At 59.2% G+C, this 138,418-nt stretch overlaps 3 protein-coding genes across 3 annotated transcripts; 2 read left to right on the plus strand and 1 right to left on the minus strand.

Moving 5' to 3' along the window:
* Nucleotides 1-1,302: 1,302 nt before the first annotated feature.
* On the plus strand, nucleotides 1,303-35,533 carry PTP4A3 (protein tyrosine phosphatase 4A3). The gene is made up of 6 exons (XM_082858519.1): nucleotides 1,303-1,318; nucleotides 28,372-29,302; nucleotides 31,320-31,412; nucleotides 32,631-32,761; nucleotides 33,383-33,457; nucleotides 35,178-35,533. Exons 2-6 carry the CDS (start codon nucleotides 29,198-29,200, stop codon nucleotides 35,293-35,295), a joined length of 522 nt encoding a protein of 173 aa, XP_082714645.1. The 5' UTR covers nucleotides 1,303-1,318; nucleotides 28,372-29,197; the 3' UTR covers nucleotides 35,296-35,533.
* A 3,131-nt stretch (nucleotides 35,534-38,664) lies between these two features.
* Nucleotides 38,665-76,598, minus strand: LOC309974019 (maestro heat-like repeat family member 5; the record flags this gene model as incomplete). Its single annotated transcript, XM_082858461.1, is given in 24 exon segments — nucleotides 38,665-38,720; nucleotides 38,929-39,031; nucleotides 39,160-39,262; nucleotides 39,784-39,989; nucleotides 40,552-40,689; nucleotides 40,691-40,729; nucleotides 44,300-44,332; nucleotides 44,336-44,443; nucleotides 45,112-45,232; nucleotides 45,690-45,827; nucleotides 47,286-47,341; nucleotides 49,021-49,237; nucleotides 60,977-61,056; nucleotides 61,832-61,954; nucleotides 62,578-62,682; nucleotides 62,685-62,720; nucleotides 66,938-66,990; nucleotides 68,506-68,725; nucleotides 69,940-69,968; nucleotides 69,971-70,018; nucleotides 70,021-70,083; nucleotides 71,198-71,379; nucleotides 76,242-76,266; nucleotides 76,565-76,598. Coding segments are annotated over 24 exon segments (2,316 nt in total).
* A 9,367-nt stretch (nucleotides 76,599-85,965) lies between these two features.
* On the plus strand, nucleotides 85,966-90,763 carry LOC309974125 (uncharacterized protein C8orf90; the record flags this gene model as incomplete). The annotated part of the gene is made up of 2 exons (XM_082858580.1): nucleotides 85,966-86,032; nucleotides 90,241-90,763. The coding sequence occupies 2 exons, from the start codon at nucleotides 85,966-85,968 to the stop codon at nucleotides 90,720-90,722; spliced, it is 549 nt and encodes a 182-aa protein (XP_082714706.1). The 3' UTR covers nucleotides 90,723-90,763.
* Between the last annotated feature and the right edge of the window lie 47,655 nt (nucleotides 90,764-138,418).

Genomic DNA, 138,418 nt, shown 5'->3' on the forward strand with positions numbered 1-138,418 from the left:
AGTGTACTTTTGGTGTGCCAGATGTAGGTCTGTGCGCTGGAGACACAGATGGGGATACGGGTGAGGTCCTCACCCAGACCACTATCAGTGTTATGTGTAACTGCCTATGACTTTCTGGCAGAACTTGGTGCACAGCTCTGGGGCTGAGTGAGGGGATGGTTAGCGGAGACTGAGTTCTCAGAGGAGACAACAACTGAGAGGGACCACACGTGAAGGACGGCACCACAGGGATAGTCTGGGGCAAGACTTTCTAGGCAGAAGGAACAGTAAGTGCGAAGGCCCTTAGATGGGATGGACCCTGACTATTGGAGGAACTGCACGCAGGTGCATGAGACAGTGGCAGTGAGGTGGCAGGTGGAGGGCACCTGGAGGAGTGAGCCTGGGCCTGCTCAGGTGGCCTGGGGACAGTGAGGTGGGGCCCTGCAGGATTCCGCACAGAGGAGGATGGGCTCACTCTTGCCTTCCAGGGGTCCAGGTGGGTGGGTGGTCGGAGGGCATCCTCTCCGAGAAACGGAGGCAGGACCAGAGTCTGGAAGGAGAGGCTGGGCACTTGGCTGGGCTGGGGGTCCACGGACTGGTGTGGGGGACAGGGTAGGGTGAGTGAGGTGCCCGGGAGACCCTGGCCAGGCTCCACGCGCCCTCTGTCCTGGGTTTCCTCCATATGTCACCACTGGCCGAGCCATGAGCTCCCTAGGATGGGCTGATCCATAAGGGGCCCTCCTCACCAGTCCCCAAGGGGGCACCTTAAGATCTCCCAGGGCCCCAGCACCCGCTCCCCGAAAGCCACCTTCCGCCCCATGTATCATGGGCGGCCTGGGGGCCTCGAGGCCCGGTCTGACCCCAAGCACCGGGACAGGTGTCTGCTTTCCGTAACCCATCCTCACGGCAACGCGCCGTGCGCGTGGGGCTCAGCCCCAGTCGACACAAGAGGAAGTCCAGGACTCCAAAAGTTTCCTGAAATCCCTGGACCCCGGACACCATCCCTCAGCCTCGGCGCACCCTGCCCTCTTCACCAGCATTCGAGGTCAAGCCGCCCCCCAACCGCCCCGGCGTCCCGCAGCAGCCGCCTTGCGAGGGATACTGGACCACAGTCAGAGCCCACGGACACGCCCCTTCCCACCTGGGCGGGGCTCCGGTGCGCGCCCGCGCGCCCGCGTCTCCCCGGTGTGGGGAGCGCTCCCATTGGGCCGCGCCGTCCACGTGATGCGGCGGGCCCTGCCCGCGCGCCCGGAGCGGGGCCGCGCACGCGCCCCGGGCCCGCGTGCACGCGCGTGCGCCCCGAGCCCTCCGCCTGTGGAGCCGGCGTCCGGACCGCCAGGTCAGTTTCCTCGTGCCCGCTCGGGCGGGGGCGCGCGCGTGGTGCGGGCGCGTGGCGGGGCGCGCGCGGGCCGAGGGCGGGCCGACTACCCAAGTCCAGGGACCCTGCTCCCGGCGGCCGCTGCGGCGCGAGCGCGGGCCTGGAGGCTGCCACGTGCAACTCTCAGCCCGGGGGCCGGCTCGGGACTCCGCCCGCCGCTTCCCCCTGCGGCGACGGGACGCCCGGGCTGGGAGGCGTGACCCCCTCCCCCCCGCCCCCAATACCTCTTCCCGAAGGGCCGGTAGGGTGTCGGGTGCTGCCTCCCATCCCCTGGCTCAGTTTCCTCCTCCGCACAGTTTGGGGGGAGTTGGTCCCTAGCGCTCCTGCCCGCCACAACCCCACCGGATTCCCTGCGTCGTGATGGCGGGGGGTGCCGGCGAACGTCAACGAGGTTGAGCTCCAAGTCCCGGTACAGGTCCGCGCCCCGGCTTTCAGACCACTCTGGAGCTGGTAGCCCGGCGGTGCCTCATTTGTCCAAGCAGTCCCCCAGCTTAGAGCAGGTCCCAGCCTTGTCCCAGGCGGCTCGTGATGCGCTCCTGTGTTCTCCCGGGCAGCTAGCTGGTGGCCGGTTGAGTTGGGGTGGGTGGCGTGTCAGCTCCAGGCCAGCAGAGCAGCTGTCGCCCTGGTCTGGCCTTCCTGGGTGGAGCATGGTGACCCCACAGGCCGGACCCTGACAGCGGGTCTGAGGATGGGTAGAGTCCAGGCCAGCTGGTCACAGTGTGCCGGGCGCTCCGGCCCTGGCAGGTGGGCATGCGCTGTGCCTCCTCTCCTGGCTGGCCGGCTCTGTGGCCAGCCCTGCATGTGATGGTGGGTGCCTGGGTGCTGGGCACCAGAGGTGTGTGGACTCCAGGGGGGCCTGCTCCTAGGCCGGAGCAGTGTGGGGCTGTGGACCAGAGAGGGTCAGCGGACACAGGGTGCCTGTGGCCTTGCCCAAATGGAGACCCCTTTGCAGCTCTGTGCAGGCGCCTTGCCTCACTGACCTCAAATCCTCCCATGAAGTTCTTAACCCCACTTCTCAGATGAGGAGACTGAGGCCCAGAGAGGTGGAGTCATGTCCAGCCCCTCAGCCTGCAGACCTCACCAGAGCCTTGGTTTTCCCACCTGTGAAGTGGGTGCTGGTTGACCTTCCTGGCAGGCTGCTGTGAGGAGTAAATGGGCCCTGAGGCAGGCGTGGGGGGGTCTCCCCACGGCCACCCAGGCCTCCCTTGCTGCAGGTATTCAGGAGAAGAGGCTGCCTCCCAGATGCCCCCCTGGGGAGCTGGCCACCCCACAACACCCCCATAGTGCTTGCCACGCACCGTGTGCCAGGCCCGGTGCTGGACTGAGGGGTGGACGATGGCAGGTCCCGCCTCAGGCCGTGGCGCTGTGCCTCCTCGAGTCTTTGTCGTCCGGGTGGCGGTCCTCCCTGAACAGTCTGGCTCTGAGCAGCCCGTCAGGCATTCCTTTCTCACTGAGTCACCAAACCTTGAGCACCTACTGTGTGCCAGGCCCTGATAAGCTGTTATCGAGGCTGACCTGGGCCCTGGCCCCGGGAGATGGCAGTCAGGTGGAGGCGTCCACACACACAGGTGGCTGTGCCGTCTTGGGCGTGTCCCCGCCGAACCTCACAACACCCTTCTCTCACTTGGGATGGTGATGCCGTGTGACGGGTGGGGCTGTGTGTGCCCACTGATGCATGTGGCCGGGGTCCACTCTGCCAGGTGGGGCTCCGGGCACTGAGGACCAGGGAACAGAACAGGTGTGACCCTGCTCTCCTGGACCCTGCCTTCAGTGCTGGGGGTTCTGGCGGGTGGGGAGGTGGGCTGCCGGGCTGGCCGGAGGGCCCAGGGCTTGGCCAATGCACCCTGCCGTTTTCCTGGCCAGGAAGCCGGGCCTGGAGGGACTCTGCAGGCTGGAGGGAACGAGGGCAGGTCCGTTCGTGTGGAGCAGGGCTCTGTCCACGTCCCCAGGGTCACAGCGTCTCCTGCCGCCGGGGCTCTGGGAGAGGGGTGGTGGCTCCCCTTCCAGGTGGGGAAGCCGAGGCTCAGAGAAGGTAGTCACCAGGTGTGCTGGGTGCCTGCTGGGTGCCGGGCCCCTCCCCCATCCTGGTCTGTCCCCCAGCAACTGGGGTCATTGTCTACCTGTCCTGCAGCGAGAGGCCAAAGTTCAGTGAGGCTCCTCACTTCCCGAGGTCACGGGGGCTCTGGGCAGTGACGGCTCAGGGAGGAGGCCCCTCTGTCCCACCCCGCCTCTGGCCCAGTGCCCCGAGTCCCCCGGGCGGGCTGGGAATTGTTCCTGTTGGGACTCTGGAAGGCCGCCCAGGTCAGGGGTGTGTGGAAGCCCCAGCCAGGCCCAGTTCCCGCCACAGTGACCGTTCTGCTGCCTGGGGTCTGTCCCTTCCTCCGCCCAGGCCTCAGTTGGGAGTGCGTGTCCTCTGCGAGCCCTTGCAAGGCAGGTGTTTTTTTTTTTTTTTTTTTTAATATTTGTTTATTTGGCTGTGCTGGGTCTTAGCTGTGGCATGCAGGATCTTCGTTGCTGCGTCCAGGATCTTTTAGTTGCAGCATGCAGGCTCTTAGTTGCGGCGTGCGGGATCTAGTACCCCCACCAGTGATTGATCCCGGGCCCCCTGCATTGGGAGCGTGGAGTCTTAACTGCTGGACCACCAGTGAAGTCCCTGGTGTGTACATTTGGATGTGAGGACCTAAGCCTCAGTGCCCGAGGGTCTCAGTGGGCAAGGTGGTGGCTTGAGCCTTGTGGAGACCAGTGTTCTCATCTCTAGAAGGTGATGATCCCCCAGGATGGCTGGAGTGGGGTTCCGCTGTCCTCGGCCATCACTGCCAGAAGGGAGTTGAGGAGAAACTGGTCCGGCAATGGGACCTGAGCCCCGCGCGGCTCCTCCCGCTGCCCCAGGTTCTCAGGCCTCTGTGCCACGAATGCCCTCTCTATCCTGGATATTCCCGGCCGCCACCTTTATTGTGCACCTACTGTGTGCCTGGCCAGAGCCTGGCTGAGTCCTGGATGGGTCCAGGGGTGGGTGTCACCACCCTGGGTCTCCACTCTGCACCAGCAAATGAGGGGCTGGATCAGACCCGAGGTTGTCAATGGGGGAGGTGCTCCCAGATGCTTGGTGCTTTCTGAGGTGCGCCCACACGTCCCCCAGGAGATTCTGATGCCCCCGGGAAGGAAGCACCCATGGCTGATGCGGGCAGATGGAAGGTTGGGAGCCTGCAGACTGTCGTGCTGCAGTTCTGTTTCCTGACTCAGATCCTGAGGGAAGGGGTGGCAGGAGCCATGGAGTGTTCTAGAGCAGGGTGGAGGGGTGGTCTCTGGTGCGTGGCTGGGGGCTGATGTGCTGGAAGAGGACTCAGCCAGGACGTCCGTGGGTGCCGCTGTGGGTCTCCCCAGATCCCGGCCTGGCTGCCCAGAGCCCCCTTAGGCAATGAAAGGCCATTAGCCGTCTGCCTTTGGGCCAGCTTTTCTCCTCTGGGGTCTCAGTTTCCCCTTCTGCAGAAGGGGGGCTCTGACCTGCTGTCACCAGCTCCTCCTTCCCCCCAGTCCCTCCTGGGAGCTTCAGGAGCCTGTTCCCATGGCCTCACTCGCCACAAAGCCCCCGAAGCAAGGGCTGGCCCAGCTGGAGGAGGCGGGTGGGCAGGCAGCCCTGCCCTGTCCCCTTCCCATGGGAGTGGTGCTCCCGGCCCCTCTCCTGGCCCCGGGGCCCCCCTTGTGACTCAGGCTTCCTGGAAGAGGCGCGGGAGGGCGACGAGGATTCCCCGCCACCCCACCCAGAGTTCCCGCAGCGACCGCCTGAGTGTCCCGTCACTGCCCCACCGCTACCTACGGTGGGCTCCACGTGCTGTCTGCTCTGTGCCTGCCCCCAGCGGGCGCCCCTTCCTGCTACTTCCGCTGGCACCCTCCGGGCATCGTCTGTTGGTGCTGGGACAGGCCCCCCCTCCTCCCTTGCCTGGACCAGGCCCTGCCAAGCCAAACATTTCCTCCCCTTTCATCTCCCCATGGGCTCAGCGCTGGGCCCTCTCCTGGCCTTCACTCCTCTCTGGCTGGCTGCCCAGCGGCCCATCTGCTGGGAATTGCCATGTGGAGATCAGGGGGTGCCCGGGGGTGCCCGGGGCTCCCCATGGTGACCTCGCAGTCCCCTCCGCATAGCCCTAGGGAGCCCAGAGCCGTGGCCCCAGCTCTGCCAGGCCTCTCTGGGTGACCCTGGGCTGGCCCCTGCTCTTACTTGGCCTCAGTTTTCTCGTCTAGAGAATGGAGAGCTTGGAGCAGACCTTGGGCCCCACAGCAGACTGGGTGGGGGGTCAGGACAAAGCTGGGAGTCTTGGCGGTTAAGCCCAAGCCACCTGGGCCAGGCGACCTGCTTGCAGCCCTGCGTCTGCCCATTGTGACCGGCCCGGCAGCCTTGCCGTTTACAGTCTCTGAAGCCTGCAACCTCGGGAAGGGCCGTCCGTGGGTGTCTCAGTTCCCCTGTCTGTCAAGTTGTGCTCTTGGGCCAGACCCTGTGCAGGGAGTGGGCAGAGAGGGCCTGGGGCCCTGCTGTGACGGTACCTCCTGGGCGCAGGAACTCACATTGGGGCCGGGGACCATCCAAACAGTGCTCCGTGTTGCTCAGTACAGATTCAGTGATGACAGTCAGACAGCCCCGGAAATTCACAGCTGCTCTGGGCTCTGGGCTGCGGGGCACATGCTGGATCTCACGGGGACAGGCTGCCCACGTGCAGCGTGATGTATCTCACTTGAAATTTCCCTCACCACCGACTGTGGGCCTCTCTCCTAATGGCGCTTGGGGGCCCGGGGCCCGGGTCTGGATGGACCCTGTTTATGAATCAGTACCCTCGTGACAGCCGCTCCTAAACAGGGCCCTGCCTCCCTCTTGCCCCCATCACCACCAGCTTGGCCACTGTGTAGCGGGGCTGGGGAGGCAGCCTACTGGCTTGGCCTGACTCCTGCCTTCCTGTGCCTCTTGAGGGGCCGCCAGGCCTGCACTGGCCCCTGTGGGGGATGGGAGAGGGCGGAGAAAGGTGGTCCTGACCCCGGGAGGGACCGTGGGTGAACAGGACCTGCAGGAGACGACTGTCACCTTCCTGGAGCGTGTGTCCCCAAGATTTTGCGGTCGTGTTGGAGCAGGAAGTCAAGGTAGCCTTCTGAGAGGAGGTGGTGTCTGGCTGGGGCTTGAAGGATGTGGGCATCACAGGAGCTGGCGGGAGGGGCTCCAGGAAGGGAGAGCTGGGCGGAGGCAGCTCCCGGGAGCTCGGGGCCTGAGTTAAGAGCACCCCTCAGGGGCGCTGTCGTGGTCTCACTCTAGGCCGGAGTGGAGCTGGTCCAGGGCACGGCATTCATCCTCATGGCCGGCTGTGCGGCAGTGGCTGTCACTGCCCCGTCTCCCAGGCCACGTACTCTGCCCAGGGTGGCAGGCGTGTCTGGCTGGTGCCCCTTGAGTCGGGGCTGTGCGGTCCTTGTAGAACGGCCTGGAGCCAGACTGTCGTCCCCTCGTTTACAGATGAGGGGCCTTCAGGTGTGTGTGGGAGCGGGGTGGAGTAGACCTCACCCCAGTACAGCCACCGGCTCATCTGGTCCAGGAGACCCTCCCCTCTCTGGCCTCAGCTTTCCCTGTTTCTCACACGGGGCTGGGAGGACCTGCCTGCACGGTGGGTGGCAGTCTGATAAGGAGGGGGCACCTGGTGAGCAGGAGGCCCTGCTTCTGGCCTGGAGTTAACGCGCTGGTCCGTGCCTCAGTTTCCCCCTCTGTAAATGGAGGTGTGCACCCCTTTCGTGGGCATGTTGGGAGGTGTAAAAGGGGGCACCGCGCGGTGAGCAGAAGGTGGTCTGCTGAGGGTGCAGCCCTTCCCTGCTCCTGTTCCATCCTCCGTGGCCTCGAGGGCTGGGCCGTTCCCACGGTCGCTGGGCAGCCGCAGGAAGCCATCTGGAGGCCTTGTTTACCCCTCCTCCCAGCTTCCCTGGCAGGAAGTCACCGGAAGGGCCGTCCCGAGGGGCCCCCAGGCCTGTGAGGACAGCCAGAGGCTGGGGGTCCCGGGGTGGAGCGTAGGGGGCAGGGAACGTGGAGGACAGGGCCAGGCAGAGCCCGCTGGGCGTGTGGGCTGGAGTGTAGATTGAACCATTCATCAAGGGTGTCCGTCTGTCCGTCCACCTCGTCAGCTGCCCCTGCCCCCCACAGGCCCCCGATGAGGCCCAGCATGGCCACAGCCCACGAAGTCATGGTCTGCAGACAGCAGTGAGGCCACCGCAGCCTCGGCCCTGGGTGGACTGTGTGACATCAGGGGAGGTGTGGGGTCCAGGGAGCCGGGGGAGGAGCCCCAGCCCCCGGGGAGGGGTCAGAGGAAGCTGAGGGTCAAGGAGGAGGCGTCTAGGGGAAGGGCTGGGGGGAGAGCGCTGCAGGTGGAAGGGGGCAGCCTCTGGGGCGTTGGAGGTGGGCGGGGTCTGGGGGCGTGGATGGTGACGGTAGGGGTCATCATGCCCCACAGACCTCTTTCTCTCCTCCCCTCCCCCAGCCCTCCCGCCCCTCCCCCAGGACCCCCACGAGACCCCCAGATCAGCCTGCAGGTCTCGGCGTGGTTGGAGCAGGGTCAGGGCCTGGGCTTCCGCCCCTTGGGACGTGCCCAGCTGCCCCGGCATTTGCTGCAGCCCCGATGCCCACTGACTGGCCTGAGTGTGGCCGGCCAGGCCTGGGGACTGTTCCCACAGACACTGCCAGCCGGGCCTGCCCGGCGCTAGGAGGGACGCTGACCCCTCAGGGCCTCGCGTCCTGTCTACTTGGCTGCCTTGTGCCTGCCTGGGCCTCCTGTCTTCAGAAGGAGCCTGGTGGGCTCAGGGGTCAGACAGCCCTGCCCAGCCAGCCCTGGGGAGGCCAAGGAGTGCCCCACCTTGGTTTCCTCCCCTCCGTCCCCCTCCCCCTTCTCCCCTCCCTCCCCCTTCTCCCCTCCCTCCCCTTCTCCCCTCCCTCCCCCTCCTCCCCTCCCCTCCCCCTCCTCCTCCCTCCCCTTCCCCCTCCTCCTCCTCCCCTTCCCCCTCCTCCTCCTCCCCTCCCTCCCCTCCCCTCCCCTCCCCCTCCTCCCCTCCCCTCCCCCTCCTCCCCTCCCCCTCATCTCCTCTCCCCTCCTCCCCTCCCCTCCCCCTCCTCCCCTTCCCCTCCCCCTCCTCCCTCCCCTCCCTCCCCTCCCTCCCCCTCCTCCCTCCCCTCCCTCCCCCTCCTCCCTCCCCCTCCCTCCCCCCTCCCCCCTCCTCCCCCCCTCCCTTTGGAAGGCTCTGGCACAGGTTCTTATGGGCAAAGCCTCCCAGAGAGTGTGCTGGGGTTTCGGGGCCAGGGTGAGTTTACGGTACCCCACCCCGGGGAAGTGAGTGTGAGAACCAGGGCTTCGGGCGGATCCGGGATTCAGGAGCATGCTGCCGGGAGGCGTGTCCACCGGCCAGTCCTGGGTGAGACTGGATGGTCCAGGGGCATCCATGGGCCGAGGACAGACACCCGTGAGCCTGTCCCGGGAGGGTCAGTGACCCTTCCCAAGCCTGCTGCTTGTGCTGCTTGCACTGACCAGCCTCACGGCCGCCGTGGGTTGTGGGTACCCCACTTGTGGAGGATCGGCTGCCTCCTGGTGGTAGAGGGCAGCTGACCCCAGGTCTGAGAAGTGTCGGCCTCGCTCTGCTGCCTTGTAATGAAATGCTAAGTCCAGCGAAACGTGGAAGCAGAGGGAAGGGTGCTCTCTTCGGAGACGTTGGCTGTGTGCGTGAGCGGGAGTGGGGGAGGCAGCAGGAGGCTGAGGCTGGGCTCCCTGGCGCTTGCTGGGATGCTGCTGAGATGGGAGAAGCCTTGAGGGGTATTAGGGGAGCCCTGCGCCGAGAGCCCAGAATCTGGGGAGGCTGGGGAGGAGGCTGGCCGAGGGACGGTGGCTAGCCTCAGCCCCCAGACCATTTCTTCCTGGGTGCCGCGTGCTCCGTTGATGGTACGTGACAAGACTCCACGCCCCTCCCCTTCTGCCAGGGCGTCTGAGTGGAAAGTCGGTTGAGATGGGAGCTTCTCAGTGCGTCGGGAGTCCAGCCGGGGCAGGGGCTCCTCGGCAGCCGCGGGCCTCTCTTCTTCTCTTGCTGCTGCTGGGGCCGTGGTCTGGGGGCACCTGGCCATCAGGGTCACCACCTGGCTGCCATGGCCAGATTGGCCGTCTTGCTAGGCACTGAACTTTTCTTCTGGAGAGCTCCTTTGGACCCAGAGCATAGCCAGGGCATTCAGTAGGTGCTCAGTAAGTGTTTGTGGGCCGGCCTCCAAGGAGGTGGGGTCTGGACAGACCCAGGAGAGCCAGGAGGGAGTCCTGGGTAGGTGGCGCCCATAGGCAAAGGCCTGGTGGCTGTGTGGGATGGTGCAGGGCAGAGAGCTGGCAGAGGGCACAGTACGTGCAAAGGGCCAGAGGCAGGATCCCAGAGGCAAGTTTCAGGAACAGCAGGAGGGCAGGTGAGGCTGGAGCCGAGGAGGGGAGTGGGGGGAGGAGGTCAGGGGGGCGGGGCCTTCTTTCAGGCCTAAGGACGAGCACAGGCTTTCCTTCTTCGCCATGTGGGTGCCATGGGAGGGTTTCGGCCGAGGAGGACAGGATGGACTCAGCTGTCGCCACGTAGGGAGTGGGGGGCAGGGTTGGGGGGACCTGCGATGCCAGCGGGGGCCTGGTTCTGGGCCAATGCTCCTCAGGTTCCTGGTCACCCCAGGTGGCTCCAGGCTCCTGGGCCCAGGTGTTGCCGTCTCACCACCCATGGCAGCCGTCTTGCCCCCCGCTGGGGATTGTGGGAAGTTCCCACGTCCCTACCTTGAGCTTGATTCTGTGACACGCCTGGATTTGGGACTCTGAGGACCGGTGCCCCGCAAGCCCGCCTGCCCTGGGGACCAGCTCCCTGTGGTTCCCCTGAAGGCTGGGTCACCTTTCTGCTCCCTGCCCTTTCCTGCCTTGTGGCCTTTGCTCAGGCCATGCCCTCCACCCAGACACCTACCCCATTCACCCAGTTGGATCTTTTAAGGCAAAAGGGGGGCGGCGTGTCCTTCTGTGACTACTGGGTGCCGTCCAGCAGGCCGCCTGGGGCAGTGCAGCTCTCGAGGGGATGTCCGTACCTGCTTCTGATTGAGTGGGGCCTGGATTCGGGGGGGGTCGCATGAATGTGCGGTTTTGTCTGGTGGAGGAGGTTGCCTCCCTGGGGCCCCATCGAACACCGCTGGTCTCTTCTCCCCTCTCGCATTTTAGTGCTCAGAATCCGCGGGCTGAAAGCACTCAGTGCCGTGAATTCTCTGAGCCAGCGTTGCCCCCCGCCAGCTCCATCACAGGTGATTGACTAGATCTCAGACTCGTGCTCACTTTACGTGTGATAGTTGTGTTTTTAACTTCTAAAAAGGCTTTGACAAACCTTTCCCATCCTTGAAGGCCAGCAGTGTCCCGCCTGGAACCCTGGAGGGCCCCTCCCCCTCCGTCCGGCTGCTGGGGCCTCTGTCCCTTCCAGACATGCCCAGTGCCCTCGGCAGCCTGGTGCAGCCCTGACGGGCTGGGAAGGGGCTGACCAGGTGCCCCCAGGAGTGGACCTGGATCCTCTCTGCCCACCCCACCCTGTGTCACCTGGATCCCCCTGTCCAGCATCGCTCCCCTGGTACGTGCTGCAGCTCAGTCCCTGTGGGTGAAATAAAAACAGACCTGGAAACGACCCAAATGTCCGTCCGCTGAAGAGCAGGTAACGCAAGTGCGGTCTCTCCACACAGCGGACTAGTGGTCAGCGTCCTGATCTACCCTACAGCACGGGTGACGCTTGGAAGGATTATCCTGCATGAAGGGCGCCGGATGCGAAGACCACACAGTGGTGACTCCATTTGTGGAAAGTGTCCAGGACAGGCAAATCCACAGAGACAGAGAGCAGGTTCCCGGTGGCCAGGGGCTGGGCTGGGGGTTGGGGAGTGACTGCTAACAGTTGTGGGTTTCTTTAGAGGCGATGGAAGTGTTCTGGAATTGGTGGTGGTGATGATTACACGACACTGTGAATGTACTAAAAAAACACCGAAGTGCACACTTGGAAATAGTAAAATGGCGAACGTCACGTTAGGTGAATTTTATCTCCATTAAAAACAAATGTCAACGGCTCCCCTGCCCCACACAGCCTGGCTTGAGCAGGCTCACAGTTAGTCTGCAAAATAGGGTGTAACCCAGCTCTGTCCCAGGGTTCGAGCAGGCAGGGGCTTGGTTCGCTTGCAAGAGAAAGTGAAGCAGCCCCTGTTCGCTGCTTGGGACGTGGGGTGCTCCGCGGGTGTGGGAGAACAGGTGGGCCATCCTTCCTCCCTGGCCTGAGTTTTGCTGAGTGAATGGAGGAGTGAGGCTTAGGGGCAGGTAGACGTCTGTGTGCAGAGTCCCCGCCCTCCCCTGCCCCGTGACCCTCATCACCCTTATGCGTGGGGCCTGTGTTCTTCTTTGTCTGGGATCTGTCTCCGGTCTCTCCCCTGCTTCAATCCCCTGAGCCCGGGCAGCAGGGTGCACCTGGGGGTGCGGGCACAGAGCAGCCCCTGCCCTGCTCTGCACCCCAGGTCCGTGCCCCGTGCGGAGCTCACAGAATCGCCGAGGGGTCAGATGAAGCCAAGAGGGCGCCCGCTTGGTCGCCTCTGAAGTGTGCCCCGCAACCCGTTCTGTCCCTGCATACGTTTCTTTTTATGTTGGCCTTGTTGGGCCTGGCGAGTAGGGCTGCCGGGCCTGTGCACCCACCTGGCTATGGGCATTTTTTTTTTTTTTCAATTGAAGTATAGTTGATTTACGGTGTTAATTTCTGCTGTGCAGCAAAGTGATTCATGTATGTATATGTGTGTGTGTATATACACGCGGACATTGCTTTTCATGTTCTTTTCCATTACGGCTTATCACAGGATGTTGACAGCAGTTCCCTGTGCTCTGCAGCAGGACCTTGTTGTTCGGCTCTGGGCGTTTCTGCCCAGTCTGAAGGTGCAGCCAGGGGCCTCCTGGTCCCCGAGGGGCTGACCCGCGGCTGCCCCCCGGAGTCCGGGCCCAGCTCTGCTGGAGGAGGCCTGCGAGCCGTTGTGTCCTTCTGACCGTGGGAATGGCCCGCGTGATGCTGCCAGGTGGAGCCTTTCCTGTGCCCCGGGGGCCACCCTCAGGCCAGCTCATCCAGCCCTCAGCCCGCAGCCCCTCCCGGGAGGCTGTCGTGCTGTGCTGTGCTGTGCAGCCCAGGGAAAGGGGCTGAAGTTGGCCCCCGGGCAGGGAGGGGTGGAGGGGCTGGCGCAGGTCTGCCCTCTGGCCCGCAGCAATGCCCAGGGCCTCCCAGGGAGCCAGGGCCAGTGCAGACCCCAGGCTGGAAGGCGCCTCAGCCCCTCACAAAGCTCAGGCCCGGGAGAGGAGGGGTTTCCCTCGGCTCATCCAGTCTGATGGTTCCCTGCTTCCTCCCCTGGGAGCTGGGCAGGTGCTTAAGGCGGGTGGTGTAGGCAGCCCGGGTCCTGATGCCCAGCTCCCCAGGACGCGCTGTGCCCGGCCCTCTGCTGCCTTCTGTCTGGGAAGGCAGCTCTGCTGGCATTGGCGGGGCTGCTGAGGGGGCGGCAGGGGCCGTGGGGAGGGTGGCACGGCTGGGCGCTTGGCGGGCACTGGGCTCCCTGTGGCTGGGCCCTTCCCACTGCCTGCTTGGGCTGGGCATCCAGCCTCGGCTGTTCTCAGGGCAGGGGATGCCTGCATCCAGGAGCTAATCCTGCCACCCTCAGGTCATTGTCGCCACGGCATGGCCAAGGTGGGGACACAGGGGAAGCAGGGAGGGGTGTGTGGTCTGCCCCCACCCCTGCTGTGACGTTCACACAGTGACCACCAGCATGGCCCGCCTGCAACACTCCTCACAGCCGGGAGCCTTCATGGTCCCTCTTCACAGACGGCGCCCAGGCTCAGAGAGATGGTCCCAGACACACAGGCGAGCAGGAGTCGGGGGGCCAGGCCAGGAGGCTCTCCGACCCTCACAGCTGGGAGGCTGGGGCCCAGGGTGCCCTAGCCTGGCGTTGCCCAAGTCGGGTTCTGTGAGGTGCCTCATTGCTAGGGCCTGGCTTCAAAAACATTCTGGAGGGACTTCCCTGGCGGTCCAGTGGTTAGGGCTCCGCGCTTCCACTGCAGAGGGCACGGGTTCGATCCCTGGTCAGGGAACTAAGATCCCACATGCTGTGTGGTGCAGCCCAAAAAACCCCCCGCATTCTGGAAATGTGCCGCCGGCTGCCCTTCAGATCTTCAGGTCCCCGTGTCTGTAGGGACAGCCTGCGGGCAAGAGGTCCCCTTGAGTGTCCCAAGGAACCCACTGGGACAATCGTGAACCTGAACGTGGACCCTCCTGGGGGTCCCAGAGTCCTGTCAGAGCCCCCGTGGGTGTCCAGCACGGTGGGAACATTCGGGGGACGCAGGCAAGGCTGCTTGGGAGGGGAGGGTCCTTCTAGACCCGGGAGAAGAGCCAACGGCAGCTCCGCGAAGGATGAGCTTCCAGCGAACCTGTTTTACCGATGAGCAAACTGAGGCACAGGGAAGTTGAGGGTGTGCCCGGCGTCACATGGCTGGCAGGGCGGAGCCAGGATGGGAGCCAGGCCAGGCTCCCGAGCTCGTGATCTGCTGGGAAGGGCAGACTTTGGGGGCAGGGACAGCTTGAACAAGGCTGTGGGGCAGAAGCCTGGGCCTGGGGTGGCAAGAGGGGACTGTCCCCTCCCCCTCGGCCCCCAGAGAACCTGCCTGGCCCGGCGGTGTGAGTGGGGCTGCACCTCAGGGTCTTCTGCCCTCTCTGGGCCTCATTGGCCCAGCGGCCAGAGGTTCCCACGGGCCACATGGTCATTGGTGCCCACAAAGTTATGGGGGTGGTGGTGACCCACATGGGACAGGAGGAACCCCAGGCTGGAGGCTGTGTGTGGTAGGGTGCAGTGCTGGCATCTCCGGGGGTGTGGCCCGGCAGGGCAGGGGGTGCCCGTGTGGGCACGGGGGGTCCCTGCCACGGTCAAAGCCTCCTGCGGCCCTGTGCGCTTAGGGTCGGAGCCACTGGAGAGCGGAGAGCAGAGCCCCTGCTTGTTTCAGGGGTCGGATGTGGTTCTCTGTCCGGCCAAGGGCCCAGCACAGAGCTTGGTGGCCGAGAAGGCCCTTAACTGCCAGTGGGACCAACGTGACCCTGACACACTAATGGTGCCGATGGGCTTTTTTTTTTTTTTTTTTTTGCAGTACGCGGGCCTCTCACTGCTGTGGCCTCTCCCGTTGCGGAGCACAGGCTCTGGACGCGCAGGCTCAGCGGCCACGGCTCACGGGCCCAGCCGCTCCGCGGCACGTGGGATCTTCCCGGACCGAGGCACGAACCCGCGTCCCCTGCATCGGCAGGCGGCCTCTCAACCACTGCGCCACCAGGGAAGCCCCCGATGGGCTTTTTGGAAGGGAGCCAGCTCAGAGAGAACAGGCAGCAGCGTGGGGTCCTCCAGCAGACCCTCGGCCACAGGTAGAGACCCCGCGCCCTGGGGCTGGGGCCTGCCTCGACCGCCCCTCTTGTGCCGGCTCTCTGGGGGCGCTGGGGGGCTGCGTCTTGCTGCCAGGCTGGCCCAGAAATAGCTGTGACCTTCTGCGCCCAGCTTGGCAGCGTCTGGGGCCGAGAGGCCTACGTGCGCCCGGCTGAGTCCTTGCAGGGCGGTGGGGCTGGTTATTTTGGACGTGGCCTGCCGAGGCCAGGTCAGAGCTCTTTCCCGCGGCTCCTGCAGGCCCCTCTGACGTGCATCCACCAGGGCCTTGGCCAGCGGCCCCGGCCACCTCTGTGATCTCGTGCCCCCTTCCTGCCCGCCTGACCATCAGTGGCCCTGTGCTCCGGGCGCAGCAGGGGAGGGGGGCCCCGGGGACTGGGGCAGGCGCCGGGTGATAGAGCCACCTCCTGGAGCCCTGACATCTGTGGGAGGCTGGGACTCAGTTTCCCTCCAGGGGCTGTTTGAAGGAGAATGTACACAGAAAGTGCCCGCCCTGGGCTGGCTGGGAATCCTGGCTTGGAGGATTGCATGGTCTGAGCCTTGGTTTCCTCATCCGTAAAATGGGGTGGTGGGTGTCTTCCAGTGCGGCTTTGGGGATGGATGTGGGGAGCAGCCTGTGACGAGGGCACGGCGCGGAGCCGTTGCACGGAGGGGTCCTTGGGCCTTCTCCCACTTCATGGGGCTGGACGCTGGGCCCAGGGAGGGGACCTACATGGGAGGTAAGAGGAGGGCTGAGCTGGGCGGTGGCTGCGTGTGTCCTGAGGCTGCTGGGTGGCCCATGGACCTGGCTTCGGCTGGGCTGCAGCCTCCTCTCTTGTGACCTGGGCAGACTGTGCTTCTCTCCCGCTTTGGCCAGGCTCCTGGGCGTGGTGGTGAGCAGAAGTGGCCACCACACTCTGATGCTGCAAGGTCCACTCGCCCCTGGGGCCCACAAGCTCCCCGGGCACCGTGCTAACAGGGTCCAGCCGTGGAGGACAGACCAGTTCTGCTTCCCACCTCCCTGGTGGGTGCAGAGTGTTTGGGTGGGCACAGGGGACTGGCTGCCCTGTCTGGGGGCAGAACCTCCCCGCCGAGGGTGCTGGGGTGGGAGCCGACCCTGCTCCCTGTTGGGATGGGGGTGCCCAGGAGCGGCGGGCAGGGGCCGCATCACTTGCAGGGTGCTGGCTGCGGCTCACAGCCCTTCTCCTCCTCTGTCCCTCCCCGCCCTCGGGGAGCCGTCCCCGCACTGGCCAGGGGTCCCAAGGAGTTAGCCATAGCCACCCCTCCGCGAAGAGGGCTTTGGGGCCGTGGCCCAGTTTGATCAGGCTTCATTCTGCAGGGTGGGCTTCACTGGAACCTGCATGTGCACCCCACCTGCTGCCCTGCGGGCCACGTGAAAACTCCGTGGGCACCTACGGGGTACAGTTCTGTTTTCTTATCTTTCAACGGGCCTGTTACTCCTGCTTTGTGCTGGTGACTCAGAAGGCCCAGAGAGGTGAGGCGATGGGCCCAGGGCACACAGCAGCCGGGGAGGACTTTCTCAGCCGCCGTGGGCATCCCAGTGCTCCTTGCGGGCCTTGTCCCCTTGCCCGCTGAGCATCCGGTGGGGTCTCCAGCTGATCCTGGTGGGTGAGGATTTGGTGGGCAGCCTCCTCCCGGCCGGTGAGAAGGCCTGTTAGGCCACACAGACGCTCTGTGAGGGCCCCGGCACCCACCGCCCCCTGTTCTCTGAGGCCCCAGCCCGGGAGCCCAGTTTAAGCCCGGGGTTCCCGCTGCCTGTTGAGGGTCCCGTGTATGCGCTCATGGAACAAGAGGGGTTGGGGCTCTGCCGGGGGAGCACTTAGCTCTCGGGGAGGCCAGGATCGGGGGCCTCCTCTGGGCCTCCTGGGGGCCTTCACTTGAGCAGGGGGGCCTGGGGGGTGCGAGCGCCTCACAGGGGCCATTAGCTCCAAGTGGATCCGTGAAACTCCATGCCCTGCTGGGACGCCACGCCCGTTCTGGACACTGGCCTTTAGGGGCCTCGGAGACGGGGCGGCATGGGGCCAGGAGTTGGTACCAGCCCCACGGGGCCCAGGAGGAACACGCCGGGGACTGTGGGCGCTGGTCCAAGTCCGAGGGCGGGGCAGGTCAGAGCTCTGCTCCCCCTGGCTAGAATCCCAACCCAGCGCCCCACACTGCAGAGCGATGGGCTCTGCCTCTCAGACAACCAGACCCCTGGGACTGGGGGCTCTACAAGCAGGGAGCCGGGGGCACGGCAGGGCCTACAGAACACTGCTCCCCACTGCCCGTGTCAGCCCAGCTGCGCGTGTGAATACAGATGCCGGGGCCCCGAAGGGGGTGGTGAGGCCTGGGCCTCAGAAAGGTGGGCAACCCGTCTCTGTGTTGAGGTCCCTGGTATTGTGAGGCTGGAGGGCTGGGTGGCTGGGGAGGGCTTTGGGGACTGGCCGAGGCACCGGGTGCCATGACGGGCTGAGCCTGGGTGATGGGCCCTTAGGAGGGGCCTCCGTCTGGGGGTGGCAGCCGGTGGGAACCAGTGGGGACCTGTGGATGTGGCAGGACGTGGGGAGGTTATGGGGTAGCCGTCTGGGTGGCATGGGGTGGAGGCCCCTCCTACAGCTAGGAAATGCCTCCATTGCTCACCTGGCAGGGAGCAGGCATAGCGTGGACTTCTTGGTGGCCTCCCTCTGCCCCCTAGAAGTACAGCCCTGGGGGCTGGGTGGGCCTGAGATACCCCCCCCCCATGGGCTCCACCCCTCCTGATGTCACCGTGACTGGGGCAGCATCCTGGTGGGGGAGGGGCAAGTGACCCTGATCTGGGAAGCAGGAACAGCCCCTCCCCCACGGTGGGGTTCCCACTTCCTCAGTGCTTTTGTAGGGCCGAGGATCCCAGGCCTGGGCCGGGTGGGCTAACTCGCTTCTTCGCTGGCTTCCTTGCGGAGGAAACAGGAGGAATTGAGCGCCGGGCTCAGTGGGGCTCTGGGCAAACCTGGCTGCCCCCCTGAGCAGGCTGGGGAGGGCACCAGGGGGCTGCTTAGGTTGAGGGCGGGCTGCAGAGGGCGGGGCTGTTTCTCTGGGGGTGGATGGGGGTGCGGTGGGCTCCCCATCCCCGCGAGGGAAGGGCCCTGGGACCCCCTTTCCAGCCCACAGCAGGCAGTGCGGAGACGCGCCAGAGACCCGGGAAGCCTCCAGGCTGTCGCTCCGGTCCCCCACCCTCCCAGCTGCAGGGCCTGGGCTCTGGTGCCTCTGACCCCTCCCCGCTATCTCTGAGCTGGCCCCGCCTGCCCCTGCTGCCCCCGTCAGCTCTGGCTGCCAGCAGTTACAGGGCCCTGGGGACTGTCCTGCCCCCTGCGGGCCCCGGAGCCCGGCCCAGCAGGGGAGGGGGGCTCTCCTGCCCTCTTCCCGGGACCAGGGTGCCCGCCGTGACCACAGACTTGTGCCCCAGCCCCCCTGCTCAGCTGCCAGGGCTGCCCTGGGAGACGGGATCCTTCCGGGGCTGCCCCTGCCTGAGCCCCCGCCTCCCGGGCAGGCGGGTGGTTCCAGGGCCTTTGACGTGGGGAGGGCGGGAGGCCCGGAGGCTGGGAGGGAGGCCAGGCCGGGGATAAAGCTGGGCTGGGGGCCGGCCTCTGCGGACTCCAGGACTGAGGACGGAGGGTGAGTGTCCGCGGGCTCGTGGCAGGCTCGGGTCGGGTGGGGACCGGGAAGTGGGCAGACCCCAAGAGAGGGCGGGGCCCGGGGGTCCCCAGGCCTTCCTGTTCATGCTCGCAGCTCAGCTGGGAGCCTCAGTGGTTTCCTCCGTCAAATGGGGCGAGGGGTCCTTTTCCTTCCAGAGCTCAGGCTGGCCCACGTGGGAATGTACACCCTCCTCCCACGCTCTGTGACGTTGTGCAGCCCGGGCCTCCGGGTTCTGGTGCCCTGTGCCTCGGGGTACAGGGGGAGGGTGACCAGCGGTCCTGGTCACACGGTCAGAGGTGGGACGGGGTCACAGTGCAGAGAAGGGACTCAGGCCCCGCCGGGGTCCAGCCTGGTTCTTCTGCCCCTTGGGTAGTGACCAAGCCTCCTCTGCACCCGTGTCCTCGTGTTAAATGAGGGTCACGATGCAGTGACCACACGGGTGATCACGTATTATCACGTTGGGGAGTGAAAGGAGGAGGTGCTGTGAATAACCACTCCTCGCCAGCCGGCGTGAAGGGAGCCGGGGCCACCTGGCCAGCAGGTGCCCTTGGAGGTGCTGCGGGGGCTGGAGAGGGCCCAGCCCCCAGGCAGTCTGTGGTTCGTGTGGCCATCAATGCAGATTCGGAGTTTGAGCCTCACAGCAACCTGTCGGGCCGCGTTAAGTCCCCTCGTACAAAATGAATCCGTGGAGCTTCCAGGGACGCAGAAGCCCCGGCCGATGAACAGAGGACCTCACCATCTGTTTGACCCTAACAGTCTTTAGGTTGTGTCAGAAAGCAGGTTCTCGACAGGTGGTAACGGCCGCCATTAATATTGTCAATAAGTGGTAGCCTAGATTGTCATCCATTGTTGTCTTGGGTTTTAATAACCCCCTGAGGGGGTTGGAAGCATCCCGCTTTCTAGGTCGAAGCAAGAGGCGCTGGGCTCTGAGCTGAGGGCCGGGAGCCTGGTGGCGGATGCTTGTGGCTGGGCCTCCTGGCATCCGTTCCCGCTGCTCTGAAGGCCTTGTCTGTATTAACACTCCCCCGGGCTGGGCTCTGAATGGATGACGTTTGCATTGATTCATTGGGGTGAAGAGAAGGAACGCTGGGCTTCGAACCGGAAAACCGGGTTTCGGTGGCTCTGCTCCGCCTCTCTGTCTGGCTTCCGTGTGGAACGGGGCTCATAAGTCTTTGGCCTCTGATGGGGGTGTGTGTAGCAGTGAGGGTGACGGGGACAGCGGGGGTGGAAGGGGTCCTGCGCTGGCGAGCAGTGCTAGACGGGGCACGCTGTTCTCGCGGAGCTCACGGGGAGTCTGATGTGTCCCCGCTCGGGGGCCCCTGCCGTGGGTGTGGGTCCTGAGTCTTTGCCCAGAAGCCACCTCCTCAGAGAGGCCTCCATGTCTACCCCCTTACCCCCCAGTCAATGTCCTTTCTGTCGATCTCAATCCACCGCCTGGTTGTGTGTCCCCCCACCGACCCCCACCCTGCCCTGAGGGTAGGGTCGTGAGGGTTCACTTACCCCTGACCCCCAGTGCCCACACGGATGCTGGGTAGGTACACATAGGAATGAAAACCCAGGCCTGGAGGGCACCGAGGGCTTCCTGGAGGAGGAGGGCACCTTCACCTGGCCTTGTGGGTGAGGAGTGTCTGGGGGCATTTTGGGTCCCAGAAAGAAAAGGGAGATTGGAGGCATGACTCCTATAGCCCCCTCGTTCCCTCCGCCTACTGAGGGTAGAGGGGCGGGGCTGAAAATTCAGAACTTAGTTTCCTAGGCTATAGGGAGCCGTGGATGCTGTGTGGGCAGCAGCAGGGTGGGCGCCACCATACCATCTCCAGCCCCAGGCCAGTCCTCGCTGTGGCGACCACTCACTGGGGGTGGGGGTGGGGGTGGGGGAATGACATGGGGCCTTGATCCCGGGTCTAGCCTGGGGCTGGAGACCTCATCAAACCTGTGTTGAGCCTCCCTCTGAGATAAGAACACACGTGTCTCTTGCTACCCACCCTGGTGGGGAGGGTGGGCCAGCTGGTTGGATGGAGGTGGAAGAGAGAGAAGGGAGGGGTGGGGGGGCTGGAGGTCCCTGCGATTCCCCTCCCCTGATGGGGGGCAGGGTGGGCGGGCCTCCTTTGAGGACAGCTCTGTGTCCCGAGTTTGGGTCTCAGGTGGGGTCCTGAGCTGCCTGGGGGTGCTGGGGCGGAAGGGGCATAGCAGCACGGGGGAGGGACCCGGGGAGGCAAGGCCCTGACATGGGGGACGGGGTCAAGGGCTCTGTGTCCAGCCTTGGAGGAGGCGGAGGCGGGTGGCCATGCTGAGACTGGAGGAGGGGGCGGCGTCTGCACTCCGGGGTGAGGGTACCACAGGCAGTGCTGACGGCCGGGCTGTGGTGGTGCTCCGTGCCAGCCCTTGTCAGGCAGTTGCGGTCGTTTCCCTCTTTGCAGATGAGGAAACTGAGGCACAGAGAGTAACCGCGGAGGTCACCTGGTCAGTAAAGATTCTTGGAGGAGATGGTGTTTGATCTGGAGCTGGGGGAGGGGTGCTGCAGGGGAACCCGGCGTGGTCCCAGGGAAAAAGGCTTGCGGTCAAGTGCCTGGAATTCCATGGGGGCGATGCTCCCCCTGCAGGAGCCAAGGGAGGGGAGGCTGGGCCGCTGGCAGGTGTGGCCCAGGTGGGACCTGGGTAGCCCAGCGACAGGTGGCGCTGCGAAAATGCTCCGTTCTAACCCTGTGAGTGACAGCGCGGGAAGCTGAGTCACAGGGTGGAGGGAGGTCTCTGCGAGGAACCCAAGGGGCTTGGCTCCAGGGGCGAGGTGACCCCTGGCTCAGTAATGCTGCCTGCATGGGGGGCACCTCCACCCCGTCCTGGGGCAGCCGCGGTGTTGTAATTAGCCGGTCCGCCCATGCCCGTGGGAGGTGGCTTCTCAGGGTGGGGGTGGGTGGAGGGCGGCCAGCAGTCCCGTTTGGGGGTGGGCCGGCTTTATGCCTGTTCCGGTGACTTCTTCCCCTGTGTCCCCCAAGCTTAGCCCAGCACCCGGCACTGGAAGATGCTCAGTGAACATTCGTAAGTTGGATGAATGAATGAATGAACGAACGGATGCTGGCTCCTCTGTCCCCCTTGGAGGGAGTCCTGAGCTCTGGGCCGGGAGCAGGGGAGGCCGCAGGGAGGACCCCGGTGGCAGAATGGGCTCAGAGCCAGCGCTGAGGCCTGGGTAGGGGGAAGTGTGGGAGGGGGGCGTCTTGGGCAGTGATGGGTGCACAGTGGATCTTCAAGCAGAGGCAGGCAGCCCCAGGGGTGCAGTCCCCCACGTACCTGGACACCTGCGTGAGCTGCGGCCAGTGTGTCCCTGTGTGATGTCACAGGCGGCCTGGCCAGCAGTAGCCACACCTTCCAAGCCATCTGTGCCCCCAGCTGTCAGCCCCCGGCAGGAAGCTGGGTCTGGGAGGGAGGGGTGCTGTCTCTGACACCCAGGCGGGGGACCTCCCCCCAGCGGGGTGGAGGAAGGGGCACCTGCAGGGCACCTGGCAGTCCTGCTTCCCTGTTGCACCTCAGTTTCCTCATCTGAGCGGCTGCATGGTGGCCACAGAGGCCCCGTTTTCCAGCCGTCAGTGCCTGTCCCTTTGTCCCCTCGACACCCCAGCAAGGCAAGGCTTGTCATACCTTTTGGTGAGGAGCCGGGGCTCCGAGGGGCAGGTGGTCACAGACAGCTTTGGGTTCAACCCCAGAGCCACGAGCCCAGAGCCACGAGCCCAGAGCTCTGCAGGCAGATCGGCCCTTGCCCTCCTGTCACTCCTCTGCTCAGCCCCCCTCCTCTGGCCCTACTCCTTTCCTCTCGTACCAGGTCCCTTCAGGGGAGTGTCCAGGCCCAGCAGGGTGTGGCCAGGCCAGCTGAGGCCAAGGCGGGGAGGCCCAAGCCCTCGCCAGGACTGGGGCAAGGGCAGCCTGCAGAGTGGTAGCAGGCAGCCTTCACCACGTGGGTGCCGGCCAGGTGGGTACCATCGAAGCCAGGGATGCTTAGCGTGGGCCTGGCGGGCTTGGCGTGCCCATGGGGTTCAGGAGACCCAGGGTGCCTGATGGCAGCCAGGGTGGAGCACAGCGGCCTTGGCCACACTCACGACTGACCACGGAGGGGCAGTTCTGGCTCCTGGGTCTGCACTGGAGCTGCGGCTGGCCCGGTCAGTGCTGGCGGCTGATGGCACGTGCGGGCGGGCCACTTGGGTTGGCAAGTGGGTACCACGCCCCACGAGGCACCATCAAAGCCACGGTGTGGTGAGGGCGGCCCATGCAGCGCCCAAGGGCAGTGGTGGAGCTCCAGGGAGTATGTTCGCAGCCCTCTTCCCCATCTCCAGATCCCGGAGGGTAGAACAGGTGCCTTCCCCGGGTGGAAACTCAAGCCTGCTCCCAACAGCTCTGCTTCCAGGTCACAGCCTGGGCGCCCCATGACCGGCTTGGAGCGGGCCCCATCGGAAGGTGTCTTCCCTTCCTGGCAGTGTCACCATTTATACAGGAGGCCTCAAGCCCCAGGGAGAGCAAGCATTGGCCCCGGGTTACACAGGGAGTCAGGGCAGCTGGTCAAGCCCTGATGATGAGGTTCCAGACATGAGGAGCGTGCCTGTTCCCCTCGCCGGCCAGCTCCTCCAGGAAGCCTTCCCTGACCACCTGATCCTCCAGTTCTGCCCTTCACAGTGCCTGCTGTGCTGGCTTATTCGGCCCCAAAACTTTCCTGCCGCTGGTCCCCATCCCAGCAGGGGGCACTGGAGGGAGGGATTCATAACTCGGGGAGCTGCCCGAGGGTGGAAGGTGCTGCCCAGGAGCAGTGAGCACCCTGTCACCGGAGGTGTGCAGGCTGGCGATCAGATGGCGTAGTGACCTTTGAGTTTCCTCTGGACTTCAGGGGCTCGGATCCTGTGATGGGTTCTGGATGGCTCCCGGATCTGGACCTCTGCCCAGAACGTTGGGTCACTTGTTCCTTCCACAACAAGTGGGGAGCCCTCCTGGTGCCAGGCCCTGTGCTGGAGGTGGGTGGAGTCGACAGCCTCTGAACCCCTCCTCCTTCAGGACACACCTACCCTGGGGCCAGGACTCTCTGCTCCGAAGGGCGTGTGGCTGCAGGGAGGCGGGGTGGGTGGGAGAGGAGGCGGTGGAGCTTGGTCAGCGATAGGGCTGGACCCTCAGTGCCACGGGTCCAGAGGCAGGAGGGTTCTGGGAAGGTTTCTTGGGGGATCAGCATGGACTCGGCTTGTGGGGTCTCCCCTCCCGGCCCCCGAGCAGCGTGTGGACTTGGGCTCATCTGGGAGGGTTCCAGGAACGGCTCCTGCCTTGATAAAAATAGACTTCTCTGAAGGGCTTGGGACTGTGCCAGCTGCAGCAGGTGCCCCAGGCGAGGGTGGACAGGTTTGCAGCTTCGGCAGCACGGAGGGCCCTGGGTCCTGGGTGCAGTGGCACAGAGCTCGGTGGGCCCTCTCACCTTGTAGGGACGCGGATGCAGTGTGGGGCGGCAGAGGCAGCTTGCCCAGGGCTCCTCTCTCCCAGAGGGCCAGGGTCAGGATGCGCAGGGTCTCTGGGGCCCAGCAAAACAGTCCAGCTTTGGTTCTTCTGTTTCCTTGGGCAAAGCCCCTCGAACCCTCTGAGCTGCTGTTTTATTAATACAGTGTGGCCGACGTGTCTTGTTCATGGGACGCAGTGTCCAGCATGGTGTCTGAGGGGACAGACTCTCAGAAAGTGGTCCAGGTGGGAGAGTGGTGGGGCCCTGAGCTCCCACAGCTGGCCTTTAGGAAGAGGCTGCTGGAAGTGGGGACCTAAGAGCACTGGACTGGGAGTTCTGGCCCGAGCCCACCTTGGTTCCGGGTGGAGGAGCCCTTGCTGTGAGCCGGTGGGCAGGCCACCTGGCTTGCCTGGGAGGGGGCTCCGGCGGGCCTTCCTGCCCTGTACACAGCTGTCCTATCCTCACCTCCTCTGCCTGCTTGCCCGGCTGAGGGTGGGAAGAGTGCGGGTCCCGGCATGGCTGACACTCTCTGGGTATGTGTGTGGGGAGAGCCTGGGAGGGGGCCGTGCTCTGGGCTGGGCCCCTGGCCAGTTCCTCCCACCCCGCCCCTGCGGTGCTGACCGATGATTGCAGGGGCCAGGCTGGCTGTCTGGGAGCTGGGCTCAGAGCCGGGTTCCCAGCGAGGCAAGGCCTCTGGGGACCCTGTGTGCTGGGGGCTCTCCCCACCCTGCTCCACCCCCTTCCGAGGGCCTCCGCCTGGGCCGGGGCAGGTACAGGGTTGACTGCGGCGCCAGGCTGCACTCTCGGGGCTCACAGGCTGGGGAGCATTCGTGTTCCTGACATGGTGCTTCCAGGAGGTGAAGCCAGGACCCTGCTGGGCGGGGCAGGCCCAGACCCAGGGAGGGCTTCCCATCACAGAGGGCCTTTTGGGGAGGGGGCGTCTGCACTGAGCATTGGAGGATGAGCCGGGATGTGGAGACCGCTCCCTGTCCGGGTGCTTCGGTTTCCTCACCTGCATACGGGGGGGGGGGGGGGGGGGGGGGGGGGGGGCGGGGTGCCAGCGCCCGCCCAGGGGTGTGGTGAGGATTCAGTGAGGGACAGCAGCGTCTGGCAGGAGCTGCCAGGGCCACGAAGGGGGCACACAGTGGAGGGGCCCCCGGGTTTGAGGCTGGAGCAGGAGGGCTTCAGGGCCAGACCAGGTGGTGGGCCACCATCCTGTGGGTGTCACCCTCGGGAACCCACCTGGGCCACAGGCACCCTCCTTCCCATTTGCAACGTAGGGAGCTCGCCCTCTGGGCCTTGGCCTGTGCTGCGGTCCCCGCCAGGAGCCCGGCTCCATGCTGAGCTCCTCACGACCGCAGAGCGAATCCTTCCTTGGAGAAGGAAGGCCATGGGGAGCCCCAGAGGGTTCAGGAGGGCGCCGAGCCCGGCGGGAGGAAGGCGGGGTGCGCGAGCAGCGCCCCCGCCCTTGCGTTTCCCTTTCCTCCGCGGCGTTTCCTCTCCCGGCTCGGCCCTCCGCCGCCCCTTTGTTTGCCCCTGCGCGCGGGCCGGGTCGTGGTTATATTTAGGCGGCAGGTGTGGGAGCCACTACAAGCCGGGTCGCTCGCCGGTCACCGGCCACGCCGCCCACGTGATGCCTGGGCGCTATAAATAGCCCCCCGGCAGCCTGGCCGCGGAGCATCCGTGGGGAGGCCGGCGCGCCCCGCGCACTGGGTCTCACCCACCGCGTCCCGGCCCTGCCCGGCCTCGCGCGAACGGAGGCGGTGGAGGCGGGACGCCTGCGCGCCGGTGAGCCGGGGCGCGCTAGGGCGGGGGCCGTGCCGGGAGGACCCCAGCCCCGCCCCGGGGAGGGGGCCGTATCCCTCGGAACTAGCCTCCCCCGCCCACCCCCCCCCCCCCCCCCCCCCCCCCCCCCCCCCTCGCCCTGCTGCTCGAACACCGCGGGACAGGATGCCTGCGCCCATGGCGCCAGCCCACTGGTCCCAGCCCCGCCCACGGTGCTCCCATGACCACCCCCCTCCTTAGCTCTCCTGGGACCCCACTGAGCCGTGGTCCTCCAGCCTCCCCCCAATATCATACAGGGTCCGGGGTGCAGAGAGGCTGGCGCTCTCTGAAGCCCTCTGCAAACTCCAGCTTCTCAACCAGCTGTGCCACCGGGAATGAGCCTCCTGGACTTGAGATTGAGAACGCCCGCGGGGAGCACTTCCCGGGGCCTGGCTTGGTCAGGGCCCAGAGAAGGCCCTCCAGCTCTCCCTGGCTGGTTTATTCATCTGCAAACAGGGGCCAGGATGGGGCCTCCCCTAACGGGTCTGGAAATAGCAGAGGGCTCAGAGCCGGCCCGGGTGGAGGCCGCTGGGGTCCCAGCCCAGCAGTGACGTGGGGCCGGTGGTAGGAAGGCCAGAGGGAGGGGCCTTGGGCTCCCAGAAGGGCTCCCGCATCATGGGGAGTGGTGGCCAGGAGCAGTGGCTGGTGGACTTGGGTCAGCCCTGCCTGGGGGCCTGCTCAGTGACCTCACCGAGGGGTTGTGGTTAGGAGGGAGGGCCCCTCCCTGGGGGGAGGCCACAGGCCTGGTTGAGCCGCAGGCCTGGTTGCCTGGGGCAGGAAAGGGGGCTTTCACTGCTTTGCTCTCACCTGGGAGTGTGGGCCCTAGACATGGAGGAGACAAGTGGGCTGTGTGGCTAGAGCCCGACCCGGCCTGGGCAGTGATCTTGGTTCAACCTCGGCCCAGACCCTGACCCCGTTCTAGCTAGGGCCGGGCCCCCTGACCCCTGCCAACGGGTGACCCTTGAGGCTCACGTGGGCAGCAGTGTGGTGTGGCTCTGGGCCCTCAGCTCTGAGGGCCGTCCAGGGACACTGGCAGAAGAGCCAGGCCATGTGCCCTTGCCCCCGGGGTCTCCCCAGGTGTCCAGCAGCTATGCGCGGTGAGGTGGCGGGTCAGGCCCTTGGAGAGGCCTGTAGTCTTGTGGCTTCCTGGTAAACACGCACGCACACAGGAACAGCCCGCGGCCCAGGAGGGGCAGGTGTTTGTGTGCTGCTCCGGGCGCCCGCGGCTGGCTCCTTCCTTGCCTGTACTGGGAGCGAAGCTCGCTCTGGGGGGGTGCGGGATCCCTTCTCCCTGTCTTTTGCCCCTTCCCTGGGGATGCCCGCATAACCCTCCTAGACAAGGCACGGAGCAGAGCGTGAGCCTGGGAGCGGCGCTGGAGGCCCTCCACCGCGTCTGGGTCCCAGCTGCGGACCCTGTCTGCACCCAGGTTGAGGTTCCAGGGGCCCAGCCGGCCTGGTGGGCAGCTGGGGAATGGGGTGCTGGGCGGGGCAGAGGTAAGAGTTGTCTGCCGCGGGGGATGGAGGACCTGCCGGGTGAGCAGGTGGGATTGGGCCAAGCCCCGTGGCCAGGGGCGTCTGCTGACCACTGGGTTGTGCCGGAGGGGCCTTGACAGCATCTCGTTTGGCCCCTCACTGTACAGATGGGGAAACTGAGGCCAGTGATGTGCCCAAGTCCTCCCAGCCCGTCTGTGCGGGTGGGAGTGAGGCTGGCTGGGTGCTCCTGCTGAGGCCCCTGGCCCTGGCCCTTTGGGGCCTAGAGAGTGAGAGACAGGCATGAGGTGCTTGATGGCCGTCTCTGTGGCCCAGCAGCATCCCTCCTTGAGGCCCTGTCACAGCGGGACCCCACTCCTGGCCACCTGCACTGTTACCATCTTGGCAAGCACGGTGGCCGATCCTGGCCATTTGGCCCCTGTGGTCTGTCCCCGCTTCTCCGAGCTGCTGGAGGGCAGAGCCGCTTGTTTACCTCTGGTGCGTGGCCAGCCCTGTGGGCGAGTGGTGGGCGGTGGCCCAGGGCAGAGGCTGACCAGAGCCGGAGGTTTCCCTGGGGAGCCCTTGAGAGATGCGTAAGGTGGCGCATGGCTGTGAGTGAGGCTGCCACACCCTCAGCCCACTGTGCTCTGGCGCCTTGGCCTCTGCACCTGAGCCCCTTTCCCGGAGGACCGGCTGGCCCAGAGCAGTGTGGGCTTGGAAATGCCACAGAGGCCGGCGTTCTGCAGAGGAGGGGGTGACTGTCCCGGGGCGGGGGTGGACATCCTGGGGTGCCCGGGCTCAGGGGATGGGGGCTGGGCCTCTGTTACCACAGACTGCCCTGAAATCCGTGTGTCGGGGTTCAGCACGCTCCCGGGGGAGGGGTGTGTCCCTCCCTCCGTCCCTCTCTGCCCTGTCCTGGTGGCTGTCCTGTCACCTCAGGGCCCTGGGTCAGCCCTAGCAGGAGCCGTCCTTCCTTGTGCTCCCAGATGGGGAAACCGAGGCCCAGGGAGGGTGGCTTGCTCGGCGCGGCCTTGTACCAGGGCCTGGGAGAAGCACTGGCCAGGACCCCTCCCGGGAGGTGGGGCGCCCGGGGACCCCTTCCCTTTTCATTTCTTTCTGTCCCCTCCTCCGCAGACGCTGCCTGCCGCTGACCAGCCCGGGATTTATGGAGAGAGCCTCAGAGGGCCACTCTGAGCGCCGCTGCGGCCAGCATTGCTGCCGCGCCTGCTGCTGAGACCCCACGCCTCCGGCCCTCACCATTGCCCTCGCCCGCCCATGGCCCCCGCCGCCCGGCCCGGGGCCGGCTCTGCCGCCTGAGCCCCCTGCCCCCTTCCAGGACTCGCCGTACCCCGATGGGGTAACGTGACGGAGGCCCCGTGTCACAGCCGCCTGCTCCCACCCCAAGGCCGCCCTTGGTTCAGTTCGAGTTCATTCTTCCTTTGGTCCTTGGGGGTTTGGGGCCTTTGAGTGAAGGCGGCCGTCGACCTGTCCACGGATGCAGACGGGGCGTCCCCAGCGACAGGACAGCGCTGGCCACGGCCGCAGCGGCCGGACTCACTTTGGGCTTTTTAGAGATTTCTTTGCTGACTGTTTTTGGTTGTCGTTATTTTTGCTTTGCCCCCTTGTAATTATCCAGCTCCGAGAGACAGGAGCTTGGACTGGTCCGTTTTACTTCCGGGGGGCTCTTTCGTTCCTTTCGTTTTTTAAAGATTTGGGTTTTCTTTTTTAATTATCCACCCGTTAATCCGGGCAGCATCCTCCCCCCTCCCAAGTATTTGCACAATATTTGTGCGCAGTGTTGGGGGGCAGGTTTTTAAAGAAGCATTTTCTCTCTCTTGGACAAGCACAGGGATCTCGTTCTCCTTGGGTTCTGGGGGGCTGCTGGGGCCTTCTCCCACCCACGTCCCCGACCCTGCCTGCAGCCCCATCCCGGGCGCCGCCTCGCCTTCGGGGTGCAGCCATGGCGCGGATGAACCGGCCGGCCCCCGTGGAGGTCAGCTACAAGAACATGCGCTTCCTCATCACGCACAACCCCACCAACGCCACCCTCAGCAGCTTCATCGCGGTGAGTGTCCAGCACGCCCGGCCGCGCGGCCGGGGGCCTCCCGAGGGCCACAGAGTGAGACGCAAAGCTGTCGGCCCAGGGACTGCGCTTGGGAGCGGAGCTGCCAGCCTGGTTACAGGGTCCCCGGGGGGCACCCGAGGGTGTCCTTCCCGCAGAGCTGGTATGAGGACTGCGGGGGTATCTGCTGGGCCCGCTGGGGCCTGCAGGGTGGGCAGCGGGAGTGCACGCGGCACGAACAGAGGCAGGTTCCGAGGCAGGAGGAGAAACGGGCCTCGCCTCCTCGGGACGTCACCTGTGGCCGGCGCAGTCCCGAGCCTTTGCTGGCCGTTTGGTCTCCGTGCGGAGGCTGAGCGAAGGAGGAGGGAGGGTCCCCCACGTGAGGACTGGCTGCTTCAACAGCCTGGACACAGGTGGTCGCAGGGCACGAAGGCCAGCTGCACGGCCAGCCCAGGCCAAGGAAGCCCACCTGTGGGGGAGTGGTGGGTGGGGAGTGGCGGTGGGGGAGTCCTTGGGTTGGAGCAGGCCGGCTGCGGGCTTCAGGCCACAGATATCTGTGTGAGGAGGGGCTGGGCGGGAGTCGGAGGCGGCCCCGGGAGAGAGTGACCGCCGGACCCTGGGAGCCAGCAGGTTGAGGTGTGCGCTGCTCGTGGCCGCAGCAGATGGGGCCAGGTGTGTCTGCAGAGCCTGCGGCTCTCCACCTGGCCCCTGCAGGAGACTGGCCTTTGTAGTGCCCCTTCCTGTTTGCAGAGCCTATGGCTGTGTGCAGGGCCCTTGTGGCCTCAGACCTCCAGCCATCCCCTCTGCAACATGAGATAAGCTCCCTTGAGCGCTTGTCATGGTTGAACAGGGGCCTGGGCACGAGAGGACTTCAGCAACTCCGTAGAGAGAGGCAGTGGGCACCCTGCCATTGGGGGACCTGGACCCTGGATGTTGAGGTGGGACCCTGTAGGGGAGGGCTGTCCCCCCGTATAGCCTGTGATTAGGGTCAGGGCTGGGTGTGACCAGGATTAGGGCTCAGTGTGTGATGGAGGGTCAGGACTCAGAGTGGGAGCAGGGTCAGAGCTCAGTCTGTCACTAGAGGCAGGGCTCAGAGTGTGCCTGGGGGCAGCGCTCAGTCTGTGATGAGGGTCAGGGCCCAGCCCTGGGCTGGGTGGAAGCACCCTCGGCTGCAGGCACAGAGGGATCTGAGGTACCCCTTTGGCCTCAGAGCCCTGCACCACCGCCCCCTGCTCCCCGCATTCTCGGAATAGCTCTGTGCTGTCCTCACTGGGTCCAGTGTCCCCGTTGCACGATGAGCAGGGTCCAGCAGCTGGCTCCTCACTGCTCCTAAAATAGCTGCCGGGAGCAGGTCGGGGTGGGTGCAGGCCCGGCACGTGGACCCCGTGGAGTGGAGCCCTCCGCCCCAGCGTATAAATATCCCTACGCCTGGCTGTGACCTTCTCCCTGGCAGCCCGGGGCTTCCCCGCTGGTGTGCAGGGCCTGGCTCCCTCCTGGCTGCCATCTGGGCAGGCGCCTGCCCTCCCCGCCCCGAGGCCTGCCCCGCCGAGACTCTGAAAGCCCCTGTTCGGGGTCTGGCTGTGCCCCTTGACTGGACTTGTCCCTGCAACCCTGGTTGGGAGGGTTGCCCAGAGCAGGGACCGTGCAGGGGCTCATGTGTGGGCTGGTGGTGTCCTATCCCTGCCTGGGGACCCAGGATCTTTGCCTGGAAATTGCTGATGTGATCTGGGGCCCTGAGCGCCCGAGAGGAGGGAGGTAGTGCTGGGAAGCTGGCTCCCGGCTGGGTAGCCACGATGGCAAGGACGGTCGGTGGGGACACCCTCCCTGCTGCTGGGTGGGCCCAGGGACAGTTGCCCCAGGAGCATCAGGAAAGACTGTCCCACCCTCGGCAAGTCACTGAGCCTGAAAGTCAGTGAGCCACCGGTGATTCACACTGGGTGTCACCTTTCTGCCCAGTCAGGGGGTCCCCAGCCCTGAGCCCCGCAGTCCTGGCTCAGCCCTGCCTTCCTTCCCCTGCCAGGACCTGAAGAAGTACGGGGCCACCACCGTGGTGCGTGTGTGCGAAGTGACCTACGACAAGGCCCCGCTGGAGAAGGACGGCATCACCGTCGTGGTGAGGCTGCCGCGCGGGGCGGGGCTGCAGGGGGCTGGGGCCCCGCACTGGGAAGCAGGCACGCGTGGCCTCTCCGCGTGCACCCTGCTGCGCCCCCCTCGCCGCGTTCGTGCCCGGGCCTCACCTCTAAGGGTCTGGGCTGCCTCAGGGGCGCACCTCTGTCTCCCTGCCTGGTGTTCGGGGCCCTGTCGCCGGGCAGCAGGTGCCTCCGGGAGGGTGGGCTGGGGGCACCTGGCGGGCCCCTGGGGAGGCTCTACCGAGGCGGTGGGGAGGGACCCTGGGGGCTGTTTCCTTGGTCCCCGGTGCTGGGGACCTGCGTCTAGGCGGCAGGCCCTGTGGGATGGGCCACGGGTTTCCCGGTGCCTCGACCAGAGCCCTGGGGCCAGCCCTCTGGGGAGGACACCGAGCCAGGCGACCGTGGTGAGAGTGGTGGAAGGGTCGGAGCCTCAGGGTCAGACGGGCCTGCCTGAGTCCCGCCTCTGCCCCTTCCCCGCTGAGTGACCCCAGTTTCCTCACCTGTAGAGCGTGGGTGCTTGAAAGGCACCAGGTGAACGTGGTAAAGCGACCCGTGGCACAGGGAGTCCGCAGCCTTTCGCACCCCTCTCACTGCAGCAGGAAGGATCTGAGTTAGACTTACAGCCGCCAGGCAGACCGGTTTCCTCCAGGGGGTGCTGAATCTGGAGTCCGGCAACAGGATTAGGTGACCCGGGGGCCTAGCCTTGGTGGGCACATGTGGATGCACTCAACGGCACTAAGTCTGCTCCACTGGGACTTAAGTGCTTCCATCCTCACTGGGCCCGGCCTGCTCTGTACAGCTGTGCTGGGGGCTGGGGACAGACAGACAGGCACATGTCACCATGTTTGTGGGCCAGACCCCTTGGGCCTCCTGACCCAGAACCTCTCAGGCTGGGTGAGGGTCAGGCTTTGACCCCAGAATTGCAGTGTGGGCTGATGGGGAGGGGGGTAGGGCTCCCGGGGCTCCTTGAAGAAAAGAGCAGGGTGTTCCGGGGAGGCTTCCTGGAGGAGAGGGCAGCTGAGGGAGCGGAGAGGATGAAGAGGAGCCTCGCAGTGGGGAGCTCCCTGGCCCTGTGCCCTGGCCCTCACCTCGTGGGCTCCCGACATCCTCTGTGCTTCCTGAGAGCCCGTGGGCAGGCCAGCCTGTGCCCCTCAGCCCACCTTCAGGTGTGGAGGGCCCTCACGGGCTGCTTCCTTCCGCAGGACTGGCCGTTTGACGACGGGGCGCCTCCGCCCGGCAGAGTGGTGGAGGACTGGCTGAGCCTGCTGAAGACCAAGTTCTGTGACGACCCCGGCAGCTGCGTGGCTGTGCACTGCGTGGCCGGCCTGGGACGGTGAGCTGGTGGGGCGGGGCAGCCGGCTTGACCTTGGGGACCCTGTGGCCTGGCTCCCTCTCGGACGTGGGTGCTGACCTCCTTCCTTGGAAGTTCCCAGACCTGGGCGGGGAGGAAGTCCTTCCCAGAGTCTGACCCTGCTCCCTCCTGCTGTGGTTGGGACTGTGCACTTGAGCAGGAAGGAGCTGCCAGCCCCGCCCCTCTCCAGGCACAAAGGCCCGGCCCCCAGCAGATAGCCTGGGTTTCACTGACGGACCCAGGCGGTGGAATCCCTGTTTGCAGAGGGACTGGCTGAGTGGGGTTGATAGCCAAGAGTCAATCTCTTATCCACAGCCAGACCTAAGCCCAGCGCTTTACTCTCCCTCCTTCAACCCTCCCGCCAACATATTTACACACAAGGAGCCTGAGGCACAGAGAGGTTGCCTGGCTCACCTGAGGTCACACAGCGGGGTCGGGAGGAGCCTGTGCCCTCCACAGGGGAGGGCAGGGCACTGGGGGAGTCTGGGCAGCCCTCAGGCCCCAAGGGGGAAGACATTGCTCTGTGTCTTCAGTAGGCGGCCTGTCAGGGGAGGGCTTGGGAGTAGAGGCTCGGATGTGATTTTGTTCTGCCGTCCGCTCTAGGGCTCCGGTCCTCGTGGCTCTGGCCCTCATCGAGAGTGGGATGAAGTACGAGGACGCCATCCAGTTCATCCGACAGTGAGTGGCCGGTGGGGGACGGCGGTGGTGAGCGCTCAGGGGTCCGGGTTGAGGGGGCCCTTATCCTGTGCTCCCCGCCCCGCAGGGCCCAGTGCCCTGCCAGTGAGCACTCCTGACCCCTGGCCCCGGGGTGTCCTCTGAGGCATCCCCCGGTCCCGTGCAGCCTCCTTTTGTGGTACCAACGTGCCGCTCAGGCCGCCTGGCCCTGACTGAGGACTGGTGTCTGAGTGTGGCCTTCTGCCCTGGCTGGGAGGTATGAGTGAGGAGAGGCTCCAGTGAGGGGCCCACCTCCGTGGCCCGCGGCTCCCTCAGCCTGGGGCGCAGGGCAGTCCAGACAGGCTGGGCTGCGCTGAGTAACGAGCAGGCCCGCGTAGGGAGTTGCGGCAAACAGCTCTTTAAGCCTCCAGCATTCCTGATGAGGGGTGTCATTCTCCTTACCTGGGAGAGGAAGGACCCCCAGAAGCCATCCAGCCCAGCCCCTCTGTGAAAGGAACCTCCTGTGGCACCTGCCCACCTTCCCCAACACCCCAGGGACGACTGACGCACGGCGGTCTTTCAGAGCTGCCCTTCCGAAGCCCTGGCCCCTGGGGCCTCTGCCCCAGCTTCTCAGCCCCCATGGGGGTCTCCCCCCTCCCCCTCCTCGGGTTGGGGGCTCCTGTCTCTACCACTGCTCCCGGGAAAAGAGCCCTGGTGGTGCAGGGTCTTGGGGTGTCAGCAGGGACAGTGGGGCGGATGGCAGAGGACCTGGGCCTGCACTGGGCCTGCCCCCGCCCCTAGCCCAGCCGCCGTGTGCGTGCGTGTGTGCGTGCGTGTGTGTGTGTGAGAGACACGCACGCTCTGTGCCTGTGTGTGTTCTTGTGCTGCTCCCCCAGTGGCGGCTCCCAGGGCACAGCCACCTTTCTCCCAGAGGCAGGCTTGTTTGCCAGCCAGACAGCCAGGCCTGCGTGCACCTGGGGGAGCTCAGGCCTCCTCGGGAGCCCGGTACTACTTCACACACGCGCGCACACCCAGGCACACGCTGCTTCTCTCCGTGAGCCTGTGTGCAGCTCTGCGCCTTGGTGCAGATCCAAGGGGCACCAGGGCGAGGGCCGGGCCTTCCCCGGAGCCCTTCCTGCACCCGCCTCGTTGGTGGTTCCCCAGCTTGAGGCCCGAGGCCCGTGACTGGGAGCTGGGCCCAGCCCGGTGACTCAGAGAAGCACAGGCTTGCACCTCCCCCGCTCACGTTTCCTTGGCCAGAGCAAGTCTGTGGCCACGTCTGAGGTCACGGGCGGGTGGGGACAGATGGCCTCCAGAAGCGTCCGGTGGGCAACCCTAGGTGCCCTCACACCTGGGCACCTGAGGTCCACCTCCCCCCTCCTCTACTCCCCCTCCCAGCCAGCCGGGCTGCCCAGGCTCCACCCCTGCGGCCTCTGGGGTCCCAGGGCCTGGGGGTGAGGTGGTACCCAGGTAGACACGGGGACCTTGTGGGTGGGGTCAGGGAGCCAGCCTGGAGGAGGTGATAGCCAGGTGAGTCGAAGGCCCGCAGCGGTGACTGCAGGTGATGGGGGAAGGGTGATTCTGGCCGCAGGAGCAGCCCGGGGAAAGGCCTAGAGGCGGGACGGGCTCTGCTGGCTACGAGGACCCGCTCCAGCCCCACTGGACTCTGGTGCCTCGAGGCCCTGGGGCAGGGCAGGTGGCCGAGCCCGGGTCCCGCCTGATCCCCCCCGTTCCGTCTGCCCAGGAAGCGGCGTGGAGCGATCAACAGCAAACAGCTCACCTACCTGGAAAAATACCGGCCTAAGCAGAGACTGCGGTTCAAGGACCCGCACGCGCACAAGACCAAGTGCTGTGTCATGTAGCTCAGGACCCTGGCGCCCTGGCCTCGGGCTCAGCGGGGCTCCACCTCCCTCCTCTCCAGATGCCTCAGCACACCCGCCACCAACGGTCCGGCCCGCCCCACGCGCCCTTTGCTGTCTCCTGTCACCGTCCCCCTGCGTCTCTGTCCACACGCGCGTGCAGGTGTGTGTGTGTGTGCTCGTACCACTGTCTGGCCCATCCTTCCTTTTGTCTACATGCCCGCGTCTGTCTCTTCCTCTGTGCCCCGTGTGTCTCTGTCTGCGCCCTCGGCTCCTTCTGTCCCTCCGAGGCTTAACTCCCCCTCATCCCCCCTCACCCTGTGTCCCTGGCTCTCCCGCCAGGGCCCTGCCCCTGCCCTGGGCGGCTCTCCTCTTTGGCCCGTTGGTTTGGGGGCTGGTGTATTTGTTACCCACTGGGCCCGGCTCCTCCTCTGCAGCCCCTCACCCCGAGGTGAGGCACCTTAAATTATTTGGTCTGGGGCGGTCAGATGTTCTGGACACTCGAAGGCAATAAAACCGGACCCTGTGGCTGTGTGTGTTTGGTGGGGGCCAGGCGACCTCGAGTGGGCAGGCGGGGCCCCGGGAAGGCCCCTGAACAGGACGGGGCCGGCAGCCCCTCCGGCCGGCTGTGCTGGGGCGCCCCCTGGCGTCCACGCCGGGTCCTTGCGCTCCCTGGCTTAGGGGCAGGGGCCATCCCAGATAGACCAGAGCAAGGGCTGTGGCCTGAGCGGGCTCTGCCCAGTTGCCATGGTGCTGTTTCAAGGCCGGGTCACCGGCATTGCTCCTGTGCAGGACAGGGTGGGTCATTTGGTAATTCCTCAGGGCTTGTGTCCAGTGGGATGGCTGCGCTGCCCCCACCAGGTGTCCTTAGAGGCCCAGAGCAGGGAGCGGGTGATGGTGGCCGACTGGGCCTGCCGTGATAGGTCAGAGTGTGTGTGGGAGGGGCAGGGTCTGCCTGGGGGCATGGGTTGCCCTGCTCCCAGCCTCCCCATGTGCAGCTCTCAGCTCTCGCAGAGCTGGGGGCCGGCCCCTCCCTGGGTCTGGTGGGCTGCACCTTCCCCAGGTGGGAGGGTGGCCCACCCACCAGGTCACAGGCCCTGTCTCCCCGCCCCTGGTCCGCCTTGGCCGGCCTGGCGGTGAACTGTTGCTGCTGGTACGGTTAATGGGGCACCTCCCGTGAGCCCGGGTCTAGAGCCCCCCGCCCTGCTGGCCAGGACTGGGCTCCCACCACTTCATACTTCTCCTGTCTCAGTTCCCCTGGGGGCTTGCCCGGTCACCATTGGCTCCAGGAACCTGTTGGGTCCAGGCCCACCCAGCTCTAAGCTTTTACTAAACCAGACTTCCCAGAGGGAGGGTGAACTGTGGCCGGGTGGAGGGATGTGCGGGAGGCCTGCCTGCCCACTGCCTGGAGGTGGCCAGGGGGCAAGTGCTGGGTGAAACCAGGGAAATCCCCCCGTTTCAGGAGAAATGGCACTCCTACCCACCAGCTGGACCGAGGGGACCCTCCCCCTCAGGCCTCTTGGTCCTGAAGGAGTGCACCCCTCCCCCCCAGGCAGGGGGTTGCAGCGGAGGAGAGATGGGGGGGCACCCGCGGAGGTCCGTGGACAAGATGGAGAGTCGTGAAAAGGCAAACCCACCCAGAGCTCCTCCTCAGGTGCCCTGTTCAGAGATGCACAGACGGGGAGATGGGGCTTCCAAGTGGAGAGGGGCCGCCAGCTCTACCAAGAGTTATTTCCTCCTTTCCCCAAACGCACCCAAGAACACAAGTGAATCTGGGGCGTGTCCATGAAGTTGCTGTATTTTTTCAACCCACCATCCAGGTTTTGGGGTCTCCTGGGTGCCAGCCGTGTGCAGCCCCATCCCTGCCCCGAGGGGCTCACAGTCTAAGGGGGGTGGTGAGCCGGCTAGGGGGTTGCCCGGCCTCAGGAGGGGCTGACGAGGGGCAGGGGGCCTTGTTTGGCAGGCCCTCGAGGGATGGGGCTTGTGGAGGTGTCGAGGCTGGGGATGTGGCCAAGGCGCTCCAGGTGGAAGCTCTGTCTGGGCGGAGTGGGGGGAGGGTCAGGAAGGGCACGGGGGGCGGTGGGGGGGAAAGCAGGGGGCAGGCTGGGCTGGGCTGGACCTCCTGTTGGAGGGCGGCCGGCTGGGGTCCCGAGAGAGACACCCTGGGGGGAGGCCCTAGGGAGGACTCCGGCGAGGGAGGGTCTCACAGGCAGGGAAAGGGCCCACCTGCCCATTGCACAAGTGGAAAGACCAAGACTGGGAGGGGAAGGACCTCCTGGAGGTCAGGTGGGTCTCCAGGGGCTCCCTGGGAGTCGGGGGACCCTTTCTAGACTCGGCCCTCCAAGGGGTCTTGGAGGAAGGTCTTACTACCCATTTTACAGATGGGACAGCTGAGACTCAGAGAGCTGAGACCCTCACCTAAGGCCACACAGCTCATCCAGGATGGGCCAGGCCCACCAGGAAGGTCTGCCTCTGGGCCAGGCTGGTTCCGCTGCCAACCCCGGGTGCCAGCCCTGACTGGATTCAGGAGGCTAGAGATGGGGGTGGAGAGAGACCTTGAGTCGCAGGAGCTGAGGGAGACCAGCCACGGGGCCTCTTGCCCACCGTCAGCACCCCCCGTGACTACGGAGCTCTAAACCAGAGACAAGCTGAATGCCGTCGGAGTGCCTCGGTGAATGCTGCACTCAGCAGGGAGCCCCGAGGGCCAAGGCCGCCCTGGGAGTGCCCTCCCAGCTCCCAGGACACTGGCAGGTCATGGCTTGGGCTCTGGCCAAGGGGAGCCCACCTGATCTCCATGAGGGGAGGGGTTGTCATTTGCAGGGCGCTGCACAGACTTCCCAGTTTGTCTCTGGGGGACACGGTCTCCCCGGCCTCACCCAGGCCTGCCAGTGTCCCCTGGGGCTTGCCTGGTTCCCCTGGGGACCCACGGAATGGTGGGCAGGCAGCGTACAGGTATGACACATCTTTGTTGAATCTAGATCTTTCTTTCAAATGGAAAAATGTTATGCAGCCAAGCGCTGTGTGGACAGAGCAGGGCTGCCTGACACGGTGGGCCCGGGGCTGGGGGTGGGTGAGCAGGAGGGTGAGGGAGGACGGCTGGACGTCAGCGCGGTCCGGCTGCCGTCTGCTGAAGGAAGGAGGACTGCCTGGTGACAGGTTCTTGGATGCTGGGCTCTGGGTCATTCTTAAGATCCTCAAAAGCTCCAGGAGAGGAGGGAGAAGTCAGAGGTGCCCCCTGCGGTCCGTCTGCCCACAGCCCCGCCCTCACAGGGCAGTGCCCTCGTTCCCACCTGGGGTGCGGGGGGCAGGTTGGCACCCAGACCCCACCTCCTGGGCCTTCCGGGCCTGGGTGCTCCCCTTCCCCACCCCCTCTCAGCCCCGCGTGACCATCTGGGACACGGCCTGGGGGTGGTGGCAGATGGTATAACCTGTGTGACAACCAGGAGCACGCTGGCCGGTGGAAGGGGGCTCGGACCCGCTCATGACCCCTGAGGCCTCGCCCCCTCGCCGCCTTTCCTCTTGCCAGTGGCCCTCGAGCTCCAGCTGCGGTGGCGAGGCAGGCGCCGGGCGGGTGGGTGAGCTCAGGGCGCTCAGGCGGGGCAGGCCCGGGGGACCCCGAGCCCGGCCCCCGCTCACCCACGAAGAGCGCTGCCCAGGTCTCGATGTGCCGACGGCGGCTGTGCAGGCAGCCGAGGGCCTGTGCCAAGGGGATGCTGAGCCCCTCCTGGCTGTGGCTCATCTGGGGAGCACGCCTGTCACTCGCTGGGGCCAGAGGGCTGGGCCCGCAGACCATGGACCGGAGCCCCAGCCCCGGGGAGCCCAGCTCCTGGCCCCACTCCCCTCCCATCCCCCGCCGCGGCCCCGAACCAGGCAGCTCCAGAGGAAGTGGCTGGCGCCCAGGCTCGCCTCCCAGGCCAGCACGCAGGAGAGGGTGTGCCGCAGCCGCACCGCGGTGGAAGGCGAGCTTGGCCTGCTGGGGGGACCGCAGGGGAGGGCCCGGGCTGGGGTAGGGTCTGAGGAAGCCGCAGCGTGGGCGCGGCCCCTCCTGTGCTCCTTCCCGCTGCCTGTGAGGCTGCGCTCAGCCGGCCCACCTCCCTGGCTGTGGCACCAGACCCTGCTCAGCCCCTATTGGCTTGGACACTGGCCGCTACTGTCCATCTCCCTGGCCTCTGGGAGCTCCAGGAAGGCCAAGCTGCGTCTTAGTGGCCTGGTGTGGGGCACGGGCTGGCACACAGTAGGGCTCAGCCCATATCTCAGCAAGTTCAACGAACAACCTGAGCCCCGACTGCAGGCCAGGCGCTGGGGACACAGCAGTGAGCAGGACAGACAGTGTCCTGACCACAGACGGCACGGCCACGTGTTTGCACGTGTGTGTGAGTGCACGTGTGTGCACATGGGGAGGGGCAGGGAAACCAAGGAGGGGGCCAAACCTGCTGCCCCAGGGAGCACCCCCTGCCATCCACAGACCCCCAGCCCCCTGCCCCCTGCCACCCGTGGGTCCCCAGCCCCGCCAAGGCGAAGGCCCATCGGGAGGCACTGACCGTGACGACGGCCCGGCAGCTGTCCTTCAGGTGCAGGAGCAGGGCCACCATGCTCTGGTGCACCTGGGTTCTCAGGCCACTTAGCTTTCTGCCTGTCATTGACGCCACCAGCTCCCCGAACAGTGCCATGGCCGCTGCCTGGACTCCATCTCGCTCCTGCAAGGCAGAGGCTCAGGGCCAGAGCCAGACCTGCCTGGGGCTCCTGACCCTCCGCTCCGTGGTGGGGACGGGGCTCAGCCCCCTCAGCGGGACCCTTTCACCTGGGCTCAGGGCTTTCAGGGACAGGGCTCCTGGGGAGGGTCACAGGCCATCCTCAGGGACCTGAAATCGTTTCTCTCTCATGCTCACAATCACATCCTGACAACCCGAGTGTCATGAATGCAGCTGGGGGGGGGCGGGGCTTATCCCTCTAATTTCCCAGTGAAGGAAAATCTGCCATTGCAAACGTGCTGACAGGTCAGGAAGGTGAGGACAGGTGGGGTTGGAGAGACTGGATGTCGGCGCTAGTTCAGCCCCATGGAGAGGTGTGAGCGCCACCTGGTGGCCTCCCGGCTGGTCCACCTGCGCCGGTGCACACCCAGGGAGCTGCCCTGGACCTCCACCTCCCTGCCCCAGCTGGACCATGGCCTGGGGTCCTCCCCGCCTTCGAGGAAGGGAGCGGGGGAGGCACAGGAAGGGCACGAGATGGGGGCACTCGCCCCTCCCTGGGCGCACTCACGTCGTCGGAGAAGGAGTGGGCGTTGATGGCGATGCCAAGGCTCTGGGCCTTTGTGCTGTGTGCGCCCAGGCGGTGCAGCACGTCCGTCACGGTGCCCATGACGCGCACCACCACCGGCTCGCTGCTGTGGAAGAAGCCCGTCGAGGAAGGGCGGCAGCAGTCCACGGAGCAGGCGTCCCTCGGGGAGGTGGGGCTGGTGGGCAGTGGGACCCCTGCCTCTGCACACACCCCGCACCCCAGCCCTGCCGGGTAGACCCAGAGCCAACACAGACTCTGCCCTTCCCAGGCCCCCATTCAGGCCTGGGCACCTGCACTGTTCCCTGCACCCTGCTGGATCCCGCCCTGGCTCTGCCCATGAGGGAAATGAGCTCCGAGCCCTGGTCTGTCCTCTGGGAGCTGTGGACAGACTGCGGACAGGCTTCTCGTCTCTGAGCCACTGGGGGTCCTCCTGGGGTTAGGGGAGCATTAGCCCCGGGCTAGTTGGCTCCCAGGTCCTTCCTGTCCGGCCCCGTGCTGGCCAGAGGGCCCCCACCAAGTCCTGGAGACCACCCTTCCCTTCCTCCGTCCCACCCTGCCTTTACCCCCGTTCCTGGCCTCCCCATGGGTCAGAGAGGGCCTGGGGGGCTGGAGGAGACAAATTTGGTCAGGTGGGCACACACTGAGGTCGCTGGCGACTCACATCCTGGGGAGCTGGGTGCACCAGTGGTGGCTTCTATGTTGCAATGACCATTTCCCATGTTTACGTTACTTTAAAAGAAAAACCTAAGTTCATTTTCAGCCCATTCTTTCTGCTCCTCTTGTGTGCAGGATGCTCATGAATTGTCTGGATGGACATGTCAGAAAGGGACACGTCAGCAAATGGATGTTTCCCACCATCAAGCCCCTTATCAATGACTTGTGCAAACTAGGCTGATTTTACAACTTTTAAGCAAGTTTTAGACAACATTGGCTTCCTAAGCTGTGTTTAGTTTTACAGTATTAAATTCATTTCAGTGACAAACACTTTCTGAGCACCAACTGGGTGCAGCCAGGGTGCTGGGACCCAGGTCTGGCAGTGGACTGGACGGGCAGAATGGATTCTAACGGGAAGGACCCAAAGTTAAACACACAACATGGCGTGTGTCAGTCAGTGACAAGTGGTATGATACAGCAGGGCAGGGGTGGGACCGACTGGGGTGGAGGTACCAGCAGAGGTGGTGGTTATGAAGGTTTTAAAAAAAATTATTTTATTTATTTATTTATTGGCTGTGCTGCACAGCATGTGGGATCTTAGATCCCCGACCAGAGATCGAAGCCTTGCCCCCTGTATTGAAAAGCGGATTCTTAACCAATGGACCACGAGGGAAGTCCCTAAAGTTTTAATTTTAAGTAGGATCAGAGCATTTGTTACTGAGAAGGTGAGAGCTGAGCAAATTCTTACAAAGAGGTGCTGGAAGAGCTTTCCAGCAGAAGGAGCAGCAAGTGCAAAGGCCCTGAGGCAGGAGCACGCCTGGGTGTTTGTGGGGTTTGTTGATTGGCTGAACGACCTTACTGTTTGGGGCTGGAGCAACTGGACGGGTGGAGCCCCCATCACCTGAGATGGGGGCTGCAGGAGGAGCCTGTTTGGAGTGAGGGGTCCGTTGTGCACAGGCTGAGTTTGAGATGCTGCTAGAATCCAAGCAGTTTGAGGGTCGAGGCTGGAGTTCAGGTCCGCGTTTGGGATACAGGTTTGGGAGCAATTGGCCTATAGGCGGTACATAAAGATTGGAGGATACCACCAAGGGAGCAAGTGTAGACCAAGGGGAACGGCGGGAAGGGGTCCAAGAACAGGAGGAAGAACCGGTGAAGGTGACAAGGCACCACCTTCGACGTGGGAGGAAAACCAAGTGAGGGAGCGGTCCTGGGGCCAAGCGGACGGAAAGATCACCCAGTCACGTGTGCTGACGGGTCCACTGTGGGGAGGTCACAGGTGACCTGAACGGGAATGGTTTCAGGTCAGCTGTGGGTGGGAGGCATGCTAACTGGAGCGTGTCTGCCTTCCTTCGATGGCTACATTTGCAGCGTTTTCAGTTGAATTATTTCATTAATATGTAGGCATGACATTGGTAGCATCTTCTGAAAGCAAAATAGAATTTCTAACAAGGACAAACATGGCTGGGCGCCAGTCCTGAAAGCAGCACGCAGATTTGCAATGTGATTGTCCCGTGACTGTCGAGTAGCTTTTAGCCTAGTTGTCTGGATCCCCTCCCCCGAGGTGAGCAGTGGGATTGGTGGAGGGGGCCCTCCTTCCGCCTGCCGAGCTGGCCCCTTGTTCCCTGGTAAGAGGACCCGTTTGTGGCAGGGGTGGACTTCCCTGGCCTCCTCGCGTGACCACTGGAGCAGGAGTGAGTGATCAACTTGCAGGTCGCGCCTCAAGGGGCAGGGTGTGCCTGCTGGCTGGAGTGGGCATGGTGGTGGCCGCCCAGGCCCTGCAGAGGAGGGCAGCACCCAGAATGGAGCACAGCAAACGAGGAGCCTGCTCCCCTGGAGGGCGCAGAGCAGGACAGCCACAGCGGCGGGAGAGAACTGCACTTCTACCGTGTGTAAGCGGTCGGTTTGGGTCTTTTGCGTGTAGCTACTCTCCGGTCTCCCAGTGCACACACCGGCACCCAGTCAGTGCGATTTGTGTTTGACGGTAGACAGAAGTGGACAGTCCTGCGGGGCCATTTGCTCTCATGGGCCCCAGCGGAGGGTTCCTCTCTGGCATCTAGGGCAGCGACCGCAGCCCCTCCCTCAGCCCTGGAGCCCGCTCCATCCCTGCCCCGTTCAACGTGTCCCCACAGAAGCAGGTCTCCTTGGCGGAGGGGCTCAGGGTGTGTTGTCTCCCCCAGCCCTGCTGCGGCTGCACCCCCCTCGGGAACCATCCCCCTTCCCTAGCCCTGGCCGTCCTGGTCTGGTAGCCCCCTCTGCTCTGTCTTCTCTGTTCCTGCAGGTCCACACTCAGTGCGGGGTAGAGAGGAAGCACATGGACACTTCCTACTGATTGCCTGTCTGGGAGAACACCTGGGGACAGGTGTCTGGATGGCTGACCACTGACAGAATGAATGAATGAGTGACAAAGCAAATGTGAATAACTGATTGAGTGAAATGAATGAATGAAAGAAATAATAAAAGAATGACTCATAAATGAAGGACCCAAGGAACAAGTGGATGGGTGGATGGATGGATGGATGGAGGGATGAATGGCTGACTTTATGAATGGATGAGTGGGTAGGTAGGTGGATGAGCTGGGGGGCTGTAGGTGGAACGGCCAGACCCCCTAAGGCAGCATTGCGGGCCTTCCCTTCCGCCTCTTTGGCGATGTTCCAGCTGTTCATTCATTATGGGATGTGGGTTGCACGGTGATGGGGGCAATCGGGAGGGAGTGAGGCTGAGTCTGCAATGACCGGGGGTACCCGCCCATACGATTCTCAGGGGAGGCTCCTGTCTGCGGGCCAGCCTTGGGGTGCCACCTGGGGGGCTCCTCCTAGGTGCTTGGAGGTCTGCAGGAGTGTCCGCCTATTCCCGGGTGTGGTGGAGACAGCGTCCTTTGGGAGTAGACGCTGCACCCCTCCCGCGGCCCCGCCAAGAGGCCGTCACCAGCGCCATTCTGCAGTTGAGGAAACCGAGCCCCAGCAAGGTGATTTTGTGTCCCTAGAGCCGGGATTCCAACCCAGGGGGCCTTGTCTGCACCCCGCACAGCTGGCCGCTCTGGGGGTTGCTCCAGCCACGGCTCCCCTCACCCTCTTACCTTCTCTGGGTGGAAGAGGATGTTTCCCAGGACCTACAGGCTCAGCACGCAGACCTCAGGGCTGGGGTCCCTGAGGCTTTGGGCCAGCTTGGTCAGGGCGGCCTGTTTGGGGAGCACCTCCAGCAGGGCAGGGCTGTAGAGGACCTGGGTGGCCCCCGGGGCAGGCGGGTCAGTCCTGGCATCCTCTCCTAGGGGCCTTCATCTGTGTCTGGGAGCAGGGCTGTAGGACCAGGGCCTGGCAGGCGATTTGGAGAGGGTGGCTGACCTGCTCCCTCTGGGTATCTTGGTTAATGGGTATTTGAAACCCACCTCCAAGCTGGTTTGATCCTTCAGTGTATAGCTGGGGAGACTGAGGCCCAGAGGGGGAAAGGTCCTTGTCTGAGGTCACACAGTGAGGCTGGGAGCAGCAAACATCAGCAGCCTGGCTCGTGGGGCCCTTGGGGACAAAGCCCCGTGGAGGGAGGCCCAGACGTTCCTCGCGCGGGGTGGGGTGGGAGGAGCACAGGCTTTGATTGGGGTCTCCTTCTACTCTCTCACTGCCCTTTTGGCTTCACGGTCCCAGGAGTGGGACCTCGAGTCGTCAGGGAGCAGGGTGCGTGGAAAGACAGTCCCCCCAGGCTGCAGGCTGAGGGGGCGCTGGGAGGTGCGGACCCAGCCAGAAGCCCCTGACCGCGGGCCCCAAGGAGCTGGAAGCGGGAAGGAGGGGTGTGAGGGGTTTGTCCGGCAGGTGAGGTCCTGGTGTGGTTCTGGCGGCGGCTGATGCAGCCGGACGAGGGGCTCAGGCTGTCTCTGAGGGGCTCCCCTCGCCGCACGCAGGTCCCCGTGAGGAGGACGATGGCTGCCTTCCTCCCCTGCTGCTCCTGGCTCTGCAGGCTGGATAGCAGCTGGGTGATCAGCGCCGTGACTTGCTTGCAACGGCTCTGCACCATGGCCCTGGGCACAGGCGAAGGGCAGGGGCAGGGCTTGGGCTTGCGGACACAGCCTCATGTCCCCCTCCCCACACACCCCAGGCAGCCAGAGGTGTTGCTGAGCGTGGGTGGGCACATCTCTCTTCGACCGTTTCCTGCTCCCTTTGCACCCACTGGCCGCCCACTGGCTGCCAGGCCCGGGCTGAGCATGGGATGGACAGGGGAGCAGATTTGGCCCTTGTCCCCTAGGAGGCCTCAGGCCGCGGAAGGGGCCGGGGGAAGACGCCTGCATCCTAGGCTTCCAGCGTGTGCGCGTGAGACGGGGGCGGGGCGCCCGTGCTTTCCATGCCCTGTGTGCACACGCGTGAGTCCGTGGGGCTGTGCTTGCAGGCAGGCCCTGGAGGTACGGAAGTCCACAGCCTAGCCTTCTGGGCAGGGGTGACCCGAGCAGTCCCCTTCCCCTGGCCCCACCCCGCCCCTACCTGGCGAGGAGACCCATGCCCTGCGGGTCGGTGTGGGTGGTGGTGAAGAGGTCCCAGGCTCCCTGCAGCTCCAGGTGGGCGAAGTCCTGCCAGTGCCCGGTGGCGGGCAGCAGGCTCTTCAGCGCCTCCAGCGACGTGCTACGGCAGCGCAGAGGGGTCCCCAGCCAGCCTCGCCCTTGGGGAGGGTGCCCAGCCGTCGCAAGTGGAAACGTGCCTTGTGGTTCCCGTCTGCACTCAGGGCCCGGCAGCACTGGGGCCTCCCGGGGGCAGCTCGTTCCCGGCCTCCTTCAACAGAGATGTCGGGGCGTGGGATGGGTGTGCGCCCGGTGGCGGAGCCAGAGACTGGAGGGGGCCTCTTGGGAGGGGCGGGTCCAGGGAGAAGCTCGAGACAGGTTTGGCACATGGTCAGTGTGAGGTGCCCACAGCTGGCTTTCCAGGGCTGGGGTTGAGGGGACAGGGCTGGAGAGAGAGCTAGGGGACACCGGGGACAGGAGGTTTCCCCAGTTGCAGGGTGGAGGGGCCCCAGCAGAGCCTCGATGGACACTGCCGTTTAAAAGTGGAGCTGAGAATGCAGAGGGGTCCCGGCAGGGGAGGAGGACCATGGGGGTGTGTGTCACGGGGGCCCGGAGGAGGGTCCACCTGCAGCTCCTGAGGATGCGGGAAACCAGGTCCACCGGCCGCGTGCTTGCGTGGATCAAGAAAGAGAGCTGGACCCGGAGCATGGCGGGACGGGGTGCGGGTCAGGGACCGTGCTGCCCGTGCCCCGTCCGGGTCACACAGCCTGGCCAGGGGCCGCAGAAGCAAAGTGCAGCTAGGCCGCGGGCTCCAGACCTGCACAGTGGTGTCGAGCCACGGGCTCTGGGCTGCCCCGGGCCCTGGGCTGCCCCGGGCCCTGCAGGCAGTGCACGGGCAGAGGGCCCGGGAATAGCCCGGTGGCCCGTCTCCCTGCCTAGCCACCCCGTGCCTGGTGGTGTCACCTGGATGTGTAAGCGCCCCCAGAGTGAGGCTGTCAGCTTGGACCAGGCACAGCTCTGATCAGATTTGCAAATCCAGATGTGAAGGGTTGAAATGCCACTCCGTGAAAGTCCCCAGTGGGGCCGACTCAAATGTCAGCTGGCCTGTCATCTTGCCCCCAAGCCGTGCCGCTAAAAAGAGGCTGCATTTTCCGGGTCACTGGTCTCATCCAGAGTGATGCCGGTTGCAGGAGAAGGCGGCTCCGGGCACACTGGCATTTCGTCTGCTCTGTGATGACTCTCGGAAGCTTCTGGTCCTGGGGCACGTTGGGCATCTCCTCTCATGGTCGCTGTGTCCCTGCACCACACCAGGGCTTCTGGAAAGATGGCGTTTGGCTGATGTGGGCATTCTTGGGACTCCCTTGCTGACTCTCGGGGTGAACAGCATCACTTGTGGGGCCCTAAAGCCTAAGACCATCCCCAGCCCAGGACCCCGGGCAATGCACAGGGACTCTTGTTGCCTGAAATCCATGCAGCTCCTTGACCGACAGAAGACGGAGGCCCTCGGGTCCGAGCCCGGCCATGCAGGACGCCCCTCCCTTCCTCCTGGGGTGAAGTCGTGCTCTCTCTCCTTCAGCCTCACCCCAGGGATGCCTGGCGCAGAGCGACTCTGAAGATGAGGGCGGGCTGGAGGGCGGGCTGCAGGGGTGCAGGGAGCCTGCGGGGTTCACACAGGGCTAGGGCTTCCTGTGCACCAGTGCCACGGGGCACGGACCGCTGTTGTCCCGGGGGGATGAGGAGATGGAGCGTGGCCCTTTCCTTCCCTCCTGGTGTCCCCCCATCTGACGTGAGCTGCAGGAGGCGGCTCTGTCTTCTCATCTTTGTACGTTGCCCCAGTGCCGACCGGATACTGTCATTTCCGCGGCACGGAGCCCCCTGTAGCCCCCCACTGCTCTGGGTCACCTCCTTCCTGTCCCTTCCTCTTTGGGGTACCCCTGCCTGGAAGGCTCTCTGCCCTCCTTTCCCCACCCAGTGAGCTCTAACCATCATTCAGGTCTGTCCTCAGAGGCCGGGTCCTCAGGGAACCACATGCAGGGGGCGCCCCCCAAGGTCATCCTTTGCAGAGGCTGTGCCTCTCCTTCAGGGCACTCTCCAGGGTGTGTCATGCATCACCGGGCTGTCACTTGACCCCATCTGCATTTCCATGGGGCTGAGCTCCTGAGTGCAGGGATGGCTCTCTGGTGACTGAGCACGGTCTGTGACACGGCAAACGCCATCCGTATTCATTAAATAACGAGAGCAGGACACACAGGACACTTAGCAAGCGTGGGCCAAAGAGTACATAAGCCGTTAGTCCTTTCTCTCCTCTTTTCGACCAAGAGCTGTGGGGAGCACAGAGTGGAAGGGGGACCGAGGCTGAGGCCAGGGGCCAGGGAAGGAGGCAGGTCCGAGCAGGGCCTTGGGGACTCCAGACCGGGGCAGAGCACCAACCTTCCCGTCTGTCCCTTCCTGCTCAGGAATCCCTGCTCAACCCCTGGGAAGTCACAACCCCCATGGGTCCGAGGAATCAGGAGGTCCTTGGGCCTGAGACCACGGCACCCCAACTGGGCAAATCGAACAGAAGACGTTTGGGCTGGGGTCATGATCTAACCCTTAACTGAGGCCCCAAGTGTTGGTCACCCTAGCATAGAGGCTACCCAGTCCTCTGTGGCGCCTGACCCGCACAACACCTGGGGAGGGACCAACCCCATCGCACAGAAGAAGAAACCAAGACCGTGAGATGGAGAGACCAGCTCAGAGTGCTCACAGTGGGGTTAGGAGGAGAACTTAGATCTCAGATCCAGGCCCCAAACAGCATATCATTATTAACTGCTTATTTGTTCCTTGTCGACTGCCAAAACCCAGGACTATGAACAGTGTTTTAAATAAAAGAGCTTTAAATTAAACTTAAAGCTTTAAGTCGAAAAGAGGACTAATCAGGAAGTGAGAAACAAAAGGAAGCACCCCCGTGCCACAGTGAGCGATGACTGAGCAGTAATTTTATGTGAGCTTCCTGGCAGCCAGGGCAAGAAGGAAAATATGTTGGATTATACCTATAAGTGGATGAAGGGAGTGTCTTTGAAATGAAGAGAAATGAGATGTCCCATTAGAGTTAAAGAGATTCAGCCCATAATGGATGAAACAAGAGGAATGGGAAGTCCTTTGTGGGGCAGGGTGGACATTGCCTGGAGCAGGACCTTGCTGAGAACCAACCAAAGCAGGAAACGTCTCTAAAAGAAGGGGTTTTGTTCATCAGAGACGCAAAGGAAAGGGAGAGTCCAAGGCAGGGCCGTCCACGCTTGCTCCTTGCCTGGCAGGAAGCCCTGCCAGACCCTCACCTGTTGCTTCCAGGGGCCGGCACAGCTCAGCAGGACGTCAGGAACCTCAGAGGCCCAGGACTGGTCTGACTCTGCCTTGAGACTTGCGTGGCTGCCACAGGTGTCCCGTGCCACCCTCATGCTGCCGGGGGCACCCACAAGACAGTGGGCCTCCCGGTAGTGAGTGCCCAGATCCTTCTTCGGCCCCCGTCCCCCTTGTCGGTACCACCACATCCACCTAGTGTCAGACCTGGGGCCACAGTGACGCGCCTGGGTGGTGCTGCCCTCTGAGGCCCGGGAGCGGCTGCTGCCCTCGTCGCTGTCCTTGATGGCTGGCGGACATCACTGCCGATTGGCCTGCTGTGCTCTCGGGCCCCTTGGGGTGGTATCCGCATTGCCGTTGTCCTCTGGGCAAGGGGCCCAGGTCCCATCCCAGCTCCAGGGAAGGTGTGGGAGACAGACCTGGTCAGTCAGAGCCCCACATGCCCCTGGCCAAGGCAGTTGTTTCAGGGGTGGGCCTGTGAACTAAGCTGGGCCAATTAGAGCCAATAGACATGCCCAGGATGGGAGTCTGTCCTGTGGTTGCTGGGGCCTCGCCCTTCTCTTCCGGGAGGACCCGCCCAGAGAAAAGCCAGGACCTGCGAGGTGGGAGGGGGGGAGGGCTGAGGCTGCTGGCGCATCTTGACACAGCTGAGCCTGAGCAGAAGGCCCCCTGGTGCTCCCCGTGAGGTGACAGCCATCCTGTTCTATGGGGGAGACCTGTGTGCGACAGACATATGTCCCTGCTCCCCGGAGCCCCCATTATATGGGGCACAGATGACAGCTGTAGCTGGGATGGGCTGGGGGAGAACACAGCAGGGAGGGAGGAGGGCTGCTGTTTTAGAGAAGATGGTTGAGAGACCACAGGAGGTGAGGCTACTGGGGGAAGAGCACCCCAGGAAGAGGGCGCAGCAGCTGCAAAGGTCCCGAGGCAGGAGTGTGCTGGGTTTGGGAAACGGCAGGAAGATGCTGGGGCTGGGGCAGAGGGTGTGCATGGATGGTGGGGGCTTGTGGCAGGAGCTGAGGTCCTGGAGGAGACAGGCACCCAGATGAGGAAGGACCAGTGGGCCACTGGCAGGGTTGGGCCCTTCTCAGAGTTGAAGGGGGAGGAAGCAGGGAGGGTTCTGAGCACAGGCGAGGTCTGACCTGACTAAGGGGTGGAGGGCAGTGGGGGGGTGGTAAGGGGAGAAGGGGAAGCTGGACCCCATGGGGCGGCGGAGGGAAGCTGATGGACCAGGCAGTTCATCATAGCTTTCTCCTAACCCTCCTGTTTCTGGAAGGAGAACGTTTTAACAGCTTATTAGGGAAGATTCATGCATTTTGCATGGTTGATTTGAATAAAAAAGGAACTTGGTGCACATTCGAATTCAGAAGCAATATGAGAGAAGTGACAGTTTTTTTCAGTGAGTGTCTTGGGGAGAGCTGTTAAAACTGACAGCTTGTGTGAAGCTCATCATGATACCAACAAATGAAAAGAGGTCGCCCCGCGGCTTTTAACGTCTCGCTTAATGGATTTCTCCAGATACGCCGCAGTGCAGAGGAAGGCAAGCCCGCCAGCCCGGGCCACGACCCTCCCACAGGGGCCAGTCCACACTGGTCAGGAGCGGGGTGGGGGGAGGCTGACAACGGTCCAGCGCATCAGAGCGAAAACGTGCCGGGTCCGGCGCCCTGTGCAAGGGAACCCGGAGGGCGTCTGCCTGCAGGGGCCGAGTGGTGGCTGGGCAGGCATCCCTGCCGTTCTATGGGCTCTAGCTCAGCAATGCACAGACATGCTGTGTGGCTCAGAGGAAGCCTCCTCTCCGGCCTCTGGCCTCCTCACCTGGCCTATTCCCGCTCAGCCTTTAGGGCTCGTCCTACAGTCACTTCCTCCCGGAAGCCTGCCATGGCTGCTTCATCCTAAGCCTGGGTTTCCTGGGGTCCAGCTCCCCTGGCACCAACCTGGGTCAACTTAGGGGCCATCACTGGTGTGTGCAGAGCTTTTCAGTGTCCTTGTGCCCATTTTGCACGTGAGGAAACTGAGGACTGGAGACAGGATGTGCTCTGATCAGGGCCCTGCCTCGTAACGGGGAGATGGTGCAGGTCAGGCCTGCCTAGTCCCATGGCCTTTCTGCCAGGTCGGGGGGAAGCATGGCCCTGCAAGACTGGGGGAGGCAGGGGGCACCGGGGCTCTCCAGTGTCAGTGACCATGACGGCCCTTTTGTTTTCTTTGCTAGGTGTCTTTGGGCCTGAGTGCTGGGTGGAAGGGGCTGGAGGGGCAGGAGGGACCCTGGAATGATGGGGTGTGGGCGGGGAGGGCATAGTTGGGGGGTTTGATGAGCTGCAACCCCCAGCTTTCAGAGACACCCCAGGGGGGCTGCCCTTGAGCACTGGGGAGGCCATACCAGTCCCATCTGACACTGGCTGAGTGGGCTCAGAGGACTCTGGGAGATTCCAGAGTGAGGTCACCACCCACCTAGAAGTGGCATCTTTGCAGTGAGAAGGGCCTGGACTCAAATCCCTGCTTTGCCCCGTGCTGGCCGGGTGACCTTGGCCAAGTCACTTCACCTCTCGAGGGCAAAGCCTCGAGGGGCTTAGGTGAGATGGTCCCCAGGAGCGAGGGTGCACAGAGGGCCAAGGCTTCTATTCTACTCCCTGTGGGTGTCTGTCACTCAGTTGGCACCTCTGTACTGGGCACCGTCACAGTCAGGCAACGTCCCAGGGTACTGGGCAGAGACAGAACCAGTAAGAATCCTGGGCGTGACCCCCCTAGGGTTTGACTTGGGCAGCAAACAATGGTGCGTCAGACACTACCCCACGTGCGTAAAGCAGGGCAGGATGGGGCACGGCAGGAGGGGGCATGGCAGGAGGACGCATCTGGGTGTCCTCGACTGTAAGCAGGGCAGTCGGGAGGCCTCCGCTAAGAAGGGGGGTGCCTGCGGAGACCTGAGAGCAATGGGAGAGGCTGCAGCTCTGAGATGGTGGCCTGCGTGGTGTGTTCAGGGCCAGTGTGGGCGGCGTGGCCTGAGCAGCGGAGGGCAGGAGGACAGTGAGGTCGTGGGGCAGCGTCACGACTTGTTGGGTGCCGTAAAGGTTTTGACATGGGGGCCACTGGAATGTTTGGAGTGGAGAAGAGACGTGATCCGACCTAGTTTTAAAGGACCACTCTGGCTGCTGGGACGGAGGGGCTGGAAACGGGCCAGGACGCGCAGTGAGAGCTCGTTATGTCCTAACTAGGGTGGTGGTGTCGGCGGCTGGGGGAGATGGAGGCAGGTGGACCGCAGGGCTTCCCAGGGGATGGGCTGAGGGGTGGAGAAGAGAGCCAAGGCGACACCGAGAGCTTTGGCCTGAAGCTGGAGGATGAATCTCCACGTCTGACACAGGAGCTGGCAAGACGAACAGGTGCAGGGCAGGGTCAGGGGGTGGCCTGCACGTGGCAAGTGGACGCCCATTAGACATCCCCGTGCATCCGGCCAGGGCGAACATTCGGGAGGCGCCTGGGCTTAGGTGATATTTAAACCAGGGGGCTGGAAGTGGCCACCAGGGCAGGGAGTGTAAGTGAAGATGGGGCCTGAGGCTCAGCCCTGTGGCCCCTGCGTTAAGAAGCCAGGGGCACAGGAGGAAGCAGCCAGGAGGCTGTGCAGGAGCGGCTAGGCTTGTGGCGGAGGAGCCAGGTGAGGGTGGGCTCCGGGAGCCAAGTCAGGAAAGTGTTCCCAGCCCAGGAATAAGCCCACGCAGACCTCGTCAATTGATTTACAACAAAGGAGCCAAGAACATGCAATGGGGAAAGGACAGTCTCTTCAACAAACGGTGCTGGGAAAACTGGGCAGCCACGTACAAAAGAATGCAACTGGACCTCTATGTTACAGCACACACAAAAATTAACTCGAAATGGATTAAAGACTTGAATATAAGACCTGAAACCATAAAACTCCTAGAAGAAAACCTAGGTGGTAAGCTCCTTGACGTCAGTCTTGGCAATCATTCTTTTGGATCTGACGCCGAAAGCAAAGGCAGCAAACGCAAAAATCAACAAAGCGAGACAACTTCAAACTAAAACGCTTCTGCACAGCAAAGGAAACCATCTGCAAAATGCAAAGGCGACCTAGCGAATGGGAGAGAATATTTGCACATCATATTTATGAAAAGGGGTTAATATTCAAAATACTTGAAGCACACATAACTCAATAGCAAAAACAAACAAACAAAAACTCCCCACACAATCCGATTAAGAAATGGGCAGAGGATCTGAATAGACATTCTTCTAAGGAAGACACACAGGTGGCCAACAGGTACGTGAAAAGATGCTCAACATCACTCACCATGAGGAAAATGCAAGTCAAAACCACAATGAGGTATCATCTCACACCTATTATCAAAACGACAAGAACTAACAAGTGTTGAGAAGGATGTGGAGAAAAGGGAACCCTTGTACACTGTTGGCGGGAATGTAAATTGGTGCAGCCATTAGGGAGAACTGTATGAAGATTCATCAAAATACTAAAAAGTGAACCACCACGTGATCCAGCAATCCCTCTTCTGGGAATTTATCTGAAAAATGCGAAAACACTAACTTGAAAAGATATATGCACCCCCACATTCATAGCAGCATTATTTACAATTGCCAAGATATGGAAACAACCTAATTGCCCATCAGCACGTGAATGGATAAAGAAGATGTAGCATATATATATAATGAAATATTATTCAGCCATAAGAAAGAAGGAAATCGTGCCATTTGAGACAACATCGATGGACCCTGAGGGCATTAGGTTTAGTGGAATAGGTCAGACAGAGGAAGATAAATACCACATGATCTTGCTTACATGTGGAATCCAAAATGAAAACAAAACCCAAAGCAAACAAACAAAGACTCAGCTCATCTCTACGGAGAACATGCTGGTGGTTGCTAGAGGTGAGCAGGCAGAGGTAAGCGAAATGGTGAAGAGGGTCAAAAGGTACAGACTTCCAGGTATAAAATAAGTTAAGTCCCGGGGACGTAACGCACGCACCGCGACCGTAGCTGTTAACGCTGTGTGGTATATTTGCAACTTGCTAAGAGAATAGCTCACCACAAGGACCAAATATCTGTAACTATGAATGATGATGACTGTTAACTAAACTTACTGTGGTGATCATTTCACCCCACCACCCCTCCCCAAAAAAAAGAAATAAGAAAGAGAAAGAGTTCCTAGGAGTGAGAGTGGTTGCCATGAAGACACAGAGGAACCTGAAAGCATGTCAGAAAGTGACAGAAGCCAACCTGAAAAGGCTACGTATGGTATGATTCCAGCTCTGTGACATTCTGAAAAAGGGAAAACCATGTAGACAGTCAAAAGATCAGTGGTTGCCAGGGGTTTAGTGGGAGGGAGGGATGAATAGGCAGCGCACAGGGGGTTGGGGGGCAGTGAAACTAACCTGTATGATGCTGTAATAGTGAATGCTTGTCACTCACTGTACATGTGTCCAAATCCCTAGAATGTACACCCCCAAGAGCAAACTGTAATGTAAACTATAGACTTTAGTTAATAATAATATATCAATATTGGCTCATCAATTGTAACAAACATACCACACTAAGGCAAGATGTTACCAAGAAAGGAGCCTGGCAGGGGAGGGAAGTACGTGGAACTTTGCACTTTCTGCTCAATTTTTCTGCAAACTTAAAACAGCTCCAAAAAAAGAAAAGTCTATTTAAAAAAATGGAAAGAGACATACAATGCAATACTAAAGAAAGGAAAACGGGTGTTACTAGATTTAGATTAGAATAGACAATCAAGATCGAAAAATCTACATTAATATCAGGGTGGCGAAAAAAGGTCTCCAAAGACTACAGGCAGCATGATACTCTTTATATAAAATTATTGAAACTACAAATAAAATGTTTTTAAGAATATGTTTAGATGCAATCTCACGATATAAAAAGAAAGCAAAAAAATGAGGGTGGATGAGCCAGGGGGATGGAAGCAGTGACGGTGGGCAGCCCTGTCCTTAGATGTAGTCCATAACTAGGGCCCTGGCTTCTGTACGGGTGACAGCTTCACAAGTGTGCATTCGATTACTGAGAAGAATCCTTGCTCTAAGTAAAGAACTAAATTAAAGCAGGCCGTGCATAGAGCCGTGACGGACGAGTGTGACAAAGCAAGGATCATTCCTAGTCCAGCTTTGAGGGCCAGGGCAGTAAAAGCAGGTGCCCGAGGGTGAAAGAGGAAAAAGAGAAAACGAGGAAGCTGGGCAATGATTCTAAAAGTGATGTAGAAATGCAAAGGGCCAGGAATGGCCAAGACAGTCTTGTGGAAGGAGGAGGGGGAGGCCTTTCTGGATCAGGGGAGGTGAATTAATATAAAGTTGTAGGAATGAGAACCTTGGGTGTTGGCCTAGGCACAGACAAGCAGAGCAGTGCCGAGCAGGGAGAGCCCAAAGGCAGGTCCCTAGCACACAGCTCTTTTTTTTAAAAAAATGTATTTATTATTTTATATTTATCTTTGGTTGCATTGGGTCTTTGTTGCTGCGTGCGGGCTTTCTCTAGTTGTGGCTCGTGGGCTCAGTAGTTGTGGCATGTGGGCTTAGTTGCTCTGCAGCATGTGGGATCTTCCCGGACCAGGGCTCGAACCCATGTCTCCTGCATTGGCAGGCGAATTCTTAACCACTGCGCCACCAGGGAAGTCCCTCAGCACACAACCCTTGACTGCAGGGAACAAGCACCCAGAGCTGCAGGAACAGGGTGGGGAACTCGATAAAGGATGCTGGACGTTTAGAAGAAACTGGAGCCCGATTAGCACCTCCATGATGTGGGTGGTTGGAGGGCTGAATGAGAAAGGCAAACTCTAGGATTTTTATAAGGTAATGTCTGAGAATGAATGATGGAACTTGGAACTCCTTTTCCTCAAAGGACCTAGTAAGGGAGCGAAAGGAAAGCTGCAAAGTGGAAGAAGATATTTAACATAGAATCAGCTGAGACCTTGTATCCAGATTACTGTACATAAAGAATTCCTAGAAATCGATAAGAAAAAGAGGGACGACCCAACAGAAAAATGTGCAGGATACCTGAACAGGCATCACCAAAGACGCCGTTCCAGTGGCCAAAAAGGGCATGAAAAGATGTACAACCTCCTTATTTAATCAGCAAAGTGAAAATTAACATGGAAATATGATTAATACTACCCACAAGATTGGCTGAAATTTTGATGGTTGACTAGAAAGTTGATGTTAAGTGTTCGTGAAGAGGTAGAGCAACAGGAACTCTTCACAAAATACTGTGGGAATGAGAGGTGGTTTCAGTACTTTAGAAACATTTTGCATCGTCTGTTGGTGTTGGCGCCACGCCTGCACTGTGGAGATTGAAGGCAGATGTGCCTCAGAGCACATGGATGGCCAAATTCACAGCAGCGTGAGCCACAGACCTAAACCCGAATGTCCATCCATAGTAAGAAGGGTAGCTGGTGTTCATAGGATGGGATCCTACACAGCCACCAAAAGGAATGGACTCCAGCTATATGGAGCATATCGGGAGGAGACTTAAGCACAAGATGTTGAGGGAAAAAGCCAGATAACGAAAGAATACTGGAAGGGCTCATATCACGCAATTCTGTTTATACTTTAGGACACGCCACCATTATTTCACGCACTACTAAGAAAGAAAAGGTATCCAAGATGGGAGTCTAATAGGGGCCCCACCAAAAAGGTTGGACCCCAAGGGCTGTGTGTACAGTGTCAATGGGATAAAGCAAAACAAAAGGAAATAAAACCCCTGCCTTGCAGAAAGAACAGCAAGAAAACCGGTGTCACTGAGCACCCTGTGGGGAAGGAGGATGGCGCTCCTGAGAATGCAAACCACAAAACCCACTTTGGGGTCTGAATCGCACCACCCTTGTGCCCCCCACCAAACACCCTCCAGCAGAGACTTTTAAACTTGAAACGGTGTCAGGATGAGAGTGCCCCCAGGGGACTGAGAACCCTACATCATTCCAGGTGTGAGGCACCATCAATGTAAAATGTGCTCCCACTTCATAGATGTTGATGTGTGAAAAATGTGCTTCTTAGAACTGAGGAAATAAGGTATAAATTCCAATACAGATAAAACTGAACTATAGACCTGGGCAGCTGGGGACAACAGTGGCTGCCTGGGTCCCCCCCCCCGCCACCACCTCTCAAAATTTCCTTGAAAAACAACACAGCAGGAAGAAGAGAAAATTAAACCACACAATGTGACCTCAGAGAACACCCAGACTTCAACACAGTATAAGCAGAAGAGAGCTCTGCCAGCCCCGGCCTGCAGTCTCTCACACTCCCACCCCACCCCTGTTCCACCATGAGGCTCTGTGGCAGATAAAAGGAGGATGAGAGAAACTATGGAGAGGGGAGGAGACAGGACCTGGCAACAGGGCTCAGAATTGATCTAAATCACCTTCAGGAAGACAAAGTCCATCTTAAGTCTGAAAATATGAAACAATAAAGAAGAAAGACACCAACTAAACCAGAGCACTGACCACAAGAAAGGGACTGAAAAGAATGTTCATTTGAAGGGCGGCATTCAACACACACAGCTTTGGGGAGAAAAAAAGGGCAAAAAAGAAAGAAGTACCCTTTGAAATTGGTTGGTGAAAGGTAATGGCACAAAAAGGAAAAATTTAAGGTCCTACAAGAGAAAAAGGACACCCCATACTGGAGGATACATAATCCTTTCACCTACCACCAAAACTAAAAATCTGCTAAGTTACCTGGACTTTGGTATACTGACAGAAGAGGGTGCCATTGAACTTGAAATTCTACAAAACAGTCTAATAGTGTTGCATATAAACAGGAGAAAAATTAATAGACCCATAGAGTTACTGCAAAAACCCCTGGAAAACAAAAGCACACATCCAGGGCTTCCCTGGTGGCTCAGTGGTTGAGAGTCCGCCTGCCGATGCAGTGGACACGGGTTCGTGCCCCGGTCCGGGAAGATCCCACATGCCACGGAGCGGCTGGGCCCGTGAGCCATGGCTGCTGAGCCTGCGCGTCCGGAGCCTGTGCTCTGCAACGGGAGAGGCCACAACAGTGAGAGGGCCGCGTACCGCAAAAAAAAAAAAAAAAAAATCACACATCCAATGAGAAAATTCCTCCCCTGAAAAACAACCATGATTCAGATAAAAGTGTAAGACAACACCCCACATGCAGGCCAATATACTCAAGCAAGCCTTTAAAGATATGAAAAACCACCTTGAATTATAAATTCAAAAAGGACCAAAAAAAAAAAAGCCTCTAATAAGAAAGGAAAAGAGAGTTGATTGAATTCATAAGTGAAAAAAAGAATTCAAGGTGCTCAAGAGAGAGAAGACTCAAATGAAAACTAGAAAGGGGCATTGAGGAAAAGTAGAAAGACCACCAAGAGAATAAAGATGAATTTAAGAGAAGTAAAAAGGGTCACAGAGAAAGTAGGAGAAATGGAAGACAGGCAAGGAAAGACTAGCATTTGAATTACTGGAGTCTCTGAAGAAGAAAAACAACAATGGAACAGAACTACTATTTAAAACTATAACCAAGAGAGAAATAGGTGAGGGAGATAAAGAGGTACAAACGTCCAGTTACAAAATAAATAAATCACAGGGATGAAACATACAGCGTTGGGCATATAGTCAATAATAATGTAATATTTTTGTGTGGTGACAGATGGTAACTAGACTTATCATGGTGATCATTTTGAAATGTATAGAAATATAGAATCTTTATGTTGTGTACCAGGAACTAACACAGTGTTGCAGGTCAATTATACTTCAAAACAAACAAACAAACAAACTCATAGAAAGAGAGACCAGATTTGTGGCTACCAGAGGTAGGGGTTGGGGGAGGGGGAATTAGATGGAGGTGGTCAAAAGGTATAAACTTTCAGTCATAAGATAAAGAAGTACTAGGGATGTAATGTACACCATGATTAAGAGAATGAACACTGCTGCGTGTTATATATGAAACTTGTTAAGAGAGTGAATCCTGAGTTCTCATCACAAGGAAAAGAATTTCTTTTTCTTTTCTTTTGTATCTCTGTGCCATGGTGAATGCTCACTGAACTTACTGTGGTCATCATTTCATGTTCTATGTAAGTCAAATCATTATGCTGTACACCTTAGACTTACCCAGTGCTGTACGTCCAATTATGTCTCAATAAAACTGGAAGAAAAAAATGACAACCTAGAGAACTTTCCAGAAACAATAACAACAAAAGACTTAAATCTACATATTCAAAAGACTCACCGGGTACCTGGGAAAATTAACACAGAATGATCAATTCTGAGACATTTCTTAGTAAAATTGTTATATTTCAAAGATAAAGAAAAAAGTTCCAAGGTCTCCAGACAAAAAGATCAAATAACTTACAAAGGCAAAAAAAAAAAAATTTTTTTTTTCATCAGACTTTTCAAAAACAAAGCAAGGCAACAATTGAGCAGCATTAAAAAAATACTTAGGGACTTCCCTGGCGGTCCAGTGGTTGACACTCTGTGCTCCCAATGCAGGGGACACGGGTTTAATCCCTGGTCTGGGAAGTAGGATCCCACACGGAGCACGGCATGGCCAGAAACAAAACAAAAGACAAACAATAAAAAACTTAATAAAAGAAAGTGTGAACCAAGGGCTTTATATCCAGCCCAGCTGCCCGTCATAAAAGAGCCTGGGGTGCCCTGACCCATGAACCTTCCTGAGGAACCTCTCAGAGGACGAGCTTTGTCAAGCGAAGAGATGACTAGAACTCTTTGGCAAAGGGACTTAGGGTGAGTGTGTGTACTCACTCAAAGCAAATGTAAGGAGGAAGGTGGGTGACTACACTGCACATTTTGAAGTGTGCAAATGAAAACAGAAGGAGAAGGGACGAATAATCTCACTGGTTGTTATATGGGCAGTGGATGGGAGTTTAAGGATGTCAATAAAAATGGGTAAACCAGATATTAAAAGGTTAAATAAGAAAACAAGGGACTAAGGGCATTAAAATAGGTTAGGAGTACAAACGTAGCAACTAGAACAAAAATACAACCCTTCCTAAATTAAAAAGACTACTAAAGCTCAAAGAATACACATCTCATAGAAAAAAAACCAGCAAATAAAACACATGCAATTACAAAATATTACAGAGTTGAGATTCAGCATAGCCGTCATATCAATAAATGTGAATGGACTTAACTCACTTATTAAAATAAAAAGATTTTCAATTTGGATTACAGATCAAGACCAAACTATAGGCTATATATAGGATGATACCTAAAGCAAATGGATTCTGAAAGGTTAAAATAAAAGCATGGGCAAATCCATACTGGGCAAATGGGAAAAAATAGGAGAGCAGAGGTAGTGATGCTGATAAGAAAATTCAAGCCCTCAAAGCATTAAATGTGACAAGGCAGGGCACTTTTTAACGCTGAAAGTCACAATTCGTAAAGAAGATATAACACTTATGAATATGGGCACCAAATAACATTATGAACCTTATGAAGTAAAAACCCTATGAAGTAAAAACTACAGGAGATGGAAGGATACATAGATAGAAACACATTAACAATAGGAGACTTTAACACACCATTCTCAGGACAAGGCAGATCAGATGGACACACATTAAGCGAGGAGGTGGAAGACCTAAACACCACAATCAGTAAAGTAAATCTTACAGGTACATAGCAAGTCCTACACCTGATAACAGGAGAAAACACCTTTTCAAGTGCCCATAGAATCTGGAGTCTCACCATGAATGACGGCTCTGACCTTGAGTGTCTGGGTGGGTCCGCTCACTCTGGGGAGTGGCTGTGCCCCAGTGGCTCTGGCCTCCATAAGCTGCCCACCTCCCACCTACTGTGGCCTGCACTGGCTCAGGTCCCTAGCCCTGCCCAGTAGGGTGTTGCTGTCTGATCTCTCCCCGCTCACTGTCCTGCTGGTACCAAGCCTGAGCTGTGAGGTGCTGTTTGATGCTGAGCAAGGTCCTGGGTGGGGTTGGGGAGCCTACCAGAGGCTGGAGATGATGTGGATGGCCTGCTGGCGAGTCGATGCGCACAGCGTGTCCTGGGGCTCCTTCTCCATCAGAAGCTGGAAATCCCAGGTGAAGGCTGAGTCACTCACCCCTGGACCTATGTCACTTCCGCCACCAAGTCTCAACCCTGCCTAAAGACCTTGGTGCCCAGCACCCCTGCAACCCACAGGATTATGCTCTAGACCCTCACCTACCCAGACGGGTCTCTGTGGCCTGGCCCCCACTTAGACAACTAGAGCATAGACTTTAGAATAGACAAGTCATGTCTGAATCCTGGCTACCCCCATACGAGTTGCATGACCTTGGGCAAGTCTCCAAACTGCTCTGAGCTTCTTTTAGTCACAGAAAACATGATGTTGTTGCCCTTGTGTTACACGTGAAGCAAGGCATGAGAAGCAGAGTGTCTGAGTCCCAGCAGGGGCTCAGTAAATGAGAGCTGTTATTATTTTTATTATCACTATATAATCGTCCATCACTTGTGTGTTTCCTCCACTATCCCAGGGGTTCTGTGAGGCCAGAATCTCTAGTAACTAGTGGTGTGAGCTAGGTCAGTATTAGCAGAATGGACGGCGCTGGCCTTTCTGGGTCTCAGCCACATCAGGTGTGCAGCGGATGTAACTGGCCAGCTCAGGGTCCCTGTAGGAACCAAGTCATGTGGGGGCCATGGATGTGCTTCCAGGTGTGAAAGCCTGTGAGGGGCTTGTACACGCTCTAGAAATCCAATCGGCCCAACCTTTTCCAGTGGGTGCCTCTCATGAATGTTGCTGCTCTGAGGGAGGTGCCCCCTCTGTCCCGGGAAGCCCTTCCTCTGCCCCAGGACCTTGCACTCACCATCAGACACTCGAAGAACTCAGAGACCTGGGAGAGCTCGTAGCTTTGGGCGCCCTCGTTGCGGCTGACAGCCCCCACCAGCATGAGGATGGCCATGAGGAAGCTCTGCTTCAGGGTTTCGTCCTGGCAAGGGGTCAGGTGGTGGGGCAAGGGGGCGGGGTCAGGGAGTGGGAGCACCAGAGGGGCAGGAGAGCCGCAGTCACATGTGGCAGCGGGGCCTCCGCTCAAGGGGGCTCAGCAGAGGCCTCCAGCTCTGGGGCCACGTAGCTGGGTGTTCTTTTGACGCGGGAACTGGTGATTTCGTTTAGCAGTGCGAATACGTCGATGAGGCTTAAGCATCAGGAAGTGCCCGTAAGAAGCTCAGTGTTCAGCTTCTCGTGATGTGTGGCCACCCCAGGCCCAAAGGCCTCAAGTGTGCGGTGGTCTCACAGGCTGCATAGCCCCTCAGAGTTACTAGGGTGGAAGCCTCTGGTGCAGGGTGTAGAGTCAGGGGACCGTCATCACAGGCTGTGATGGGCAGTCACCCGGACTTCCAATTCCCCCAAGTGAGAGCCCAGGGTTTTCTTTAAGGGGGGCGGTGGAGGGAGGGGGTCCTCACGGAAGCCCATGAAGCCTTAGGTGGGAACGATGGAGTAGGAGCCCAGGGTGGGGGGGGGGGAGTGGGGAGGTGGGCTTCAAGGCCCTGGAAGGTCTGGAATTCTCAGACCCCGGTTCTGGCGGGCTCCAGGGGCCGCGGGGGGTCACACCCAGAAGTTGTAGTGGAAGAAGAAAATCATCCGTGACAAGACGTTGTCCACCCACGGGAGGATGCGGGTCTTGGCCTTGTCCGCCCTCTGGCCACAGGCCAGGAGGTGATGCTTGCCCACCTCCACCGCATGTCCTCCGAGTTCTGGGCACAGAACAGCAGGCGGATTCTTAACCACTGTGCCGCCAGGGAAGTCCTCGTCCACATTTTTGCATGCATTCTCAAGTTCACTTCTCTATTTCTGCTCTGAATCTTATTATTTCATTTCTGCTGCTTGGTTTCAGTTTTTTTAAAAATTTAATTTAATTATTTTTTATACAGCAGGTGCTTATTAGTTAGCTATTTTATACATATGTGTATATATGTCAATCCCAACCTCCCAATTCAGTTTAACTCACTCTTGGTTTCAGTTTAACTCGCTCTTCTTTCTCTAGTTTCCTCAGGTGGATCTTTGGGAGGGAATGAGTCTGCCTAGTACAGGTTGTTTCCAGTTTGAGGCTCTTATGAGTAAGGCTGCCGGGAACATGCCTATATGTGTAATTTTGTGTACGAATGTTTCATGCCTCTGGGGTTAACACCTAAAAGTGGAACTGGTGAGTCATAACTGTATAAGACAATGTCGATTTTCCAAGGAGGTTTCACCATCCCACCAGCAGTGTGAGTTTCCCCGCCAGCATTTGGTCGAGTCTTTGAGCTCTGTCCTGGGTGGGTAGTGGCAGCTCCCCGGGTTTTAATTGACATTTCACTGAGGATTCAAGATATCGACTGTTGTTTCTTTGGCTTTTGGTCATTCATATGCCTTCCTTTGTGACATACCTATTTAAATCTTTGATTCACTTTTGCAATTGGTCTGTTTGTCTTTTTCTCCCTGATTTTGTAAGAGTTCTTCATTTACTCTGAATACAGTCCCTTGTCAGATATATGTCTTGTGAATATTTTCTCCATGTCTGTGGTTTCCCTTTTTTCACCTTCCTCATAGTATTGTTTGATGAGCAGAAGCTTTAATTTAGATGAAATCTAATTAATCTATTTCTTTTTCTTTTTATGATAAGTGCTTTCTGGGTCCTAAGAAATATTTACCTACCCCAAGGTTGGCGAGATTGTCTCCTGTGTTTTCTTCTAGAAGTGTTTTCGTTAAGTTCTTTTTTCCCCCTAGATACGCAATTGTTGTAGAACCACTTGTTCAAAAGACTCCCCATTGAATTGCTTTGGTACCATTGTAAAAGAAATTAATCGACCATATGAGTGTGGTTTTATATTGGAGTTTCTATTCTGTTCCATCGATTTATTTGTTTAATCTCTGTCAGTTCTCACTGTCTTGTGGACTATAGCTATATAGGAAATCTTGAAATCAGGTAGTGTAATTCTTCTAACTTTGTTCTTTTTCAAGATTGTTTTGGCTATTCTAGGTCCTTTGAAATTTCCATATAAACTTTTAACTTATAGATTATGTTTAATTCTATAATAAAGTTAGTTGGGATTTTGATTGGCATTGCACTGAATCTATAAATCAATTTTGGGAGAACTGACATCTAAACATTATTGACTCCTGTTATCCATGATCATATAGCTCCATTTATTTAGGTTTTCTTTAATTTCTCTTTGCAATGTTGGTAAAGATCTTGAACATATTTTGTTAAATTTATCTGAGTCTTTTATGTTTTTCATGTGGCTGTGTCATTGTGTTTTTAAACCTTACTTTCCAATTGTTTGTTGTTAGTATATAGAAATTCAATTGACATTTGCATATTGATTTTGTATCCTGAGATCTAGCTAAATTCAATTATTAGTAATTAATAGTTCTAGCATTAAAAAAAAAACTTTTGTGAGATTTTCTGTGTATGCAATTATGTTGTCTGCAAAGAAAGATGGCTTTACATTTTCCATTGCAATCTGTGTCTGAGTTCCCGTTCCTCTTACCTTACTGCGCTGGTTAGGACTTCAGTGCAACGTTGACCAGAAGTGGAGAGGGTGGACATCTTTGCCTTATTCTGATCTTAGCGGGAAGGTGTTCATTTATTTGTGACTAGGTATGTTAGTTGTAGGGTTTTCGTAGATGTCAGTTTCCTCCTCTTCCTACTTTGTTGAGAGCCTTTCTCTTTGTGATATTGTGATTTATAATAAATATATATATTTGGTCTTCATCTCTATTTTCATCTGGCACAGAACTTCTAAAACCCTTTCCTAAGTGATTGGAGCAGTAAAGGTGTCTTTTGTTGTTCATAACAAGCCCGGTTCCGCTTTTGGAAAGCCCTTAGGTAACCACAGGATGGGGGCAAGTTGTCAGGGAAACCAATCATGGTTAGAAGGTTGGAACTTTCATTCACTCCTCAACTTTCAGAGAGGGGAGAGGGGCTAGAGATTGACTTTAATCACAGTGGCCAGTGATTTCATTAATCGTGCCTATTGACAAAGCCTCCGTTGAAAGCCCCAAAGGACTGGGATCTGAGAAATTCCATGCTGCTGAACATGTGTGGACTTTTTTGTATATTGCCGGATTTATTTTGCTAATATTTTGTTAAAGACTTTTGAGTCCGTCTTCATGAAGGATATTGGTCTGTAGTTTTGTTGTAATGTCTTTGTCTGGCTTTGGTGTCCGAGTTGTGCTGGCCTTATGAAAACATTTTGGAAGTGTTTCTTCTTCCTCTATTTTCTGAGAGAATTTGGATAGAATTGGTATTACGTCTGCCTTAACTTGTGATAGAAAATTAACCAGCAAAGTATCTGGGCTTGGAGTTTTCTTTGTGGGAAGGTTTATAAAATATGACTCCAGTTTCTTTAATACAGGACTTCTCAGACTTTCTGTTTCTTCTCGCGTCAGTTTGGTAGTTTGTGTTTTCTAAGGAGTTAGTCTATTCAATCGAAATTGCCTAATTTATTGGAATCATATTTTATTACCATTCCATATTAAAGGGTGTGCAGTGATATTGTTTCTTTGCTGTTACTGAATATTTTTTATTTTCTTGATCAGCCTATCAAGGAGCTTATCATTGTATCAATCTTTTTGAATAACCTGCTTTTGGTTTTATTCACTCTCTACTGCTTGTCCGTTTAAAAAATTGCTTTGATTTTTACTCTACTTTTTATTATTTTCTTCCCTCTACTTACTTTGGGCTTAATTTGCACTTTCGGGGATAGTTTCTTAAAATGGAGGTTTAGGAATTAGATCTTATACACTTTTTTCTTTTCTAATATAGGCATTAAAAATATAAATTTCTTCTAAGCATTGTTTTTTGTTGAACCCCACAGATTTTCAAAATTTCATATTGTGTTTTACTTATCATTCAGTTCAAAGTATTTTCTAATTTCCTTTGTGATTTCTTCTTTGACCTATGGAGTATTTAAAAGAGTGTTGTCTAACTTCCAAATATTTGGAATTTTTCCAGATGTATGTTTGCTATCGTTCTGTAATTGATGTTCTGGGCAGAGAATGTACTCTGTTTGATTTCAGTCCTTTTAAATTTATTGAAACTTGATATATGGCCCAGCAAATGATCTATCTTGGTGAATGTTCTATTTACATTTGAAAGGAACGTCAATTAGATCAATTTGGTTAATTACGTTGTTCAAGTCTTCTGTGTCCTTGTGATTTTCTGTCTCATTTTTCTATTAATTACTTGTATTGCTGCTGCTGGTGGTGTTATTTCCACTAAATGCCACTTAATTACTACTATTCTGCTGCTACTATATGATAATAATAACTAATGTAGGGAGTGAGGGCTTCCTGTCTGTCAGGCACAGTGCCAAACACTACGTGGATTATTTCCTGTCATCTCACAACGAACATTTGAGTTTGGTACATTTACCCCCATTTGACAGATGAGGAAACTAAGGTACGGAGAGGCAAAGTAGGTCATCCGACACGCAGCAGTGTTTGGTTGAATCTGGACTTAAACCCAGGTCTGCCAGGGCCCCATGTCCCTTTTCCCGGCCACACAAAACCTTCACGTGGTGTGTGGCCGGAGATGGACCAGCAGGACACCCGTCCTTGGCTGTGGCAACTTCAGTCCACGCCAACCTCTTCTTTCCTCCCTTGGTCTCAGATCTGGCCTCTGCATCCTCTCTGAGCCCCTCAGTCACAGATCCAGCCCCCAGGGTGGGTGGGAAGGACACTTACTCTGTGCCAGGTGCCTAGAGACCAAGGTTCAAATCCCAACTCCACAGAGACCAGTCCCATGACTGTGGTCAAGTCCCCTCCCCTCCAAACCTGTTGCTCATTTGTAACAGCCTCGCCCTGCCTCCCCCTCTGTCCCCTCCCTCCCTCTCCCTCCCTGATCTCCTCCCTCCTCCCAGGGCTGAGCAGGTGCCTCCCATCCCCCACCATCCCGGCAGAAGGGCTTGTGGCAGAGCTCCCTCCCTACTTGGGCCAGCTGCTCTTCCCAGCAAGCCTTCTCTCTCTCCTTGAAGATCTCCTCTGTGGGACGGAGGACGGGTCCCTGGAGGCCAGACCTGATGTCCATGGCCAGGACCGGGTCTTGGGCTCCATCTCCCCCATCCCTTGGAGACGACTGATGTCCTGCCTCTGCCTATTCTGGCTCCATTGGGGAGGTGAGCTCAGAGGATGGCGAGCCAGACTTGGGCTCAGGGTCCAGAAAGCTGGTCTGGAGTTGTGGCCCTGCCACACTTGCTGTGTGACCTCAGGTAGGTCACGTTCCCTCTCTGGACCTCAGGCTCACCAATGGTAGATGGAGGGTTCCCTCTGGGCATGGTTGCTTGGGATGTACTTGGGTCCCCTCAAGGGTGGGAAAACGAGGCTGAGAGAGGGGCATATTGGGAGGCTGCAAACTTTTACGGAACTTTGGAAACCCAACCTCAGGGGGAGCGGCTGCCTCAGGGATGGTCCTGGGGGTTTCGGAGGTCACCCAAGGCAAAGAGGGACCTCCACCCAGCCTGCCAGCCCCAGGCACGGGGTGCAAAGCTGAGCTAAGAGTCCACACTCCCAAGCACGGCCTCTGAGGCCTCCCCGCCAGACTTCCTTGTAGAGAGCAGGGCCTGCCACCCCCCTTTCCTCCCCCTGACCTCAACCCCTCGCCGAGGCTGCTGACCAGCTCCTCCCTAAGGCCCTGAGGTGTACTCACACCATTCCCTCCTCGAACTCCTACTCATCCCTCAAGGCATGGCTCAGACTTGGCTGCCTGCTCCGGAAAGCCCTCCCTTATGGCCACCGGGGCCGCCCGGTACCTCCCCCGCTGGGCAGAAGGGAGCTCAGCTCATGCTTGTGAATGGATGAATGAGCGAGGGATGAGAGTTGGCGCGTGCCTGCCTGGGAGGCTGTGAGCTCCTGAGGGCAGAGCCGGGCACATGACAGGCGCTCAGTGTTTGCTGTCTTGCATTAGCTGAGCCTCATGCTGGCAAGACCCTTCCCTGTAAGTCCTCTCTGGGGGTTCTCAGAGACCCCCACTATCCAGGCGGTCCTTCCAGTGGCTCAGAGGCAGCGGCTGCTGAGGAAACACAGAGACCTGGACCCCACAGGCCCAGGACGTGAGGCTGGGTGACTAGGCCCGTCGCACAGCCTCTGTGAGCTTGGCCTCCCCGCCTGCCAGTGATCCGGGGAGAGGACCACGTGGCAGGGCAGGCCTGCCTCCTGGGCTTCCTCGCTCCGTCCCGATTCTGTCCAGGCCTGTTGTCGAAATGCTGACAGCGGGAGCACGGGCTAGTGGGGATGGGCAGCTCGGCTAGCCGCTGGTGCCCTACCCTGGGAGTCCCGAAGTGGCCCAGGCTGGCCGAGGGGAGATGGGCTGCGGGAGTGCTCGGGCCATAGCCCATGGCCCTCTGGCACGGGGATGCTTCACTGTTGCACAGCCTGTGTGTGTCCCGCGGATCAGCAGCCCTGCACGCCCCCTCCTGCTCTCTCCTCATGACCTCCCCCTCCCCCTGCTGGCCTGGGGACAGAGGGTGGCCCAGCCCAGGCCCTGAGCACGGGACATACCGTTAGAGGTCAGGACGCCCATCACGTAGAGGAGGCTGCGGTGCTGGAGGACGCCCGACAGGACCTCGGTCTCCAGGTGCTGGGCCACCAGCCGCCAGCAGTGCCTGCAGGTGGCCACCAGCACGTTGCTGGCCGCGTCCCGGTAGCCCTCCTCCAGCTCCCGGGTGCGGGCAGAAAGGAAGAGTGGTCTGGTTTGGTGGGCAGGACGGCTACCATCCACCTGGTTTTTCGATAGAAAACTGAGACCGAGGAAGGCCGACATGCATAGCTGGCAGGTGAAGATCGGGTCCAATCTCAGGCTCAGAGCTGCACGTGCCTGTCAGCATCCCCGGTCCGCTGACTGGTCCAAGACCCGTCATCATTCTTCTTGCTTCTGAGCCTTTGCTCGTGCTGTACCTCCTGCCTGCCTTACGGTTCCCACTTGCCCTGTCTATGCAAACCCTAGCCCTGCATTTGGTGGCATCTGAAAGTGAGGGGGTCTCTGGTCTCTCCCCACGTGATGCTGGTCCCTGTGATGCTGTTTGATCATCCCATGAAATTGTTATATCATTTATAAATTTTTAAAAATTTATTTATTTGTTTTATTTATTTATTTTTGTCTGCGTTGGGTGTTTGTTGCTGCGCGTGGGCTTTGAGGTGAGCGGGGGCTACTCTTCGTTGTGGTGCGCGGGCTTCTCATTGCGGTGACTTCTCTTGTTGTGGAGCACGGGCTCTAGGGCACGCGGGCTTCAGCAGTTGTGCCACGTGGGCGCAGTAGTTGTGGCTCGCGGGCTCTAGAGCGCAGGCTCAGTACTTGTGGAGCAAGGGCTTAGTTGCTCCACGGCAATATCTTCCCGGACCAGGGCTCAAACCTGTGTCCCCTGCATTGGCAGGTGGATTCTTTTTTTTTTGCGGTACGCGGGCTTCTCACTGTTGTGGCCTCTCCCGTTGCGGAGCACAGGCTCTGGACGCGCAGGCTCAGCAGCCATGGCTCACGGGCTTAGTTGCTCCGCGGCATGTGGGATCTTCCCGGACCAGGGCTTGAACCCGTGTCTCCTGCATGGCAGGCGGATTCTTAACCACTGAGCCACCAGGGAAGCCCCTCCATTCATTCTTTTATTCACTCGTTCATTAAAAAGCCAGACAGAGCTTTCCCCCAATCATCTACCCAACCATCCATCCCCTGGGACTTTAGGCTAATCATTTCCCTTCCCTAAGCCTCAGTTTCCTCATCTCTGGGGATCATAATAATCTTATCGAGAGACTGTTCAGAGGATGGTGCACACGTGTCCGTCCACTTTCCTCCCTTCCCCCTTGGCTCATTGGACACATGAGATTGACTTGCCCCAAATCATGGCGCTGCTGTCTGGAGGAACCAAGGTTTGATCCCCCTTTGGGGTCCAGGCCTTCCCTCTGCTCCCCACGCCTGCCCTGAGTGGCCCGAGCAGTTCCCACATCCAGGTTGTCTACAAAGTAGTCATGATGGTTTCCAGAACCAGATTGGGGTCCCCGTGAGCCACGTTCTTGATTTTTCGATGACGTACTTCAGGTGGAGGGGGTCTGAACTATTCAGGTCCCGGAGCGTCTTGAAGCAGATGGTTAAAGCAGATGGCAAGAAAGTGTGAGGATCGGTGTGCTGTAGGAATGTCACGTTGCGCTAACAGGGCTGGGTGGGCAGCGAAGGGGTAGGGCTGGGAATGGGAAACAGTGATCTGAAAGGGAGGGCTGGGAACTGAACACACTGGGAAATCCTGGGCCTCCTGACTGTTCTGTCAGTGCTTCCGGGGTTCAAGGTAAGATGAGAAGCAAGAAAGCAAGCAGGGAATGCATCCTTGTTCACCCATGCATATTTCCATCCATTCACTGATTCATCCTCCTTTTCATGCATCCATTTACCTTTCATCTATCACCCACCTATCCATCAATCCATCCATTAATAAACGTATCCATCTATCTACCCATCCACTCATAAATTCATCTATTCATCCATCTACCCACTCTTCATCCATTTAAAAATTCATCTACCCATCCATCCATTTATCCATCCATCCACCCATCCCTCTGTCCCTCCATCTATTCATTCCTTCATCCTTTCATCCTCCATCCAGTCACCCAACATTCAATGATGTTCATTCACTGTGTGGTCATAGGGCTGTGTGTGCGGCTTAAAGGGGAGTCAAGGCCCAGCTCTGTTCTGAAGGAGCCTCCAGCCCAAGGGAGCCCTACCCAGTATTGGTGGACTTTAGGGAGTTATTACTGGGGAGTTGTATAAAAGGCCCTGGGCACACAGAGCGGGAGGGGTGATAAAGCCTGACTAAGGTGGAGAGTCGGGACTGTCTTCTCAGAGGAGGAGGCACTTTAACTTGGCCTAGAAGGATGAGGGCAAGTCATCCTTTGAATGAGGGGAAAAGCATTCCAGTGAGAGGGCCAGGGGTAAGCTGAGGTTCTAAGGTGTGAAAGGTGCTGAAGGAGAGTGGAGGGTGGTGGGTGAGAGAAGGCATTTTGGATGGTGCCTCAGGAGACATGAAAAGGCCAAGGAGGATGGGCAGGAGGCTCTGCTGAAAGCTGCACTATGTCCACACCTCTTGACACCCCAAGGTCCCAGAGAGTGGACTTCCTCTGGCCCTCGTCCCCAGGACTTCTTTGGGTGGAGGGACTGAGGGGGTCTGCTGGAACCTGACTGCCCTGCCTGAGTCCCGGGGCCAGTGGTCACCTGCGCTGTAGGCTTCCTCCATGAATGTCTTGTGCTCCTTGGGCACCAGGGTGGCCTGGCTGCTCTGTGACTTGCAGAGCAGGATGGTGGTGGGGGGCATCCATCTGTCCCTGGGGGCAGAATCCTGAGGCACATTTATGTAAGACTGGTTCTTCATGGATTCAGAGATGCGGGAGGAGATTCTGAAATGGAAAAGGGGCTCCTGGGTGTGTGCGCCTGGGTGCCCTTGTGTGTGTTCATGGCTGCAGGTGCAGTAGATGCTGAGAGCCACCTTGGTCTGGATCAGGCTTGGCAACAGTTTTCCATGCACCCACCCTTCTGTTTAATAGACTGACTGAATCCTGGGAGGAGGGCAGGGGTCTGGAGGCCCAAGGGACACGGTTGAGTGGGCAGCATCACCTGTGGGCCTGGTGGGGCCTTGTTTCCCAGCAAGTGTTGGTGGGACAGACATGGCTGGCAGGAATTAGAGGGCTCAGGGTATGGCAACCCCTCTTAATACTAATATTAAGAGGGCCAAGCCCTCTTAATATTGAGCGATGAAATGTGTGTCGGATAAAGTCACTCAGAATCCTCCCATGGTTTCCCACTGCACTCAGAGAAAAACCCAAAGTCCTAAAAATGATGAAGATGACACTGGTGCTTCCATCCAAATGGAGTCACAAGGACAAGATTCACCCTCCTGCCTTACATAACTGGAAAACTGGAAAAAATATACAAAACCATGAATAACAGATATTAGGCAGAAAGCAGGGCGGGACAATGATTCCTGATGGACGGAAAACCAGCGAGGCTGGCTCCAAACTGCTGAGCTTGCTGCCTGAAAAACTTCTAATTTGCAGTGCAGGGGGCGGTGCAGTGCACAACCTAGTGGTCTACTTGAGTTGAGGAAATAGAGGTGGAAGTCTGGGGAGGCCAAAGTGGCCAGAGTTTGCAGGGAAGAATAATAGCAGAGAGCTGCCTAGGGAGGGACTGTGAGCTCTGGACATTTTCAGAGCACCCCCTGCCCCCCAAGTCTTTCTCTGCATGCTGATCAGTACACGTGTGAAAAGAAAGCACCCGAAGGAGCAGAGGAAACAATTCTTGGAGTTTACACAGTCTGAGAGTAGTTCCTGTTTTCATCAGCCAGAGTGGAAAACCTTGTAATTCATAGGGCATTGGTCAGAGTACTATGAATGGTATTATCTCAATAGTGGGGAAAAATTTCAGCCCTAGACAAGAATGCTTTGGCCTGCCCTTATAAAGCTTAAAGGAATGCCTCGAAAGGACCAAATTGTTTTTCAATAATTTAGTTATATGCCAGAACAAAGCTCAAGAATATTTATAAAGTACAGGAATATCCAGTACCCGAAAAGGTAAAATTCACAATGCCTAGCATTGAATAGAACATTACCAGGCATGCAGAAGCAGCAAGAAAATATGACCCATTATGAGGAGAAAAATCAGCAGATCAAAAACAACACAAAAATGACACAAATGAGAGAATTAGTAGGCAAGGACTTGAAATATTATTATAATTATATTCCATATTTTCAACATGGTAGATTAAAACATAAGCACACTAAGGAAAGACATGGAAAATATAAAAAAGCTGAAAAACACAATGCTTAAGATTAAGAATACACAGAATGAGTTTAACAGCAGATTAGACACCACAGATGCAAAAATTAGTGAACTTGAAGACACAACAGAAACTATCCAAAAATGTAACACTAATAGAAAAAAGATTGAAAAAAAAAAAAGAAGGAACAGAGCATCAGTGAGTTGTGGGACAACTACAAAGGGCCTATTTGAGTCCTCACAGGAGAAGAAAAGAGGACAGAGAGATATTTGAAGAAATAATATCTGAAGTTTTCAAGTTAATGAAAATCATAAACCCACAGATCCAGGAAACTCAGTGAACCACAAGGAAAAGAAACATGAAGAGAACTACACTAAGTTACACTGAAATAAAGAGGAAATCTTAAAAACAGCCAGAGGAAAAAAAGATACATTTTATACAAAGGTATAAAGAATGAGAGCCATAAGATTAAGAATTAGTTCTTGTCAGAAACAGTGCAAACCAAGTGACAGTGGAGCAACATTTTAAAATAGAAAAGAAAAATAGAACAAAGAAGAGATGGGACAAAGAGAAAACAAATTGCAAGTTGGTAAAATAGAAACCAATAATAGAAAGAGAGATGGGAAATCCCCAAGTATTTGGAAACTAAATAACATATTTTAAAATAAGGCACAGGCCAAGAAGAAATCAAAAGAGAAAGTAAAAAGGATTTTGAACTGAAGGAAAATAAAAACACATGGGGTTTTGTGCATGGGGTGCAGCTAAATGCATGGGGTGCAGCTAAAGCAGTGCTTAGAGGGAAATTTATAACATTAAAATTTATAGTACTAGAAAGGAATAAAGGTTGAAATCAATGACCTAAGTCTTCCATCTTAAAAACTAGGAATAGAAGGGCATATTGAAGCTAACACAAGAAAATAAAAAGTAGAACAGAAATTAATGAAATAGAAAACAGGAAAACAATAGAGAAAATCAATGAAACCAAAAGCTGATTCTTTGAAATGATGAAAACATTTTTTTTTCTGGTATGCAGGCCACACATATTTTGATAAAGGCACAAAAGCAATTCTATTAAGAAAGGATAGTCTATTCAACAAATGGTGTTGCAATAATTGGATATACACATGTAAAAAAAAAAATCCCAATTTATACTTCACTACATACATAAATTAACTCAAAATGGATCATAGACCTTAAAGTAAAACCTACAATTCTAAAACTTCTAGAAGAAAATATAGGAGGAAAACTTTGTGACCTTGAGTTGGACAAAGATATGTTGTATATGACACCAAAAGCAATATCCATGAAATAAAAAATTGGTAAATACATTCATCAAAATTAAGAATGTCTGCTTTTCAAAAGGCAGCTATAAAAAAATGAAATGATAAGCTTCAGACTTGGAGGAAGTATTTGCAAATCACATATCTGATAAAAGACTATATCTGATATATACAAATAACTCACAAAACAAAACAAAACAAAACACAAACAACCTAAGAAAATACAGGCAAAAAATTCAAATAGACATTCCACTAAAGGAAAAAAGAAAATGGCAAATAAGCCCATAAAAACAGCTCAACATCATTCCCCATGAGGGAAACCAATTAAAACCACAGTGGGATATCAATACACATCTACTAGAATGGATAAAATAAGAAAAATCAGAAAATACCAAGTGCTGGTGAGGATGCAGGGTAACTGGGGTCTCCATCATCGCCAGTGAAAATCCAAAATGGTACGGCCAGTGTGGAAAGTAGTTTGGTACTTTCTTAGAAAGTGATACCTACATTTACCACCCAAATCAGCTATTCCACTCCTAGGCATTTACTCAAGTGAAATGACGACTTCATACAAAAATCTGTACACGAATGTTTAGAGTAGCTTTATAATAACCCCAAACAGAAAAAATCCAAGTGTCCTTCGACTGGTGAATGCATAAACAAACTGTGTTACATTCACAGAAATACTACTTAGCAATAACAAGAAATGAATGTATGTAAATAAAAAAGAAATCCTGTAAGTAAAAAAAAAAAAACAAAACAAGAACCAAAGAAATAAGAACAAAAAGGATCCCCTCCACCTCACTTCCTTCTGCTCTTTCTTGCTAACCCCGTCCACCCCAGGTACAGTGAGCTCCTGAGGCTCCGCAACCCACCAGGCACACTTCTGTCTCAGGACCTTTGCACTGGCTGTTCCTTTGGTCTGGGGAACGTCCTTCCTTCAGAGAGCTGCTCGGCTCAGTCTAACACCTCCTTCAAGACTTTGCTCGATTGTTTCTTTCTTGATGAACTTCTTTAAAATCTGACCCTCACCCTGCACTCTCTACCCCCTAAACTTGTCAATTTCTTTCCCTATCCCTTTTCACCTTGTAACATCATATAACTCACTGTACTATGTCTGGTTTATTGGCTGTCTCCCCCACTGCAATGTGAACCAGGAGGCAGGGCTCTTCATGTCTTGTTTCCAGCTGTGTCCTCAATGCCTGGAATAGTGCCTGGTATGCTTAGCAGGGGCTCAGCAAATGTTTGTGGAATGAATGGTAGAGTGATGTGTCCAAAGCAGCCATCAGCCCTGCCTGGATCTTCTGGGGACAGCCCTGGGACAGCCCTCCCAGCTCGCTCGTTTCCTGGTGGTCTGTCCCCTGCAGCCTCCACACCAGGATTAACTGCCCGAGCCCTCTCCAACTGACCATGGGACTTTGCTCTCCCCTCTGCCCAGAGCATGTGTCCTTCCTCCTTGTCCCTTTGTGAGGCTGATGTGAAGTCAGCCTTCAGCCTTCCTGCCTCGGTAAGAGCATCCTAAGGTGTGTCTCCTGGCTGCCTGGCTGACTGATGGCCCTTCTTGGCTCTCCCTGAGCTCCTTGGAACCCTGGTGGCACCACTGACTAACCCCTGGTCCTTTGCCTTCCCAAGTTTCCCTGGGGATGTGCTGGCTGTCTCTGGGTCCCCAACGTGTCCCAGGGCAGGCCCTGAGTAAAGGTCGACTGAGCGAGTGAATGAGTGGATACTGCTGAGAGCATGCTCCAGGGAGGACCTTCCTTGAACAGCGGGACTGTCCTCCTCCCGTCTACCTAGAGCTGCTATCAGCAGCCCTGCCTCCTTCAGCTCCCTTCCCACGTGGTGTCCCTGCTTAGAGTGGGGGCCCCTTCCCCATCCCTTGGCCATGCCCAGCCTGAGAACCCTCCCCCCCCGCCATCTGCCTCTTTGGGGACCAGTGACCGTGTGGCCAAGCAGGGGACACTCCCGGGGTTGCCCGAGATGTTGCTTTCCTGCATGTCTGAGCTGGTGACACAGAGGACTCAGCCCTGACCAGGGGACTTGCTGGGATGAAAGCGTTTATAAAGTGCAGGGAACAGAGCCTGGGTCGGGGGGGCACTTGGCTTGGGGGTGGCTGACGGGCTCTGTAGTCCCCGAGCCTGCACAATGCCCTGAGTGGCATCCTTCCTGCCGCCTCCACTCACTCAGCGAGTATTTAGCAAATGCTTACAGTGTGCCGGGCACCACTCCAGGACCTGGGGGTTCATCAGGGGACAAAAACACCCAGAAACTCCTTCCCTCGTGGCACTTATGTCCCGGGGACAGTGAGAAGGACGAAGGTCAAGCCAGCCAGGGAGTGGGTGCGCTGTGGAGGTTATTTTAAGCAGGTCAGGGAGGCTTGGCTGGTAAAGTAGGCACCCAGAGCGGGTGCTGGATGACTGGATAATTCAGTGGTGAATGAATGAAGGCATTCTGGGGACAGGGCAGCTCGCCCCTGCCCGGGAGGAATGGGCGCATCCCTTCCCGTCACCTCTGCCCCGCCACCCACCTCACCAGCGCCTCCACCGCCACCAACGAGGATGGCCATGTGTTGGGGACTTGATCATGTCCACACTGTCCTCACACCAACCCTGCGGGGTGCTGAGACACACAGAGGTTCAGTGACCCGTCCCAGGACACACAGCCTCTGCAGGACAGTGCACGTTCAGATCTGCCCAGCTCTAAAGCCTGCATCCCGGGGACGTGGCCACCGGGGCTCAGTACACGAGCCCTGCTGGAAGGCCCTTCCTCCTACGGCCTCTCAGAAAAGCACTCACTCCCCTGCCGCTCCTGGTGGGCTCAGCCATTCACGCAGAGCCTGGTCTCCCTCTGCGCCCAGGAGGGGCCTCGGGCGGGTCAGTGATGGCCACAGCCACAAGCGAGACCCCTGTCTCACCACAATCACGCATCCCCGCCCCACGGCGACCAGGACTGGATGTATTTTTAAAGACAGAAAAACAGTAGGAACGCAGTTAGCAAACAGCTGCAGGAGGAGCGCTTTCTCGTCATAGATTGATGCAGGATGCGCCGGGGTGAGGGGGGAGACAGGCCTGACAACACAGGCAGAAGCAACAGTGCAGAACAGAGGAGCTGCGTTCAGAGGCGGGTACGGGCTGCTGCCCTGGGGACAGCCACAGGGATGGGAACACAGGCGGGAATCCCGCCCTGGAATCCCCCACCCCCACCCCGAGGGACGGCCTGGAGAGCCATGCCTGAGTCCCCACAGAGCGCACCCTGGGCTGGGGGCCGAGGAGGCCGGGGAGGGAGCCTTCAGGCCAGACTCCGACCTGCGACTGGACACGGGAGGTGGAACTGCCCTCGTGCCTGCCTGGGGCGCTGGGGACACGAGACCAAAGTCCCCAGAGGAGCCTTCCTTGGTGTACGTTCCTTGAGTCTGTTAGGTCATGGGCTGCTGTATCCTCTCGATGAAGTCGAGGTTCAGGGAAGCAGTGGACAGTCTGTCTGTCGTCTATCCATCCGTCCACTCGTTCTCATACCTCTGGTTCCCACAAGCAGTCAGCAGCCACAGGTGGCGCGATGGCAAAGGCTGTGTTGGGATTCGAGTACCCCTTTCCACATCACCCCCCAGCCTCCTCTCCACCAAGTCAAGGGGACCTCAGCTGCCGGGCCCCTCTCTCGGCTCAGGGCCTGGGGATCAGCTCCCTGCTGCCCTGCAGGGGGTGCTCTCCTGGAAGACCACATGGGGGTCCCCTCCTGGGCTCCCACGTGCCCCTGCCTGGCGCTGGGCTGACCTGGGGCTCTGGAACCGGCTAAAGAGGTCCTGTCGGCCATGGTGCGGCTGTGTGGCTTTTCTGAACGCGGCCCGTCTCTGTTGGGGTGCAGTTGGAGGTGCTGCCAGCTCTGTCCTCGTGCCCGGCGGAGCAGTCCTATCTCTGGACACACCCTCCGCCACCCCAGCCAGCCCTGACCTCACCACTGAGGTCACAAATGTTGCAGCACCCAGCACACCTTTGCAGGAACAGTGCTGTGGAATCGAACACCGTGTTCTGGGCACAGCATGTGCGCGTGTGTGTGTGCATGTGTGTGTACACCTATGTCCCCAGTGTGGCCTTGGGCCCGGCCTCTCCACCTCTGGTTCTCAGTTATCTCCTTCTGGACACCCGTGGATCTGGCCCCAGCTGACACCTTGGTGCACCTTTGAGACGCCCCAAGGCAGAAGCCCGGCTGATCCCTGCCTGGATTCCCAGCCCAAGCAATTGTGAGGCAGTAGATGTGTGTGGTCTGAAGTCCCTAAGTTTGGGGTCATTTGTTCCATAGCGATACATAGGTAATGCGTGCCCCGTGCCAGGGAAGAAGCGGCAGAGCTGGGACTCTGTGTGGCCTCCCAGCAGAAGCTGTCTCTGGGCGGTTCTGGAGCGGAGTTCCCGCTTGTGGCCCCTGGTCCAGTTCCATGGCTGCAGGGGAAGCTGGGTCCAGGAGGCAGACCGGGACTCCCAGCATGGACCCCTGTCGCCACACTTGGCTATTGGAGGCCCTACCATTGAGGAGGCCCCAGGGCCCATGGGCTGCTGGTGCCTGGACCTGCCGCTGGGCCAGCTTGCTCTGGGGCCATGGGCAGCTCCCTCTGCCCAGCCAACCCCGATCTCGAGGAGTCCTTGTAGCCACGCTGTGCCTGCAGCCCCTGCACCCTGGAGATAGTCATGAGGGGACCCGGGCCACCATGGGGGAAACCACAGAGAAAACGGGTGGCCACCGCCCACCGCCGAGGCCTTGGGGGCTCCGGAGCTGGCCCAGGGTTCAGACCCCAGTTGTGGTTCTGCTGGCCAGATGACCTTTCGGAGGCCATGACCCCTTTAGAAACAGGGGTTGGGGCTTCCCTGGTGGCGCAGTGGTTGAGAGTCCGCCTGCCGTTGCAGGGGACATGGGTTCGTGCCCTGGTCTGGGAAGATCCCACATGCTGCGGAGCAACTAGGCCCGTGAGCCACAACTGCTGAGCCTGCGTGTCTGGAGCCTGTGCTCTGCAAAAGAAAGGCCGTGACAGTGAGAGGCCCGTGCACCACGATGAAGAGTGGGGCCCGCTCGCCGCAACTAGAGACAGCCCTTGCGCAGCAACGAAGACCGAACGCGGCCAAAAATAAATAAATAAATTTATTAAAAAAAAAGAGAAAGAAACAGGGCTGGCAATGCTCCCTCCGCAGCTTGTTCTGAGACTTAAATCACTTTTCCCTGAGAGGTGCTTGGCACGAGACGGACGCCCGGTGCAGCAGAGCTGCCGGAGTGGGCGGCCTCACCAGGTCTAAATGCGACTGAACTTCACGAGCTTCCGTGAGATGCGCATCGTGGATTCGCACCTGTGGTGGGGAGGAGACCGAGGCTGGGAGGGGCGAGGGCAAAGTAAGCAGGAGGGCAGGTTTCTGGAGGCCTCGCCAAGGCCGCTGGAGTCTTCACCTCACCGCGCACCCAGGAGCTGGGAGCTGGGACTGTCTCCAAGCTGTTTGCTCAGGTCACTCTAACTGGGGGTGGGGTGGTCCCTGCACGTAGCCCAGTTCGCGCTCTCCCATCCATCCGGCACCATGCAGGGGACTGTGGAAAACTGGGTCCACAAATCCACCTGTGAAGGAGGGTCCCTGGGAGGCCCGATCCCTTGCAGGGCCCAGAACAGGCATCTGGTGGTGTCCCTTCTCTGAGAGCTGTGCCCTCATGCCTCCAGGGTGTGCCGCCCGCAGCCTCTCTGCCTGGTGGCCAACAGGCTTGCGTGACTGGGGCTTAAATTCTCAGCGATTTTGAGAGCTGGTTGTTAAATACTGCCATAGAAGCTTACAATTCAATGGACTCTGTTAGAAACAGAGGTAGTAAGTACCCCGAACTCATCACTTCCTGCTTATTGGACTATATTTCACTGTCACCTATGTCCTAGAGATAACTTCTAGCTGTGTCTGTGCCTATATATGGTGAGGTTCTGTGCATCTCTGCCAGACTCCGCCCACTGTGCCATCACATTGGCAGAGGGAGGTCAGCCGTGGTGGGAGCATTTACACCAGGGCCATGGGCAGCACTGCCAGTCAGGGCCTTTGATTTCTTTCTTTCTTCCTTTTTTCTTTTTGGCGAGTCATTGTTGGACATCGACAAGGCTGACTGGGCAAGGTGGGCCAACCAGTTCCCCCCCTTAGGAATTTGGAATTGGGGCCAAGAGTGAGGCGTTGAGGTTGGGGTCCTCTACGGCTGCCCCCTCTCCTCAGGGTTCCAGGCAGAAGGGAGGAGAAAGTGGGGTACAGAGAGAGGCTGGGCCCCGAGGGGGATGAGCTCGAGGGACGAGCTCAGGGGATTTCGTGGGTCCTGGCCCCGGACCTTGCCCTTGGGCCTTCTGGGCTCTCGGAATGCACCTGGGTTACGGTGAGGCAGGTTTTCTGCAATTTCATTTCCACAGGAGAACTTTCCAGCAAGCCCTGGATGGGTAATGAATGAGCTGCCTCAGAGGGAGTACACTCGTATCCCTGCAGGGCTCCAGGGACGCCGGATGTTGGGGGGTGGGGGGGATTTGAGCATCACTTAGGGGGTGCGGGTGGGAGTGGGAGTGGATGAGTCTCCTCTGTGGACAGACATCAGCCCCAGGGGACACGGGGAGGGACACCTGTTGAGACCTGGGCTCTGACCCGTGTCCATCTCCCACTACCCCTCACCACGTTTGAAAATGGTAGTTGTCAGGGTTGCAGGTCCCTGGCTGGGTCATGCCGCATGCCTGCTTCCCCCACGAACCTCTCAGGAATTGGGGAGCACCTTCAGCACTGGGGGAACCACCTCTGCTGGATGTGGGCTCCCAGCCTGGTGGCCACTTTTCACAGCAACCTGGGAGCCAGATTGCTCACCACCCTGGGATTGGGATGAGGCTAAGAGAGGGTCGGGAACTGACTGGAGGTCACACAGCGGTCGGTGGTAGAGCCAGGTTCAAATTCAGGCCCTCAAACCTCAGTTCAGGGTGAGCATGGTGCCCACAGACCATGTCACACCCGCCTCCCCAGGGTACCAGGCCCTCCCCAGAGCAGAGCTCACAGGGGCCTCGAGGCTGCTCTCGCCCGCGCCTCCCTGTTCCGCCGGCAGATGGCGCTGCGGGCCCAGGCAGGACCCGAGGCGGAGGGACACGAGGGGAGGGCGGAAGAGACGTTCCTGCAGTGATGGGCTCTCCCCCTCCCCGCAGCCCTCCCGAGCCCAGACAGCAGGTCGTGGGGAGGGGGCCCTGGCATCCCACCGCCCAGGCACCTGGCACACCTGGGGGTGTGACCCCGCTACCCCCTGGGAGACGGCAGCTATGGGTAGAGTGTCGGCTCACTCCCACCTCCGAGCCTTTGCACAGGCCCCTCCCCCTCCTGGGCTCCCTCCAGCTCTGGCTCCTGCCGGGAACCTGACAGGAGGCTGCAGTTACTAACCCCAGAGAGGCGGGGGCCTGACCCAAGGCCCAGCAGACCGGCCCCTGCCCGGCTGCCCAGCCCCTGTCTCTCTGCCCGCCTCCCCCCCACCACAACTCAGTTCCCAGCTGCAGCCAGGTCGGCCCTCTGAGGCTTGTGCAGTGCCTTCCTCCTGGAATGCCCTTGACAAAGATTCTTGGGTTCCAGAACCTTCTCCTGGGCCCATCTGTGCACTTCCTCATAAAATACTGTTCCAGCAAGAACCCCCCGCCCCCCCCCCGTACCCTGCCCTCCCCCCTGCATCTGATCAGGTTCCTCATCCTCCACCCTCCCCCAGGTGAGGTGTGAGCACCTGGCCTGCCTTCAGTGAGAATCCTGGTGCATCGATTTAGCTAGAATCCCCCTTCTCCTGATATTTCCTCTTAGTAATTTTCCATCTATTGACCGCCCCACCTCCGCCCCGCCCACACCCCATCCTGCTCCTTGGCCGTAAATCCCCACTGCCCCTGCCGTATTCAGAGCTGAGCCCGGTCTCTCCCCCGTACACCCCCATCACTGTGGTCCCTGCACCTGTAGTGATAACCACCCTTGAATAAGTCTGCCATACCATCTTCAACCAGTGTCAGCCCCGCCCCCCCACACCCCTGCTTTCCTAAAGAAACTCCTCGCCCTTTCCTACTCACCCTTGGAGAACCCCAGCTCAGGTCACCTCCTCTGTGACGCCACCCCTGATTTCTCTGGGCTCCCATAGCGTTTACTGTCGCTGCGGAGGTTGGTTGAACGTGAACTCTGAGCTCTGGGACACAGGGTGGTGGAGGCTGGGGCACCTACAGGAGGGGCCAGGCAGACAGACTCTCCCTCCTGGATGGTTCCCGGGAGCACAAAGGCTCCATCAGACCACTTGGCATCCTCCCGCGATGTTTAAGACCACTAAGCGCGCTCAGCCCAGCCTCAAGGAGCACAGCTGGGATTCCAATCCTGGGCTCTAGGACTTCCCGGCTCAGGGAGGTCCTGCCCCGCTGCGTCTCCTGTGGGGTGGTGGTCAGGGCCCCCGCCTCACAGGCCCACGTGGTCCCTGGGGCGCGGGGGCAGTCCGTGTCCTGCCAGTCCACCCAGGCCCACTTGGTTCTGCCCAGGCATGCCGTCCTCACCTGCCAGAACCCTCCCTGACCCTGCCTGGCCCTGCTCTAGGCAGCCTTTGCCCCTCCCCCAGTCTCCCAGCCTTGGGGATCTCCCGTTGTCCCTTTCTCTCCACTGGACCCTGTGCCCCACGAAGGTGGAGACCCGGAGGCCCCTCCCTGCCGTGCTCTAGCATGTAGTAGGCACGCACAGAATGCCTGCTGGGTGAAAGCAGCAGGCGCGCCCCTTTGAAGAGGCTGCCCAGGGAGGGGTCCTGCCTCGTGTCTTTGGGGCCCGTGGAATGGGGGGACAGAGTCAGCAGGGCCCCGGGGCCCCCATGCAGGCGCACTGCCGGGGGGCGCCTGCTCAGCTTCCAGGCTCCCTCCTCCCTCCACGCCAAAGTAAGAGGGGGGAAAAGGCCAAAGTAAGAGGTTTTCTCCTCCACTTTCTGAAAATGAGATTTTAAAAATAACCAGGAGGCGGTGGCATTGCCAGGAGGGGATTATGTGGGGAGCGGGGATGGCGCGGGCCTGCCTGCCCCTCCTCCTGGGTGCGCCTCAGCCTGGACCTCCCACTCTGCCCCTCCCTCTCCTGATGGGGGAGGTGGGAGGGAAGACCGCAGCGGGGGAGCTGCTGAGAAGGGAGGTGACCGAGGTGGAGGAGGAAGGAATGCTTGGGCTGGGACCCCAGGTCCCCACTGGCCCCCCCACTCTCCCTTGGTGCCCTGCTCAGCAGCCACCTGGCCTCCTGGGCTGTTTCTTGTTCCTTGGGGCACTGTGCTCCTTGCTGCCACAGGGCCATTGCACGTGCACGTCCTCACACTCTCTTTCCCTCCCTTCATGCGACATCCCATCTTTATCCTCAGCTTCAATGTCATTTTCCCGAGAGGCTGACCTTGACTACAGGATGGTCTATGTGTGTTCCCCCTGTCACTGCCGACCTCGCGGTTCCCTGACAGTCTCCTCCCACGTCCTCATCCTCATTGGGGTTTATTTATTGACTTGACTCTTACTTCTCTCTCCCGCTGTGAGCCCCTTGGGGTGGGGGCTGAGGAGCAAATGATACAGGTCTCTCCCACCCCCATCCCCTGGGCTCTTCCTATTTCTGTAGTTCAGGGCCAGCCCCTGTGTTTCTTTGTCTGAAGTGCTCTCTGGCTGCTGGGGGAAGATGCCAGGGAATCAGCTCTCCTGGGAGCAGCACTTAACGCATGACTGATGGGGTGGGTGGGTGACAAGCCCCTCACCCCTCAGACAGGACGGCCCAATGAGACTGAGCCCCAGTGGCTCCCAGAGGTAACCACTTAGTTGATAACACCCTTGATCACTGGCCTCCTTCTGTCCCTACCACGTGCGCTGGGATCACTTCCCACATGACCTCCTGTCCTCAAATCATTCCGTAGGGCCTGGAGCTAGGCTGAATAATGACCTCCCAAAGAGATCTATGTTCCAATCCCTGGAACCTGTAATTATTACCTTATATGGCAAAAAAGGGCTTTGTGGCTGTGATTAAGTTAAGAATCTTCAGATGGGGAGATTATCTGGATTATCCGGGTGGCCCCTTAAAGCAATCACATGCATCCTTATGGAGGGAGGAAGGGGGAGTTTTGACACAGACGGAAGAGGAGGGGGCCGTGTGACCACAGAGGCGGGGATGCCGAGGGATGCTGGCAGCCACCAGAAGACAGGAGAGGGAAGGGCAGATTCTCCTGGGAGCCTTGGGGGGAGCACGGCCCTTGACTGCGTCCCAGTGATACTGTTCTGAACCACCAGGGGCGCGGTGATTGTCACAGCAGCCCTGGGAGACAATACCATGTGCTTCGGGGGAGCCCAGACTAACGCGCACTGGGTCTGTCTTAATTACGGTGACAGGCTGGCAGTTGTCCCTGCATATGCTGAGCACCTGGCCGCCTAGGTGTGGACTACATCCCCCAGCCTCCCTACAGCCAAGAGCGACCACGTGACTTAATTCTCACCCTGGCATTTGATTTGAGAAGTGAAGGGCACAGTTTGTTTTTTTTTTTGCGGTTCGCGGGCGTCTCACTGCTGTGGCCCCTCCCCTTGCGGAGCACAGGCTCCGGACGCGCAGGCTCAGCGGCCATGGCTCACGGGCCCAGCCGCTCTGCGGCATGTGGGATCCTCCCGGACCGGGGCACGAACCCGTGTCCCCTGCATCGGCAGGTGGACTCTCAGCCACTGCGCCACCAGGGAAGCCCCCCCTCACATTCTTAAAGGAAACTACTGGCCTGTGACTGCCCCCCACCGCCCCCCAACCCCACCCCGGTGAGAATGCGATGGGGGCATCAGTGGATAAGACCACACCCTTGAGGAGCGGAGCCACAGCTGGAAGGAGCCTGGGCCCTGGATGCCCTGGGGAGCAGGGCTGCCTCGGACTGGACGCCTGGACACCTGGGCGGCTGGACAGCTGCAGGAGGGAGACCAAGGCCCCACCTCATTGAAGCTGCTGTACTGGGGGCTCTTTGTTGGCACAGCTGAGTGACCACCCTGCTACACTGGGGTTGAGCGGCACTAACAGGCCTGCCCTGTCTACAGTGCTCAGTGACCATCTGTAGGATGAGAACGTCAGTATCGGGTTTCTCTCCCGCATCGGCCCCACCGTATGGATAGCGAGCCACCACCCCCCGGGGCTCACCAGGCTGAGCTGAGCTGGTACGATGCTTGCCCCCAGGGCCGGTGCTTGGTGGCCCACGTCACTGGAGCAGGGAACCGTGGACAGCACGGCCGGTCCTGTGAAACACAGGCATCACTGGCCCACGGCTGCCTTTGAGGCCCGAGGGCTGGCTGTGCTCCCGCCCACCAGCGCCTTGAGGACCGGGTCCTCAGCCTCCTGGGCCTCCCTGGTGGACGTGGGACCCAGAACCGGTCCTCGGGGCTCGTGCTCATGCCGGGGAGCACCCTGGCCATCGTGCCGCGGGCCCACACAGGAGGGTGAACGGGAGGGCACTGTGCCGTCCTCTCTTGCCAGCTTGGGGCATACAGGGGCATTCTCTTCATTCCCTGTGCTGCCTCTGTCGGTTTGTTAGTGAACGTAGAACGTACTCACAAGGGCTTTCGGAGGAGAGCTGGAGATCGTCAGGTCCCTCTGGGGCTCTGAGGTTCAGAACAAGCAGGGAGGGATTCCTGGGGCCGATTAACCTTGGCGGGTCGGTGGGGTGGGGACGGAGGTCTCTGACTGCCGGGGTGGGGTCCCGACTCCTGAGCAGGGTCAGCTAAGCTGTGGGAGTGTGGGGGAGGGGGCCCTGTGCCTGCTGACCCTCCCCCTCCCAGACCCAGCCCACTTCCAGGTGGGGCTCCTTTAAATGCGGGGTTCTCTGCGTCCCCAGACGGCCCGCCCCCAGTCTCCCGGGCAGCCACAGGTAAACAAGCCTGACCCCAGGCAGCCGACATGGCTTCCCCCGGTTCCCAGGCTGCTGACATGGCTTCCCCCGGTTCCGGGGACCCCAGCCTGGCAGGTCTGCCCCCTCGTCCTGTAGCCACTCCAGGTGAGACGCGTGGTGGGGGGAGGGATGGAGGAGAAGGGGGTGCCAACGGCAGCCGGGGCTCTGAGAAGGTGGGAGAGGCGGCAGTGGCTCCGCCCCCTCTTCCTGGGGAGCGGCTCCTCCAGGGTCGCTGACCAGGGCAGGGCCAGGGTGGGGGCAGAGACCTCATCCCCTGATGGTTCTTCCTGCTGTCCTGCAGCCCTTGGACCCCGAGCCTGGAGGTGGGCCAGGGTCCTCCTCACTCCTCAGGGTCCCTTCCTGTTCATTCTCTGGCCCCCCTCCTCCACCCCCTCCCTAAAATCCCCGTGCTGGTACCAGGTGCTCAGAGGCGCACACCCACTACGCGCTGGGGAGGGCAGCCATCCACGCCCACCGAGGGTCATCCTCCTCCACCCCTTGAAGCTTGGACTCTGGCCACTGACCCTCTCTCCATCTCTGCTGTCATCACATTGGTGATCTCCTCCTTCTCCTGGCCCTTCAGTCCCCCCACCCAGCCACCTACACCCCGGTCATGTCCTTGGCCTTGTCAGCAACCAGACTGCAGCCGGGTCCTGACCCCGATCTCAGGACCTGGACCTCAGCACTCTGTGGGCGGAACCGCAGTCCACTGTTTCTAGCCTGTTTCCCGCCTCCTCCCGCCTGTCCTGCTCCCCCCCCTGCTCGCCCAGCTCTGCCGTGATCATCACACCCTCACACACACCCTCCTCCCTGGGCCCTCTCTCGTTTGATGGTCCCAGCCCCACCCCCCGCCCCCCAGCTCTCCGCCTACTCCTCGCCTGCACCCGTACAGCTGAGCCGCCGAGCTGCGGATGAACTCAGCCACGCTAACGCTCGCTTTAAATTCCTGACTGCAAGCTGCAGGGGGACCTCCGTGAAGAGCTGCGGGTCCCACTGCTTCCCTCCTCCCGTCCATCCCTCCTCTCTCCTAGCAACCACCTTGCACCTCCCTCCACAGCCCCCATCCCTCTCTCCCTCCTCGCATTCAGTTGCTGGCCTTGCTCTCACTCTTTCACAGAGAAAGAAGATTCCCACAGGTTCCCGGCACCTCCGGCGCACCCAACCGCACCTGTGCCCTCGGCTGCTTCCTGCACCACCCATCCCTCTCCCAGCCAAGGCCAGCTTTCCGCTCGTCCCAGCCTTGCCTCCTGCCCATGGCCATGACCCCGGCACCTCTCCACCCTCCTCTTCTGCATCCTGACATTTTCTCTCTTCATGAGGTCTTTCCCATCGACATAAAATCATGCGGTTATATATCCTGTCTCCTGACCCCACTTCCCTTTTAGCTACCGCCCTATTTCCCTGCTCCCCATTTTTAGCAAAACTCCTGGAAAAGATTATTTATACTCGCTGTCTCCCAGTCTTTCCCTCCCATTTGCTCTGGAACCCACTGGATCCAGTCCCTCAGCTCCAGCACTTTGCTACAGCAGCTCTGGTTGGGGTCAGGGATGACCTCCACACTGCTGAACCCGAAGTCAGTTCTCTGGTCCCGCTGGATGTGACGCATGGGCGGCGCATGGCTTAGGACCTTCCCTCCTCCTCGCTTGGCTCCCAGAACCCCTCGCGCTCCCAGCATCACTGCCGGCTCTACCTCTTCTCCCTGACCTGGTGAGGGTAGGGCCCAGGCTGACTTCTCCGGCCTCTTCTCTTTCTTCTCACGATCTCATCCAATTCTGTGGCTTTTTTTTTTTTTTTTTGGCGCGGCTTGTGGGATATTAGTTCCCTGACCAGGGACTGAACCCGGGCCCTCGGCAGTGAGAGCACAGAGTCCTAACCACTGGACCGCCAGGGAATTCCCTGTGCCTTTCAATACCATCTCCCCGGGGCCTGTCTATCTCCAGCCTGGAGCCCCACCCTGCCTCAGCTCCAGACTCTAGCTAACTGTCCTCTGCACCTCTTCCCCAGCCTGTCTGCAGGTATCACCTGTTGATCCCCGTCCCCAGGCTGCTCCCCTCTCAGTAAATGGGGCTTCCCTCCTCCAGTTGCTCAGGCCAGAAACCTCGGTGTCTTCCCTTTTCTCCACTCCCTGCCCAGCACCAGCCCCTCCATCAGCAGATCCTGTGGGTTCCACCTTCAAGACACGGTCGGAATCTGATCACTTCTCTCCACCACCCTGGCTGGGCCCCCAGCCCCTCTGCCTTGGATCACTGTCCTGGCTGCCTCACGGTCTCTGTGCTGCTGCCCTTACCCCTCACCTGTCTGCACCACAGCCGCCAGACTCACCTGGCTAAGTGCAAGCCAGAGGGTGTCACTCCTCTCCTGTGGCCCGGGGCCCACTGCTCTCCTCTCCTGGAGGCCCACCCACAGTTCCCCTCTTCTCCACAGCTTTTCTCACGTCCAGCCCACAGCAGCGCCCCGTAGCCCCTCCCGACAGTCCACCCGCCTGCTGGTACTGAGTGTGAGGCCAGGCTTTGGGCACCAGGGCAGAGCTGTGCCTCCAGCTGCTCACCCTGGAGGTCTTCAGGGAGGAGGTGTCCTGCTGGACAGGGCAGGCTGCCCGGGATGGGGGCACCGCCATTCTGCCCGTCAGAATCTGAGGCTCCTGCAAGGCTGCCCTGGATCTGTCCAAGGTGCTGAGTGCTAGGGGCCCCAAGCCGGCCCCTCTGGCCTCACACCCTGCTCAGAGCCAGTCCACCACCTCTCCCACCTGTGTCTGCGGCTCTGGGAGCAGCTGCTTTGGTGTTGCCTGTGGGACTGAGCCACGAAAGCACTTTCCAGTGACAAAGAGGTTCATCGTGGCCTCACCTGCGAGGGCGGCAGATCAGGCTTGTTGTTTCCATTTTTGAGAAGGGGAAACTGAGGCTCAAGGAAGTTAAAAAACTAGTTCAGGCTCTCCCAGGTGGAAGGTAGGACCTCTGACCCAAGTGTGCCGGCTCCTGGCCCTGGCGCGAGAGAAGCTGAGTGTGTGTTGTTCGCAGCTGTGGTGGCGCCTGGCACACAGTAGGTGTCCCAGGGTACTTGTGTGAATGGAGGAGAGTCCCTGTCCAGAGGCTGCTGAGCCAGGTGGGTGGTCACGTCACGCTCTGGGGCTGCGAGTCTGTTCAGTGTGTGTCTTCTCTGGGTCTGCATCCTCACCAGTAAAACGGCCTGAGTACTGTCACCCCCTCGCTGGGGTGCTGGGAGGAGGACCTGAGAATTCATGGTCAGAGGTTCTTTCATCGCCTCCTCCAAGGCCCCCCAGTCCTGCCTGTCCCTGGGGAGCTGCCCGGTCTGTCCTGTGTCCCCTGAGGCTTGTCTATACCCAGAGAGGGCCCATGGCTGCTTCGTTCAGTTCAGTACACCCAGAGCTAAGGCTTTGCTGACAGGAGGAAGGAAGGAAGGAAAGGTTTCCTGGACGAGGGGCCCAGAGCTGGCTCAGCAGCCCAGACAAGGTGTGGGTGTGGGACAGCAGCCTGGGCTGCTGCCTGGGGCCATGGATGGGCTTCAGGGGTGCAGGGACCCCAAACCAGGGCACAGTGCTGTGTCTATACACACGTGATTCTCTGAGAGCGGACCCCGAGATTTCACCAGACCCCCGCAGCCTGGGAATCCTCGTGTGGGTCACAGAGATCAGAGATGTCCCCATTTCTCTTGGGACGTGCTCCTGGGGTGGGGGTGGGTGCTGTCCAGCAGGCACAGACCAGCCCAGCTTCCAACCTGACCCCTCTCCCGGGTGAAGGTGCTCTGCCCGCTGCGTCCCAGGGTCGCTGCACCCAGGCAGGGCTCCTCCCCACCTCCATGCACAAGGCCCTGCATTGGCCCCGCACTGTCCGCTCTGCTGAGTGCTCATCCTGTCCTTGTCCTAGTTCATCCTGGATCTGCCCCAACCTGCAGCTGGGCTGCCGCGGTCCATCCTCTGCAGGGGCCCAGGATCGACTTTCAACCAAGAGCCACCAGGTCACCCCTGCCCCAGTCCACTGTCTGGGGATGAACCCATGTCCACAGCAGGCCCTGTGTGGTCCCGCCAAACTATCCGGACTCCTCTCCTTCTGGAACTTTCCACCCAAATAGTATTTAGTAGCCATACTCTACACCCTTAGGGCCTTTCTGCCCCTCCTAGCTCCTTGGTGCTGTCCCTGGGGATGCGCCTCCCCCGCCCCTCTCAGCCTCCACGTGGCCTCTCTTCGTCTTCACGGTTCAGCCAGGTGGCGGGTTCTCCCTTCTTCTCTTTCCTCGCCACCCCGACAGTTTCAGGTGGTCGCGTATCCCGGCCGCTCCGTGACTCCTTCCCGCAGGTCCCGCCGCGACCCCGGAGCCCCCGTTCCCGGACATCTACTGCGGGGATGCACAGCTCTGGGAGGCACACTTCCGCGGCATCGGGCGCGCCTACTGTGCGCTGGGCAAGGAGGACGACTTCGCCATCCGCGTGCTCACGGAGGACTTCACGCTGCCTTTTCCTTTCGCCTGGCCACCGGGGCCCGACCCGGCCCGCGGGCCGCTCTTCTACGACCCGCACGACCGCACGGGCTTCGACTTCCTGCTGGGGGGCCCCGACGCGCCGCCCCCGGCGCTGCTGCGGCCCCTGCACAACACGGCGCAGGCGGCGGTGCGCAAGCGGCGCCTGGAGCAGCTGGCGCTGAGCTATGCGCGCGCGGGTGGCGGCCCCCGGCCGGGCCTCGCGCCGCTCCTGCCCGGGCCCACCGCCGGCAGCGCCTTGCCGGGGCCCGTGGGGCCTAAGGCCGCCTCCCCCGGCGGGGGCGCCCCCAGGCTGGGTTAGCACGGTCCCCGAGATAATGAATAAAGAGTGCCTCTGCTTCTCCCGCCCCGAGGCTCTTTGCCGGCCACACCTGGACGGGCATCTGGTGCCAGCTAGACCCCCGGGGCCGCCCGGGGGGGCCAGACGCGTCAGCGGTGGTGCGGGAGGTCCACTTTGTCCCAAGGGAATAATGAGTGAAGGGGGGTAAGTGGGAAAGGCCGCGGGGGCGGCCACCCGGATGTGGGAGGGAAAGGACCCGGGATGGCGGGGGTGGTGGCCTTCTGGGGCCCGGCCACTACCCTGTGGTGGGCATTAGCGCTCCCATCCTGCGGGTCAGGACCCCAGGTCCCGGCTCCTCCGGGATGCAGCTGGGATTTGGTTCCCGTGTGTCTGATTCCACGTTCAGCAGGCTTCCTGCTTTCCATGACAGAGGGGCATCGGGATCTGGGGTGGGGGATAGGTGGAGAGGCAGAGGGAAGGGCAACGGGTAGCAGAGCAGAGGGGAAGGGACACCAGGAGTTGGTGCACAGGGTGGGTGGGGGAGGGGATGTGACAGGGAAAGGGATGCCGGGGTGGGAACACCACAGGCACAGCCCCCAGACTGCTGCTTTCCTGCTGGCCATCCATGCCAGCTCGTGGAGAAGGGCGTGCCTGCTGCCCCGCCTCCCCTTGTGGGGCGGAGAGAATTGGCTGGGCCAGAACGGCCTTCAGTGACCTGGCTTCCCTCCTGGGTGCATCTCCCTCTGTAGGTGACAAGCCCTGGCAGGGTCCTGTCTGCTGCGGGAGGCCAGCGGCCAGGCAGAGCCGCCGCATGGGGGACCCCAGTGGCTTCCTCCTCTGACCTGTAGACCAAAGGCCCGGGCTTCCTCTTGTTGGGGGTTTGGATTCCAGGTGTGCAGGTGAGGTGGGGCGGGCTGGGAGGACGCATTCTCACTGGAGTGCGGATGGAATCAGAGCTTTTCTTCCTTTCTTCTAATCCAGGAGTTATTTATAGCTTTCTGGTGGTGGGCAGAAATGGTTTCTCCAAAGTCTTGCTTGGTTTGCAGGAGAACCGGTGACAGGAAATGCGTAGCTCTGGAGGAGAGGGGCTCAGGCTCTCCAAGAGGGGTCCTCAGCTTCCCTCTCCTCTGCCGGTGGCCCCATAAGAACCCCAGCCCTGCTGCAGATTCCTTTCCTCCTGTGGACTCATCTCTCCAATTTTATAGAGACGCGCGATGGTTACGCTGTAATCCTTACGCGTGTGAATCCTGATGGGGTAGCGGCAATAGCAACAGTAGGGATCATGTATCCTACGGTGTGTATTAATTGTTTGGGTTGCCCCAGAAGCAGTCCCGAAACGTAGATTTGAGTGCAGTGGTTTATCTGGGAGGTGACACTTGGAAACACAGGTAGGGGACGGAGGAAGTGAGACAGAGAAAGGAAAGAAGCCAATAAAGGGCGTGACGTACAGCTGGTTAGGCCTGTGGGCGACTGGAGGTCCCTCTGGAGACCCTGGGAGACGGCATGGGGCATGCCTCACTGCCATCCCACCCCGGGGACAGCGAAGCTAGTGTTTTTTTTGTTTGTTTGTTTTTTTAATTTATTTTTGGCTGCGTTGGGTCTTCGTTGCTGTGCGTGGGCTTTTTCTAATTGTGACGAGTGGGGGCTACTCTTTGTTGTGGTGCGTGGGCTTCTCATTGCGGTGGCTTCTCGTTGCAGAGCATAGGCTCTAGGCGTGGGCTTCAGTAATTATGGTGCCCAGGCTCAGTAGTTGTGGCGCACGGGCTTAGTTGCTCCATGGCATGTAGGATCTTCCTGGACCAGGGCTCGAACCCGTGTCCCCTGCATTGGCAGGCGGATTCGTAACCACGGTGCCACCAGGGAAGCCCCGGGAAGCCAGTGTTTAATCACTACCTCCCTTGTCCTGTGGGGACCAAGCACGTACCTCGCCTGAAAGCAGCAGAAATGGGGAGTAACCATTTAGAAACTTTTACAACAAGTCAGGTAGTTTTATGACTGTAAAGTGTAATAATAAGAATTTGGGGTTTATATTTAGTATATTCTTTTATTTTTTGTTGCGGTACGCGGGCCTCTCAATGCTGTGGCCTCTCCCGTTGCGGAGCACAGGCTCCGGATGCGCAGGCTCAGCGGCCATGGCTCACGGGCCCAGCCGCTCCGCGGCATGTGGGATCTTCCCGGATCGGGGCACGAACCCGCGTCCCCTGCATCGGCAGGCGGACTCTCAACCACTGCCCACCAGGGAAGCCCTAGTATATTCTTTAAGTAGAAATTTTTCTAGAAATGTAGTTTATGAAAGTATTGGTGTGTGACAGATTGGAAATAAGAAAAGACGGTCCTTTATCACCACTAGTTTGAGAAGCACTGACCTAGGGGAGAAAGACCCCACGTAAGTAACCTAGTAAAGGAACAAATGTGATTTTAAAACAAAAGCAAAACAGCCGTAAGTACTATGAAGAAAATGAATAAGGACACAACCGCATTTCAAACAGGCTGGTCATGAGGGCCTCTCGGAGGAGGTGGCGCTTGAGGTTGGAAGAGTGAGGAGCCAGTCATGTGAACCTTGGGGGAGGGCACTCCAGGCAGAGGGGACAGCCTGGGCAAAGGCTGGGCAATAAAAAAGCTTCAGGGCTTCCCTGGTGGCGCAGTGGTTGAGAGTCCGCCTGCCGATGCAGGGGACACGGGTTCGTGCCCCGGTCCGGGAGGATCCCACATGCCGCGGAGCGGCTGGGCCCGTGAGCCATGGCCGCTGAGCCTGCGCGTCCGGAGCCTGTGCTCCGCAACGGGAGAGGCCGCAACAGTGAGAGGCCCGCGTACTGCAAAAAAAAAAAATAAAAATAAATAAAATTAAAAAAAGCTTCAAGGGTCACAGGACTGGACGGGGCTGTGAGGCCAGAGCTCGCTGAGCAAGAGGGAGGCTCACTATTCGGTGAACGGCCTCCCCCTTACGGGGGCACAAGGCTCTCGAATCCCAAAGCCCTTTCACATTCACTGCATCATTTCATCCTCCCTGTAGTTCCGTGAGGTCAGTGGATGGAAGAGGACCCTGGGGCCTAGAGAGGGGAAGGGACGTGCCCAAGACTATAAACCAGCTGTTATTAGAACTCCACGTGATAGCCACAGAAGGCCTGGCTTCAGCAGGCTTAGACCACGAAAAATTCAAAAATGGTTCATGTAACTGGAAGGTCCAGAAATAAATTGAGCTTCAGGTAAGGTTTGATCCAGGGGCTCAAGGTTAGATCTAGCCCTCAGAGTAGCTACCTCAATGGTGGCAGCATGGCTGGTGCACCTCCTGCCTTTTCAGTCTCCCTGGCCGCTGAGAAGGAGAGAGGCCACCGGTTTCCCAGAGCTCTCATGGAAGAATGAACCTGCCTCAAGCCCCAAGAAGCCTCCCTGATGGCCTGTTGGTCCAGTAAGGTCATGTGCCCACTTCTGAACCAGAGAGTACCCTGTATTGATTGGCCTAGGCATGTGCTTCCTGAACCAATCCCTGTGACCAGAGGGTGGGATTACCTTGAATGGATTCTAAGAACAAGGCCAGGAACACTACGGTGGACAGCTTGAGGTGGACGGAAGCGATGGTGGGGAGGTGACCGCCGTGTCCATCATAGCCAGGAGATGTGAGCACTGGGATCTGGCCCCAGGCCTGACTTTTTCTGCCAAATCACACATTTCCTCTTCCAATTAAATATGCTGTTCCCAGGGAGAAGCTTGGTCACAAATGGCCACAGCAGGTCCTCTGCTGTTTCATGTGAACCAGCGTTGATCATATAATTTGTCTGCTGACCACCCACTCAGTGCCGGATCCAGTGCTAGGGCAGAGCATTTGGAGAGGGAAGACTTCCTGCATCAAGAAGCCCCTGGGCTGGGGGTTGGGAGACATCAGGACATCTGCTCGTTGCCCCTTAGACGCGTGTCTGGGCAGTGCCTTCTGGGACACAGGGTCTCTGCTGCCCTCCACCACAGAGAGAGCCATGGAGCCCTCACCTTGCCCTTTTTGCTCTGGCTGCTGGGATGCTCAAAGCACATCTGTGCCCCGCTGCTCTAACCTTCCTCAGGCATGATCTCCCAGGCAGTGTGCCTCTCCCTCTGGCTTCACTGTCTTATCCTGGGCTGGCTTTCAAGTCTTAGGCTGAGGAGTTAGAATTTTAAGAATGATGCTTCCAATTATTTTTGGAAATTGGAGGGAAACACTTTCTTTTGAAAGTTGCAGACCCTGGATTTGGAGGGAAACACTTTCTTTTGAAAGTTGCAGACCCCGGATCTGGGTGGCAACCTTTCATCCACACCGTCCTCCCATTGACTTGCCAGAAGGTTCTGCTGTCTTCTCGGAACCACGCCTGGTGGTCTGCACTGAGGATTGTGGCTGCTGTGTCAGGGGCCGACTGCTGTGATGTTGGGCCCTGCTACTCCCTGGGGTGGGCAGCGGCTGCAGTCCAGGCTCGGGGGGACGATGGACCTCTGCTAGGATACTGGGTCTTCCACCCACCAGCCTGGGGCTTCAGCAGTAGGTAGGAGCATACGGTGGCTCCGGGCGGGTTGCTGGGGGTGGAGGCGGGCGATCCCGTTGGTCTGGCCCTCGGTCGGCCTGGCACACGGTGAGAGCCCACAGAGAGGCAGATGATTCCACCGGGATCGTCCACTCTGCCAGCGGCTAGCACTTGTTCCCTTGTCTTCACCCAGGGTGGCCGCCCCTCCTCTGTCCAGGGTCCTGTTTCTCCACCCTGGAGCCCAGAACACACCTCCTCTCCACCCCGCCTGCTCAGGGCACTGGCAGCCTCGCCAGGTCACTCGCATCACCGCTGGTGCAGCATCACGTGGGGCAGGGATGTGACCTGTAAGCATTCACTTGGGGCCTCTGCTCCCAGAACCTGCTTGGCAGCAGTGGGAGCTCTGAATGTGCGAATGTGACCCGGGGCTATAACCTTGCTGAGCAGAGGGGCTGGGCATCTTGGGGGTCCCCAGGAGGAGGGTAGGAGTCAGGGTAGAGGGTAGGTTCCCTCTACCTCCCAGCCACCGTGGTGTTCCCAGGGAGGCAGGAGGCTTCACGGCCTTCCTATCCAAAGGAGGCGGCTCCCTTTGATCCCTGGGCTGCTGGGAACAGGGGTCAGGCACCGCCCCCTCCCCGCCCCCCCCCCCCCCCCCCCGGGCCTCTGCTCCAGTTTCCTGGGAACAGACTCTGAGAAGCAGTGAGGATGTTTAATTAATTGCAATTACAATCTTCAAAGGAAGCCGGGAGTTGAAAGTTGTTCCTAATTTTACTGTGTTATGATGTCGGCCGGCTCCCCAAATTGATAGTGTTAGAATTTCCGATGGAGGATTAATTGAGTTGCTGCGAGGACCACTCTGTGTCCCTCCCCCTCGGCTCTGGCTCAGGAGTAGGGCTGTGGGGCCAGGGCCAGAGCGGCTCCCTGCGGCCACTAGTGCACTTCACCAAATGCCTCCTGTCCTGCCTCTGGCGCTTTCCGGGTGGCGGCTGCTCTGCCAGGCCCCTGCGGTTGGGTGGGGTCGCTGACCAGTGCTGGCCAGCGAGTCGCGGTAACCGTGCCATCTGTCCCTTCTGGGCCAGAGCGCTTCCTGCCAGGGCGAGACCCCCTGGAGTCCTTTTTCCCTCTGCCACGTGACCGGTGGCGCTGGGGACAGTGCCTCCTCCACCACCCTGAGTCCCGGAAGCACCTGCAGCGTGGGTGAGAAATAACCCATTGTTGCCCCAGCCCCTGAGATCTGGGGGGCTGTTTCCTCCGGCAGCGTAAGCTAGCCTCTCCCACTGACCCAGGCAGGAGCAGCTGCAGAGTGTGCAGGCTCAGTGCAAAATGAGACGGGGACGGGGGAGGGGGGTGCCCTTGTTCAAAATTGGTTAAATTGCAGGAGGGTGACAGCAGAGCGTTAAACCAGGCTCATCCTGCCCCGAGGCACCTTCTACCTCTTTCCATGGCGTCACCGAGCCCTTGACGGGCTCTCTGCTCTGGGACCTGGCAGGGAGTGAGGCCAGGAGCCCCTGCCCTGCGGGGTGGGCGGCGCAGGCCCATGGGAATGCTGCCGTCCAGGGGTGCTGAGAGGCTCGAGGGGCATCGACGGGCAGGCGGGGGATGGAGGCCATCAGAGAAGGGAGATTTGATCAGAGCCCCCAGGGAAGGCGAGGGGGGAGGCAGACTGGGGGAGCGGAGCCCAGGTGGGCGGAAGTGAAGGGTGCTGGCTTCTCCTGTGGGGTCAGGAGCTGATGATCGGGACTTTGGCTTGTCCCATGGGTGGGTTTGGAGCAGAGAAATGACACCATCTCATTAATACTTTAAAACATGCACTCATAAGGGGGGTTGGTGATTTTGCCCCCAAGGGGAAAACCTGGTTCTTGACGGGGTGGAGGGGGGCGTGAAGAAATTTTACTCTTTATGCTTGAAGCACAAATAGGCATACAGTACCTGCAGAGGTGCACAGCTCATCTGTGTCATGAAAATTTCATGGGGGGCAAATCAGGAAAACGTCTAAAAAGACTCCTTAGGTGTTGGGGGGAGATAACAAAAGAAAGGCTGAGAAACACCAGTCTAGAAGGATCGCTTTGCTGCCAGGGGTTGAAATAGGTTCGGGGGCAGGCTCCCTGGAGGAGGGGAGAGCTGGAGTCTGTTGCAATACTCCAGCTGAGCCAGGCATCTCCCGAGTGGAATGGGGGTAGCGCCAGTGGGGTTTCCTGAAGGTTAGTGTGCACAGAGAGAGGGAGAGAAGTCAGGTAGGCCCAAGGTTTGGGCTGGAGCAGGAGGAAGGATGGAGTTTCCGTCCCCTGGGATGGGGAGGCTGCGGAGGAGGCCATCTGGGGAGCCTGGGGGACCCCGAGGAGGCGGCAGGCTCAGCACGGTGGAGGCCTGCAGGCAGATAGGCGCGTGGGACACAGGCTCAGCACGGAAGGAGGACCTGTCCGGCGCTGGCAGAGGTGCTCGAACAGCCTGGGAGCGGTGCGCTTGGAGCCCCTCGGGTTGGCAGGCCCTCAGGCTTCTCATCTGTGAAATGGGAGCGCTGACACTCGCCCCCGAGGCTGGTTGTTTTCTGTGGGGTGGGGACTGTCACCAGCAGGAGCTGCTGAGGCCCATTTGAGGCCCCAGTTCTGGGCTGTTGCCGGGGCGATGAGTGTTCCCATGGCCTTTAATTACTGAATGCTAACGAGCCCTGAAATTAAATTAAGAAGAGGAGCTGACGCCCGGCATCCCTTCTCTCCCACCACCACAGGGTTAATGGGAATCCTGGGGACGGGGGTGGGGGGGGTCTGGGGGGCAGAGAGGGGGTGTGGTACGGCAGGTTTCACCCAGGAGGGTGCGGGCTGGAGGTTTACAGGGTATCCTGACATTCAAGGATCTGCTGGGCTCCTGTGGGCCCCAGAGCATCCCAGCCCCAGACCAGGCTTGTCCCATCGTTCCCCACTTTCCCAGTGGGGGAGATTAAGGTATGCAACCATGGCCGGGCAGGGTGACCAGCAGGTTTCTGGTTCCAAAGTCCCTGCTTCCTGTGATGGCCCTGAGCCCTGGCCAAGCTCCCTGACCTCTCCGATCCCTGGTCTCCTCATCTGCCGGACAGAGTGAGGGGTGCACGTTGCGGGGTTAACTGTCATGCTAATTGGAGGAGAGCAGGGAGGTGTCCGTGCTCAGCCTGGCCCCAGCTGCAGGACTGCCGGCATCTCCCCTAGCCATCGAGGTCTTGGGCCTGGAGCCTCAGGCACCTGTGTCTGTGACGGGCGAGTGTCCTTGGGGTGGGCCTTAGTCCTCTGACCCCCACCTTGCCATCAGTCACCGGCCACACTGGCCTCAGCCGGTTCCCAGACCGAGAGTGCTGGAAAAATTCCCCAGGAGCTCCCTCCCTCTTGTTCAATTCGTGTTTGTTCCAAATGCGTGAATATGCCATCTTCGCCCACCCGCTCCAGGCAAACTTCTTGCCCTTCTGCAGCCCGGTTCTACATTAATCACAGCTAATTGCTAGCGGGAGTCGTTTATGGCAAGAGCCATTATTCCTGGGAGTAAAGAGAAAAGAGGCTGCCTTTCAGGAAGCCTGGCGTTGCCTGTTGCCAGGGGAGGAACCATGCCAGACCCTGAAGGGGTCCCCGGCCTGGCCTGCCCGGCCCACTCCCCACGGCTCCAAACTGCGTGTGACAAACGTGGGGCCTCTGGCCTCTGCTGAATATTCAGGGAAATGAACACCTCCATCATGCTCACGCGGTTCTCCGAAGTTGTTGTGGGTTTCCTTGAAACCGAGGAGAGTTTTTTCTCTTTTTCCTTTTTTGGCAACAACAGCTGGGAATAAGTTGACACTTTCTAAAAACTGCCGCTTCTTGCTTGGGAAGGGAGCAAGGGGGGCCCCCGCTCGCCGAGCCCCCAGGCCAGCCCCAACCTTGCACACCAGGACGGGTCTGTCCCAGGTTCGCTGCTGGGAGGTCAAGCTGGGCGGGGTGTTGGAGGGAAGGGGTGGGCTCACCTCCCAGGACCCAGAGGCCGCTCAGAGGGCTTTCTGCACGTTTCAAGTGTTGAACGTTGTTTCTGTGTTTTCCTTTTTATCGGGTCTGAAATCAGTTTATTAACTGGAATATGTCTGATGTGTTAATCCTGCCTGAGGCCACACCTGTGAAGACTGGGGCGTGAGAACAGGTGTGCAGAGCCCCGAGCGCGAGTGTGCATGAGGGTCTGTGCACGTGGGTGGGTGTGCAGATGTGAGCCCGTGCTCGTGTGTATGCATGTGCACATGCGTCTGTGTATGTGTGCAGGCGTGTGCATGTGTGTGTGTGTCTGTGCTCACAAATAACACAGAGGCCTTCCCAGTTCCTGAAGCCCCGCCCCCCTCGCCCCGCTCTGTCCCCCCAACTCTCTGAGCTCTGTGATTTTAGGCCCATTTTACTGATGAGGACACTGAGTCTGAGAGGGCTTAGGGACTGTCCTGAGGCCCCCAAGTTAAGAACCAGCCCAGCTGGGACATGTGTCCACAAGGCCCCCTCAAAGGCACAGAAGTCGCTGCTCGGAGGGGCTGGGGGGTGCGGGGGGCAGGACAGCGTTCTGCAGCCCCTCCTGCCTCCTTCCGCCTCTCCCTTCCCTCCTGGCTGGTCTCTGCCCTCTCACCAGCCCCACCCTGCCCAGTGGGGCCCGGCCTTGTCCTCCCTTTAAGCCTTCTCGTGGCTACTGCACCACTCCCACACTTCCGCCCCCTGTGCCAGCACCGCATCGGTCTTCCCACCTCCGGGTCTGTGCTCCCGGGCGAGCACCTCTAAGCCCACAAAAGCTCAAAGGTGAGGTGCAGGTGCTGTCCCCCTGGGCCCCGTGTGCCCACGGCCCCAGGGAGTCAGTAACTCTTCCCTCACCCCCATGCCACCACCGGGTCCCCGGGTACCTCCCCGCTCTCCGCTGTCCACCTCTCTGGCACAGGTAGTCTCCTGGTCGCGCCCACCTACTTCGCACACCTCCTCCAGGAAGCCTTCGTGGATGCTTCCACACCCCGGGTTGGGATCCCCCGGGGTTCTCCCCCGGGACTGTTGTCACTCTGAGTGGTCCTCTCTGCTGTGTGCCATCTTCTCCTGGCAGGGCTGAGTCTCGCGTGTCTGCGTGCATGGGGCCAAAGCAAACGCTCTGTGGTCTCCTACGTTGGTGCGGTGACCCGTGGACTAGAGCCTTGGCTAGAGTTGGAGCCCCACCTCCAGCCCTCAGTGCTGATTCCTGCCCCGTGTCACTGGGGGGATGGCAGGCAGGTCCTGCGCCGTGGCTGATGCTGCACCGTGGGTCCGGGCTTCCTCTGCTTCGGTGTTGAGAAGATCCTGAAGCGAGTTCTCAGCCCAGCCAGACACGCGCCCTGATTGATTGGTGATGTCTGCCGCGGGTGTGGGCGGGGATGTGGCCGCCTGCATCCTGCTGAGGCCAGCCAGCTCTTGACCTTCCCTCCTACTGCAAACCACCTGAGGGCAGGGTCCTGAGGCCAGGGTTTGGGCTCTCTTGTGTCTGTAAGTCTGTCCTGGCACAGGGATCTTGCCCAGTGGCTGAAGGAGGCCAGAGGAGTGGGGTGGGAGAGGACAGAGGAAGAACAGCTGAGGCTGAGTCCCAAGGGTGAGGAGGGCGGGAGAAGCGCACGCGATCCCGCCCGGGGCTGGGTTTAGCCTGGATCCCCGCTCCTCACGCTGAGGCACTGGGGCAGGGGCAGCACTGCGTGGGCCCTGCACTCTCAGCTCTCCTGGCAACAGTGCCCCAGCCCCAGCCATTCTGGAGCCAGAGAGTCAGCAGATAGGGCGGCGGCACAAAACCTCCTGTCCCACGCGCGCAGCAGAGCCCCGCCAGGCTCGACCCAGACCCCAGAGCCCAGACCCTGAGGGCCATTCGGGAGGCCCGACAGCCGCTCCCCATCCTGGGGCTCCTGGTGTGGGACAGCCCATGAGGGAGTGGACTCAGTCCCCAGGCAATGGTGCCCCTTTCTGAATGCCCAGCAGCCCGACAATGACAGCCCAGCTTCTCCCACCTCCGTCCTCCCCACGCCCCCTTGTCCATGGACTGGTGAGGCGGCCCAGCTCCTTCCTCACCGCCTGCCTCCTGGAGACAGCCTGGGCCTCCGAGTCAGAAAGACTCAGGCTCACACTCAGCCGTGTCCCTTATTAGCTGTGCCATCTGGGTGACGGTCTCCCGGCCTCTGAGTCCCTGTAAGATGGGGGTGCTCTGGGACCAAGCGAGGCGAGGAGTGTGAGATTGCAGACTGGGACCCCAGAGAAGTCGGGGAGCTGGGTGGGAAAACCTGCCGCCCTGCTGGGAGTCTCCAGGTCTCCAGGCATGCGGGGCCACCTTCTTAGCACTTCAGAGTCTCAGTGAAGGACCAGATGGTGTTTTGAGCATTTTAATAAGAGCTATTTGCAGTGTTGTCGCCATAAAAAAAATTCCTGCTTAATGAGCAAATGCATGTCAGTAGCGAGTTAAAGGCGCTTGGATGTTTTAAATATTATGTACGTTGTGTTCATGTTAACAAACCTGATTTTTAATTACACCGTCCCCTGCTGCCTGGGTGGGCTGAGTGAAGGGGAAGGGAGAAAAAAATCAGGCAAAACAAGCATGGTTTGCCGTCAGAAGCGACAGCCAGGCTCCCTGGCTCTCCCCTTTGCAGACGCGGCACTGACGGTACAGACACCGGAGCCTGCCAGGAGTTCCGGGACGGCTCTGCCCTTGCTGACCTTCAATTCTCAGGCTCCGGCTGAGCCCTGATCCTGGTCAGAGAGTGAATGCTGATCCCTGGCTAAACACTGAAGCTGAATCCTGGCCATATACCGAGCCCTGATCCCTGATCACAGGCTGAGCCCTGATCGCAGTCAGACATTGAACTCTGACCATGACCTGAGCCCCGATCCTGGGCACTAATTGAGCCTCGATCCAGCCATGGACGGAACACTGAGCCTGTTCACAGACTGAGCCCTTAGACATGTACCAACGATCTCACTCCCTTTGCTGGTGGAAACAGGAAGTCCCTTAAGGCTTCAGGAAGTCCCCTCCTTCTCCTTCTCCCTCCCCCACTGTGTCCTCAGTGCTGCAAAATGGGGGTCCTTGTTCCCTTTTCAAAGATCTCGCCTCCTGGGGTCCATGAATCCCAACCTGAGCCCATCACCTCCTCACCTACGCCTGCCCCAAACCTCTCTCCTCCTGGGCCACCCCTCTGGCCGGGGTGGGAATCCAGGCCCCGGCTACGTGCTGCCTTCTGTCCTCACGGGTCCCCGAGCCCCTGAAGGAGGGACAGCAGCTTACGTCTAGTTGTATCCCTGACGCTGGCACTGAGCCTGGGAGGCAGGAGACTTTTATCACAGGTTTGCTGAATGCACGAGCGAGCTGGCCTGGGATCTCAAGGGGCTGCAAAGGAGCATGGCTGGGTCCACGTCCAGGTCAGCCAGGCCCGTGAAGAACTGTGCCTGAGAGCACTGGGGAGGCTGGCCCAGGGTCAAGCTGAGGTTCACGTCCAGGCGTGCCAGAGTCTAATCTAGTGCACGGTGGTGGACTCAGGCCTTCTGTGGGCATTCACGGAGCACCTGCTATGAGCCGGCCCATCCTAGATCCTGGCGACATGCCGTGGATGAGATGCCGTCCCTGCCCTCCGGGACCTTGGGTCCCAGTGTGGGGAGACACAGGGGCAGGTGGTCCTGGATAGTGAGAAGTGGTGGTTGGGAGGTGGGATGGAGGCTGTTAGGGTCGGTGGGGCAGCTCACACTCTTTGAAGACCCAGTGGTGTGACATTACAGCTGAGCCTGAATGGGGAAGAGAGGTGCTGGGGACGTGGCATTTGGGCACAGGGACAAGCAGGGTGAGTGCCCAAGGGAGCCAGGAGACCTGCGTCCAGGCCAGTGTGTAGTGTTAGGCCCAGCACATTGGTCTCCAGGCTTCATTTCCACATGCGTACGGTGGGATGAAATTCACTCAGCAAACCCCATCTGTGTGCCAGGCACTGTTCCAGGAGGAGACCCAGCAAACGAGGATGCCTGCCCTCCTGGAGCTTACACCTTGGTTCATCAGTTCTCAAAGCGGGGGTCCGTGGAACCCCAAGCGGGGTCCCACGATGCTCTCAGGGGACCCACAAGGTCAAAGCCACTTTCACAATAGCACTCAGATGTTTGCCTCTTTTGTGTTGGCATTTGCACAGATGGCGCAAAAGCAGTGACAGGTGAAGTGGCTGATGCTTGGGCACAGATCAGAGTGGTGGCACCCGGCCCTGTTCCCAGTCACGGGAGTCTTCAAGGCCACACACGTGCAAAACGGGCCCCACAAAGTCAGCTGAAGTCAGCTTCACTTAAGACTCTGCAGGGCGGGCTTCCCTGGTGGCGCAGTGGTTGAGAGTCCGCCTGCCGATGCAGGGGACACGGGTTCGTGCCCCGGTCCGGGAGGATCCCACATGCCACGGAGCGGCTGGGCCCGTGAGCCATGGCCGCTGAGCCTGTGCGTCCGGAGCCTGTGCTCTGCAATGGGAGAGGCCGCAACAGTGAGAGGCCCGCGTACCGCAAAAACAAAAACAAAAACAAAAACTGCAAGGCAATCCTTTCACAGTTGTAAGTACCTGTCTGTGCAAACGCTCTGAGGGGTGGGAGGTGCCCGCCGAGCACCTCTGCTGTGTCCACCACCATTGTGTTGGAGAAGAGCCCCGGGGCCTCTGTTCTGAGTTACAAGCTCAACTAGCCACATTTTCCTGGGAGAATGCGGTCCTGGTGCTCGTCCCCAAGTGCGGCCTCAGTACCAGGATGTCAGCGCTGGCTCTGCGACCCTGCAAGGGCCCTCCTGGACCTGGGTCCTGGGGGCCACAGAGGACAGGCCAGCGGAGAATGAGAGAGAGCCGCCCACACAGCCCAGTGTCCCTGGGGGGTCGTCACCTCCTGGGACCTGTGCTCTCATTGGGAACACGGGGTAGTTACACCCTCCTTGAGGTCTTTTCTAAAGTCCAGACTGTTTGTAAAGTGCTGGCATTTGTAGAGGTTCTAAAAGTGGCCCAGTCATCGCTGGGAATAAGAACCTTCTCACAAACCTTATGAAATGGGCCCCAATAGTCTGTTTTCAAGAGGAGGGAACCGAGGCTCAGAGCGGGGGCCTGACCTGTCTGGGGTTCCAGAGCGAGCGGGCGGGGGTCGCTGCCCAGACTCGCCACCCCCCTCCTTGGGGCCACACGGTGCCCCTTCCCTGCCTGCTCTCTCAGACCCCATGGGGTCCTCCCAGGCTGGTACCCCAGCCTGGTTTGTAGCTCAGGCCTTGCAGACCCGTTTCTCAGGGTGGCTCTCCCATCCAGGGCTGGCTCCGCGGCCATTGTCGTGGGAGCTGCCCTCTCATTACCACGTGCTGCTGACTGCGGAGGCCAGGTCAGGTGGACAGAGGAAAGGCTGGCACTGAATGAGCAGGGGCGAGGGGCCGATGGGGTGATGGCTTCCGGGTGGGCCCGGATGGCTGAGCACCTCCGTCCCATAGGTGGCTGTGCGTCTTTCCTGTGCCAGGCTAGAGTGGGGGAGCACGATGAGGGGCTGCAGGGCTGGCCTCGGGGGACTGGCAGGCACGAGGAATCAGCGTGGGGCTTAGGGGTTCTCGTGGCGCTCTTTGATTTCAGCCAGGGGCCCAGGAATGCCCAACGCTCCTGGCAATTACCGGTCCCCTCCCCAACCCCCGCACCTGGCATGGCATCAGGTAAGCTGGACATGAGGAGGAAAGCAGGGTGAGGAATGAAGGGCCACTTGTTGACAGCTGCCCGAGTACCCTGTGGCCTGGGCAGGGTTCTAGTCAAGGCCAAGTGGGGGCAGGAGGCTGGGACGTGAGCCCACGTTGTAAAGAGGCTGACCTGCGCGGGTCAGGGAGCCTGGGAGAATTGGGATGGAAGCTGTGGGATGGAGGGAGTGTGTGGGGCAGTGTTCCATCAGGGAACAGCCTGTGCAAAGGTCCTGAGGTGGGAATGAGTTGACATGTTCAGGGGAGAGCAAGGAGTCTTGGGGCTGGAGCTGAGACGCTGAGGACCTGGGGGACGTTCACCAGGAGTCTCGGCCACGGCTGGGGATTTGCGTTTTCCCGTGAGTGAGATGGGACCGTGGAGGCTTTGGATGGATATTCTTAGAGGGTCTGGCTTCTCGTGGGTCACAGACCAGGGTGAGGGTAGAGTGGGGACAAGGCGGCCCAAGCCTTGGACAGGACTCCATTGAGGGGGGGAGGCGGCCGGGCCTCCGTGGAAGGGCACGGGGGTTGCAGGGACAGACAGCAGCGGTTGGGGGCTCTTGAGGCAGGCATGGCACAGTGCCATGCAAGGAGTTCTAGCCTCAAGCTGGGGCTCTCCAGGCATCTTTTTTCACGGAGGCCTCACCCCCTCCCAGTAGCCCTGATGGTGGCCTGGGCCTAGGTGGGGGTCATTGGGATGGATGCACAAGAGGCAGGATGCATTCAGGACGGGGATCCAAGGTGTCAGGATCTGTGGACAGGCAGACAGTTGAATGGGGGGCCGTGCTGGGAGAAGAGGGGTAGGCCTCAGGGTGGACACTGCAGCTGGCTCGGTGGGGCAGCAGGTGGGAAACACACTCGCACCCCTAGGGGAAGTCTTGGATCCCACATGCTGTCCCGTGGGCGGTCCTTCCCAACCCCTCAGGAGCCACCTGAGTCCCAGGCACCTTTCGCCAAACCAGGGGGCTTGGGGAGCCCACCTAACCCCAGGCTCATTGAAAGGTGGGCTCCTCTTCCTGCCCCCCTGGGCCCAGCGCGCCTGGGGTTCTGCATGCCTGTGGAGTTGAGGCCGCTGGCCAGGACATGGGCTCGAAGCCAACCTGCATGTCGTGAGGTCACTGGGCTCCCAGCCCGGCCCTGTCCTTGACCTTTGAGTGAACTTGGACCCTCACTGCCCTCTCCGAGTGGCCACCTGCTAGTGAAGGGCCAGAGGACCCTCCAGGCCCTCCAGCCACTGTCTCCTGGGATTCTAAGACTTTCATGGGGCCTGAAATGCAACTGCCCCTCCTTCTGGTGGGGACGGGACAGGGCTGGCTCATCAGAGCTGCTGGAATGTTCACTCTCGGAAGGAACGTGCTGCACAGAAATAGCAGCCCAGTGCCGATGAACACATGCTGCCTCCTGGGGGGCGGTGGGGAAGGGGGGAGGCCCCTGACGGGCTCAGGTCTGGAGGCCTTGCCGCTCCCGGGGGAGGGTGTCTGTGTCGCCAGCACCGATGTGGAGATGGCAGACGGGAGCTGCTGCTTACGAAGCACCTACTGTGTGCCAGATGCTTCTGCGTGTCGTCTGCTGCTTCTCAAGGACCTGCCAGGTGGGTGCTACTATCCCTTCCCCCAGGTAAGGAAAGCGAAGGGAGAGGGGCCAAGTGATGGCCGGGTCACACAGAGGAAGGGGCAGAGCCAAGCTGGTTGGCCTGTGACCATAAGGGAGGTGGTGCTGCTGTTGGCGTGGGTGGGACAGACTCACTCATCTATCCATCCATCCACTCATCCATTCATTCATCTCCCTCCCTCCCTTCCTTCCTTCCTTCCTTCCTTCCTTCCTTCCTTCCTTCCTTCCTTCCCTCCCTCCCTCCCTCCCTCTCTCCCTCCCTCCCTCTCTCCCTCCCTCCCCCCTCCCTCCCTCCCTCCTTCCTTCCTTCCTTCCTTCCTTCCTCTCTCCCTCCCTTCCTTCCTCTCTCCCTCCCTCCCCCCTCCCTCCTTTCTTTCTTTCTTTCTCTCTCTTTCTTTCTTCAATTGAAGTTTAGTTGATTTACAATGTTGTGTTAGTTTCTGGTATATAGCAAAGTGATTCAGTTACATACATATTCTTTTTCATATACTTTCCATTATGGTTTATTGGATATTGAATATAGTTCCCTGTGCTATATAGTAGGACCTTGTTGTTTATCTATTTTATTTTATTTATTTTTGTGAGATCATAGTTCCCTGACCAGGGATTGAACCTGGGCCCATGGCAGTGAAAGCACCAAGTCCTAACCACTGGACGGCCTGGGAATTCCCTATCTATTTTACATATGGTAGTTTGTATCTGCTAATCCCAAACTCCTAATTTATGCCTCCCCCACCCCCATTCCCCTTCAGTAAACATAAGTTTGTTTTCTATGTCTGTTAGTCTGTTTCTGGTTCGTAAATAAGTTCATTTGTGTCATATTTTAGATTCCACATATACGTGATATTTGTCTTTCTGACTTACTTCACTTAGTATGATAATCTTTAGGTCCATCCATGTTGCTCCAAATGTCATTATTTCATTCTTTTTCATGGCTGAATAGTATTCCATCGTGTATATATACTCCATCTTCTTTATCCATTCATCTGTCCTTCCATCCATCTTCCCATCCCTCAGTTACTGGCCTCAAATTGGCCTGGCTCATTTTTACCCTAGGCCACACCAGGGAACTCTCTGGGCCTCAGTTTCCCCTTCTGTGAAACAGAAGGGCCCCATCTGGGGCCCACAACGTGCAGGCTGAGAGTGAAAGTCACCTCCTGATCTCTGCCCCCCGTTAGGAGACACCCAACTCCTTCGTGTAAGTCCAGACCCTACAGCCCAGCCAGCCTGCTTCTCCCCCCCTGTCTTGCCTGCATCTCCCTCCATCACTGCCCATTCAGACTCTTCCTCTGCGCTCCCACTCCTGGGGGCTGCCTGGAGGACTGACTGATGAGGTCTGTCTTCCTCCATCTCTCTCTCTGCTTCCCTAGCACAGGGGTGGATGGCGTGGACTCCATGCCAGGCTCTTGACCTGCCTCTGGCTCACTGATCACCCCGTGCCTCAGTTTCCCCATCTGTGAAATGGGGAGTCCCTACCTTAGCAGGTGGTTGGGAGGATTCAGTGAGACCATGAACCCAGAGCCCTAGAACAGGGCCTGGACCTATTGACTGTTACTATCATCCAACATCTCCTGGGTGCCTACCGAGGGCTGGGCCCAGTTCTGGGGTACAGGGGCCCAGAGGTGAGTGATCCGCCTCAGGCCCCACTTTCAGGGTCTCAGGTCCAGCTGACGGTCTGACAAGCTGGGGGACGCCAGCCATGCAGTGTCATCAATGACTGTACTTGAGGTGGGCAGCTCCCGGTGGGACGTCCAGCTCGGGCGGCCCTACTCCCGCCTGTGCCAGGCCCTGGCGTTGGGCTGCTCCTGCCAGGGGTGGCTCTGAGGGAAGGGGTGGCTCTGAGGGAAGGGTACCACAGCTGGAGTAGAAGCAGGGACCATCCGTCCTCCCTTCCTAGCCCTTCATGTGTGATGTGGGCCCTGATGGGGTAGGACCCTGTGTAGGGCTGGGTCCCCTGTCCATCTGGCCGGGCCTGGGCCACAGTGCTCAGTGGTCAGAGATGCGAATTTACATTGGTGAGGTCTGAGCAGAGCTGGAGACTCCTCTGGGCTAGGGGCTCCCCTGGAATCATCCTCCTGGGGTTCGGGAGTCCTTCCTCCCCTATGTCCCAGCTTCCACCTGCTGCAGCTCCAGTCAGCCTAATGGCAGCGCTCAGGAGGGTCAGGGAAGTGCAGGGAAGCCTCTGAGCCCAGCTCGGGGGTCCTGCAAAGCTGCTTGCAGGTGCTGCCGGTGGCGAGCTGTTGATGGAGAAGCTGGAAGCGGCCTGGCAGGGAGCGGAGATGAGAGCAGCTCCTGATGAGAGAACGGAGCTGTTATCTGAGCGCTGCGGGCAGGCTCTGCTGCTCCCTCATCCAGAGTGGGATTAAGAGGGAGGAAGGGGAGAGAATTTCCTTTTTACTTTCCATCACAGAAGGCTCTCGGTCAGACAGGGAGCTCAGAAAGGGCCACCTGAGCCACTGCCTTCCCCCAGAACCTCCTGGCTTCACCTGGGTGAGACGGGCAGTCCACGGTCCCGATTTGTGGGGTGAGGTAACTTCAGAAGCCCCAGAATGTCTCCCTCACTCAAGCATCCCCCAGACTGGCCTTCTAGGGCCTCGGAAGCTGCCTGAAAACACCACACCCCCCTGGGAGATCAAGCAGCGTGTCAGGGCAGGAGCGGTTTCGGAATCGCTGGGAATAAGCCCTGACACTTGGGTCCCACCCCTTGTGCACCAGGGACTCTCACACTGCAGAGGACTGGAGGGTCCCTGGGGCCCACTCGCTACATCCAGGTGGGGCTGGCAAGGTGCCTCTAAGTGAGCAGAGGTCTGAGGATGTCCCCACTCCCGTGAAGGTGCTGTTGGGCCGGCCCACCCTGCATGCTTTCTTCCCCACCAAGTTCATCACGGACAAATGCCCGGAGGGGCAGCGGCACTGTGGGTGGGGGCAGCACCACGTGACTCCCCACCTTGGGCTCTTCCCTCATTGCTTCACCTTTGCCCTCCCATCCCACCCAATGGCAGCTCCGGGGACATGTCTGCAGGAGGTGGGAGGCGGGGGTGCCGCCCCACGGAGGAGCCAGCCCCGCACAGGACATTTCTCATCTGTCCCTTCGTTTTTTTGTTTAAATAATAAATTTATTTATTTTATTTATTTATATTTGGCTGTGTTGGGTCTTCGTTGCTGTGTGCGAGCGGGGGCCACTCCTTGTTGCCGTGAACAGGTTTCTCATTGTGGTGGCTTCTCTTGTTGCAGAGCACAGGCTCCAGGCACGCAGGCTTCAGTAGTTGTGGATCGCGGGCTCAGGAGTCGTGGCTCACGGACTTAGTTGCTCCGTGGCATGTGGGATCTTCCCGGACCGGGGATGGAACCTGTGTCCCCTGCATTGGCAGGTGGATTCCCAACCACTGTGCCACCAGGAAAGTCTCCTGTCCCTTTGTTTTGATCAGCCGGCTCCACGCCGGCTGGGGGGCTGAAGGGGGAGCCTGTTTGGAGGGCGGATATGCCCCATGCCCTTTCGGAAGCCAACACTTTTGAAGGAACCTGGAATCTGACACTGGCACAGACGTTGTTCACTGCTGGAGGCCGAGCTACCACAAATGTAAATTTCTAATTAAAACAGAAATTAATCCTCTCCCCCAACTACCTGTTATCTCCAGCTGGATGAGCAAAAGTTTTATGCTGCTAATTAATGTTATCACCCGTTAGCTTTCACACGGCTTTGCAGGAGCTGATGGGGAAACGTAAAAAAATTTTTTTTGAGTTAAAAAAATTAATTACCTTGATCCTCCCTCTTGTATTCTAATCACACACTTGCAGGGTCCCTCTTTGGCGCTCCCTGAAACCCTGGGTTTGCTTCTCCTTTGATGAGTGGGAGCTTGTTCCAAATGGAAGGACAAAAAGTTGAAAATTGACGTGGAGCCGCTTGGAGGGAAAGATAGTACCGGTCTTCACATAAAAGGCCCAATGGATGTGATAATTATTTATGGTTTCTGGCGTTGGATGTTTTTGCTACCCAGTTAAATAAACTCTAAATACCACGTTAAAATCTTGCAAAGATCCTCACAGATTAATAAATCACACCAACTGCTCTGGCATTTGGCATGGTTTTTGCGGAGGTCTGAGTCTGTTTGGTGACTGCACTTTCAGTTGCCTCCCTGGAGGGTCCACACCTGGGGGTTCCCCCAGGGGAGAAGCAGATGAAATGATTGGGGCAGGAAGCCCTGCTCCCTGGGCCAGAGGTCCCGTCCCTCCAGCGTTGTGGCAAGGACCCCACTCAGCTGTCCCTTTACTCTGAGGAAATGGAAACACAGATGTTCTAACAGGCTGCCCGTTGCCTGGAGACTTGCATAAAACGTTACGAGTTGTCCTGGGTGGGAGCAGTGAAGTTGGTCTAACAGTTAATCATCAGACACTTGGTGGACTGTGCTCTCCACGGCCGGCCCTATGGGTGTGAATGTGACCTTTTTTGGAAATAGGGTCTTTGCGGATGGAATCAAGTTAAGATGAGGTCGTAGCGGAGTGGGATGGGCCACCCATTGATGTGACTGTGTCCTCATAAGAAGAGGGAAGTTTGGACGCAGACGCAGAGGGAGGACGGTGCCACGTGAAGACACAGAGACATGGGAGAAGCCACAACGATGGAGGCAGAGCCTCGAGCTCCGGAAAGTCAAGGGGGCTGGAAGATCCAGACATTGGAAGAGGCAAGGAATGGACTCTCCCTCAGAGCCTCCAGAAGGACCCACCTTTCGACACCTTGATTCCAGACGAGTGCCTCCAACCTGGGAGAGGATGAATTTCTGTTGCATAAATGCACCCAGTCTGTGGCACTTTTCCCCGCAGCCCTAGGCAAGCAATACAGCCCCATGGAGCTTCCTGTCTGGAGGGGGAGACAGACAGACATCAATACTCACGGAAGCATAACGAGCCTCCTGGGCGGAGCTCGGGTGTCCCGGGCGTGTGGAGGAGTGCAGGCCACCTGCTCCAGCCCGGGGGTCAGGGAAGGCTTCCTGGAAGAGGGGAGGCGGGGCTGAGGCTGGATGCCGGCAGTCGGGTGCTCGGGCCCCGTGCAGGTGGCCCGTGCCCAGGGCTCCGGCTCACGAGGCCTGAGGCCCCGTGTCTTCCCTTAACCTCACCCTGGACCTCCCCACCTCCACACCTCTGCCACTGCCATCCCGTCCACCTGGTCGCCCTTCCACAGACTCCTGCCTTTGAGGTCCTAGCCCACTGGTGGCCGCACCCAAATGCTGCCTCATCCGAGAAGCATCCTCAAGTGTGGTCCCAGAGGGGCCTCTCCTTCCGCACCCCCAGCTCTCCCTCCGTCCTTCAGTGACCGCCCGCTCCAGCCACATGGCTCTTACTCCTGTTTTCTTCCGCTCCCAGACTTTAAGCTCCTCGGGGCCTCATTCCACACTGTGTCCCCAGTCTGTTCCCCCTCGGGGCACACCCAGGTGATGGCACAGGTTGGCCAAATTCTCTGGTGTGGCCCCTCCCCCTCCAGTGAGTGCAGGAGCACAGGGCACACTTGGGTGCCAGGCCAGCTCTGCCCAGCACTGAACATCAGACTTCGGGGCCGCCGCTTAACCCTCCGGGGCCTCAGTTTCCACACCTGTGACACGAAGGCGGTCCCATCATCCTGTGTGCCTCAGGGCTGGTGTGGCGGCACTCACCGTGGCAAGGTGTTGACCATGCAACCCTCCCTGGCCCCAGACTCTTCATCTCCTGCCTGGGGAGGAGACCTGACCGCGACCGTCCCCTCCCACCGGCTGGCCTGCGAGCCTGGGATCAGACATGACCCTGCAATCTGAGGCCGGGGCTTCTGAAGAGCCCCGGGTGGGTGAGAAAGGATGGGGTTTCTTTCAGGGGACGAAAGTCAGGGTACCTTTGAAGACCCGTCCTCCCCCCACCCGTGCAGAGAGCAGCTGTGCAGAGTCTGAAAGAATTTCCTACGCCTGGAGAGGTTCTGGTGTGTTTCTTCCCCTCCTTGAATGAAGGCAAGAAATGATGCTGAGGAGAGAGTAATTACCCAAATTGAGGCGGAAATCAGTCCTGAAAGGCAGAGGAACGAAGGGGATCCGCCAGGAAGCAGCGCCCGCCCTCCTGCCCACCTGCTGCTCTGCTTCCTCGTCCTCTGTCCCGGCCACGGGATGCTGTCGTCAGAGTGCTTCTGGCTCTAGTGGCCTGGCCCCTCCCCGCCCCCCGCGAGGGTCCCGGGGTTCTGAACCCCCCACCCAGGGTCTGTCGAAAACAAAACTCTAAAATTTTGCATCCTAGCATCACAAAGTGGTAAAGAATCGTACAGGGATGGAGCCATGTGATTCTTTTCCTTTCCTCTTTTTAAAATTATACTAGTTTTTTTTACCTGTTTAACTGGGAAAGATTACGTGACACCTGGGAGCAAAAGAAAGCAAAATGCAGATCGTGCACGTCGGGGCTGTCTGGAAAGTCTCCCTTTTCAGCAGAAGCTGCTGGCCGTGATGTGGGGCTCACACGGCGGCCGCACAGCCCCACAGGCTCCGTGCTGCCTCCCCGCGGGGGCTGTTCTCAGGGGCAGATCCACCTGAGCTGTTCAAGGGGCCAAGAGCCCATTTCACAGCCCGATTCTGAGCTTTGGGAAGAAGTTCTGTAGATGCCTGGGGGTGAGAAGGGGCAGGTCAAGTGTGAGGGGCCCCTCGGCTGCCCCCGCAGGATCACAGCAGGTCACGTAGGCTCCCCTACGTGAGGGGAGGGACCCCTGCTAGGAAACCAGTTAACTCTGAAGAAAACGAGTAACTCTGTCTGAAGAGCGCTGGCCAACATAAAAACCACGTGGCTGAGGTATAACTCACATACCGCACACAGCCCGATGGCCCACAACGTGCCACTCATAGCTTTTCGTATATTCACGGTCGTGCTGTCAATTTTAGAGCATTCTCGCCACCTGATGAAGAAACCCCAACACCCTCCCCCAGGTCCCCGCCCCATCCCCTTTGCAACCACGAATCTGCCCTCTGTCTCCAGGCATCTGCCTGCTTTGAACGTTTCCTACAAATGGAATCACACGCGTGTGGTCTCCCGTGTCCGTCTGCTCTCACCGAGCCTCTTGTTGCCAAGGTCCGTGCACGTGGTAGCCTGTGTCAGGGCTTCATTCCTTCTCTAGGGCCGAATCGCATCCTGCCGTGTGGATGGACTGCACGCTTTACCTACATCAGGTGATGGGCGTGCTGGCGGTTTCCACCTTTGTCTGTTACGGATACGGCTGCTATGAACATCCGTGTACACGTTTGCGTGGACGTACGTCTTCGTTTCTCTTGGGTGCGTACCTAGGAGCGGCATCTCTGGGTCATGAGGTAACTGCATGTTTACGTTTTGAGGAGCCGCCAGGCTTTCCCAGAGCAGCTGCATCATTTCACACCCCACCGGCCGTGTGTGAGTGTCCACGTTTCACCTCCTGGCCAACACTTACCACCTATCTGCTTGATTCTGGCCACCGTAGTGGGTGTCACGTGACACCTCACTGCACATTTAACAATTAAGCCAAATTTTACAAACTTGCTTGACCCCCCCGAGACCCCTCTAAGGAGCCAGGATGCAGGACAGGGTGTGGCCCCCACCCCAGCTCCCCTGGGGGACACGCTGGCCTGGCACAGCGCTGCCGGGGATGCCTGTGGCTCTGCGGTGGCTACATGCTGTGACTGGGTGCCCAGGGCCCACACGGGGCGGCGCTCAGTGTCAAGTAAACGCGGGAGTGAACGAGTGAGGGGGGAAGCAGTGGAGGGCTGGATTTCCCCACGCCTACGGAGGCCGGACAGAAGGAAGGGTGCGGGAGAGGGACCGGGAGACCGCGGACAGCGGCCGAGAGCAGTGGCGCCCTCGTGGGTTCCTGGCTGAGCGGTCCTGACAGCTCTGCCTCGGGTTCCTCATCTGTGAAACAGACGCCGCAGAGGGTTGTTCTCTTAGGTTGGCTTCCCCTAGCAGCAGGCTCTGTAAGTCGGTGATGAGGGTGCTCTGCTCTTCATTCTTTCGGGGACCCGAGGAGGGAGGTGAGTGCTGGTGTAGCTGCAACGGGAGTGTCCAGTCCTAGCGAGGTGGCAATAGTGGAATTTTAGGGGCCAAAGCGGACCATCAGAGATGTGTTTTAGCTTCAGGATAGGCCTTCATGTTCCTTTTTGTGCCTCTGAAGCAGGGAGGGCAGAAGCTGCTGTTGCACCCATTTGCTGGATGTGGAGACTGAGGTCAAGTGAGCCCAAAGGGAGCCGCCTTGGGTCCTTCCTTTGGACCACTTGGAAGAGGCGAGGCTTTCAAGCCAGTTCTCACCTCCTGGATTGATGATTTGCCAACAGAGGCTGGGTTTGCTGCTGTACAAACAGTCCAGCCTCAGTGAGGTAACAATGAAACGGTTTGTTTCTCTTCGTGCAAAGTCAGCTGCAGGTTTGTGGGGGGTGAAGCTGGGGTGGCGGGGGTGGGGGGTGGGGGGTGGGGGGGAGGGTGAAGCTGGGGTGGGGGCGCTCCACGGAGTCATCCAGAGCCTCTGGATGACAGAGCCCCCTTCTGGGGCGCTGAGAACAGTGCAGGAGGGGAAGACAACTCCCGGCTGGTCCGTGCTCGGCCCTCGCAGCCCACTGGGAGATGGCGGGCTGACAGAATGTCTGGGGACTCCACTGTGCTCTCACAGCCCCCACAAGGGACCCTGGGGGAGCCTGTTTCCTTAGCTGCACAGTCGGGGGGGGACCCCATCTCCCGCTGAGGTTTGTGGGCCTGAAACACGATCGTGGTATAATCGGGTGGTGCTTGATAAATGCTTAGAGCCCAGCCCGGGGGCTGGATTTGGGGGTGGGGGACCCCCATGCCTTGGAGCCCTGCATTGCCCGAGTGAGTGGTGGAACTCGGGCCGGGAAGGGGAGCTTGGGGGTGCGTTCTGGGGCAGCCTGCATCACTGGGGGGGAGGGGGAGCAGCGGTGGCTCATTGGAAGGAGGCGGGCCTGGGGCCACTTAACAGTTGACTGTCACTGCTGAGTGCTCCCCGGGGCCAGCCAGGCGCGCTGGCAGTGACATTAGCCAGGCTGCAGGAGTTGGCACAGACTTGCAGGCAGGATTTAGGGGCTCCAGAGGGCTGCTTAACGCGCCGGCTTCTTTGTCCTCCTGCCCCAGCGGGGAGGGCGGGAGGGAGGCCAGGAGAATGCTCTCAGGATGTGGCTGTCTGTCCCACCAGCAGCCCCGGCCCTCAGTCCACGGACCACGTGCTGAATCAGGGCTAATCCCACCCCTCACCCCACCAGCTGTCACCCAGACTCCCATGTGACACCCCAACCCGGCCTCTCCCGTGGGCCTCCTCTCCCTCCTCCAGCCTTTGGGTTATCTGCCCCCCTTCCCCCCCAGGCCTAAGCTCTGGGGGCCCCAGGGATGGTCTGCACTGCAGTGCTACAGGCTTCAAGGAAGAGGGTGGGGTTGGGGAGTCAGGCCGGGTTTCCCCTCACGCCCTGATTCTGAGGGGCACGGCGGTCCCTCCCCAGCGTCCTCCCCGGTCAGCCTGGAGTCCAGCGCCGGGGACCCCCAGCTGTGCAGTGTGCCAGCAGACCCCTCATTGAGCAGCACCTCGTAGGTGCTGGCGGAGACGCAGGGCCCCGATGCGGAGGCTGGTGGGCGGAGCCCCCCACCCCGGGCCAGGTGCAGATGCTGGGCTGGGCTCTGGCCCCTGGAGGTGGTCTCGGCAGCCCCTGCCTTACAGCCTGGGGCTCGGTGGTCTGAGCGGAAAGGGCTTGGCTCTGGGCTCTCGGGCAGGAAGGGGCCTCAGGGAAGTGGGGCTGAGATGACGGCCCAGGCCTCACCTGCCTCCCGGCTGCTTCCTGGTCAGCCACACCTGCTGCTCGGGCTGCGGGTGAGGCAGCGGGTCTCTGCATCCTCTGCTGGGGCATGTGGCCCACTTCACTGGCCCTGGGGACAGGTCCTGCCTCCTCGGTGAGTGCCCAGCCTGTGGGGATGCCTCCCAGGGGTCTGCTGGGTGTGCCTTGCCCTGGAAAGCCTCCCCCTCTGTGTGGCCCTGGCCGAGCGCTGGTCGCTGCTGGTCGCTGCGGCCTCAGCTGCATCTCCGGGACCAGGACCTCTAGGGAGAAGGCCGTGTCCCCTCTGGAGGCCCGGTCCTCTCCTCTGCAGCCCAGGAGATGTGCCAGGCTGCCCAGGCCCCCAGGCCTTCACCCACGCTAATCCCTCTGCCCCAGCACTGCCTCTCATCCCCGGCCGACACTGGCCGGCCTGTGAGACCCGGCGCCGGGGCCACTTCCTCGGGGTGCTCTGTGCTGGTTCCTCGCGGGTGAACAGCCCCGCCTCCACGTCCTGCACCTTCACGGCACCCAGCCAGTCGCTCCCAGCGGGGAGCCTGGAGCAGCGAGGGGCCCCTCCCACTGATGGCCTGGCCTCTCCTGCCAGCTGCCTGAGGGCCCAGAGCCGTCTTTATCCATCAAGTCCCGTGCGTTGGGCACTGACCTGGGAACTGGGGAGGGCACCATGTGGCAAGCAGGATAAACAGGTGAGTGGGATGGAGGACGGACACAGCAAACAAAGAACAAGGACTTCTCAGACAGTGGTAAGTGCAGAGAGCGAGGAGGGAGGAGGGCCGGGGCCCTTCACACGGGGCGGGCGTCAGGAGCCGGGTGAACCCAGCTGTGTTTTATCACACCTGCCCCCAGCTCTGTCCTCCAGGTGTAGAGGGGCCTGGCTTAACCTTCCAGAACCATCATCTGTATTGTCCTCACCATCACTGTGCCACTCCCGGGGAGCCGCCCTTCCCACTTCACAGAGGGCTTTGCATCAGTCACCTCATTCACGGGGTTCTCACGTCAACCAATGGGGCCAGGAGGGGCGGTGTTGTACCCGTTTTACAGATAAGGACGCTGATACCAGAGAGGGGAGATGGGCCTGCCTGCAGGCTGAGGGTGGACAGCTCCACGGATGGGCGCTGAGAATGGATGGACAGATCAGGGAGGGCTGCCTGGAGCAGGCATGCTGAGGAAGTGGCTTAGAATTGGCCAGCTTAAAGCAGAGGCTCTGGAGCCCCAGCTCTGCCCCGCTCCTCTGAGGCTTCGAGAAATCCCCTCAGCTCTCTGGCCTCAGTTTTGTCATCTGCAACATGGGCACAACCTGGACTTTGCCCAAGGCCCTTTCTTCTCTGAGGTTTTGTGACCTTGACTTGAGGGCCAGCTTCTTCCCTGACCCTGACTCTTTTCAGATGAGATGGCAGGGCCAACTGAGGGGCTGTGTTCCAGCTGTGGGCAGTGGGGCTGTGGCATCATGGGAAGGGCCAGTGGAGGTGTTGGTCTAGGAAACTGTCGTCCTGAGCAAGCTGGACTGGAGTGAGGGGAGGAGCCGGGAACCTGCTGGTCGCTCAGCCCAGTGCCTGCAGCTGCCGTGATGATGGGAGGGGAGAGGGATGCCCTCGAGAGACGCCAGGGGGAAAATCTGCCTGCCCTTTGCAGTCTGCAGCCAGTTGCCTGGGGACACCGGTGGCCAGGTGGCTGACCCATCCAGCACCCCAAGGGGATCTCTCTAAAGCCATAGATAAGATTAAGTGCTGGAGCTGGGGCCACCTGTGTGGATCTTAATGGCTAACTCCAATTTGTGGAGTGTGAACAAACCTGGCGGGAAATGTGGTTCATCCATCGGAGGGGAAAACGGTCTGACAGCCACATGGTCAGAAAGGCTTCTGTTTGGTTTCGGGGCTGGGTTAAGTGGGGGGAGACACCCTGTTTCTCTTTCAGGACTAGATGCCGGATCAGCACACTGGCAGACGTTTGTGCCATCAGCAGAGGCTTGGTGACCTTGTGCAGTGCTGCCACGTACAGTCGCTCAGGCTGTGCACCTCACAATTCTATTGTGGATAGCGACCCACGCCACGTGACTTTATTTTGTGTGAGGTTTGAAACCAGGGCTGGCCAGGGTTCCTCCCCTCCCCCGCTCTGCCAGTAAATGCTAATGCTACTCTTTCTTTAGGTCTGTCCAGTTCAAATGTCCCCACCTTTGGGAAACCTTCCCAGAGCCTCCTGGGTAAAGCTAATTGCTGCCTTCTCGATTGTGACAGGCCACAAATGGCCATAGAGTTCCTCCCCTCCTGTCCCTGCCCCTTTGCAAAGTGACCTTGCAACTCTTCCTATCAAGAGGCAGAGCCAGCTTCCCACCCCTTGATGGTTTTGGCTCTTTGGCCTGCTTTAGCTGATGGTACAGTAGCACATGTGAAAAGAAGACGCTTGCAAAGTGTTTAAGCTTTGGGACGTGCCCTACCTTGCAGCTCTTGGGCACCCAGGGATGACCACATGAATGAGCTGGGCTAGCCTACTGGCTGATTAAGAACACATGGACCAGTTACCTCTAATAGCCCTTTGGACAGCCAGCCAGATGCCGGACATGGGAGTGAGGCCATCTGCTGGAAAATGCACACCTGAAGCCAGACAGCATCAGTGGTGCAGAGATGAACCATCTGGCTGAGTCCTGTTCAGATGACCAACTCACAGGATTGTGAAAAAATAAATGAATATTGTTTTAAAGTACTAAATTTTGGGATCATTGTTACACAGCAGTAGCTAACTGATACACCTGTGTTCCCGCAGCACTTTATTCCCACATCACTATTACTGCTTGGATAATCCTTGTGCTAGTGACATTACTGTGGTTAAAAGAACAAACTTCAGAGTCAGAAAGACTTGGATTCAAACCCAGTTCTGTTGAATCCTGGTCTGTGGCCTGGACATGTCACTTAATGTCTCTGAGGCTCAGATTCCTCATCTGAAAGTGAGGACTAAAAATCCGAGATTCCAAGCTCACTGGTTATCGTAATGATTAGACATACACGAAGCATTTAGTCGTAGTACACAGGCGGCACTCAGTACACGATAGCTGGTATCTTTCCCTGCTGGTCCGCACACAACTCCTCATGGCTCTTCCCAGGATCCCCGTGACCTGGGTGGGGGAGTGGCTTGTTTGACCTAGGGGTGCTTGGGCTGAGAACTCCCACGGCCAAAATACCCCTGCTCCTCCGAGGCCCTTTCCTCCACACCCCAGGAGACTCACCCTTCCAGGGAGAGCTGCTCTCCCGTTATTTCTGGGAAGATTTTTATTCATCGTTCATCTTGGCATTTATTGTTGACATTCCAAGAACAGTCAAACAAGATTAATGGCCCGTCTCCAGGACCAAGAGGCGGCTAGCCTCCCTCACTGTAATTCAATTCTACCTATTGACAGCATCAGAGGTGCCTGTGTGGGCGGACGGGGGGGCCGGGAGGAGGGGCCGCAGGCTCTGGCCCTGCGCGGGACTGGCCGCTGGAGGGAGTTAATGCCCTTAGAACACCTGGCCTGGGGAGGCTGGGGCACTCCTCGGGCACGAGTTAGTCTGTGCAGCCTGGCTGGAGGTTGAATGCCCTGCCCTGTCGCTGTTATCATTGCTCTTGTGTCGTCATCTCTGACCGCGGTTTCCCTCCTCGTCGGACGGGGTGATACTCTGCTGCTTGCACTTAGCCGGTGCTCCTTAAATGTGGCCTCTCGTCCCCTTCTCTGCTTTGCCCCGACACAGTACCTTGGGCTGGACGACGCACGCGCTCTCTTCCCTGCTCACCTGTGGTGGGCGATGCCTGCTCAGTGATGTCACGGTTGCCCCTGGTCCCTGCACTGGGACCAGGGGTGGGCCTGGGCCACAGATGGGGAGATCCTGCCTCCCACTTCAAGTGGCCACAGTCTGCTTTGGGGCCAGAGAGAGGCAACGCGGCTGACATTGGCCCAGCTTTAGGTCTTCAAAGAGTGCTGTGTCCATCATCTCACCTGACCCTCCGCACAGCAAAGGATTAGACAGTGGCTGTGGGTCAAGCAAACTTGAGTCGTGGAGCCCTGGCTCCTCTGCTGATGGGCTGTGTGGCTTTAAGTGGTTGCCCGACCTCTCTGGGCTTTAGTTTCCCATCTGTCAAACGTGGTGACAACGGTGTTGGTGTGAGGCTGGAAGGAAGAGGCACAGGCCCCAGGCTTGCATGGCACCTGCTGTGCTCAGGAAGTTTAAGTTCTCCAGATCTCTGTCCCCACCTGCAAAGGGGTGAGTCCCCTGTCCCTGCAGGATCCCAGATCGGCTCTGAGCAGGTGCCAATGTCTGAGGATAATGAAGTAGCTGGGGTTGTAGCTGGGACTTTGAAGGGTGGGAAAGACATGTGCATGCGTGTGTGTGTTCCTGTGTGTGTGTGTGTGTGTGTGTGTGTGCCTGGGCTCCCACCCCTCTGTGCTCCTCTCCTCACACAGCTTCCTCTGTCGCTCTGGTCCATCCTGCCAGGGAGGAACCCTTCTGTGGCATAAGTGAAAGGCTCCCCAAGAGGATCCTAAAGGTGTAAGGAGGCAACTTGCTTGCATACCCCCAGTGCCGGTAGGCTCACCACCTCACAGACAATCCACTGTCTTTGCACAATGCTGGATTGTGCGAGGTCCCTCCTTGGACTAAGCCAGGCCACACTCTTCTCCCTGCCCCTGGCTCTTCCCACAGGAGCCCCCTAGACAGCACCCCTGCCCCAGGCCCCCTTCCAGGTGAGCTCTCCAGTCTCCTAGTCTGGCCCTGGTCGCCTTCCTCCAGGCAAAATCAGCTGAAGGCCCAGCCTGCCCTGAAGGAAGCCCCAGGTTTCACAAGCATCTTCCTTCTCCTTCCCCCACACCACACATTTGGGTCTGGACTAGTGTTGCAGAAAATGCACTTGTACACACATATGCACTCATAGGACACACACATGCACACATAGATCCGGACACGCACAGGCACGATTGCACACACGGGCACAAATGCTTTGTGGACACAACTGGTGGCCGTGGAGAGCCAAGAGAGCCAGGAGGCAGCCCTGAGTGGCTGAAGGGTAGGTCACGTGTGCACAGCCCAGTGTACCCTCCTCCTAGCCTCGGGGGGCAGCCTTTCCAATGAGTTTTATGGGGTGAGGGGCCCTGAAGTTGCCTCTGGCATCTCCCCTGTACCCCTGGTTAAACATTTCCCGGGTCAAGATGCCACCTCCTGTACCAGCTGACTGTCCCACCTGTCGCTGATGGCTCATGGGGACAGGAAAGGCCTCCTGCATCCTCAGAGCTGGCTCTCCCAGCCCCCTCCCACCTGGGCTGCCGGCCCCCGGGGCCTCGCCAAGCCCAGACTGGCACAGGCTGGCAGTTGATGTGTTTATTTGCCTGGCGGCGGGGATGGGCGAGAAGGCTTGGCGGTAGCTGGTACATTTTGTAAGCAGTCATCTCCTGGCACCTTCTGCCGCAGCGTGTGGGCCGGCGGATCCTGTTCATCGTGGCCCGCGGCCTGCGGCCCCCTCGCCTGGCAGCCTCACTTCCCTCCCCTGGAAGGATGGAGCTGTTCTGACCCCTAGCAGCGTTATCTGTTATTCCTGGGCACATGGCTCTCTCCTGGCACGTGGATGGAGCCAGGGCCTAAGCACAGGACCCGGCAGGTGGGCTTGTGGCGGGGGCACGGGTGGCAGGCAGGGGATGGCTCTGCATTGGGGCCTGCAGCCGGCCAGGCCCAGGTAGGATGTCAGAGACATCGTGTTGGTTGATTCTCTGCACAGCACTGCATCTATTTCATCAGCAAGGAGACAGGCGGGAGAGGCTGAGGCCCCACGCGAAGTCACGCAGCCGGGGCAGGTGGCGCTGAGCCCAGGTCCCCCTGGTTATAGCCAGCCGTGGTCAGACCTGGAGTCTGGGCCCACCACAGAGTGAAAATCGGAACCCATTGTTCAACAATTATTAATTATTAATAAATTCAAGATGGTGAAGCTTTCCCTGCCTTCAGTTTCCTCACCTCTAAGAGGGACGCAGGACGCAGCCCAACGCCAGACCTGGGGTCCAGCGGGGGCAGTGAGCGGGGCAGTATTAAGCAGGGCTCCCGCAGGGGAGTATGTCTGGCACCGTTATTAATGCTGTTCTTTGTGGAGAAATGATGGCATGCGTGGGAAAGACAGCGACAAATTAACCCTACGCTATTAACAGGCAGCCCAAAGTGCGCCCATGTGATTAATTCCTGCCCTCACGCACACGCACACCCAGCATTGCGGGTGCTGGGTCTTTGCAGGGTGTAGCCCTTACCCGCCCTGCGCTCACTCCAACTTCTGCGCTCTCTTCCTGGGCCACACAGGCTGCAGGGGTGGGGGGTTAATAGGAACAACGGGAAGGAAATGGGATTTGTGTTTCTGGGTAGAAGGTTCGCTCTTATCTCTCCATGGGGAGGCCAGACCCAGCCTGCTGTGTGGGTGGCGGCTGGACCCCTCAGCTGACCCCCTTGGGAGTTGGGTGGCCAGGTTGCTGGCCCCCAGGAGCCATGGCCGAGGGGCTGGCAGGCGCAGAGTTGGGGCTCCCCTGGCTTTGCTGGGCAGGCAGCCCTGGCTTCTCCCGATGGCCTGCCTAGTGTACCCCCCACCCCAGGCCATGCCTCCCGGGGTCCACGCAGCCAGCCTTACGTGGCAGCTTTGCTCCACGGGACCTATGGGTGCTCTGATGTGTGCAGTCCCTCCCCTCCATCTCCATGGCTCTGCATCAGTTTCCTTTGGGAGGACAGTCCCTGTGGCCTCCTCACTGGGGCCCAGCCTCCAGCCTCATCTGCCCCCTCCACTGACAGCCACGGTCAGCGCTCCGCTGTGCTGTCATCTCTTTCCGCCCTAAAACCATCAGTGGCTCCCCGCCCCCTACCTGGCAGCGTCCCAAGTTGTGGATTTCTGGAGCTGCTCTCCTCTTCCAGCCGATTTCCTCCCTCTTGGCCGTCCCTAGTGCCCTGTTCTGATGCCCGCGAGCCCAGCTCCCTCATCCATCCCTTCAAGTCCTTTCTCTGTCATTTGCAAAGCAGGTCAGAGTCATCTATGGTTCCTCAGTGCCTTGGTCCTCAGCCTGGGCTTGGGGGGCTTGGGTGACAGGCCCCCAGTGCCTCAGCCTCATGCTCCATCGGCCTCCCCCCGCCAAGTCTTCAAACTGTGCTCTGGGTGGGGTGGGGGAGGGGAGGAGGGCAGATATGCTGGGAATCACAGCCCACCCCTCGGGACTCCTGACGATTCAAGTGCTATCAGCCTGGTGCAGGCTCTGCCAGCCCTTCATTAAGAATCCCGCCGGACTCGGTACAGCCCAGACCTCAGAACCCTGAGCTTGGGGCTGCTCTCTCCCTGCACATGGGGTGACTTGTGTTCCCCAGGCCCCTACACATTTCCACGTCTATGTTTCTGGGTTCCCCCTCCCCACAACTGGCTGCCGGGGGACCCCCTGTGGTCACCTCTTGGAGGTCCCCAGAGATCTTGTCTGAAGCTGAATCAGTTCAGGAATCGAGTCCTGGGACTTCCCTGCTGGTCCAGTGGTTAAGAATCCACCTTCCAATGCTGGAGATGCGTGTTCGAGCCCTGGTCAGGGAACTAAGATTCCCACATGTCGCGGGCAACTAAGCCTGCACACCACAACTACTGAGCCTGTGTGCCTCAACTAGAGAGCCCGCGTGCTGCAAACTACAGGGCCCACGCGCTCTGGAGCTGGTGTGCCACAACTATAGAGAAGCCTGTGCACTGCAATGAAGATCCCGTGTGTCGCAGCCAAAAATAAATAAATATTAAAAAAAAAAAGAAGCGAGTCCTGCACATTCCTGCTGGAGACATGAGGGTCCCACTCGCCACAGGGACCGATGCCCTGGCCCTCAAAGGCGGGTGAGGGTGCTTCTTAGTTTGGGGATGGCCCTCTGTGCACTAAGACACCTCACACCCTGAGCTAGGATGCCCATCTTTGAGGGAGACAAGGATCCTTTCAGCTCTGGCTCTGCCAGGGTAGTCCTGAGGTGCTGCTGGGTGACCAGATCCCAGATCTGGTCTGTCACTGATGTGACATGGACACAGATCCAGGAGCCTGGCTTCCTTGGTTCAAGCTCCAGTCACCACTGTGACTTCAGGTAAGTTACTTAACCTCTCTGAACCTCAGTTTCCTCACCTGTAAATTTGGGAATCTCTACATTTGTTGTGACTTTATAATAAGTTCAAGGTGCTTAATGTATAAAAGTCTCCTGGATTTAACTGGTTCTGTTGGTGGGGTTTCTGGGGCCCTCTCCCCAAGCCTGCTGTGGTCCCGGCCACCAAGGCCAGGCCTGGTGTTTGCGCTAACCCTTCTCCTAAGAGCTGAGGTCATGGCCTCCCTTTGGGGTTTTGAAAAGCAATGGGATCTCTCCATCCTTTTGCAGAAGAGCAAGGCTTTCTAAGATCAAACCACGAGGCTCTGATACAATCTGAAAGGGATATCGATCTGTCACAGATGTGCAGGTTTGCAGCGCGAGCCCCTGGAGAGTGAGATGAGAGCTCTGCCTAGTCAGTTGTCTTGTGTTCTGAGTCGTCTCTTTGACCCCGTAAAGAGGATCGGGTTCCAGTGACTTCGAGGATGCTGCCGAACTCTCTTCTAGAACACCTGGGAGCAACTGTGGAGGCCGCCACCTCTCACTCCTGGGGCCTGGGGGGCGGACACTCGTCACCTGACGGCCTACAGGAAAGGAGGGGTTAGACCAGTCAGCACCACGGACAGCACCACCAGAGGCGTTAACTTGCTGTTGGCCATGAGCCGGCAGCTTCAGAGGGGGACAAGGTTTCCAAGGCAGCAAGGGGCAGGGCCGGGTGTGCAGGCATCTTGTGGGGCTGTCGCAGGAGTAGAGATGCTGGCAGCCAGCTTCCTGTCAGATGACCATTGGGGAGGGGACCAAGCATCCTGCACCCCACTGAGGACTCCCTGAGCACAGTTACGCTGGGGCTGGAAGGCCAGGGTGCAGGGCTGATGGGGGAAGCTGGGAGGACGCCCTGGCTCAGTGGCCTGCATGGGCAGTGTCTGTGCGTGGACAAGTACCCACTTGGCCAGGACATGTGCTGTCGGTCAGGGAGCAGCCTCAGTGAGACCCCTTGGAGGGGACTTTCTTGACACTGCACTGTACCCCTTTGGCCATGCACGTCCATGGCTCCTCTGCCTGGCCATCCTGGAAGCCCCAGGACACTCAGTCTGCACAGTGGCAGCTGGGAGGATGGGGGTGTCCATGCCCCTGAGCAGGGCCCCACCGGTGGGCCAGGAGAGGGCAGACAAATGCCCAGCCTCCCGTCTCCAGGGGACACTTCTGATGGGTCCTCAGCTCCCAAGTTATGGCCTCTGAGACCCCGAGTCTTGTGCATCTGAGGTGACCCCTCTCCTGAACTCGGCCAGCTCCTTACTCATGGCAGGGGCGTGAGTCAGACCACTGACAGTCTAGGTGTGAATGCACCCGCTGGGCAATCCGGGCCTGCCCTTGGCCTGTGTGCATCTTACTTGCCACGTCAGTAAAGTGGGGGCAGTGGTACCTCACTCCCCAGGCTTTGCTGAAGAATGAACAACATAAAAGTGGATAACAACGAGATTTTGCCTAAATGCTGCATGTGGGGCTGGGCGGGGGGCTGACCACACCGTGCTTATGCAGCCCTGGCCTTTGCTCCACTCGGGGGGCCTGAGGCCCTTATGCTCAGGCTCTCCTCAGTGCCTCCCAGAAACGCCACCATGTAGGTTACAGCCCCCACCCTGCCGTTTCCTCCTCCTCCCGGCCGCCGCCAGCTGCCCTTGTGGCCGGGTCAGTCCAGGAAGTGGGCCCTGCTCCAGGCAGAGCTGCTCTGGAGGCACCGTCCGGGAGGGCGGGCCTGCTTGGGTGGATGACTTGGCCGTGCTAAGCGGGGAGTGGGGCCCGCGGGAAGATGGAGAGAAATAACGGCCTTCCCTCCTGATGCCTGCGTGGCTGCAGCAGGGGGCGCTAACACGCAGGCTGTTGACGTGCCCTCATAGAACAGGGGCTGGGATTCTCTCCCGTCTCTGCCCAGCACAGCCTTGGGGATCGAGTGTGCTCTCAGTCACCTCTGGGAGGGACGATTCCTCCTTGGAGATCCTTGGGACGCGTGGCCTGAAGGACTGGGGATTCCAGCTGAGGCGGGGGCGGGTTAACATCCCAGGGGGCGGCAGGGTCAGCGAGGGGACAGGAGGCCGCGAGGAGGACGGTTTGGTGAGGCCACAGGAGTTGTCCAGAATGCTGAGTTGAGGAGGCGCCGGTGGGGATGGACGAGGGGGTTGCCGAGGACCTGGGAGACAGCGGCCGGCTTGGTCAGCGGGGTCTGGGACAAGCCGCAGGGGGAACAGCAAACTCCGCTGCAGCTGCCTGGCCTCTGGCCAGTCCCCTCCCAGAAGAAGCTGCTCCCTGCCCAAGCTGAGCTCTCGGGGTATTGGCTTTCCACGGCTCTCATCTGAGTGGTCCATGGATGGTTCAGAGTGTCCAGGGCCGCCTGCCAGTTTCCTGTGTACATCTCTCTCTGGGGAGAGATTCCCAGCTTTCCTCAGGAACTGAAAAGGGCCCACGGCTGACAGCAGACCAGGCATCCTTGTTCCGTCAGCTGCCCCAGGTGGGCACATCCACACCTGTGTCTTCATTGGCCACTGTCCTGCCCAAGCCCCTGATGCCACGGCGGTGCCCCAGCCCCGCTGGACATACTGAGTGCCGGAGCTCCAGAGAGCTCCCCGCCCGGTACTCCACCTGGAAGCCCCCCGGCTTCTCACACCCCGTCTCTCATCTCCCTGCCTTCTCCGCTCCCACTTCGCTGGTGGCATCACCACCACTCCCGTCTCCTGCCCTTGAGTCCTCAGGGGAGACTACTGCTTCCTCTGCTCAGCACCTCTCAGCCTGCTCCGGCCCTCCTCACACCACACACGGAGGCTCCCATCCAGTCTCCAGGCCTCTCCTTCACCCCCTGCCTGCCTCCCATCAGCTGACATGCTGGCCTTGGAAGACATACTGGACCTTCTTTCCCTCCCCGCTGTTGGAAGTACATCCTCGCCCAGTCCCACTTCCCCATGGGCTGCAGAGTGAAGTGGGGCTCCTGAGTCCTGTACATGGTCCTATCATGGGCCCCACCCCTTTCCAGCCCTGTCCTCCCACGTCTCTCGCCCCCTCTCAGCCCAGCCATCCTGGTGTCAGAAGCTCCCGGGACCCTCCAGAAGGTCCCAGCCCACCTCCATTGAAGCCTCAGGGCACCAGGCTGGGCTTCCCCACACCCTTCCAGGCAGACAGATACAGACATGGTCTCATGGCCGGATCCAGGCCTGAGTCCACAGCTGGGGTCTATTGGTCAGAGATGCTTCAGAGAAGGGCTCCAGGGCGGCTCAGCCTCTGCCACCTGGAAGCGTCCAGCCTGTCCTCAAACATATTCTAGACAGAGCTTCACGCCTTTCCCAGGGGACGGGTCAGTGGAATAACTGAGCCCCACTGGGAGGCACTGCCCTGCTCGGTTTGTGGTGCACCGGCCTCTTGGCCTTCTTTTTATGGACTTTAGGGCCGTTTTGGTGATGGGTGAAGTGCTGAGGCCTGAGAAAGATGCAGGAGTGTGTAGGGTGTGGGCAGGGCAGGGGCAGAGAGGGAAGCAGTGGAGTGATTATCATGGAGCTGGCACTGGCCATAAAGCTCAATCAATTTAAAGCCTGTTTTCTGGATATTAAACTTCACTACCTGTTTCATACCCCTGGTCCTGAGCATGTGCGAGCGGATGTCTGAGCCCGAGCCATCCCCTCAGATGTGCCTGGCCTGAGACTGGTCAGGGCGTCTGAGGATGCCAGGGTCTCCCACGGGGATGCTGGGACAGGGTGGGTTGAGTTCTGGCCTCAAACCGTGGATGGGGGAGCTGGTTCTGGGGCCCCCACTGGCCTGAACCGCCTCGAGCAGGGCTGGTGAGATGACTCAGTCCTCCGTGCCTGGAGAGGCCCGTCAGGAGGCGAGAGGGCAGAGCCAGTGGCCCCCAGGTGGTGGTGGCAGTGCCTGCCCGAGCTCGCTGCACCCCAGTGGCGCCTCCCAGCCTGCACAGGAGCCGGAGTGGGTCTCCTCCCATCTACAGGTGGGAAAACCCAGGCTCCGAGAGGATGTGAAATGGACACAGGCCACACAGTTGTGATAGCAGATTTGGGGTGCCCAGCGGGCCCACAGATCACACACACAGTGGGTCATCCACACCGGGGTCCTCTCCCGCCCCACAGCCCACAGAGTGAGGCAGCTGCGTGTGGGGGAAGAGCTGAGCGCTCCTTTCACAACCACAGGAAATGGCACAGCTGTTTGCGAGTTCTGTTCCGCCCTACGAACACCGGGGGGGGGGGCCCTCTGAGCCAGGGGGCCCCTGGAGAGAACTCCTGACACTCAGCGTGTGTTTCATAAATGGGGGAGGGGTAGCTGTGGGGCCCTGGGGTCCATCCACCTCCCCCTACCAGCCACCAGCTCTGTTTATGGCGACCTTGACCTTGCTAGTTCATGGAGCCTGGGCTTCTCACACTGTAAACTGCCTGGAGTGGGCCCGACTCAGCCTGGGGCTGGGCTAACGCTGCTTTCTGAGGTGTGGACGGGCCCTTACCCGCCTCTGGGAGGTCTGGGCACCGACTGGGCTCAGGGAGGCAGCGGCAAGGTGCCCATGAGCCCCGGCCTTCATCCCTTCACGTAGCAAGCATTCATCAGGCACTGCCTGTGTGCTAGGGTCACACAGTAGGGGACCCGCCTGCTCTGGAGGGAGAGAGGAGCCTCAGCGGGCAGTTCCAGCCCAGAGTGGGATGTCCCATGAGGCGGGAAGCCCAGGGGCCCATGGAAACCCAGAGAGGACCTCGAAATGGGTGATGAGGGACGAGTAGGAGTCTGTCAGGAAGAGAAAGGGAGGGGCATTCAGGGCGCATTGATAAGTCTGTGCGACGGCGCAGATGCACAAACCGGCTACGTGAAGCTTCAAATAACCCCAGAGGAGGAACTGGAAGAGGGGCAGGTACACTGAGGGAGTCCAGAGGAGGAAGAGATGTCATCCACTGGAAGAGGATGTGTATCTGGGAAGGCTTCCTGGGGGAGGTGGCTCTGATTCAAGGCCCTGAAGTGTTGGGAGGGTCAGACGTGGTGGGTATTCCAGCTGAGGGGCTGCATGGCCTTTCCCAGGTCCCTCCAGCCTTTGTCTTCCTGAGGGATCACCATAGAGTCTCATCTCCTTTGTCTTTGCAACACAGCATAAACCCACCCTGGTGGGTCCCAGAGGCACCTGGGACCTCCAGGACTCATAGATGTCCTGCCCCGGGCACAGGAGGGTTTTCCCTCCCCAGCTTGGCTGCTAACACCCTATGGCTCAGTCTGTGGGGGTCCAGGCCTGGGGACAGACCATGGGAAGCCATTGTCCCTTAGAGGGGTACAGGGCCTAGCAACCACACCTGGCTCTGTCTACAGATATTTGATTGGATAACAGTCGTCACCAAGGAAGCTACGTGTCTCTAAGGCACGCACTGTGCCCTGGGCCCGGGCTACCTGCTTTCCCGTTACCTCTGGTTCTCGCTAGTTTGGGGCGTCCTCAGACGCATTTCACAAATGAAGAGGAGGCTGGACAAGATGGAGTGAGCAGCTGAGGTGCCAGTCGCGCTGAGTGGGGATGTCAGGACTTGAACCCAGGTCTCTGGGGGCAAATGCCACGTTGCTTCCGGAGCAGGTGCTGAAGCCCCTCGCTCCCGGGTGGAGCCAGGTCACGGACTACGAGCTCTCGCCCCTGGGCCTCAGTTTCCTCATCTGTCAAGGGGGTGCTGACCTGGCTGCTCTCTGGGCTCCCTGCCAGCGCCCAACTGCCTCTCACGCCCCAGGCGGGCCCTGCCCTGCTGGCTGTGTCCCTTTGCTTCCAGCACCTATGCTGGCTGCCTGCCCAGGGCCGTGTGTCCCCTGGAGGAGAACGATCATTCCGGGCTCCCTCCAGGAACCCACGCTGGGGCGTGGAGAAGGCTCCACTCTTGCTTCCAAAAACCCCGGCACACTTGCCAGGAGCTGTGGGTGGCAGAGGGAAGCTGACAAGTGGAATAAACTGGGGCCCCATCACTTTTTAGCAGACGTCCCCTTAAACAGCCAACGGCCCCGTGAGGAAGGCATGCCAGGCTGCACGTCGGGAGGAGGGGGTCTCTGCAGGGCCCAGGGATGGTTCTAGGAGGCCAGGCCTGTCCCAACCTTTCCTGAGGCTGCTTGGATGGTACTGTGGGAGTCTCAGCTGGCACTCCCCCTCCCCCCGCAGGCCCAGGTGCCACCACTGATGGGGGTGCAGCCCAGAAGGCCCCAGCTCACCGCTTGCTTGCTGTGGGAGCTGGGGACCCCCAGGCAGGGCAACATCCTGGGGCACGTCAGCTGGGGCCTAGCTGGCCGAGGCTCCCCGTCCCTCCTGCTCCGTGGCCGGCTGGAGCCTTCCCTCGTGAGCCGGCGGTTTGGGGTCTCAGGATTCTGAGAGTCTGGGTATGTCCGCTCATTCGAGAGAGAGCTCCTGGGGACTTCTGGGAGCCAGCCACTGTTGGAGCTGCTGGGACTCAGCAGTGGATGGAAGAAAGCCCTGGCCCCCGACGGCTGTCCCTGCAGCGAAGAGAGGGCTGTCCTTTCCGGTTCACGTGGCCCTTCTCCCGTGCCCAGCCTGAAGTAAGTGCTTTGTGGACCACAATGGCCTTCAGTCCCAGTGACGACCATCTAGACAGCAGTGCAGCCTCCACTTCGCAGGTGAGGGAGCCGGGAAATGATGGAGCTGGCCCGTGGACCCAGGCCGGCTGGCTCTGTTGCCCCGGCTCCCAAACCCCAGGGATGTAGGCGGAGGCAAACAGGAACATAGTACCCAGCATCCAGAAAGCTCTGTGACACACAGGGGCAGGGGGTCCGAGCTGCTCTGCTGGCCTGGTGGGCTGCTGGGGGGACTCTCGGAGGGAGCCTTTGAGCAGAGATCTTGATGAGGAGAGAGGGTGAGCCCCTCTGACAGGGGGGCGGACAGAGAGCTCCAGGCAGCGTGAGGCCCAAGCAGAAAGGCCCGGCCGGGAGAGTGTGCTGGAGTCGGGGATGGGGATGAGTGCAAGGAGGGTGGCCGGGGGAGGACTGGCTCCGGGGGCAGCCAGGAACCTGTCCACCTCGTCACAGCTGCTGGAGTGCCTCCCAGTCCCGGACCTGGTGACACATCCCACTGTGGCCCTGCATCTCCTATCAGGTGAGGCCCGACTTCTCGGTGACACATCCCGGGATCTGTCCTCTGCAAACTCCCAGCCTCGTGACCCCACCCCTCCATTATGATCCCATCACTCGACCTTGTAGTTCCACCAGCACAGGCCTAGCGCCCCCATTCTCTCCAGTGTCCTCCACACTAAGAGAAGAGTCAGACTCACCCGTGGCCTGGCCTGGGACCCCTCTGATTTCATCTCCCACCCCCTCCCTCATCCCTCCTCACCTGTCCCAAGGCCACCTCCTCCAGGGAGTCCACCAGAACCCCCAGAACCCCCTGCTTTCTTTGAGCTTCTGCAGTGTTTTCACTGGGATTATCGCCCTCCACTGCCCGGTGTCCCTTTTTCGGAGCTCAGTCCACCTTTGGCCCTGGAATGAGTGCTTCTCCGGGGTTGCCAAGGAGCAGTGGCTGGAACTGGCCCTCTCTTATCCCCCGCAGTTGCCCAAATACCCCTCAGTAGGCTGCTGGGCCCAGGGTCGGTGCCCAGAGACCCCAACCCCAAACTCAGGACACTGGCTTTCTAATGGAAGCCGGGGCTTTATCCTCCCGATGGCCTCCACTGACCCACACAGACACAGCAAAGCAGGACTCCCGACCTGAGGCCTGGGCTGGAGGAAGTCATCATGGGGGGGGGGGTCCTCTCTGGGTCCCGTGTCTCCTCACGGGTGCTCCTTAGAGAGCCATGAGGCCACCCCTGGGTCCTGAGACAGAGGGCCTGGTCTGCAGGGGTCCACACCCAGGCACGCGTTGAGTGCAGCTGGCAAGGTGGCCAGATTACCCAGGGAAGCTCGGAGCGTGGCTCCAGGGCAGGCAGGGGCTGGATGGACCTCGGGGGCTGTGCAGTGACTGGGCAGGAGCCCACAGGAAGCAGGGCTGTGGGCCGAGACCCGGATTCACACTGGGAATCAGAGAGATGTGTTGGGGGTAGACTGGCCAAAGGCCAGGAAGAGGCTGTCCTTCCAGTCTGGAGGCCGAGTCAGGGGTCTGGGGTGGGCTGGGCCGGGGTGGAAAGCACCACCAGCTGCCGTCAAGGGCGCCACCGTTTCTCAGGAGCCTCCTGTGTGCCCAGCGTCCCCCCCGGACGCTTGTCACTGTTTTCCCGAATGCTCCCATACCCCCAAAGCCGTTCTTCTCAGGGTCAACCTGAGGGAAAGGGGAAGAGCTGTGGGGATGGGCAGGCTGAGGTTGAGGTGCCCAAGAGACCCCCGGGAGTGGGGCTGTCTGGGTCTGGAAGCCGGCGGAGCGGGCTGGGCTGGAGGTGAGAGCCCCAGGGATGGGCTGGGTCAGAAGCCCCCAAGAAGGGGAGCCACACCTCATGCCCCATCAGGACCCATCGGTCAGCCCCATTCTGACAACGGGCAAACAGAGGACCCGATCCCCTCGCCTGGGCCTCAGTGGCTGCCACGCATGCGACCCTCGGCTCTTCCCTTGGGTCGAGCGTCTCCGGAGTTGCCTGAGGGTTTTGTGGGAATCATGATGAATTGGTTGAGAGTCTCACCAATTATTTAAACTCAGTCACCAGGAAGGAGGAAAAATGAGTCAGAGCTCATAGTGCGGCACGGGGCAGGGATGGCGTGTCAGGGGGCGGAAGGCGGGTAGGTGGCGGTTCCTCTGTCCTCCCCTCGCAGGGCCCTAAGAGGGCGCTCCAGCTGGGAGGGTGGGAGGGACCAGGGGCTGAGAGCCAGGAGGGCCTGCAGAAAGGGCCCCTCAAGTGGACACAGAACAAGCAGGGGGCGTGGAGAGGTCCTGCTTCAAATTTTCTTCCAGTTTTGTGGAGATTTCCCCCATAGGAGGTGCTGAGGTAACTGACTCCTGACCCTGGTCCCACACTGAGCCCTGACCCTGGTCGCACTCTGAGCCCTGAGCCCAGCCACATGCTGAGCTCTGTCCCTGGTCATAGGCTGTGTCTTGAACCCTTCTCTCCAAACCTCCTCCCCCCACACCAAAGAAATCATAGTCTGGCCACAGGGATGAGGTGAACATTCCAGACATAGTTAATTATAACACAAGTCTGGATTAATCTGTGCTCAGCAAGTCCAGGAAGCCATCGGCTCAGGACAATCCAGGAGGGCTTCCTGGAGGAGGAGGATCAGTGGTGTGGAAGCTGGGCCTTGAGGGTCACAAAGAGCACCCAGCTTGGTGATGAGAAGCATGTGTGAATATGGGGCGGGGAGGCAGGTGGGGTCCGGGGCAGACTTGGGGAAACCTTTGCACTGTACCTCTCTCCCTTCTCTTGTGCTTCCTCTCCCCTCTGAGGGGCTGTCTGCATCTTGGGGTTTCTGCCATGGCTGCTCTGGGCTCTGGGGTAGCTCTGGCTCCTGCTCTGCCAACCCAGCCACCTAGGGCACCCCGCACACAAACTCTTAGAGTGAGCCCTGGCCATGCTGGCATCAGAGGGGCCTCTGGACACGGGACAAGATAGCCCAGTGCACTGTGGCCGTGGGGTCCTGGTGCCTGGAGGAAGAAGGGGGAGGGGGTTCAGGCCCAGCTTGGTCCCCAGGGACCCAGAAGTCCTGTGAACTCTGGTTAGCTCCTGGCGTTTCGCTTCCCACTCAGAGAGGGGCCGAGTCACGAGCCAGGGGCTACCCGAGGTTGCCAGAGGGTCCACGAGGACCCTGTCTCTCAAGGCCGCCTCTGCTGGAAACCCTGGGTCAAGCCCTGGCTCATCACCGATCCCCACGGCCGTTGTGGACCTGGAGATGGGCAGCTCGGGGCAGAAAATTAGAGGACTGTCCTTACCAGGAACATGGAACCACGGAGCTATTTATGGGGTGAAAGGGTGAGAGTAGGGCTCTGAGTCCCCCCACCCCCATGTGGAAGTGGGCTGGGTGTCATCTCCCGGGAGCACGGTGGGGGCCTGTGCCGTCCGTCCCCCGAGAGGGTGGGAGGGAGGGCGAGGGGCTGAGACAGAGAGACACACACAGACAGGTAGGGGACTGAGGACAGCACCAGGAGAGGTCGAGGAGAACATGGTCGAGGGAGGGGCAGGTGGGTAGCAGAGTGCTACCTCTTCCCGTTGGGCCCTTTGCAACCTCCTGTTCTCATTTCCATTTTGAAGATGAGACAGCAAGCGTCAGGGATTTGGAAGAACTCGCATCAAAGCAGAGCGGGCAGCTGGAAAGACTCTGCCCTGGGGGTCAAAGGGCAAGGGAGAGGAGGGACTCCACTTTTCCCCAGCGTTCTGTCGGGGGTCCCCCAGGAGCTTCACCCTCCCAGCCGGAGCCCCTCCTTCTCTCTCTCCCCGCCCCAGGTCCCACTGCTTCCCACTGAGCACAGATCCGCCATCAGACTCTCTGGGTGCAGATCTGGGACTTTCCAGCTGGGTGATTTCAGGCACCTTAATGAACCTCTCTGTGCCTTGGTTTCCAAATCATAGCTACTTCGTAAGGTGGTGGTTAGAATGAAACGAGTTAATCCACGGAAAGTATTCGGCCACTGCCTGATAGACTGGCCATGTTATTCACCCGGGGCCCCACGAGGTGGGCAGGGAGAGGGCAGCGGGCACCCGTCCTCGGTCACTGGTGCCCTCAGCCTCCATCTGCCGGCTACACCTGATCTCCTGCCAGAGCGGGGTACCTGTCCGAGGTACTAACCCACGTGTGTTTGGCTCTCCCTCCCTCTGCCTGACGTCTGGGGACCAGAGGCCCCTGTCTGCTCAGCCCCCTCCGCCAGCTGCCTTGAAGCTCAGAGCCTGGACTCCTGGTCTGGAGGTGCCCCCAGCCCCACCCAGTCCATCCGTAGTCCTGCAGTCCAGGGTGGGGGGAGGCCTACAGCCCTATCCTGCGGCCGCCTTCTCTGTGAGCTTGCGTGGTGGGGCTGAGGGGCAGGTGCCTGGGATGGAATCCTGGCCCCTTTCTCGGCTCTGGGAGATATGGGAGAACTCCTCCCCCTCTCTGGGTTCCAGTTTCCCCATCTGTAACTGGGCGGTTGGACTCAGCAATGTCCAGTCCTAGTGCTTAGTTAATCCCATCATATCTTGCATGGGTGTGTGTGGGGCGGCCGTCTTGTGTCCCAGGCCCTGCCGTGGATGTGGGTCCTCAGGTACAGTCCTGGTGCCTGGGACTCACCCGCCAGAGCTGGCTCCATTCCAGGGTTACTGCCTCTGATCCAAGCGGCCGGGAATGCTAGGCCTGGAGGTGCAGGAGGGGTGGTCTGGGGGGTGGCGACAGAAGGCAGGGAGGCTGGCTCTTTCCCGGGACCAGGGAGAGGCCACAGGCCTGCCTGTCCATTGCCGCTCCATGTAGCACTAAGTACGGGGATGTCCCAGGATGGGAGTCCTTGCTGAGCCCGTCAGCATAGGATCTGTCATGGAAGAAAAATGTTGTTTTGTTTCTAAGACCTTTCCTTGATCTTATCTTACAAGGTAGAAAAAAACCAAACACCAAGAAACCACAAAACAGAACAAACAAAAACCAAAGGCGGCCAGAGAATGAGGTTTCGGGAGGGAGTCTCTGAGGGAAGGACAAGCAGCGGGGGGGGGGTGGGGGGGGGGTGGGGGGGGGCTGGGCCTTGGCTGGATGCCACCGCTAAGCACGACCTTGTGCAGATTATACCAGCCAGCCTCGGCCACAGCAGTGGTGCGTAACAAAGTGCCCCCAACTTAGTGGCTTAAAACTACAAGCCTTTATTATTTCTCATGAGTCTGCTGGACTGTGTGTCTGATCCGATGTGTCTGAAGGCTTCCTTCTGCCCGTAATTACACGAGCGCGAGGGGACACGGGTGGGCACGCTAACGAGACCAGCCTGCTGCACACGCACCTGAGCAGAACCAACACGTAGGAGGCGTTCAACACACATTTGTTGATGGAAAAAGTTACTCTTTCCAGACTCAGCCCAAGGGAAGCCCTCCCTGATTATTCTACCTGGCCTGAAGCACGACTGCTTCCCGAGAGGCAGGGAAGCGTGGCGGTTCAGAGCACAGACCTCAGAGCAGGCAGCCTGGGTCTGAATCCCGCCTTGCTCCTTCCTAGTTCCTCTGTGCCTTGGTTTCCTTATCTGTAAAATGGACAATTATAAAATGGGCAAAAGCAGCAGTCCCATAAGGGTGTAGCACTGGTGAATGCTTGGGAAGTGTTAGCTCAAGTGAAAGAAGCCAGACACACAGGGTCATGCATTCCACTTCCGCGGGACATCTAGGTGAATCCACAGGGACAGAACACAGACCCGTGGTCGCCAGGGGCTGCAGGGAATGGGGAATGGGGGCCGACTGCTTGCGGGGTGTGGGTTTCCTTTCGGGGCAGTGGAAATGTTTGGAACTGGGCAGACGAGGCCGTTGCACAGTGTTGTGGATCTACTGAAAGCCACTGAAGCTCTCACCGCGGGATGCGGCTCATTTGGCGTTATGTGAATTTTGCCTCAATAAAAGGTTCTGGCAATTATGCTTCTTCACCAGACCCCCCCGTACTGACTGAGCACCTGACTGTGCTGGGGAATTATGCTTCTTCACCAGACCCCCCCGTACTGACTGAGCACCTGACTGTGCTGGGGAATTATGCTTCTTCACCAGACCCCCCCGTACTGACTGACTGAGCACCAGACTGTGCTGGGCAATTATGCTTCTTCACCAGACCCCCCCCCGTACTGACTGAGCACCAGACTGTGCTGGGGAATTATGCTTCTTCACCAGACCCCCCCCGTACTGACTGAGCACCAGACTGTGCTGGGCAATTATGCTTCTTCACCAGACCCCCCCCGTACTGACTGAGCACCTGACTGTGCTGGGCAATTATGCTTCTTCACCAGACCCCCCCGTACTGACTGAGCACCAGACTGTGCTGGGGACACAGGGTGGACAAGACAGATGTGCGTCCAGCTCTCAGGGAGCCTACATTCTGTTTGTTCGTTTATTCATTCAACAAACTCCTGCAACGATTATGAAGGCCCCAGGACGTGCCAGCCCCTGGGGGGACGCCCTGCCTGCCTGGAAGCCGCCCCTGCCCGGTGTTGGTGCTGCTGGGCTGTGGCCCCAGCTGGACCCCAGGCTGCCCCAGAGTGCAGTCCTCACCTGCCCCTCACCTTTCCTGCTCGGGCCCCCGGGGGCTGGGCCCTTAGGGATGCTCGGAGGTCACTTGCTGGATTGAACTGAAGACAGCTCATCGCAGGCCAGCCATTCCTCTGAGATTCCCGAACCCCAGCCCCGTGGCTCCCTTCACGTGTCCTCCCCAGAAATTAAGGGGTTCGGATGGGTGATACCCGGGGTCCCCTCTGGCTGCACCTCCTCTGGGCCTGTGCTGCAGTTCTGTGACTTAGCTCCACGCTCACACCTAAGTGTGCGGCGATTCTATTCTGGGCGTCTAGGATTCTGTTTTGATTACACGACTGGTTCCTGGGCTCCCATTATTTTATTCTATGATCCAGGCACATATTCCATTATTGTCGTCCATGAGTCTATGACTCTGCAGGTCCTTTGGAGAAGCGTTCGGAAGCTGGGCTGTAGGGAGAGGAAGGGAAGGATGGGGGGCCAGACCAGCAGCCCCATCGACAAATCCCGGGCTGTGTGTGTCGGGTGGGCTGTGCTCCCCCTCGGGCGGTTTCTGGGGCAGCTGGTCGTCCTGCCACTCTTCCGCCCCAGGAAGGCAGTAGCCAGGGGCAGGGGGGCAGATGAAACCTCTCCGGTGGGAGTGGCGAGTCTGCACCCCGATGTGCTGCACGTCTGTGGGGTCCACAGAGTGGCCTTCCATATGCCACCTCTTCTGTCACCTCCCAACGTGACCACCCTGCCCTCTGGGTCCTGGGCCCTGCAGGCTCGTTCCACTCAGAAGGGATAAAAACCTCCAGGTCATTTTTCTGACAAGGTGAGGGAGGGGCTTGGTGGCCTCCCGCCCTGCTGTCACAGAGGAGTTACGAAGGTGGTGGAATCTGGGGCACGGGGCAGGCAGGTCCAGGTGATGAGGGTGGAGACCCTGGCGGGAGCTTCCCAGGCGGCTCGGGAGGGCGGGGTCCAGCTTCCAGGCACAGTGGG

This window comes from Leucopleurus acutus (assembly GCF_964270905.1).
Source record: "Leucopleurus acutus genome assembly, chromosome: 17".
NCBI classification, from domain to species: domain Eukaryota; kingdom Metazoa; phylum Chordata; class Mammalia; order Artiodactyla; family Delphinidae; genus Leucopleurus; species Leucopleurus acutus.

What these genes read in the sequence shown, in the direction of transcription:
- PTP4A3 (XM_082858519.1), top strand. Translation starts at nt 29,198, where the DNA reads ATGGCGCGGATGAACCGGCCGGCCCCCGTGGAGGTCAGCTACAAGAAC. An exon ending in CCCTCAGCAGCTTCATCGCG is followed by an intron (nt 29,303 to 31,319) that starts GTGAGTGTCCAG and finishes TTCCCCTGCCAG; the next exon opens with GACCTGAAGAAGTACGGGGC. An exon ending in AGGACGGCATCACCGTCGTG is followed by an intron (nt 31,413 to 32,630) that starts GTGAGGCTGCCG and finishes TTCCTTCCGCAG; the next exon opens with GACTGGCCGTTTGACGACGG.